The 137,655-nt window shown below is 45.4% G+C and overlaps 11 protein-coding genes across 29 annotated transcripts; 2 read left to right on the top strand and 9 right to left on the bottom strand.

The window, feature by feature from the left end:
• The first annotated feature begins 2,990 nt into the window (after nt 1–2,990).
• st8sia3 (ST8 alpha-N-acetyl-neuraminide alpha-2,8-sialyltransferase 3) lies at nt 2,991–14,201 on the top strand. 2 transcript variants are annotated; one of them, XM_052051033.1, is made up of 8 exons: nt 2,991–3,102; nt 3,178–3,258; nt 7,874–8,094; nt 8,188–8,514; nt 9,414–9,443; nt 9,587–9,706; nt 10,433–10,990; nt 13,413–14,201. In XM_052051033.1, the coding sequence occupies exons 4-8, from the start codon at nt 8,348–8,350 to the stop codon at nt 13,693–13,695; spliced, it is 1,158 nt and encodes a 385-aa protein (XP_051906993.1). In that variant the 5' UTR covers nt 2,991–3,102; nt 3,178–3,258; nt 7,874–8,094; nt 8,188–8,347; the 3' UTR covers nt 13,696–14,201. The 2 variants fall into 2 exon arrangements, with proteins under 2 accessions (XP_051906993.1, XP_051906994.1); XM_052051034.1 differs by lacking the exons at nt 2,991–3,102; nt 3,178–3,258 and having other exon boundaries at nt 7,834–8,094.
• Nucleotides 14,202–22,427: 8,226 nt separating this feature from the next.
• onecut2 (one cut homeobox 2) lies at nt 22,428–40,951 on the top strand. 2 transcript variants are annotated; one of them, XM_052051027.1, is made up of 2 exons: nt 22,428–23,976; nt 38,788–40,951. In XM_052051027.1, the coding sequence occupies exons 1-2, from the start codon at nt 22,770–22,772 to the stop codon at nt 39,075–39,077; spliced, it is 1,497 nt and encodes a 498-aa protein (XP_051906987.1). In that variant the 5' UTR covers nt 22,428–22,769; the 3' UTR covers nt 39,078–40,951. The 2 variants fall into 2 exon arrangements, with proteins under 2 accessions (XP_051906987.1, XP_051906986.1); XM_052051026.1 differs by having other exon boundaries at nt 22,428–23,983.
• Nucleotides 40,952–50,820: 9,869 nt separating this feature from the next.
• Nucleotides 50,821–58,668, bottom strand: fech (ferrochelatase). The gene is made up of 11 exons (XM_052051031.1): nt 58,440–58,668; nt 57,304–57,394; nt 56,656–56,775; nt 56,232–56,380; nt 55,531–55,665; nt 55,088–55,194; nt 54,792–54,890; nt 54,509–54,616; nt 53,742–53,906; nt 52,968–53,027; nt 50,821–51,587 (listed from the first exon to the last, which is right to left on the bottom strand). The coding sequence occupies exons 1-11, from the start codon at nt 58,477–58,479 to the stop codon at nt 51,450–51,452; spliced, it is 1,212 nt and encodes a 403-aa protein (XP_051906991.1). The 5' UTR covers nt 58,480–58,668; the 3' UTR covers nt 50,821–51,449.
• A 1,343-nt stretch (nt 58,669–60,011) lies between these two features.
• Nucleotides 60,012–66,272, bottom strand: nars1 (asparaginyl-tRNA synthetase 1). The gene is made up of 15 exons (XM_052051024.1): nt 66,084–66,272; nt 64,937–65,019; nt 64,715–64,780; nt 64,506–64,598; nt 64,301–64,390; nt 64,059–64,137; nt 63,893–63,963; nt 63,608–63,694; nt 63,214–63,435; nt 62,689–62,888; nt 62,321–62,456; nt 62,106–62,219; nt 61,665–61,796; nt 61,197–61,328; nt 60,012–61,094 (listed from the first exon to the last, which is right to left on the bottom strand). Exons 1-15 carry the CDS (start codon nt 66,124–66,126, stop codon nt 60,963–60,965), a joined length of 1,680 nt encoding a protein of 559 aa, XP_051906984.1. The 5' UTR covers nt 66,127–66,272; the 3' UTR covers nt 60,012–60,962.
• Nucleotides 66,273–66,908: 636 nt separating this feature from the next.
• slc31a2 (solute carrier family 31 member 2) lies at nt 66,909–70,740 on the bottom strand. The gene is made up of 4 exons (XM_052051050.1): nt 70,455–70,740; nt 68,683–68,749; nt 68,198–68,426; nt 66,909–67,877 (listed from the first exon to the last, which is right to left on the bottom strand). Exons 1-4 carry the CDS (start codon nt 70,461–70,463, stop codon nt 67,712–67,714), a joined length of 471 nt encoding a protein of 156 aa, XP_051907010.1. The 5' UTR covers nt 70,464–70,740; the 3' UTR covers nt 66,909–67,711.
• A 468-nt stretch (nt 70,741–71,208) lies between these two features.
• Nucleotides 71,209–85,571, bottom strand: arrdc1b (arrestin domain containing 1b). Of its 2 annotated transcripts, none has more exons than XM_052051030.1 (8): nt 85,241–85,571; nt 78,837–78,947; nt 77,117–77,167; nt 75,618–75,772; nt 75,140–75,322; nt 74,868–75,044; nt 73,816–74,272; nt 71,209–72,931 (listed from the first exon to the last, which is right to left on the bottom strand). In XM_052051030.1, exons 1-8 carry the CDS (start codon nt 85,266–85,268, stop codon nt 72,867–72,869), a joined length of 1,227 nt encoding a protein of 408 aa, XP_051906990.1. In that variant the 5' UTR covers nt 85,269–85,571; the 3' UTR covers nt 71,209–72,866. The 2 variants fall into 2 exon arrangements, with proteins under 2 accessions (XP_051906990.1, XP_051906989.1); XM_052051029.1 differs by having other exon boundaries at nt 85,067–85,425.
• Nucleotides 85,572–87,708: 2,137 nt separating this feature from the next.
• On the bottom strand, nt 87,709–91,426 carry LOC127591174 (glutamine synthetase-like). Its single transcript, XM_052051032.1, has 7 exons — nt 91,286–91,426; nt 90,691–90,865; nt 90,281–90,442; nt 90,053–90,199; nt 89,070–89,192; nt 88,748–88,952; nt 87,709–88,231 (listed from the first exon to the last, which is right to left on the bottom strand). Exons 1-7 carry the CDS (start codon nt 91,364–91,366, stop codon nt 87,913–87,915), a joined length of 1,212 nt encoding a protein of 403 aa, XP_051906992.1. The 5' UTR covers nt 91,367–91,426; the 3' UTR covers nt 87,709–87,912.
• Nucleotides 91,427–93,109: 1,683 nt separating this feature from the next.
• mamdc4 (MAM domain containing 4) lies at nt 93,110–104,183 on the bottom strand. The gene is made up of 29 exons (XM_052050990.1): nt 103,928–104,183; nt 102,684–102,767; nt 102,448–102,609; nt 102,214–102,339; nt 101,890–102,123; nt 101,669–101,794; nt 101,084–101,233; nt 100,475–100,578; nt 100,216–100,371; nt 99,963–100,053; nt 99,346–99,459; nt 98,809–98,901; nt 98,573–98,710; nt 98,282–98,421; nt 97,970–98,078; nt 97,774–97,878; nt 97,548–97,685; nt 96,859–96,986; nt 96,533–96,749; nt 95,860–95,997; nt 95,659–95,786; nt 95,407–95,497; nt 95,112–95,261; nt 94,864–94,989; nt 94,427–94,551; nt 94,243–94,348; nt 93,961–94,163; nt 93,785–93,850; nt 93,110–93,705 (listed from the first exon to the last, which is right to left on the bottom strand). The coding sequence occupies exons 1-29, from the start codon at nt 103,998–104,000 to the stop codon at nt 93,676–93,678; spliced, it is 3,651 nt and encodes a 1,216-aa protein (XP_051906950.1). The 5' UTR covers nt 104,001–104,183; the 3' UTR covers nt 93,110–93,675.
• A 1,037-nt stretch (nt 104,184–105,220) lies between these two features.
• On the bottom strand, nt 105,221–106,053 carry phpt1 (phosphohistidine phosphatase 1). Its single transcript, XM_052051051.1, has 3 exons — nt 105,707–106,053; nt 105,445–105,572; nt 105,221–105,357 (listed from the first exon to the last, which is right to left on the bottom strand). Exons 1-3 carry the CDS (start codon nt 105,870–105,872, stop codon nt 105,265–105,267), a joined length of 387 nt encoding a protein of 128 aa, XP_051907011.1. The 5' UTR covers nt 105,873–106,053; the 3' UTR covers nt 105,221–105,264.
• A 237-nt stretch (nt 106,054–106,290) lies between these two features.
• Nucleotides 106,291–111,557, bottom strand: LOC127591170 (ectonucleoside triphosphate diphosphohydrolase 2-like). Its single transcript, XM_052051025.1, has 9 exons — nt 110,796–111,557; nt 110,105–110,222; nt 109,794–109,944; nt 108,939–109,098; nt 108,306–108,533; nt 107,819–108,088; nt 107,602–107,721; nt 107,094–107,228; nt 106,291–107,005 (listed from the first exon to the last, which is right to left on the bottom strand). The coding sequence occupies exons 1-9, from the start codon at nt 111,030–111,032 to the stop codon at nt 106,790–106,792; spliced, it is 1,635 nt and encodes a 544-aa protein (XP_051906985.1). The 5' UTR covers nt 111,033–111,557; the 3' UTR covers nt 106,291–106,789.
• A 422-nt stretch (nt 111,558–111,979) lies between these two features.
• LOC127591165 (glutamate receptor ionotropic, NMDA 1) lies at nt 111,980–137,442 on the bottom strand. 16 transcript variants are annotated; one of them, XM_052050991.1, is made up of 23 exons: nt 137,242–137,442; nt 136,697–137,048; nt 132,756–132,890; nt 131,956–132,132; nt 128,277–128,339; nt 127,383–127,480; nt 127,132–127,253; nt 125,977–126,151; nt 125,645–125,789; nt 125,258–125,344; nt 124,844–124,988; nt 124,408–124,538; nt 123,413–123,577; nt 123,203–123,321; nt 122,788–122,900; nt 122,200–122,348; nt 121,672–121,829; nt 120,944–121,105; nt 120,543–120,652; nt 120,067–120,212; nt 117,263–117,289; nt 116,533–116,643; nt 111,980–114,066 (listed from the first exon to the last, which is right to left on the bottom strand). In XM_052050991.1, the coding sequence occupies exons 1-23, from the start codon at nt 137,418–137,420 to the stop codon at nt 113,998–114,000; spliced, it is 3,138 nt and encodes a 1,045-aa protein (XP_051906951.1). In that variant the 5' UTR covers nt 137,421–137,442; the 3' UTR covers nt 111,980–113,997. The 16 variants fall into 16 exon arrangements, 15 of the variants coding, with proteins under 15 accessions (XP_051906951.1, XP_051906952.1, XP_051906953.1 ...); XM_052050992.1 differs by having other exon boundaries at nt 111,980–114,063; XM_052050993.1 differs by having other exon boundaries at nt 124,408–124,535; nt 124,853–124,988; nt 137,242–137,441.
• Between the last annotated feature and the right edge of the window lie 213 nt (nt 137,443–137,655).

The following is a 137,655-nucleotide window of genomic DNA, read 5'->3' as shown; positions in this document are numbered from 1 at the left end:
ATTAGGTAATATCCCGAACCACTCAGGGTGAAAGACAAGTGCGCGTCCTTATCAGTTATGGTTTTGAACCAACAATGCATCTGCAGGCAAGTACAGATCCAAGCAACAGGCACTCCAACGGCCACAATTTGTCAGCCAATCGGAAACCTGAAGAAAGTTGTTCCTGGAAAAGACACCCGAAATGTCAATGGTCCGACGTGTTTACCGTCTTTGCATTGACCGTATGTATTAACTGCGACAATAAGAACGCCTGCCGCATTCATCTACCCTGCAATGAAAGTTGTCAGCTCTCTAAAAATAAATGTGATCACTGTAGGGGGTCCCGGACCCTTCGGGCTGACTCGATGGATGTATTGATGAGGATGGAAAAGAGTGGGAAACACACTTTCTCTCTCTCTCTCAATACACACACACACACACACAGGAGCAGCTAGATGTTACAGCTACTGGCTGCAGGCCACAGTAAACCTATTGATCCGTTGTTTTCAGCCCGACTCTCCACTCCCTCACGTACACACACACACACACTCACACACACAAGGTGAGAAATGCTGTCACTGCGCCTCCTTTTGTTTTTGTATTCCGGTTCTGTCTTCAGCCATGTGCTCATTTAACCTTCCTTAAAATGTAATAGATGGACACCGCTCTGGGGAAAAATACACACACACACACACACACACACTAACAAATGGAGAGTTGACACCCTAGGGCCGTTTTTTGGAGCTGTATAATTTTTTTTGTTGTTGTTTGAGTGTTATTAGGTGCTGGAAGAGTCCACCATCTTGCTGCATGCTCATGCTCTCAAGAGAGCATTCCAACGTCCCATGAAGGCAAGTGATTGATTTATTGGAGAAATTTCCTTTGCAGGACTTTTGCTTTTGTTTGTATGCAACGTTCTAACAAACAAACTGCCGTGTATGTGTATGTATGTGTGTGTGTTTACTCGCTAATTCTCTTTCAGTGTGTGAGGGCATGGGAACAGGGCAACGGAATCAAATAGAGCGTGAGGGCTGACTTCCCGAGAGTGCATCCACATGATTGACAGCTTAGACATCACCCCCCCACCCCCGCCCCCCAGCAGAAATCACCCGAAAGGAAAACACAGGTTTACCTTAACCGCTGTTTATATGTTCATGTCCATTTCATGTTAATGCAGCTTCGCCCGGGGCGGCGCGTCGGTCGACTGGTTCAAACGTTCGCGCATGTGCTCCCTCTTACGAGCTCCAATTAATAATAATAATAATAATAATAATATTCATTCATCTTCCGTACCGCTTGATCCTCACTAGGGTCGCGGGGGGTGCTGGAGCCCATCCCAGCCTTCTCCGGGCAGTATGCGGGGGACACCCTGAATCGGTTGCCAGCCAATCGCAGGGCACACAGAAACGAACCACCATTCGCACTCACACTCACACCTAGGGACAATTTAGAGTGTTCAATCAGCCTGCCACGCATGTTTTTGGAATGTGGGAGGAAACCGGAGCACCCGGAGAAAACCCACGCAGGCCCGGGGAGAACATGCAAACTCCACACAGGGAGGCCGGAGCTGGAATCGAACCCGGTACCTCTGCACTGTGAAGCCCACGTGCTAACCACTGGACTACCGGGCCGCCCTTAATAATAATAATAATAATAATAATAATAATAATAATACATTTTATTTATAAGCGCCTTTAAAGACACCCAAGGACACAATAACAAAAAAACACAAAACAATACGGGTTGATTAATTAATTTTAGGAGCCAATTAGGAGCCAAGCAGCAGCATCTTGGACCACCTGGAGACGCTTGAGGTACTTGCAGCCATTGCTTTGGGGGGGCCGGGGGGGGGGGGGGGGGGGGGGGGGTCTGTAGCAAGGCTGAATTTGATTTCTTTCTTCAGTTTTTATTTTATTTTATTTTATTTTTTACCGTCAGTTGCATCACCGTGTCATTGAAACTCCAGAATCCCAAACCTGGCGTCCCTCACCGTGGCGACATACTGGCCGTACATAACCTTCACTATTAGATTGCCGTTGACTCATGACGACAATGTCACCGTGATGTCATTTGTGTGGTGACTTTTTAATTACTGCACCTTACCGGAGCTAATCTAATATCTTGGTGGCCTGACCTTTACACTGTGTTCGGCGGCCGCACATGTTCTTCTCAATGTCAGGACGCGAGTATGATGAAGACAAGAAGGTTGCGGAACGCCACTTTGAAACCTTGACCTGGTGTCCTCGAAAGAAGATGCAAGTTACGAATCTTTGACCAAGATTTTGGGTTCCGGGATGATTAGCAGCGCACCAGATTAACTCAATCTGTTTGACCCTTTCAAAAACGGACGCGTGTCACAAGGCTGCAGTGTTCAGCGTGGTCGATGGGAAGCCAGAGACAAGATCCAAACGTATGATCTGCCCTCTCCATCCAGGTCCCATAATTCACCATCACGCCTGCCGTTGGCCGTCACCGCGCAAGGACCGCTGCCAGGTTGGGATTGAAATACGGCTGCTTAGGCGTCCCCGTGGCCCCCTACAAAACAATGTTAGCCTGGAAAAATGGCAGGCGTGGACGCGGGGTTAATAGCGTAAGCCTCCGCTTTTAATTGGAAAAGTTAAACAAGGCGACGGGGCAAAGACGTTATTCCAACGAATGAGACGTGAACGGAGAGATGAATGGTGGCCTCTGAGGAAGGTTAATGAGCACCTAAGCGAGCCGGGAGGATACTGGACAAGAGGGTCACTTTTTCAAGAAGGCTTTAAATGGACGAACGGATGGGGACAAAAACAGAAGAGTGACATTTGCTGTCCTCTCTTTAACCCTTCCGGGGACGGCGCTGACTACAGCGGACAACTTCTCATGTTATCGGGTTACGGGGTCAATAAGACGGAACCCGCAAATGCTTTATTTTTTTTTTTTTGCATGGCCCACATCACCGGTTGATCAACTTTTCCAATCGGAGCATCGTGACATCGCAGCCGCACAAAAAAATCAAGCATTTCTTCCTCCCTCCTGGTAAATCTCTGAAACGGATCCAACCTCCCACACCCCCCCTAGCACCCCTTTAGACTTGTCAGCTTTCAAAACACCCCGCCCCCCGCGTGCCATCATTTATTAATGGTAAGAGGTCTGTCTGCGTCGGGCATTAGCCGTGTTTGTGATAAACCATTAATGATGTATTTCATTTCTCTGTAGGAAACGGAGGAGCGCTGGGGGCCGTTAATATCCCTTAATGTTAAAAGGCGGCGGAAGGAGACGAGGTTTCCTCCCCGTGAGGTGATTAGGCCCCTTCCATTTAGTTAGAGCTAGCTTGCGCGCGGGCACTCGCGCTTTATGCTTTCGTCCAATGTGCATATTTGTTGGGGTGCGAAACACACGATCGATCCATTTGCACTTACTTCTAGTGAGGTATGTGCTGCGTTAAAAATGGCCCGACACTTTGTGTATTTAAAAAACAACCACATGGCTTTGCCTTTCGGTCCGCGAGCTTAATGCTATCGCTAACTAGCCTATTTTCAGCAACAACAAAAAAAAATTTGGCCCGACTAAGAGGAATCTTCGCCACGTGTACGTTTCCTAGACCAATCAGTCATCTCTTGCCTGTCGCTGTCAGCGCCCCCCCCGGTCTCTAGTGTAGTAAGTCAAGTGCTAATTAGCGAACAAATGAGATTAGGCCTTGAGTGTATTCCAGCAGCCACCTGCTTGTCAAACGTGCCTAAAGCAGAAATCAATAGGTCATCATCTCTACATATTACAACATATGAAGAAGACGAGTGGGTGGACTGTACGCGTGGAGGTGAGGCTTTAAATAAACCACAACGGAGCTGCGCGATGACATTTTTCGATTCCTATTTTTTTATCAATTAAAATATGTCGTCCGCTATGTTGACGGCGCTCCAGCAACACAGAGTTTTATTCGTGTGTGTTGGGAAGGGAATGCTTTGTTCAGTAGTAACAAAGTGATTCTACACAAAAGAGCCTCTTTTTTTTTTTATCTTGAAGAAAACCGAACAATGTTGACCTTATAGTCTGATTAAACCGCTGCCATGACTGTATCCCCCTTTGGGAGCGCCGCCATTGTTTACAAGCTTGCAGGCTTTGCTTTCCTGACATCTAAATCATGCCTCCAGCTGACAGCTGGAGCTCCTCAAACGAATGCTGGTCGAATTTTACAGACTGGTCGCAGTCATTGCCATGTTATAAGGTGTTCCCAAAAACCTACCGTGGACGTTTTGGCCATGTGGGAGGAAACCGGAGTACCCGGAAGAAAACCCCACGCAGGCACAATGCTAACTAGCTAACTAGCCCAGGTGAAAATCCGAATATAATATAATACGGTAATTAAAACGAAGTATTAGCATCCAAACAGTAAACACACTGAAACAGTCGTCCCATGCTGTGTACTCCACATCAGAATACAAAAGTATCAATATAGACATTGTTGTTTTTTTTGGTTTTGTTTTTTTAAGCGCGGCGTTTCCAGCTTTTAGCTAGGCTAGTCAATATCATCGAGCTGTAACTTACCTCCAGCGTGATTAATAGTGAATGATTCACGATGAAGCAAGCGGTCGCCGGCTACAAAGTCACAATCGGGGTGATCCAGTCAAATGGAGACAGACAAGAACGTGTCGTTCATCGCACGCGCCGGCGGGCGTTAGCCATTGTTCTCGAATACACCGTGATGGCGATTATCAGAAAGTAAACGAGGACGACGGCAATGGCTGATCGTGTTAACCGCAATGAAACAATGACTCGTGTGTCACTGAGTCGCATGGCAATCATTAAGCTACTCGGCATTGTCAAGGGTTATGGCGTGTATCAGCGAGTATTTGAGTCCGTATTGATTGGAAAACATCGCAGGTCACATTACAAAAGTTATTGATTGATGATTGTTCTTTTCAAGTGTTTGTCAAGCATCGTGTTGGTTTTTAGAGCGTTCAAGGTAGTTGAAGAGAGCAATCTTACATGTTGATATCCATTTTCTGATCGCCGCGTTGAACACTCAAGTCTAATTTCAATTCTTTATGCATTCCGATGTAACCAATATTGATCAGGTGTTTTTATATCGATAGGTTTTTCTTGAGGGATTTTCGAAAATAGCTAGGCTGATGGAAATGAAGCCGGTCGAATTGCACGGACTCCTCTGTGGCCGCGCCCGCCGGTGGCTCCGATGTGTATTTTCCGCGTCAATCACCCCCCTCTCTCCCTTGATCACATTTGCTTTCATGTTCACTTTCATCAGCCCGTAAATCATCATCACAGATTCTCATTTTCCGAGATGAAGTCTGGGATGCCTCGTGTGTTTTGGCACCACATACGGTACGTAATCAACGATTTACCCCTTTGAAATTTTTAGTGTGCAAATATCACAGAAAATAATCCCATAAAAGGGATCCCAATCTACTCAAAGGCCAGCCCAGATTTTTGTGTATGTTAACATTTTTATTTTTTATTTTTTACGATTCATGTGACACACGGAGAATGTTGAAAAAGGAATCTTTAAACGACAGTCACATTGATTGAGAGAGAAATCTGATCCAAACTAGCTTGGTGATGCGACAGCTCAGAAGGGGGCAAGGGGGGGGGGGGGGCCTGCGGGCCCGGATCACGTCAGCCTCAGGGTCCGATAATCCTGTTTAAAATCCCAGCCCGTCAGCGACGCTTCAACCCATCTATCACATGAGACCGATGCGGCATGTGGAGTCTGATCTGGATCCGAGTAAAAGACAAAAGTCGCCGTTAGTGGTCACACCGGGCAAATATTAATCGCGGCAAAAGAAAACAACACCACATGCATCAAGTCACAAAATGTCTGCGGTGTGTTTGCTGATGAAACGTCAATCATGATCAAATGACCTAACTGTCCTTAGCTCTCGACTTGTTTTGAAAGGGAGCGTATTTATTTGTGTTGAGCTTTTTCCGCTTTTGGCTAAACTCGCTTAATGAGCGAGTATTCCTTTGTGCGCACGTGTGCGCGATTGATGCCGCCTCACCGCGGTCACGCACCTGCTCAAATTGATCGGCCTGAGCGACTCCAATCAGTGGGCTGTGACCGGCGCTTTATCCTCGTCCCTTTATGCTCGCTGGGCCCTCCCTTCTTCAGAACTCATCATGCCGGCTTTCCTTCTTCCTTCAATCTTTCACTCGATGTTCTTTCCCCCAATCCTCAGCTCCATTTTTTTTTCTTTCTTGCCTGTAGCCTTGACGCCTCTTCATGGTAAAGCCGGGTTGCTCGGTAGCAGCTCTGCCTTTCTCTCCCCGTTACTCTGGCGCAGGTATTCGGAAGTCGATTGGTTAGCGCCTAAGCGGCGCAACCTGCCATCCAAACATGGAAGCGAGATGTGATTCATCGATAGCGCAGGAACAGGTTCCAGAGTGAAGCAATTCCTGTAAATGACGAGACAAATGCGAGATTTCGCATCTTAGATCGGATGCATTTCAATTGCAGCGACATTTGAGAGTTGAGCGTAAAAAGAACGTGGTAGCCTATTTTCCAAGAAATGGTTATACCATCGCAACCGAGCGACTGTAGTGCGAGTTTGCAAATCTTTGTGAGTTCTTGCTCGTCTTGTTTCCACTTGGAAACATTTAAAATGGCACAGAAAGCCACGCAAGTGTTGCTGGAAGAGTGAAAGAGACATTCGATGGGAGATATTAGGCTTTAGGGTCTTAAATCTGTGTGTCCGTTTGACAGGATTTACAAAAGCCTAAAGACGTGCGCACGTGAGTGTGGGCTCAGTCCAGCGTTAAGACCGCCAGAAAGGTCACTGATGAAATGTCAGCGGCGGTGACAGCCTGCCTATCTGATGTCTTTATGACAATTGCTGTCTGCCTGCCCGCTTTTTGTTGAAAACAATCATGGCGTCAGTCGAAAAACAGATTGTTGGGGGGGAGGTTTGGTCTTTTCACTTCACTTACAGATTATTTGACAACATGTCAACAAAGTGTATATCCATACGGTAAATGAACATACATGGACAGTGATGAGTACTTCTCCGCTGTGCCTCTCGTTACCCTAATTTAAAAAAAAAAACCAAAACAAAAGTAAATAGGAGTGCTATTATGATTCATACCAGGGGTGCCCATTAGGTAGATCCTGATCTACCGGTCCCAAGTAGATCCGAGGAGTGTCGAGAAGAAAAAAAACAAACAACCATTTGTGTGTCTTTGTACATGTTAGTAATATATTTTTTGTGTTAATATACACTGCACACTAATCATCTTATCAGTCTCATTTTCACTAAAAAAAATATTTAAAAAATAAAATAAAGCAGATAAATCTCAAATTGGACGGCCCGGTAGTCCAGTGGTTAGCACGTCGGCTACACAGTGCAGAGGTACCGGGTTCGACTCCGGCTCTGGCCTCCCTGTGTGGAGTTTGCATGTTCTACCCGGGCCTGCGTGGGTTTTCTCCGGGTGCTCCGGTTTCCTCCCACATTCCAAAAACATGCGTGGCAGGCTGATTGAGTGTGAGCGTGGATGGTTGTTCGTCTCTGTGTGCCCTGCGATTGGCTGGCAACCGATTCACGGTGTCCCCCGCCTACTGCCCGGAGACAGCTGGGATAGGCTCCAGCACCCCCCGCGACCCTAGTGAGGATCAAGCGGCTCGGAAGATGAATGAATGAATGAATATACACTGCACTCTTATCAGCCTCATTTTCACTAAAAAATATATTTAAAAAATAAAATAAAGCAGATAAATCTCAAATTTGTGTGTGTGTGTGTGTGTGTGTGTGTGTGTGTGTGTGTGTGCTTGCGCGCGCCGGTAAGGGTAGATCCCGGGAGGTTAGTTGATCGAAAAGTAGATATTTGATCCAAAAAGTTTGGGCACCCCTGAATTTTATACACTGTCCGGTTTCAGTCCTCCTTATGTCAGTTGTACCTCATGCAGTGTCCCTGCAGCTCCAACGTGCGGAAGACGGGAAGAGTCCGCCTGGCGTGAGGAGGCTGTTTGTGTGATGAGAGTTGCAATCGAGCTGCATCTCTTTAAAGCTGACGCCGGCTTAATTAATGACACCAGCCAGGAAGGAAGGAAGGACGGACGGACGGACAGACGGACACCGAGGATGCATCGCAAAGGACATCGCTGCCGCATCGTTTTAACGCCACCAGGTTATCCGGGATTTATTTCCGCTATGCTGTCAAATCCCCCCCCCCCCCCCCCCCTTTCTTAAAATCGTGTTGTTGTTGTTTTTATTTTTTCAGGGACACGGCACCCTTCATCTGCTATGACGTCCTTGCTCGCTCTCAGTCGCTAACACCGCATCGTGCCCCCCACCCCCTACGTCGGCTGCGCTCTTCATGTCAGCGTCTCCACCGCATCCTCGTATCGGGCTCGGCCACCCGCTGACGCCGCCGAGGCAGGATGGTGCGCATCGCAAGCGCCCTGGGGCTTGTCATGTTCAGTGTGGCGCTGCTCATTCTGTCCCTCATCAGCTACGTGTCCATTAAGAAGGACTTCCTTCTCGGCGGCACCCCCAGATATGGACCGAACGGAGGACCGAGGATGTACATGTTCCACGCGGGCTATCGGTGAGTGAGTTCCGGCACGGTTTACGCTAGCATCATTTCATTTGGCGAACGGTTACTGCGGTTGCTTTTTGCTGAAGCTTTGGAAGTCCGGTGGCGAGGGCCTCCTCGGTGCAGTCTCAAACTAAGGCCTGGCGGCTGCCGATACCGCCATCGGTCATCATCGATAGTGAATCGGTTGTTCGACTGTACGGCGAACCAGAGATGAGAGTTGGATGACGTCACAAGGAAGTCGTCACAAGAGTTGGATGACGTCACAAGGAAGTCAAGTCGAGTCAACGCTTTCAAGCTTGATCAGTTACAATATATATTGCAGTGTTTTTGTTTTTTTTAAATTATGATTATGTCCAGAAAAGCAAATGAGAGGGGGGGGGGTAGTCTGCATGCATAGATTTCAATGTTTAATCCACATTTTTTAATGGTAGTGTTTTAAGATTACAGTCTACATATCACAACACAACATATTGATTGAAGAACCTCCTGAGGTTTCTCAATTTTCTTCCTTCTCGCTCTTTTCTTGAAATGATGCCACGTATGCTTCCCATTCTCAAATGAAAGACTTTCCAGTCCACAAAGAGGAATTGTCCCCAGTCCACCTCCATTGAAATCCATCATGTGCGGTCAAAGAGTGCGCTGCTAAAACACAGTTGATCTAGCAAAGCTTCTGGAAGTCAGCAAACTGCCCTTGACTCTGATTTAGAGCACGGCCACTCCGTTCATTTCCCTTCTGCTGTAATCATTTTCCTTCGCGGGGGCCAAGGTTATGCTTTGAGTGACGTTGTGACCGCTGGATTGAAATTGTCAAGGGGGGGGGGGCGTGTTTCAATGTAATTTTTTCACAGGTTTGCATTTGACTTCCTGAGTCTGTATTTACTGATACATTTTTCATATTCCTTTTGCAGCGAAAGGCCACCTCGCAAGCCTGACCTCAGGTGAGTACACGTTTTTAAATCACTTTTCATTCTAGTGCGCAAGATTGCAGTCACCATTTTTTGCTGCACTTACTTGTCTTGCTGGATGCTCTCTTCTAAACGTTTTGAATACTTTCCCCTCTTCCCCCCTCTCCCTGGTCCAGCTCCCAATTGGCACTGAAGTATCTGGATCCAGTTTTCACGCCGTTGACCAATGCTCTTAGCGAAGACCTCAAGAATTCCTCGAAATGGAGATACAACAGCACAGCATTTATCCAACAGAGGTACGTACGTCCGTGTAAAATAACACCATCACATCATTATAGCGCATATGCGTGGGTATATACAAAAAAGTCGAATCTCATCGCGACGTACCTCGAGGGACATAACGAATCGGTACGTTATTACGGTAGTTGGCCGTGACCATTTCTAATAACATATCATTAATTTCCCCAGGGGGCGGCCCGGTAGCCCAGTGGTTAGCACGTTGGCTTCACAGTGCAGAGGTACCGGGTTCGATTCCAGCTCCGGCCTCCCTGTGTGGAGTTTGCATGTTCTCCTGCGTGGGTTTTCTCCGGGTACTCCGGTTTCCTCCCACATTCCAAAAACATGCATGGCAGGCTGTTTGAACACTCTAAATTGTCCCTAGGTGTGAGTGTGAGCGTGAATGGTTGTTCGTCTCTGTGTGCCCTGCGATTGGCTGGCAACCGATTCAGGGTGTCCCCCGCCTACTGCCCGGAGACAGCTGGGATCGGCTCCAGCACCCCCCGCTACCCTAGTGAGGATCAAGCGGTTCGGAAGATGAATGAATGAATAATTTCCCCAGTGTGGGACAAATAAAGGATATCTTATCTTATCTTATCTTATAATGCAAAATATCATATGGCCGATTGAACAACAATCAGTGATATGAATTGAGCAGGAATTTAAAAGCTGGCAGATTTAGGTAAAAAAAAAAACAAAAACAAGAGTTTTGGTGATGGAACGTTGTCCGTGTTTGCTTCTTTCAGGAAGGAAATCTCTCAGTACGTCGACATTCCTCACAACTTCTCATTAACGCGCAGTTTAGTCCGCATCGGCCAGCTGATGCATTACGCCTACTCCAGCCACAAGTACGTCTACTCCATCGGCGAGAACTTCCGCTCGCTCCTCCCCGAGGTGTCGCCGATTCTGAACAAGCACTACAACGTCTGCGCCGTGGTGGGCAACAGCGGCATCCTCACCGGCTCACGTTGCGGCGATCAGATCGAGAAGTTTGACTTTGTCTTCCGCTGCAACTTTGCGCCAACCGAGTTCTTTAAGCGAGATGTCGGCCGGCGCACAAATATGACAACCTTCAACCCGAGCATCTTAGAGAAGTACTACAACAATCTGTTGACGGTGCAGGACAGGAATAACTTCTTCCTGAGCTTGAAGAAGCTGGATGGGGCCATTCTGTGGATCCCGGCGTTCTTCTTCCACACGTCGGCCACGGTGACCAGGACTCTGGTGGACTTCTTTGTGGAACATCGCGGTCAGCTGAAAGTCCAGCTGGCCTGGCCTGGAAACATCATGCAGCACATTAACAAGTAAGACATGCACCCTCACATCTAAAGACACGAGAGACTACACCCCCCCCCCCCCCACCCCCACCCCTAAAAAAAATTGAGCATTTTTTTTAATGCTTTAAAAAAACTTAACTTAACTTAACTTAGGGCGGCCCGGTAGTCCAGTGGTTAGCACGTGGGCTTCACAGTGCAGAGGTACCGGGTTCGATTCCAGCTCCGGCCTCCCTGTGTGGAGTTTGCATGTTCTCCTGCGTAGGTTTTCTCCGGGTGCTCCGGTTTCCTCCCACATTCCAAAAATATGCATGGCAGGCTGATTGAACACTCTAAATTGTCCCGAGGTGTGAGTGTGAGTGCGGATGGTTGTTCGTTTCTGTGTGCCCTGCGATTGGCTGGCAACCGATTCAGGGTGTCCCCCGCCTGCTGCCCGAAGACAGCTGGGATAGGCTCCAGCACCCCCCGCGACCCTAGTGAGGATCAAGCGGCTCGGAAGATGAATGAATGAATGAACTTAACTTAACCCTCATATTATGTTGAAAAAAAAATCACATTGATTATGTTGTGGGTCATTTTGACCCGCACTGTAAAAAAAAAGTGTCCAGATTTTACACACCAGTTCATGACCCTAGATGAGGAAAAGTCACAAAATTTCATGAAGAAAAAGAAAGGATATCCACTGCTTTGGTCACCACAAAAACTGAAACGGGTCAAATTGACCCTTAACATAACATAAGGTTTAATTGTATTCTTGATTTTTACTCCTTGTTTAACAGATGACATTTTGTCACTGTGTATTATCGATAACACCTGGAGACCACATGTTGACGTCTTTTTGTAGTGTTTGTCGACGTGTGTGTGTGTGCGCACGCGCGCGTGCGTGTAGCAAAGGGGGAGATTTAAACTCCAAAGCCAGATTATAAGGAAAGTACAATTTAGTGAAAGGCATGGCACCGAGTTGAAACCGGACAAGAGGGATTTAAGTCCGCTTGTTAGTGTTGTAGTCGCAGAATGGGTCACTCTTACAGTAGACTAATCTTCAGCAAGCCCATTAAATCTACCTGCTGGGCAAGTCTTAGCACGTTTAAGCAGCTCAGGCTGCCTTTTAGCACCTCAACCGCTCGCTGAGCGCCTTTTGTCCAGGCCCGTTTGAGGAGTTTTCGACTCGCGAGGGCAGCGGCGTGCGGAGGGTGAAGGACGCCGATAGTCGTCGTCGCTATAACGAATCCGTCGAAGAATTCTATTTGACATCAATTATGGTATACGGGATTCTTAGTTGATTCTCAATGTTTAAAATGGAACGTAATGCAAATTGCGAGGATGGTGATAGTTGGGGGCATGTGTTAGTAGTGTGAGAATTTGAATGAAGGCGATATTGTACGTATTTGCTACGTATCTTCCAAATATTAATTTGTGATCATGCTAAAAATAAATAAATAATAATAATTTAAGGGCGGCCCGGTAGTCCAGTGGTTAGCACGTCGGCTTCACAGTGCAGAGGTACCGGGTTCGATTCCAGCTCCGGCCTCCCTGTGTGGAGTTTGCATGTTCTCCCCCGGGCCTGCGTGGGTTTTCTCCGGGTGCTCCGGTTTCCTCCCACATTCCAAAAACATGCGTGGCAGGCTGATTGAACACTCTAAATTGTCCCTAGGTGTGAGTGTGAGTGCGAATGGTTGTTCGTTTCTGTGTGCCCTGCGATTGGCTGGCAACCGATTCAGGGTGTCCCCCGCCTACTGCCCGAAGACAGCTGGGATAGGCTCCAGCACCCCCCGCGACCCTAGTGAGGATCAAGCGGCTCGGAAGATGAATGAGTGAATGAATGAATAATAATAATATAATTTAGGATAGCCTTTGTTGATTGAGCAAGCTTGTGCTGAAAACACAACAAGTTTGTTTTTTTTTTTCAAAGGGAAACCAACTCAATCTTTTTTTTTTTTTTTTTTTTAATAAAAATATGTTCAATGCGGCCCCGTTTGTCTGAACATGGCGTTCTGATTAATATTGCGTTTGTGGAATATGATTTAAGCCGCCGAATCCACCAGTTTTCGTCCATCTCGGGGGCGGCCGCGATGCCCATCGCTGTCGACAGAAAATGACGTCACAGTCGCTCAAGGGCTCAGGTAACAACCAATTACGGGGGGGCTGTTTTCTCACTTTGGTCATGTGACATTCGCAAGCTGAACTGTGATTGGTTCTTACCTGAGCAATTGGTGATGTCATTTTCAGTCCACACCAAGTGGCAAAATGGCCGCCTACTGAAGTGGTTAAACGGGTGGATTTTGCAGTTGAATTCTTTTTAGAGAAACGCAATATTCGTCGCGATACTGTATTCAGACTAGTTGGGCTGCATTGAACACAAGAAGTCACGTGACACGTTCCTTTCCGCCTCATGGTCTGCAGTCTCATGACCCCGCTCTCTTTCATTTCTCTTCTCAAACGGACTCACCAGCTATTGGAAAACCAAACAGCTGTCGCCAAAGCGCCTGAGCACCGGCATCCTGATGTACACGCTGGCATCGTCGATGTGCGACCAGATCCACTTGTACGGCTTCTGGCCATTCGGCTGGGACCCCAACACGGGGAAGGAACTGCCTTATCACTACTACGACAAGAAGGGCACCAAGTTCACGACCAAATGGCAGGAGGCCCATCAGTTGCCCGCTGAGTTCAAACTCCTTTACAAGATGCACACAGAAGGGCTGCTGAAGCTCAGCCTCTCCCACTGCGCTTAGCCATGAAACCGCGGGAGGTCTTTCAATTGTCTCACCGGAGCTTCCGTCGGCCAAAGTCACAAAAAGGACCAGTCGGACCAGGGCTGATAAATGTGCACGTCCTCGGCAAGGAGACGCAATGGACTCTGGCGCTCTTTTAAGGACCAAGATTCTATCTCTCTCAAGCTGTGACGGGCCATGCATCGAAGCTGCAGGAACGAGGACTCTCTTCGTTGTGTCGTCAGTCAAGACACTCAAACACTGAGAGACATCAGGTCATGCCAAATCCTACCTAACAAAATGTAAGCGACAACAAAAAGCACCGTAGCTACTGACATCAAAAACCAAACCCAAGGCAAAGTCACAAAAGTCGTTGATGTTTTAATTTAGAGCAATGGTGTCCAACTCTAGGCTCGGGGGCAAGATCTGGTCCACCACATCAAATGATGTGGCCCGCCAAAGCAAATTAAACATGTCAACTTCTGTGATGCTCGCTAAAATCGCCATGAAAATTTCATATTCTCATATGTACAGTAGGGCGGCCCGGTAGTCCAGTGGTTAGCACGTCGGCTTCACAGTGCAGAGGTACCGGGTTCGATTCCAGCTCCGGCCTCCCTGTGTGGAGTTTGCATGTTCTCCCCGGGCCTGCGTGGGTTTTCTCCGGGTGCTCCGGTTTCCTCCCACATTCCAAAAATATGCATGGCAGGCTGATTGAACACTCTAAATTGTCCCTAGGTGTGAGTGTGAGTGCGGATGGTTGTTCGTCTCTGTGTGCCCTGCGATTGGCTGGCAACCGATTCAGGGTGTCCCCCGCCTACTGCCCGGAGACAGCTGGGATAGGCTCCAGCATCCCCCGCGACCCTAGTGAGGATCAAGCGGTTAGGAAGATGAATGAATGAATGAATATGTACAGTAATATATAAGAGAGCTAGTGTAAGTTTTCCTCTTACCAAAACAACCATTACAGTAACTTAATACACCATCAGCCTTGACTTCTTCAATATATCCTTTATTTGTCCCACACTGGGGAAATTTACAGCTCATAATTTATATAAATTATATAAATAAATATAAAAAAATTATATAGCTCATAACGGCTCCCCAAGGGAACCGGGAGCCATCATGTGGCCCGCGGCACGGTGACGGCCATTTTTTTTGCTCCAACACGTCCGTGTCCCAGTGTACAAATCAAGGTCCATCAGGGCACGCTTGCATGAGTTTGATGCGGAAGAACCTTTGACTGACGTAAGCAGGAGACACGGGTACGCTCTGACCTTAGCGCTCTTCTGGATGAACAGACAAAACAAATCCCACAAACGCACTCCAAAAATCTCGACCTTGTCCGCTGCAATGTGTTCATGAGATGAGATTCAACATGTGTGCTGTATTCGTCATTCAGAGATTAAATTGACTGAAATTGTCCATTTAAAAATGAGTAGTGTCTTTTTTTTAGGTTAATTAATACTCAGATATTTTTTGGGGTGTGCTGACAAATCGTGTGTGTGTGTGTGTGTGTGTATACAATTTTAGGTTCATCATTTTGAGTAAAAATGATTTGTAAATCACATTTAGATGTTTTATTTTTATTTTTTAATTCCTATAACTAAATGTAAGAACGTTTTTATGAAGCTGTTAGGGCCCAATGCGTTTTCTGCTTTAGTGTTTGGCTGTGTGAGCTGACATGTTTATTTGATTTTTAAAAAAAAATGTAAAAAAAAGATCCCGGAAATGAATGTGATCTTAAGACCATCAAATACATTCTGGCAGAAAAAGAAAAGAGGGGGGAAAAAGCCGTGCAATGTAGGTCAGCGTGTACGCAAAGGAGAGGTCAGAAGGCGTGTGCCAGGGGAGAGCGACCCTTGACCTCTGACCCTGTCGCTCCTTTTGATTTATCATCTTGCAAAACAAAAGAGAACTGGAGGAGTCAAACGCTAGGTGGCACTTCAGTTTTGTTCTATTGTTTAGCTATACAGATATTTAAAATAATTCTTCCATATCCGATACATTGCTTGACAATGAAAAAAATATCCATTAAGTTCCCGTACAAATCCACACAAGACCAAAGTCTTACATTTTCTCTCGACCTCATCAGCTGCCCTAATCTGCTGCCATTTTGAATTCGGCCTCGCGTAGTTGTTGTGAATTATTGATGCTCCTTTTTCTCCTCCTTCTTATCCACCTCTTTGATCTGAAGTTTCAAAAGTCAAAAGGACCCCCACCCGGTGTCGGCGGCGGCCCTCGCACCCAGTCTCGCTCTTGACGCAGAGAGGAAATCAATAGGTTAAATCAAACGTTATGATTAAAAGAATCACACTCCAGAGGACATGAAATAATCATGTAAAGGGGAGGCGTCCCCAATCGTTAGGCCGCGCCTTTCAGTCTTTGTTAACGAATAACAACAGTCTATGATGATAATAGCAACAATAATTGTGTTGTGAACCTGTCAAATTGTGCATTGCCCAAAAACGTGCTAACGGCGAAACCCCCGCTCTGCATTTGTAAGCCAAAACCGGAGTGGTCCTCACACACACGCATACACATGCTTGCCATCGACGCCTGGCGTGTACAGATGAGAATTAAAAGCTGCCCTCACATCACCACGCATGTTCCCGTGGAAGGAAACGGAGCTCCGGTGGAAATTCATCACTCATATCGATTCAAATTAGCATGCGCACTTTCGGCCTGTGGTCATGCTCTTGCCAATGTTTACTGTGCAATGCACGGAGCTGGTTGAGTCCAAAGTGTGTTGAACTTTGGGGTTAGCCTTGAAACGGTCTAAAATGTGAAAACTATTCAGATTGAAGAATGGGCGGCCCGGTAGTCCAGTGGTTAGCACGTGCGCTTCACAGTGCAGAGGTACCGGGTTCGATTCCAGCTCCGGCCTCCCTGTGTGGAGTTTGCATGTTCTCCCCGGGCCTGCGTGGGTTTTCTCCGGGTGCTCCGGTTTCCTCCCACGTTCCAAAAACATGCGTGGCAGGCTGATTGAACACTCTAAATTGTCCCTAGGTGTGAGTGTGAGTGCGAATGGTTGTTCGTTTCTGTGTGCCCTGCGATTGGCTGGCAACCGATTCAGGGTGTCCCCCGCCTGCTGCCCGAAGACAGCTGGGATAGGCTCCAGCACCCCCGCGACCCTAGTGAGGATCAAGCGGCTCGGAAGATGAATGAATGAATGAATATTCAGATTGAAGAATATTTTATTATAGTTTAGCTTCTGAGGGCAGAAAGGTGGAAATAGTGCGTCTTTAATGGGATCCCGCAGGGAAAGTAGTCACCATTTTTGGCTTGTTTTTAAAAAAATTATTTATTTTTTTACATGTTCGCAAAACAAAGAAACAAACAAACCCAAAAAAAAAAGGCTTGCCTAACCGTCCCACAATGGAATCTTTTACGAGAGCATCCGTACCCCCCCTGCGCCGCAGCCTTCCCAAGTTGAAGAATTCCGAATAACCGGCGCGCTAATTCATCGACAGAGATGAGTGGCTGTTTGAGTGAGTGTTTATTTAGAGTTGGACACACAGAGATGATGGCGTGTGGTCACATTTGAATACAGCGGGCGGCTCTGCACGCGGCCATTGTGTTCTCATTAATAGCCGATTTCATGGCCAACAGAACCTCAACAAAAGAGCCAGCGGGGTCTGAAAAGTTTGAAAAGAATCGAGGCGAAGGAAAGGAGGGAGAGAGGAGGCGGCGGCGAGGAGGGAAGGTAGCATCAGATGGAGCAAGAATTACAAGCCAGGTTTTTCTTGGGTTTTATTCTTCTCCCTAACCAAGGACGAAGGATGACCTCCATGATGCGCCGCTCTGACTATTTGACACTTTTCCTGTTCTATGAGCATGAGAAGTGTGTGTGGGCTTTTTTTTTTAACCTTTTAATTCAATTCATGAAGAAACGCCTCGAACACAACATTTATTTATTCAATTATTTTCTTACAATTGCATATACATCAAAAATTGTGTATCGGCTGTCCATCGGATTGTAATTATTAGTACTCGAAGCAATATGGACAGTCGAAGCTTCACTCTGTGAATCTCTTTCAATGAAACTATTTCTCTTTTTAATTTTGGACCTGGTCTGGCCCTCCGGCCTCATGACACCGAGACTTGAAAATGGCTGCCGGCAAAGCCCCAGAACGCATGCAACAGAACTCACCGTGCGGCACCCAACCACTGCTGAAGGAGGAGGAGGAGGAAGATGAGTTTACGGGCGGACAGATGGCTCCCCCATCCCCAAAAAAATGCTCGGTCATTGAGGGAGAGAAGGATCGGGAGGAAGAGATTTGAGGATGGTAGGACCACACTGGTTATATGGAGAGGAAAGAGAGAGAGAGAGAGAGAGAGAGAGAGAGAGAGAGTCAGTGGGACAGATGCGAGGCAAAGCGGAGCGCTGTTTGTCACTAACGCTATAGATTAGCATGTGGTCTCCAGCACAAAGCTGCAGATCAATACTGCTGCTCAGTACACAGCAGATGGCCCGGGACAGGGAGACACGGAGACAGAATCAGAGAGAGAGAGAGAGAGAGAGAGAGAGAGAGAGAGCACAGAGCAGGAGGATAAAATGTCCGATCGTCCCGCAGCTTGATTCTCATTTTACAACATGCCGCTTGTGCTGAGCCACGTTGAACGCCGCTCACCAGGACGCATTTTCTTCTTCTTTTCTTTTATTATTTTTTTTTTTAATTCAATTTACTTGTCCCGGTAGCCGTCGCGGCGTGAATTAGCCGCGGGTTGATTTAGGCGGTTCTCATTCCAAATCAAGTCATCGTTGAACCAGAAACGCTTACGATCGCAATACGTTCATGCTAGTTATTTTTTTTCCTCATCCGCGGTCGAGCAACATGACTCCAAACTGAGTGTAAATAAACAGGCTATTGATTATCTCAACAGTCCGCCGGCTAATCTGCCTTTGTGTCTGCAAGTAGCAACAAAGTGACCAAAGATTGACTTCCCTATCCAATGACTTTTCTCTCTCTCTGAGCAGACTGGAGCTGCCCGTGCTCCGTACGGGGCTACACGCCTCACTATACCGAGCAATAAAAGAAACGATTGAACGATTGATTCTACGATAGTGATATATATTTTTTTTAAGTTAGCACGTCACAATTTCATGTTGTAATTGAATGCAAAAACGTATTGCTGTACATCTGACTTAATGTCATCCAAATTATGACATTTTGCATTTTGTCATATATATATATATATATATATATATATATATATATATATATATAGGCGGAGGTAGTCCAGTGGTTACCACGTCGGCTTCACAGTGCAGTGGTACCGGGTTCGATTCCAGCTCCGGCCTCCCTGTGTGGAGTTTGCATGTTCTCCCCGGGCCTGCGTGGGTTTTCTCCGGGTGCTCCGGTTTCCTCCCACATTCCAAAAATATGCATGGCAGGCTGATTGAACACTCCAAATTGTCCCTAGGTGTGAGTGTGAGCGTGGATGGTTGTTCGTCTATGTGTGCCCTGCGATTGGCTGGCAATGAATGAATGAATGAATGAATATATATATATATACATATATATATATATATATATATATATATATATATATATATATATATATATATATTTTCATTCATCTTCCGAGCCGCTTGATCCTCACTAGGGTCGCGGGGGGTGCTGGAGCCTATCCCAGCTGTCTTCGGGCAGTAGGCGGGGACACCCTGAATCGGTTGCCAGCCAATCGCAGGGCACACAGAAACGAACAACCATTCGCACTCACACTCACACCTAGGGACAATTTAGAGTGTTCAATCAGCCTGCCACGCATGTTTTTGGAATGTGGGAGGAAACCGGAGCACCCGGAGAAAACCCACGCAGGCCCGGAGAGAACATGCAAACTCCACACAGGGAGGCCGGAGCTGGAATCGAACCCGGTACCTCTGCACTGTGAAGCCGACGTGCTAACCACTGGACTACCGGGCCGCCCCAGTGTATATATATATATGTATATATATATACTGTATAAATATATGATCAGTTTTGTTTCTTGGGCCTTCTACAAGCCCCGGCGTCCACCTTCCAGTGCCCCCACCCCGCCTCCTGCATCATACCGCCACCCTCTTCATTTTTTTTTTTCAGCGTTTAACTTCTGTCTGCCCGAGCCTTTTACACCGACATTCTGTCTTTTTCCTTTTTTGCCCACTCCGTCAGCACCTGTGGCCCTTTTTTAACATTTCCCCGTGACGTTTCTCCCCAACCGCCTCCACATTTTCATATGACTCCTCTTTTCCTCGTGACCAAGTCGTTTTGAATGAATGCGCCACACACCGGCTGCCCTCTTTCGTCTGCAAGAGAGAGACAAAACTTTTGAAGAGGAAATAGACAGGTTGCCCCTCAGTAAGACCCCCTGCCTGCCCCTCTGACAGCTGATCAAAAGAAGAAAATGGGTCAGGCTTCTGTTCCTCTGCCCTTAATTACACAACAGTCTTTAAACAAAGCAACATCTGCCCAACTACCCACCCCGCTACTCCTCCTCCATCTTGTCTTTTTTTTTAAGTCCTTATCATCCTTCTTACCACCCAAGCCCGGTTTTACAGGGGTAATTTTTTTTAATTTTCCACGAAGATGCACTGAAAGAGCAACGACAATTGGTGGAAAATTATAGGCAAATAGATACGGCGCATCCCATTAAATCATTTGTTGTCAGCCGTGTCGAGTGTCGTTTCAGAGACGCGTGCAGTGCTAAGTGCGTAATTGCATAGTTAACGTGAACGCTCGCCATTCTTGAGCCTCAACAGGTTAACATGGTACTATTTGTTATTTTCCTCGGTAATCTTGTAGGTTGTAGTTTATCTCCTTAGTTTTAGTGACTCACTTTGATCAACTGTTGAACTCTTTGGGCCAATGCTGTGCATGGAAAGCTTGAGTTTGGAGGGAGTGGGGGGAGGGGGGGTCTTAAGCTTCCAGGCCAGATGGATTTTTTCCCAAAGGAGTTTGATGAATCCGTCTTGCAAATTACTAAAAGAAACTGTTTGTTAAATATAACACCTCCTTAGAAAAAAAGTTTTTTTTTTTGTGACAATCTTGGTGACTGCGCATTTTCACAAAAGATGCTCACATCATATTTTGTTTGGTCAAAGAAAATATTTGTGATCACGTGCACTGATTTCAAATGTGATGGCAGAAGGGGAAGCTGGGACTGGAGTTATTTTGCTCTTATTTGTCCTTGGAAGTGCAATGATTTGTGCAGTGAACAGGCTACAGGCCATAATCCGCTTTCATTGGAGCTCCCGCACTCACTCCTCCATCCACCCCGAGACTGTCGATGACATTGGCATTGACGCGGCAGCAGTTTGCACTTAACCATTGCAACTGTGCTAACTGCTCTAAGCGTCACAAAGCACTGGCCTTAGTTCAGAAAACAAAACCTCCACGTGATCGCCCCCCCCCCCCACATCTGTAGAAATTTTTTCCCCCTCCTTATTTTCCTTCTTTCGATCCGAAGAACAAAAATGTTCCGTTGGCTTAAGATCACTTAAAGCAAATTTCAAACTTTTACTCCACAGTTTAAAGTTCATTCATCAAATTACTGTTCTAGCAAATGTTTGCTTTGTTGAAGCACGCTTACGATCAAAACAAGCATTTTTACCCGGTATGCCTACTCTAACATGAACACTTGTATTTGATTTCACTGTTTGTATTTTAAGCGGTTGCGTAAAGAAGCACAAAGAGAATGCAGCAGCATTTCAGGAATATCGGTTGCGGGCTGCTTGTATCGCTTGCTGCTTCCTGCCACCTTTATCTTAACAATCGGAGGCAGAGGGTGATGAGGTAAGAGCTAAAATGAGATCAAATTTTAATGATCCCTGTGGGCAAATTGTTCCCTGGCAGCTGCAGCAACAGCCGAGGCAAACAGCACCCTCAGCCCATTACAAAAAAAAAAAACCTTGCAGATTAGTATGTGTGTGTGTGGGGGGGGGGGGTGTTTGGGGTGTCACCTCCAAAGCTTTGTTACCCCTACATACATTTTACAGTATCAATGTATTGTTGATGCATTTATGAAAATTCCAAGACTCCAGGTCATTTTTTATTACTTTAGCTTGATTTTTATGAGACTATATATTTTTTTTCATGTACTGTACACTAACTGCCTTAGGCCTGCACTCTGATCTAGAAAAAGAGCTACATCAAAATCAGACGCCTTGGCAAAGATAATACATTTTGACTGACACAGTTTCCAATGTATTTCTGTGTATTGTTAATGTGGTTTGCAGTGTTGCGTGGCAAATTCATGCAAATTAAAAAACAAAACAAAAAACAATCCCGTTGTTGCAGTGCAGTCCCTCACCACTGCAACCTTTCATGAGCTTTGTTTCTCTTGTAAAGTAGGATTTGCGTCCAGCTCTTGTATTCGATTCTGATTCAATGTTTTCGTGTGACCAACTACTTTTAACATGTTGATGGATCGCTCGGATAGAAGCAACAGGAATGGTGGACTAAAGCTTTATAATGGAAATGAGCATACGATTAAAAATAGAATTTAAATATGTATTATGTTTTGTGCGGTGTGAATACCCTCGTAGAGTGTAATTAATTTACTTTTCTGCACGTTTCATCCGTACTATTGAAAAAAACTAAGGGAGTTAACTTATTTATCCCACCCGGATCATCACCGAGGACAATATTGCATCCACAGGGGGTTGTGCACGTCCCGCCCACTAATGTCCTCGAACGTATCTTGATTGGTTAAGCTTCCGGTCAGTCAAAAAAGGTGCCGCCCCATTTAAGATCTGTTCATTTCCACTCCTCCCTTCGGCAGCAGGTTGGGTTGAGCGGTCCACAAGGGGACCGTGGACAGCTCCCGTCTGAGGAGCAGAGCACCACAGGAGGAGGAGAGGGCTGGACATGGGGGAGCCACCGCACAGGCCCGTATGATCGAAATCAACACGATTTGGATGTGCAGCCACCGGGGAAGAGACACACAAAGAGAGCGGAGCGGAGAGGCCATCGGAGGACGGGGAAGAGAAGCGAGGAAGTGAGGGGAAGAGCGGGATACGGCTCCTGACCCATCCCGGCGCGATCAGGGCGGAGAGAAGGGGAGCGAAGAAGGAGAAATATTTCCGCTCGACCTGATGGACTGACGACAGATGAATGAAGACTGCCTACACTAACGCCTATCGATGCCTGGCCAAGGACCTGGACGCGTACGCCATGAATCCGGACATGACAATGGACGGCATCGGCAGCCTGCACGGCGGGGTGGCGGTGAGCTCCGTGGCCCCTGACGTGGAGCTGATGAGCGGCCACAGCCCTCACCACGGCCGCGGGAGCTCCTCGGGGGCGGTGGGGGGCCACGGGGCGGCGGCGGCGGCGGCCCTGCGGATACACCAGGACCTGGCCGCCGCCGCCGCGTCATCCCGCTCGGCCATGGTGTCCGGCATGGCCAGCATACTGGACGGCAGCGGGGAGTACCGTCCGGATCTGTCCCTGCCGCTGCACCACGCCATGAGCGTGCCCTGCGACACGTCCTCTCCCGGGATGGGGATGAGCGGTACTTACACCACCTTAACCCCGCTGCAGCCGCTCCCCCCCATCTCCACCGTGTCCGACAAGTTCCATCATCACCACCACCACCATCACCAGCGGCTTTCCGGCAACGTCAGCGGCAGCTTCACGCTGATGCGCGACGAGCGTGGGCTGCCGGGCATGAACAACCTGTACAACCCCTACCACAAGGATCCCATGTCCGGGATGGGTCAGAGTCTCTCCCCGGTGCTCGGCAACGGCCTGGGCTCTCTCCACAACACCCAGCAGGGGCTCCACAACTACGGCGCCACGACGCACGGAGGTCACGACAAGATGCTCAACTTCGACCCCACCGCCTCTATGCTCGCCAGAGGGGAGCACCACCAGCACCGAGGCCTCGGCGCCCCGGCGGGCGGCATCGTGCCGCACCTGAACGGGATGCACCACCCGGGACATGCGGTGTCGTCGGCGGGACAGCACCCCCACCCTCACCCTCACCTCCACTCACCGTCCCATGGGCCCGTGTTGGCTTCCACCAGGGAAAGACCGCCCTCCTCCTCCGGGACGCAGGGGGGCAACAGTTCGGGGCAGCTGGAGGAGATCAACACCAAGGAGGTGGCGCAGAGGATCACGGCCGAGCTGAAAAGGTACAGCATTCCCCAGGCCATCTTCGCCCAGAGGGTCCTGTGTCGCTCCCAGGGGACCCTGTCGGACCTGCTGCGGAACCCCAAACCCTGGAGTAAACTAAAGTCGGGCAGGGAGACCTTCAGGCGGATGTGGAAGTGGCTGCAGGAGCCCGAGTTCCAGAGGATGTCGGCTCTCAGATTGGCAGGTACCTCGTTTTCTGAATGTGCTCTGCTTTGCGCGAGAATTGAGCAAAACATAAATCCGCGACTTATTTTTTTTTTCGAATACCGTCAAAATACGGTTGATGCGGCGTTTGGCTGAGTTTTGTGTACACGCGTGGCCAATGAGGGAAAGAAAAAGAAACACGAGCGAAATGTAGTTTGAATCACACGCCATTATGTTTACCATTATTGATCAACAAAAAAAGGCGATCGATGGGGAATGACCAGGTCAGAGGATTTCCCTCCAAACACGCCGTTCAACTCACAAAAATGTCCCCCACCGAAGACAAGCTTGCACTAAATGACAGTGAAAAGTCTATTCGAGCGATTTGTTGCCTACTATAAGATTGAGCCACGCTTGATTCAATCGTTGAGCGGCCACTGTTTTACTTTAGTTGAGTGGGCTAGATAGATAGGCGGTGTGTGTGTGTGGGGGGGGGGGGGTGTTATCGAAACAAATTCGGCTTGCTTGAGGGGCTCAGGAGGTTGTGACAGAAAAGGTTGTCAATTCAATTGGTCTGGGGCCCCCTCTAGTGAGGAACCTGGTTTGTGTCCCAACAACAATCCCCCCCTCACCCCCATTGTCTGCAGGGGACAGCCACAGCAGCAGGGGCCCTATAAAAGGTTCAGCTTTTTATTTTTTTATTGTGAGTTTTTTTTTGTGTGTGTGTGTGTTCATTTTTTCGATTTAAGTTGTTGTTGGAGAGGCGTCAGCATGGTGGCGAAATGTACCAAAAGGAGCATTAAGTGATATTGCTGAGGTTTAGTTGTGCTGTACAAGCAGTTTTCTGATGTTCACTCAGTGAAGGCGAGGTTTATTTCACCTTTCTCTTCGAAAAAGGCAAAAAAAAAATTGTAGTCACAAAATAGTGTTGGGTTACTGAGTGCAAAAGACATAAATGAGAATTAGTTTTGCATCCAACGATGACTTACTTCTTCAACCATGTAGAGTAAAAAAAAAAAACAACGCTGCACATTTTATTTGAGCTCATTTTAGTGCGTTGTATTTTTTTTATGACCAGCAAAAAAAAAGATTGAAATATTTGAAAGTTATGGATTTTAGTTGAATAAAATAAAATAAAGAATGCATTCAGCAATAAATCTAATTGAAGAAAAAAATGCAAAAAAGAAATGTGGGGAGAAAAATTGTTTGATTTCAAGTCATTGGTGGATGTGGTGATCTGCAGTTAAATATACATTTTGATTTGAAGTCAAGATGGACATTTGTCAAATGCTAACGCTCTTCAAATATTTTAAGATAAGATATCCTTTATTTGTCCCACAATGGGGAAATTTACAGTTTTAGTAAATTTTGGGTTTTCAAATGATGTTACTCTCTATTAGGGTATGATTAGGTTGAAATGTATGTTTAAAAAAAAAAGTAAAGTAAAAAGTATGGCTTGTTTAAATAATCCGTGTGGTACAAGAACCCAAAACTGTTCAAATAAGGCTTGTTGTTCAATCCAAAACAATCAGTTGTGGGATTTATTTTTTATCGCTTTCAATTGTAGTGCTAGTATTTTGAATTTGGCAAGCATAACTTACACTGATTCAATTTTAAATTAGATGATGGCATTGCAGTTATTTGTGCTGGACTTAGTCGTGGTTTGCTCACGTCAACTGATTCAATTGCCCTGCCAAAAAATACATCTCTCACGATTAAAAGGAAAATTTCAATCCATCCATTTTTATTTACCATAAAAAAAAGAACTGTGACTTGTGCTTTGCAAAACTAAAATGCAGTGTGTAATATCAAGGTCTATTTGAAGTGTATTTTTTTTTTGTGTGTGGGGGAAATACGCATTTTTTTCCCCCCAATAATATGAAATCAAGGTTTCAAAACACAACGGTTTTAGGATTGTGGTGGCAGTTTTTGTTGAGCTTTATAACATGACCGTTATGTTCTACTTTTGCGTGTGTGTGTGTGTGTGTGTGTGTGTATATAGATATATGCAGTTTGTGCTCAAGCTCTGACAGATGAGATTATCTCTGCACAATTGCACTGTTCTTTGATTCCTCGATTTCCGTCCATCGACCCGATGGCAGGGGTCGCTTGGTTTTGACGGCTGTTGTTTGATTATATAGATTAACAGGAAATGCCTTCCGTGAATGAGGGGGGGGGGGGGGGGATTTGGGGCCAAGCGCTTTCATGCCATGTGTGTTAAAAATAATCGGCAATATGCAGACACACACTAGCCAGCATCCTGCTGTCCTGTGGCGCTTGTTTTGCTTTGCCGCTTGACGTTTGCATGCGCGACATGCTCGCCGTGGTTATTTGTTCAACGTCTACAATTCACGCCCGGATTCTTGCTTTCTCATCAGAAAATGTCAGCGCACAAGAGCAATTGTGCCATCCTCCCTTGAAGTGAGTGGATTGTTATTGTCCTGATCGGTATTTTTCCCCAACCACATTTTCCAAACTCTTAAAAAAAAGCCGTCAGGTGAATGACCCCGTAAGTCAAGGAAAACATGCTCCTGTTTGTGTGGAACTTCCAACGACTGAATATCGTTGAATGAGGTGATCAGCTGTGGTCATTGGAGTGCGAAGATTATGTATGTGGCCGCCCAGGGATGACGATCGTTATTTCATTGCACTCGCTCTTCGCCAATATGACTTTTTGAACTGACTATGGCACAACAGGGAGCTGCAAATCCTCCATCAACAATGCTACAGCCAGCTCATAGAGCTCGGGTCAAAGGTTAGAGTTGCAACATGCGGATATTAGCTGTGGTAAATGTGACCGTTGCGGGGTGGGTTGGAGGGGGGGGGGGTACTATGAAGCCTTTCTTCATCTTTTCAAAATAAATATTGCTACCAGTTTGACTGTTGTGTATAAAAGCAGTGTAGTCCCTTGGAACAGGGGTCAAGAGCCGCTCCTCTGCATCCACACTGTTCGTGCCGTCGCAATTCCCTTGCTGAAGATACCGAAACTCAAAGTTGACCGGGACTCAGCGAAGCTACTTCATTATTTCATGACCGCTAGCTTTGTCATTTGGATGTACAAGTAAAAAAAAAAAAAGTTTTTGTAGAATACCCTATTTGCTATTCTAGTGTAAAGTGCTCTGTGCTCGTTGGTGGAGTTTTCTTCTTTTGGTCTCTTTGTCGACGCCGTAAGTAGAAAGCTGCGTTTGCGCCGTTGTGGGAGTGACGACAGCCTAACTACCTCGACCCATCCCCTTCAAATTCCGCACAGGGAAGGCGCGCACACAGTCTTTGATGTTGCGTAAGCCGAAATGGACTCGCTAGAGTCCACGCAAAAGATCGGAGCACGTAAAATACTTTTGTATGGAACTGTAAGAAGATCTCCATTGTCAGATGATGTAAAGTTGACTGCTGTAGAGAGCGCCTTCCACATTTAATCGTGCGTACACGTGTGACATCCACCTCACGCTGTCGTCATGTTTTGACCGAAATACGTTCGCATCCGCCACACATATCCGCGCAGGTCAGAATCTGTCGGCATCAAAGCCACCAAAATCACTTTTTAAGCCACCTGCGCCATAACTTAGACCTGCTTTCACCTGGTCTAAAATCTAGCATACTTTCAATCGTCACCGTACGCCATGTCAAAGAAAATGGCCACGTTCCGCCGGCAACACCTACGATGACATAGTGCGACAAAATAGGACAGGACCCCCAAAAATGTTGGGCAATTACAACCACCAAAAAAAAAAATGCCTTGTGGAGTTGTAGCACGCCGGCTTTTATTTTGGCTTAGAGGTGGAAGGCGCAGCTATGGGAATTTATCTTCGTGACTTGAATCAATCTACAGTACATGGAGTGGAAGGGAACTCTCGAAACTTCAAAGCTCAAGAACGAATTAATCCAACTCTAATCATTGGCATGTCAATTTAGTTTGGTGTCAAGCCCCGCCCATCGGAGCTACGAAATGGTGACTTAATTGATACGAAAACGCGTCCGAACGCTCCAAGGTGAGCAGCCTTGAAATGTGTCCCGAGCGTTACCTCTTTGCCTCGTTTCTCCCTCTCATTCTCTCTTTTTTTGTGGGGGGGGAGGGTGGATATTATGTGATTGTCAGGGGAATCGAACACAAGAGCAGAGGCAGCAGCAACCCGATGAATTATTGATGGGGAATCTCGGCGTGACCCTCCTCGGTCTGCTCACTTCACTTCTTCTTCACCTCACAGCCGGGTTAACCAGGCAAAATGGAGGGAGGGAACAAAAAGGGGGGAGGGAGAGAAGTGCGCAGCCCATTGTTTGGTTGGAGGATGCTGCCCGTGACGCCCAATGAATTATGGATGAAAAGAAAACGATCCACAAATCAGTGTTGGAATACAGGCGAGATCATATTTCCGGATAAACCGTTCCGTCGGTGCGACCGTTGTGCAACTAATCGGCGATAGCATTGACAACGAAGAAAAGCAAAATGGGATGGCATGGATGACTAATCCTGTCATCGGATGAGCTCACATTTGTTCATCTGGGATGACGTTGGAACTGTCAGCGGATACGCTGGCCCCCATAAGACTTGAGCAATGACACACGTGGAGGCATGAAAGTATGAACGAGATAAGTCCGGTCCTTTTGCTCAAATCGCAACGCAAATCCCAATGATCAGACTCTGAATCGCTTCCATTTGGCGTGTCCAGCTGCGAGCAGATTCGGTGCATTATTAATGAGCCGGACTCTGCTGTACGGCACGACAATTACCGGCAGTTGCTCTCCGTGTGTTTTTGCGGCCACGTATTCGGGCTGACAGTCGTACAGATTCCGCCAATACAGATCGCTTCTGATTTCAGGTTCTCTTCTTTGGACCTGCTTCCTATTCACCGTGTGGCTATTGATCCATAATCACAGATTTTTGGCTGCTTGGAGCACATTTCCGTTTGCGATTGGTTTCAACGGAAGAAGTTGGCTTGTTGTTTACAAAGCTCCAGCACGACACCGTATACTCTTACGCTTAAACGGAAGAACAACATAAATAATTGTACGCACATGACATCGCATCACAACGTATTCGAATGCTCTGGAGCACGTGTGCAGCGGCTCTCTAGGTTCGTACGGTAGCGTTTTTTAAATCAATAAATAATAGAGTCTAATAAAGTCATTTTGTTCGCTCCGAATTGGATGATGGTCATTCGTGCATTCAGAATAACGACATATCAATATAATGCATTTACATCATCAGATATTCTTTATCATCATTAGAGTTCGTTCGATGCGACCGGGTCATTGAGCAGATAAAGTCGTATCCTTCAACAATCCGCTAAGTCGGATTGCTAAATGTGACAGGGGAATTGAACCATTCAATGGGAAAACCGTCGGCAGTTTGTTTGTTTACATTCAAAATCGGATCGTTGCAAATAGGAGAGACGTCATGTCGGATCATTTTTCATCGGCGTCCTCATACTGGAACCTTCTATCTCGATTCTCTCTTTCGTTGCAGCTGCGGTTGTTGTGCAAGTGCCCTAGAAATAAAATTTCAACCTACAAAGAAGCGTCAGCGTGTATTCACAAAGACGATTGAAAGTGGTTCAAGACAAAGTCCAAGTCCAGGTTTTTTTTTTTTTTTTGGTTGTTGTTTTCTGCGCAGGTAACTAACATGGGATTAGGGTGACGAGGATTGATGCTTTCTTGACATTTGTTCCCATTCTTTCGAGAACTGCCTTTTATCACCTTGACCAGGTCACTTTTTTTTTCCCCTCCTTTCAAACCGCGTCTCCTCTCATCCGTCCGATAAAAGCGAAGGCAGCCGAGGTGTTTGCGGGATGCAGGCTTTGATTGGCACCCGACCTGTGATGACAGCCTTGACTGCTTTCTTGATCGCCTCGGGATAAAAAGACGGGTTTTACTCTGTCCGGCAAGGGTACTGACTTTAGAAAACGAACAGTCAATCAAACTGTAGGGATGCAGCACAAGAGATCAAATTGCTGCGCGATTTCACATAAAGTGGGAGACCGGTTGCCCCCCCACCCCCACCCAACATCAGCAAGTGGCCTTTGAAGGTCTTTGCTTCGTGTCTGTTGTTGCTTTTTCACCTTTTGAGTGAAAGGCAAATATTCATTCATTCATCTTCCTAACCGCTTGATCCTCACTAGGGTCGCGGGGGGTGCAGTGCTGCAGCCTATCCCAGCTGTCTTCGGGCAGCAGGCGGGGGACACCCCGAATTGGTTGCCAGCCAATCACAGGGCACACAGAGACGAACAACCATTCGCACTCACACTCACAACTAGGGACAATTTAGGGCGTCCAATCAGCCTACCATGCATGTTTTTGGAATGTGGGAGGAAACCGGAGCACCCGGAGAAAACCCACGCAGGCCCGGGGAGAACATGCAAACTCCACACAGGGAGGCCGGAGCTGGAATCGAACCCGGTACCTCTGCACTGTGAAGCCGACGTGCTAACCACTGGACTACCGGGCCACCTGAAAGGCAAATAGAACCACAAAATTCAGACTGCTCCGCTCATATTTTCTTTTCACCAAATATTTCACCGGCGGTGCTAAACACAAGCGTGAAAATAATCCAGCAGCTCATCAATATCTTAAAAGAGTAAATATCGGCCTCGCTCCTTCTCACTAGGGGCGTAGCATATCACAGCCGCCGTGCGGTCATTTATTCGATTTCGAGCGTCCTCAACATTTACGGAGGTGTTGGAGTGGTACGAGTGTCGCCCCGGCTCAACAGAGCAGCAATGAGAAGAAAATGGGCCCCCGTCTCGGCTTTATTAAGGCGGTCAAATCAAACGTGACATCTGCCCGAGCGCTCGTCCAAGCCACACAAAAAGCAGCGGGAAGAAATAAGAGCGGCGTGAACACAAATCCTCCTCCACGAGTAGAAATCAGATCTTCGGTAGCCGACTTGAGTCCTGATGTCAACACTTTTTGGAATGAACAAAATGGAGGTTGTGAGCTCGGCGCTCTCTCTCTCTGCCTCTCCTCAGAAATAGCACTCACTCAACCCGGAGCAAATGGAAACTGGAATGAATGAAAACAGAGATTTGTCATCCATGCATGTCATTTTAAAACTCAAACGACATCTTTGAGTGGCGATTGAAAATTGTGAACGGATGCAAGAATCAAAATCTTGCAGTCGGCTCCAAATTTTATTCTGGGCTGACATGATGACATTTGAACAAAACTTTTCCCAAACATAACATTGCGTCCATAATATTAGGGAGATATTATTTGTGTATTTCCTGTAAAATGGACGTCAGAAAGAGATTTGATGAGATTACAACTCAAACAGTGGCCATTGTGCTTCGTGATGATGTCACAAAACCAACAAGCAGAGACTTCGGACAACGCTCGCCAACCAAACTTTATGTTCCCACTTTGTCCGTTCTTTTCTCTTTGTTGTCGCTCAAAAAAATGCTCCGCCTTGCCCTCGACTTTCCTCCGGTTCATTAGTATTGTCATCGCAGCGTGGCTGAGATAATTCTGTCTGCGGGTGTAATGAATAAAGACAGGCGGCACGGAGGTGTCGGTCTCCGGACGGGCATTATGGCGAAAGACAAACAGCGGCGAGAGAAATCAAAGGACAACTAAAAAACCCTGGCGGTATTCGACCTCGCGTTGGAAAACATTGCGTAATAACGAGATTAAAAGAGGTGAACGCGATTAGATATCAGGGTAAAAATAAAACGTACGAGATAGGCCGATATATTTCACGATGACTAATCGTGTTAATCGGCAGATTGTCATCGCGCGGTTAGCTTAGCGTCACAGCCGTGCAGCCGAGAGTTGAGGGTTGGAATCTCGGCTCGGCTCGATTTGACATGTTCTGCCCATGCAGGTGGTCCAGTTTCCTTCAACATGGAGAGAAAAAAAAAACGGCAAATCGAAGACTCCCACTCATTGTTGATGCGAATGGCCATTTGTTTACATGTGCTCTGCTACTAGCTAGCAACAAGTCCAGAGTCTGATGTCAGCTGGGTTCTATTCCAGACCCCCCCCCCCACCCCCTCCACCCGCGCGTGACCCCAATGAGGACAAGTGATCTAGAACGAGGATGAATCATCGAATCGGCATTCGGTGAAAAATAGATCGGTTGTCGTTTGATAGCTGCGTGTTGCCTCAGCGGCCTGCAAATTTGCTGATGTTGCGTCTGTAGTGGATCAATGCTCAGCTGATGCTCTGATACTGACACCAAACGGCAACGTTTGTTGTCTCTGCTCCGCTTTATTTAGATATTCTGTGTGTGTGTGTGTGTGTGTGTGTGTGTGTGTGTGTGTGTGTGTGCGTTCGATCGGGAAGCAGCAGCTGGGGCCGGGCCCGTGCGTTGGGGTGCATGTATGCGGATCGATGGCAGTAATCCAGAGCAGATTAAAAGAGCATTAATACCGGCAACGATAAGGTAAACGCTACGGACCGAGATCTTCATTGATCTGTAGGAACCTGATCCGGACTGGTTCCTGGAAGAGAACGGAAGGCAGTGAGTGGGAGGGGGGGGGGGGGGGGGGTTAAGGCTGACAAACCGTTTGTATTCCACTGAGAGGTTTCATGATTCGGAAATGAATTTTAATGACAGCTTGGACCTTCCAGGTGAAGAATCGTCCGCTATGACATTTTGATATAATGCGGTGCGCCATTTGTCTTGACTTAAAGCGCCTGGCAAAAAAAAAAATGAATTAAAATTCTTTGGGGGTGGAGGGGGGTGGGGGGCTGCAATGGATTCTTGGAATGTCAATTCATTTCAATTCCGAATATTGATTTCATAAAGTGAGACATAAGCGTGGTCACGAAAGACATCAATTTACAGGGCAAGGCACCGCTCATCTGTCTCTGCCCCCAAATACTTCCTGTATTGAAGATGCCCTCGAAAAACGCAGCAAAATATTTCGCAGCAAATTCCCCCCGACTTTCAATACTGCTATTAAACCAAATGTTTCCCGTAAATTGAACAAACGTTTATTGCCCTTTTGGAATATTTCCGCGGCCTGAATGAATCTGGGACCAAATTGTAAAGTCCCTTCGGCAGGGATGCAGCGCGTTCCTAAACATTGGGTGCGTTTGTCAAAGCAGGCGTCGGTATTTTCGCTCGTCCGAAATAACCCCGAAGGCGATACAACAAAGTCCATGCGTGCGACTTGCATAATTGTGCAGATGTTGATACTCGACGAGAGTGTGTTCATGTCAAACGAGTGTATTGCGACAGAGCTAATATTGATAGCGTCCAATGTCTGTTGGCCAGCATCATTCACTGCTAGTTTCTGCGTAGCATGTTCTAACCCCCCCCAACCCCCCCCCAATGTTATTTTGTTACTAGATCCAGATTGTTGTCCAGATCACAACAGTGTATAGTTCATATTGGACTTAATCCTCAATTTTTTTTTCTTGCGATTCTGAAGTAGATTTATAGAACAACCCCCCCACTCCCCCCACCCCCCAACACCCCACCCCCACCCCAGAGAGTGTTTCTTCAGATGACCCGAAGGCTTATCATTGTCTCCGCTGGTGCTGATAAGTCAACAGCAAACCTGATCATAAGGCGAGACAATGATGAACTCTGGCGGTTAGCTACCCCCCCCCCCCCCCAAGCCTTCATATTTGGTGGTAAAAGCATTAAAATCTCGTTTGATGTGCATTAGACTTATGAAACCGGGTGCAATCCTCTTCTATCTGATTGTCCCACATAACTGGATTCATTTCCTTGATACCGCCTGTTATTGGATTCAAGTTTTAGATGAGATGGATCGCATCCAATTGTAGATATTGCGGCCTTTAAATAAGTTGACAGGTTACCGGGGGGGTGGGGGGGGGGGTCGCCGGAAATGCGCGTCCATCCGCTCGCTCTGACGGCCATCATTGCGCCAATTGCCGCGCTCCACATTCGACTTCCCGTTTCACTACATCATCGATAGAATTAAAAAAGACGTCAGATTCGTGTGACTTGAAGTATTTTCCCCGCCACGGGCGTTTTGGCACCTGACCGACAAGCAAATCTGATCAACTTCGGGTGAGTTGGCACGGAACAAAGTGGAGACGAGCTCCTCTTGATCAATCATCAATAACAATCCCTAACGATGTATTGATTGCGGAATATTATCTTTCTGCCCCGTGTTTGCTCTCTGCTGTGTGCTGCGAGACAGGCCGCCGGTGGCTTCGGGAAGCCAAAAACAGAGCTGATAAGGACGAGTACGGAGAAGCCGGTTAACTCATCATCTATTAGCCGAGCGTGTCTATGGGTGTGTGTGCGCGCGTGTGTGTGTGTGTGTGTATACATGTGTGATTAAACACTGGCTCCCTTTGACTTATCCTCACTGTCAACATTTAGAAGGTCATGGTTAGTGAATGTTTTCCCCGAAGCCCGAGAGACTCGCCTGGAAATTCAAACTTTCTGTAATTTGGAGCCTCGTTACTCATTCCGGGGCCATTGTCTTATCGTGTCTTCAGGATGGATGGATGGATGGATGGATGGATGGAGAGATGTGTATGACCCGGTTTTCCGGCACTGGGGCTCACTTGCTGGGAATTCCCGCATGTCCCAAAACGGTGTGTTGAATTACTGGGCAGCAAACGGTGAAACGGATTTCTGACGCATAGCTGAAAACGACGACAAACAGTGCGAGGGAACAAAAACTTCTTTTGATCGCCTCTCTGACTCAATCTTCTCAAAACATGACGTGTACTTATTGCGAAATATTTTATTTTGAAAAAGGGACGGGATTCTCTGTGTGACATCAGCATCACGCTCGTATTAAACCCACAAACTAGCAAAATGAATTTTTAAAAAAATGGAAAATTTCTTTGCAACATGGAAACGGCCCAGTGATGAAACACACTCGTAGCACATTCACACCATTAATTTTATGCTGATATTGATCTCCAATCAGTTACACTAATGATTAAGTGCTTGGGCCGCTAAGTGTATTGAATAGCGCTGATGTAATTCCATATTTTTCTTTACATTAGAAACGTCTTTAAGCAACGGGTGATTACACTTTTAGTGCTCCTGTGGGGGATTTCCACCGGTTAGGACACTCGATGTGGGAATTGAACACAAACAAGTATTCACACGCGTGCGCATGTGTGTGTGTGTGTGTGTGTGTTTACATCAACGGAAAAGAATGCTCAGTGTGACGTCATTAATAAAATCAAGGACCTTCGCCCCCATTTGCGCCACGGGCGACAAAAATCGTGTGGCATCACAACAGGAGGGTAACACACCCTATTGAACAAAACAAAGTAGAACAACCCCCCCCCCCCCACCACCCTTTCCTTTGAGTCCCAGGAGGGGAAAAAAAGTTTCAACAGACAACAAAAACAACAACAAAACAAACAAAAAACACAAAAAACACACTTTGATGCCCCCCCCCCCCCACACTACTGCATAGAAATGAAGATTCCGTTCACATTTAACGGCGCACACCACAACAAATGGACCTGAGCCGCCGTCCTGCTAGGTGGAAATATCATATCCTGGATGTTGTATGTTTTTGGGAGCGCTCCTCTTCCGACTACATTGCGCCGTGGAGACCGAGAGAGCATTTCCGTTTTGTCAAAACGGAAAGAGGGAAATGATCACAGAGCATTAGGCGCAACCGCACACACTCGCGCACGCACACACACACACTCAGGGCTATTATATAGCGTTGATTGCTAAGTGCTAAAATATTGCACACCTTCATATAAATCGGCTACATCGCATATGTTGTGTCTGAAAGGAGGAAGAATCATCTTTTATTTGTCATGTGCGCGCAACATTTATGCTAACAAGGATCCAGGATCGATTATGTAGCATACCGGTAGTTGTGAAATTCACCGGGTCGTCTTTTGACCACAACTAGACTTCAGAAATAGATAACAGTGGACTCAAATGTCAATTCATCGCGGTAATATTTGGGAGCAAACGGAGTCACTTGTGACAAGCTGCTGACAAAAGATTGAACAAAATCCTCAATTCAGCTCTGCTGGCTCCCGATGGGAGTGTTTGGATATGCCGAAACGTGGCGCCACACTCCAGCAGTGAAATGTATGTTGAAGGACGACTTTACTACTTACCCTGCACTTACATGCCCTCGCTGTAATGGATACCAGGCATAAGTGGTAATGGTGCAATTAAAAAAAAAAAAGATACAGAGTGCACGAGGAGGCAAGCCTTGGTGAAAGGAAAAAAAAAAAAGAGCGATAGGAGGGGCAGAAAGATGAGGAAGAGGAGGGGGGGTGGGGTAGGGGGGGTGAGTGATGCGAACAGGCCCGAAGAAGTAAAACGATAGAGGCGGCGAAGGAGGATGGACACAAGACAATGGCGCAGGGTGCTAATGGAGACAAAAGAGTGCTGAGGAAAGCAAAACTGATGGAGGGAGAAAAGATCAGAGACGACACACACACACACACACACACACACACACGTTTTTATCCCATTAGAACCACCGATCCACGCGCGTCTTCCACAAAGCAGTCCCTTTTTTTGAAGTATCTGCACCCCCCCCCCCCCTCCCCATTAATTTGTTAGGTGCATTTGTTGGAATGATGTTGCTGATGGCAGCGATGGGGCAAATTGTGGCTTGGAAGTTGGTGTCGAGAAGTCGGCAAAGTAGATATCGCTCATCATGTGCCTGTATTCAATGAAATGCGATACTGTTAGCATTCAGAAGCTTCTTTCATTCCAATTCACAATTTTTTTTTTTTTTTGTGCTCCAAGCACAATTTTAAGCCTTTTGGGGACAGCGGCTACTACAGTGGACGGCTTGTTGTGTTATCAGGGTATCGTTGTTGCATGAAAGGGTTTATGTCAGATTGCTTTTTTTTGTGTGGGCGGGGGGGGGGGGGGGTGGTGAAACAGTGGCAAAAGTGTTTCGTCTGAGTATCACAAGTAAAAATTAAATAAGACAAATAATTTATAACCACACAACCGTGACTGGGGGGGAATGTTTTTGCATTTGAAAAAGTAATTTGATATGACATTTGGGCGTCTACCTAATTGGATGCTAAAATACACCAAACGGATAAAAAGACCCACCAACTGAGAGGTAAACGGGCACAAATGATAAAACGCATCCCGTTAATTTAGCGCCTCTTTAATCATCTACCGTGCTTTCTTTTCTTCTGGGTTTTTCTCCTCCTCTTCCGGGCTTGTTGTTCCACTCTGTCCATTGTCGACACATCTGCTTTCCATCCGCATTTCTCTTTACAGTAACGGTGTCGATAAAAAGAACATTTGGTCGGCCTGCACTCTTGCTGTTTGTTGTTTTGCGAGCCACTCCGAACACTTGACTCAAGTTGCTTCAGATGAGGCTTGGTCAACAATTTGCTTTCCAAGCTGCCATCTGCACTATCTGATCATTGTGTTTTTGATGAGGGGGGGGGTGGTTATTTATTTATTTATTTATTTATTTAAATGCGTCATAAGAAAGTGCAAAGACCAAAAGGAAAAAACATGACAGACCATCCATTTTTCTAGAGCAGGCATGTCCAAAGTCCGGCCCGCGGGCCAAATCCGGCCCGCGGTCGAATTTTATCCGGCCCTCGGCCCCTGTCATAAAATCAGTGCCGTCTGGCCCGCAGGTTGGGCGCAATGGAACACGTGTTGCATTGACTGAGGTCTCGTAGACTGGTGAGTGATGTTTCATAGAGTACTGCTTCCCTCTAGTGGCTAAATTAGTAATAGCATTCACTAAATGAGTAATAGCATTTAGACACTAGAGGGCATCACTCACGAGTTAACAAGACATTATATTGACTGATATGTCATATTTCAAATGATCCTTGCAGTTGTGGATATGTATGGTGATCCATTTTATGTTTCAAATCAATCAATTTGCACTCAGGAGACTTCTGTTTAAGAAAAAGTCAAGTGAATAAGCAGTTGCATGTGATATACCCGTTTCAAATGAACCAAAAGAAATTCTTAAAATTGTTGAAATTAAAATAAAAATGGAAATGTCAAACAGACTGGCTTACTAAAATTTGTTGAACAATATTGTTGTTCAATGTAAAGAATGTCAGCCAAGGTCGGCCCCCCGACATTTTACCACATAAAATCTGGCCCCCTTGGCAAAAAGTTTGGACACCCCTGTTCTAGAGCTTCGAAACAGGAGTTGCGTTATTTACCTTTACATATTTAACTAAAGGAACAATAAGTCAACTGTACCGAAAGGCTGTCTCGAAAAAAAAAAAAACATTTAAGAAGAACAACAACAACAAAGAAAAAGTCTTGAGTCCGCATCATCCAGTCTCATCGGTTTGTCGAGTCTCGCGCTGATCGTTCTTTGAGGAAGAACAAATCGACTGCTCCCATCATCTCGCCAAGCCGAATCATTCTGACAGCCCGAAATTGATTGCGGCATAACTCATCAGAGGATTCTTAAAACGGCGTTACGACGATAGCACCCGGGCAACGATATCCGAGACCACGGAGGTCAACTTATCCAAAATGATCGCCGATACTGCCCGCACTTATGGACGCGTTTAGCAACACGGCAGCGATCCGATGAAAGACGGAGCAACTCTGCCTTATTGATCCTATTGATCACGGCCGTCTCACCTATAAAGAGCACGCCCCTCCCCCACCCCCCACCCCCACGCCCACCCCTTTACACTCACCAACTGCTTGATTCTCAACCCCTCCCCCTTGTTCTCAGAACCCCTTTTGAATAATATTTGATCCTCAGTGTAACCCCGATCAGAGGGTGGGGAGTCGGGGGGGGGGGGTGATTGAATCACTCAAGTGTGCGCCTTGTTCATTGATTGCAGCGGTTGTGTTTGTTTGTGTGTGTGTCTGAGTGATTGCGATGTCTCTCCTTTTACATTTCACTTTAGCGCTACTCCCCCCGATGGGCAACGCTAACATTGCGCCTGTCTTGTCTCGTTTGCCATTTATCGGCTGCAGCGTGCAAGCGGAAGGAGCAGGACACGGCGAAGGAGCGCAACAACACACCAAAGAAATCCCGCCTGGTCTTCACCGACCTGCAGAGGCGAACGCTGCTGGCCATCTTCAAAGAAAACAAGCGGCCTTCCAAAGAGATGCAGCTGACCATCTCGCAGCAGCTGGGCCTGGAACTCACCACCGTCAGCAATTTCTTCATGAACGCCCGACGCCGGAGCCTGGACAAATGGACAGACGACGGAGCCAGCCCCGGCGCCCAATCTTCAGCGTCCAGCACTTGTACCAAAGCGTGATGATCGGAGGCGGGGTTGGTGACGGGGGTGAGAGGGGTAGGACGGGGGGTGGCTAAAGGGCGGGTGGGCGGGTAGGGGGGGGCGGTCCTGGTTTAGCCTGATCCAAAGCGGGGAAAACCAAACCTTTTACTTTGATTTGTTTGTCTGTTTGTCAAAGGGGACAAATTGAGAGAGGGGCTGCTCACTGTGACGACTTGGACCCAAAACCGCCTTTTGCAAACTCATCACAAATCCATTCCTAGAAGCTGAAGGCTAAAAAAAAAAAAAAAAAATCTTCACCACTGGTGTCTCTTTTGGGACCACACGAGCCTAAATACCAAAGACGAGAGGACAATATATGTTTTCTATTATGCAATATAAGCTAGGAAGCAACCGCCGGACTATCCAACGAAAGCTTTATGACTACAGAATGTGCAAAGAACGACTGGACATTTCCGTCCCATGTCCAAAACCAACGTTAACTCCTCACCCCAAAACCAAAGAGTACGCAATGAAAACATCCAATTCCATTTTTTTCTTATTTATTGATTTATTTACGTTTGGCACCGAGTCATAGAAATTCACATTCTGACGTCACCCTTCGAGTTCAATTCCGGCGACGGGGAAAAAAAGTCATTTGCCTTCACGCTGTCGTTTTGAACTTGACGAGCGTCGCCATCGAGCTCCGATCTTAACCAAAGACCACAAAGGAGGCGTAAGAAGTCGTCAATTCTGCAATGTTAGGCTTGACAACGGAAGCACAAAGACACACTTGGCCGGGATCCGCCGCAGGCACATCAACCTTCATCACAGTCTGAGCCGATATGATCAACTGCAAGTTTGCCCCCCCCCCCCCCCAACTCCCCCCGGGAATGTGTACGAGTCATGCGAGCACAATGTTGAAGCACATTTCTTTTGCAATAGAACCGGGGCTGTCTGCCAAGCCAAGTGGTTTTCCGCATCTTAGAAAAAAAAACTCAGGATGCCATTTTTCTAAACGGTGGCTGAAATCCACTCTGCGCTCTCTCGCCGTCACGCGCTAAGTTGCACGCTGGCGCGTCATCCCGCGCGTCCTTTCCCAAATGCGTTGCCCAGAACGTGCAACCCGACAGAAACGTGGCCAAGCTTAACCCACGTCCTCCAGTTGACCCCGATTTTGAGTCGCCACATCCGGCCAGTGGTTTTTTTGTATTCCAGCATTGGCAGAGTCTTCAACTGGGTGAAACGATTTCCATTACGAGAAACTAGAAACAGAGAAAAAAAAAATCTTATTGCGGAACACTTTAAGTGTGATGGCCTTTAACGATCAGAAACGTTGAGGGATAGCAAAGATTGCCATACTCGATCTTCCTTTTTTCGTTCGTATCTTGTAATCGGCCATTTTTGGACCGCCATATCGAACCACCGCAAAGAGCGACGGCAACGACCATTTGATCCCGCGGGGGACGGACTGCCCAGGCGAATCAGGGCCTTTGTAATAGTTAAAGAGGACAATCCAAAGACGATGTCTGGAAAGTCCGTCTCCCGCAGAGGATCTCGAGTGAGAGGACGTGCCGTCGCGCTTCAAACAAATCCATCGTCCGATGTCAACATTTTGTTCGCGGCGCGTATCGTTACCAAAATACGGCGCGCCCTTATACGATCACTGTGACGGGAATAGGAAACCCCCCCGCGACAACACCTCAACCGCCATCACCTCCTACTATGTTCTTGCAGCCTTTGCGATCCATAATCACCTCATCAATCATCTCTCACGTGAGCTATCAAACCAAAAATAAAAAATAAAAAATAGCAACCGAACCAAAGCAAAGGCGCCAGTCAGCAGCCCCTGCTCCTGTAGAAACCCCCAGGCCGGTCCGAGCCTGGTTAGAAGCAAGCCAAAGGCTTAAGATTGGGGGTGGGGGGGAGGGGGGGGTAAGGACACTGAGACTTTTTGTATTTATTGACAAATCGAAACCAAAGAAAACCCTTTTTCTGCACCTAACTGTTCCAACAAATGGACTGGAGATGGAAGAGTATTACTACCAAAAAAAAAAACAAAAAACAAACCAAAAATATTTGGGGGAGGAAAAAAAAAAAAATCAAAAAGAGTGGATTCAGTGATGTCAAGGATAGAGGACGACGCTGTGAGGATGAGGAGGGATGACATCACAAGAGAGGAGGAATAGCTTTGTTTTGGCAGAAGGCAAGTCAAGCCGCGGCCAAGTTGGGGGACTGAAAAAGGGGGGAAAAAAAACACACGGGGAGGGGGGGTGGGCGGGAGGACGCCGTCGTCAGTGTTCTTCCCTCCGGCCTGCAAATGTCCGAACATTCATGTGTCTCTCACGGTTGAAGAGTGTCTTTAACGTGTGCCTATGCAGTTTTTCAGCGTCAAAAAATGGTTCAACGAACAACAGAAACCTCAGCTAACAAACCAAAGATTCACTGTTAACGCCAGAAGCAGTTCTCCTCCTCTTCTAACAGCCCAACCTCGGCTAGCACGTTGCGCTTTGGGTTTCCCTTCCGTGTACCGTCATACTTTTCAACAAGACCGACATTGTTTCTGACCATATGTCTCGCGTTCACATGATATCCGCTCAAGTTTGCTAATCTTCCGGAACCGCTAGCTTGCCAGCTAGCTTGCCAGCGAGTAGTTGGCTTTCTTTGCCGCCTGCCGACGCAACGCGCTGTCTATTCACACAACCAATTTGAATCAACGCTAGGTGAGATAGCTATCTAGCCATTAGCCTTAGCCGTTAGCTTCTCTCCGCAAGGCGAGTCTACCTCCGAGCTTCCCGGGCTTCAGTGCAGGGAATGTTAATTAATTGCTGCCATTTTGTTCTTGATACATTTGAGCGGGAGGCAGTTAAAAAAAAAATCCCCACCAAAAAAGGCTAACACCACTTGTTAAAAAATCTACAATGCTTCCGTCTTCGGTGTTTCGCTTCCATCCAGTCCAACATGAAACATTCATGTTTCTGCTGACTGATTTCTTGAGCTTCCTAAAGCAAGAAGAGTGACAGCATATCGTTTTGTGAGATGTACACTTCATACCAAAGACTCTTTTGCTGTGCCAGCACAACTGACTACTACTCTCCTCCGCCCGTTTCGAATTTTGACTCAATTACACCAGGAAATCGGCCCAAAACGTTGCGAGTCAGATTTCATTGTTGATTAGCATAACTAGCTTGCACAAAAGCCCACCACGCCGCCTCGGAGAGAGACGAAGTGGCTTGGAACAGGCGCGTCGAGCGTGTTCTTAAAGAGGAGGGGAACTCTGCTGCAACAACAACACCACAAATGAAACCAAAATTTCCACATCATAAACACACGCCGAGAGAAACTGCTCAAATATCGGTCAAATAGCTTTATCCTTGATTTTTCTCTCTTTCTGTATGTGAAGCTTCTAGTCCAAAGAGATGCCCCCACCCACTGAGCCCTCTGTTCCCTGTTGACAATACCCAATGGAGGGGTGTTGTTTATGGAGCCGGCCGGGGGTGGCGGCCATTTTCCATTCTCAACTTGCAATTCTGTCTGGATGTAATACAGGCGAAACCAAAAAGACAAGAAAAGGGATGGGGAGTGGGGGGGGGGGGGGTGAAACCGAATACTTTCCAAAGAGGATTCCATTGCTTGTTTGCTTGAAGTACTTAAAAATGATTGCCAATAATTTTGTCTAGTATTACATTCCTACTTAGGATTTTTTAAAAATTTAATTTTAATTTATTCTAATTTAAGCGAACAAATTGTGTTGCCAAATCTCCCACTGAACCCTTCCCCCCTTTTGATGAAGATTAGCTTTGCCAAAGTTTACATTGTACGTTCCTTTTTCCTTTCTGTTTAATGCTGTATTTATTTGTAAAGTGTTTAGAACACTCTAGGTTTGTACTCGATGATAATTTAATGATATTTAATTAGGTGTAATTGTTTTCAATGAATATTTATGTATTTAAGAATGTTAGTGGCATCAAAGATGCAGTGATAATGCCAGGCCTATTAATTTATTAGCTTTACTTTGAAAAGAAAAATGAACAAAGAAAACCAACCAAAAAAAAAAAAAAATCAAAGGCAATGTGCTTTTACGAATGCTTAGACTTAATGAACAATGTAGGAATGTTAAACTAGACTTACATCTGAATGTCCACTCATGCTCTCAGTGTTTGCTTTTTTGTTTGTTTTTGTTGTCGTGGGGATGATGTTTCATTTTTGAACATAAAAAAAAAACAAAAAAACGGAAAAAAAACACCAAAGCTCAGAACAAAGCCAAAAAATGACGAGCGCTACATCTCTCTTTGTTCCCGCTAATTTAGTGTTGAAATTGTTCTTTTCAATTGTTTGCATTCTGCTGACCATTGTTGCATAAGCAGTGACTTTCAGGCTGATATTCCAGATTTTGAGGGGTGGTGGGGGGGTTGGGGGGGTCAAGTGAAGCGCGGGCCACACGTTGACGTAAAACTGAATGACCAAAGATAACTGGAATCCTTGAGAGAGGCAAATAAACTGTTGTGTGTTTACATCCATTCAGATCATACCCTGCTTTAGGACTTCTTCTTACATTTGTTATCGTATTAAATTGATGGTTTTCTCCACGATGCCGCCTATTTGCCACAACAAAATGACATTGGTTTTTTTTTTGTGGGGGATAAGTCTGGTCTGTATTTTACAAAGAAGCCATGCCGAAAAGAAAATGGATTCTTTTTTTTCGGAGATCAGTGGCACGTTTTGCGTTGATGTCGCAAAGTATGCACATTGAAGTACAGTCTGTGTTTATGTTTATTTTGTCTACTTTTAAATCCATTACTGCAGCTCAAATTTAAATAAATAAAAAAAACTAAAATTTGACCTGTTGCCCTATGACAAAAGTCAATGTTATTTAAATTCATTAGGAAAATCAACATTGGAAACAAAACGATATTTTTTTTCTGAGATTCTGTGCAAAATTGAATCCACATTGGAGCTTATCCGATTTTAAGGGGGATGTTATGCTAACAGACTCCGGTTCCACTTTGTTACCTTCATCCGCATGCGGGTGTGCCGGAATGCAAATGCACGGACTCATCATGTTGTCTCGTTCTCGAGAAAAAGTCATTTGAAGCAGGACCTGCATCTAAGAATGATTTTGCAAAAGAAAGCAATGTCGATTCCGGCAGTAAAGTTGAGTTGAGTGACAGCCAGACTTAAGTTTCCATTTGTCCTTTTGATCATCTTGATGAAACCAAAGATAGCAAATGTTTTTTTTTTCTTCTTCTTCTTCAGTGCCATCTGCGTGTAGCTCCGCTTTTGCTTTTGCGAAAGTAGGCTAATTATGTATGTATGGTTGCATTTATTTATTTTTCGTTTTTGGGCCTTTACATGGTCTTTGTTCTTCAAATGAGACCCAGTCCAAAGAGACGACGTGAATGAGGCGGCCATTTATTGTCCTGTTTTATTTATTTGTTTATTTTAAATAATGATTTATGATATGGACATTCTCTTTGGTTTCATATTAGGCTCCCTGACAAAACGTTCCAGGAGAGGGCTTTTTTTTTTTCTTTCTCACTCAGAAATGTAGAGAAGGGGCACCAACATAAATGACATTGGGGGGAAAAAAACTAAACAAAACAATAAATGAAAATAAGCGGTTGCGATAACGGCTGGAACGTGAATCGCTGACATTTTTCAGTCCCAAAAAATTAAAACCAAGTCGTTGATGTCACCCGTCATCCTGACTCCCGGTATCGAAATACAAGGACGTTACGCTCCATGACGAACGTCTTGAGACACCCTTCATCATCAAAGAATTGATCAATTGAATCTTAATTCTTTTTCCTATCAAGTATTAAAAAATAAAATAAAAAAGGGACGCAGTAAGAGTGAATGAAGGAAACATGACTGAAAATTTGTGTTGTGGAATAAAATGATGATCAAACGTAAAGGCGACAATTTGAGAATTAGGATTGTTCTACTCCATGTATAAAAGACCCCCCCCCAAAAAAATTCAATAAAGACATCACAATGGTCTTATCCACAAACATGTGATTCTGGTCTCATTACTGCATGTGGCAAAAATATGCAGCCAGAGATTCCTGCTATGGATGTCTTAGACTTTTTCCAAAAAGACTTTTTCACATACTGGCCAAGAAAAAACTTTTTTTTTTTCCCAAGATGGGAGAAAAGGGATGCTTCACACGTGTATGTATGTCACTTGCAGTTAAATGTTAATATGCGGTCTTTCATAAAATTGACAACGTCATCATTGTTCATGTACATTTAAAAACTTTAAAAAAAAAAGATTTAAAAAAATAATATAGCTGGCCGCCATGTTGAACTTTGGACTCGATTGCTCAATGATATCAAGCTAATGGTCTTTTGGTGGCACAAAATACACTTTGGAAAACAAGTGGGACCACAAAATGACCCAAGCAAAGCTTCTCTTTCTTCCTCTTTTTTTATTTTTGAGTAGTCTGGATATCCTGTGACACAATGCTGACTCCCACAGGTCAATCATAGTATCACGCCATGTTTGGCAGGAGACGGATGGTTAGTAATCGTGCGCTGCTTTGGACTTTAAAAATGCTAAAACTTTAATGCAATGTCATGGATTGTTATTTTATGAGTACCTTCTTTCCCTGCAATTTCCACAGATTCTGAGGACCTCAAAAGTATTGACAGTTTTTTTTTTGTAATCCACTTCACCATCACTCAAATTTTTTTTTTCTGCTTTATTGTCCCACCGCTGCTTTCTTCCATCGCTGTAATCATCCGAGCATCTACCTCCCCTCATCAATCCACCTCATCACTTTTCACCTTTACACTCCCCCCCCCCCCCACTCCTCCGCTCTCCTTTTAATCACTCCATGCCCTCCTTCTCCCCTCCCGCTGTTGCCAAGGAAACGGCGGGCCATTGGGTTGCTGTTAAATCCGATGACATTGTCTTTCTATCACCTTTTGGGTCAGATTCCTGATAAAGAGGACAAAGCGTGGGAAAGCGAAGAGAGACTGCGGTTTAAACGTTTGCAAAACGCCGCCGTCTCAATTCGTACAACTTGCTGTGGACAAAAGAGCCGGAGGGGAAAATGTTTACCTCGGCAAATAAATATGACTCTCACGGCTGTAAGTACAGCGATAAGAAATCTGCGGGGATCTAAACAGCGTCTCGGGCAGATGTGCCATAAAGCGGCACCATTGTGGAGATGTTCTTCTCTTGTTGATTCCATCAGAGAGAAGTTGATTAAGCCCCGCGGGGGGTGCCTGAGATATCATCAGGTTGCGCTGAATCCTGCCCCCTCCCCGAAAGTGACAGAGATGGAGTCAGAAATGATTGCAAGGGGAAAATAATGATGACAATGATACCAAAACCGACGCTCACTGCCCCCTTCGTTCTGTAATCCTGAACGAGACGATGAGAAACAAAACAAATGAATGTTTATAAAACTGGCACATTTACAGTCGTATCGCCGTTTGAATTTGCAACACCACATGCAAGGGCAGAAGGCAGCGAAAGTGTGACGGGCAACGCAACTCCGCTTCCTTGATTTTTGTTGATCCGTTCTCTCTGTTCTTCAAAAGGTTTTTCTTATTCTCCCCCCCCCCCCCACCCCAACTTCATACATCTCTCCCTTTTCTCTGCAGAAATCAATGGTCATTCTCTCAATAGGAGGTCACGGGGGTTGGCCTTGCAGTTTTTCAATTACAAGCAACCTGCCGTCACCGCGCAATACACACCCACGTGCCCGTGAACACGTACACCTGAGCCACATGGCTAGTGGACAGAGTAAATGGAGCAAAGAGAAAAGCGATTTGGGTGGTGAAGATGCAAGAAAGCGAAATAAGGGAAAATGACAAAGTAGATCAAAAATGTTTCGCGTTCAAATGGAATAGAACTTGATGTCACGAACTCTACGTATAGGCACTTAGCTCGGGGAACCGTTGTGTGTGACTTCCTGTGAAATGTGCTCAACTGTGGCCCCTGAGGGCAAAGAGGAGGTAACGGTCTTGTCCTGGGATGTATGGGTGCATTGCTTATCCCGCAGTTTTAATATACTGCAATTGTTCACTTGGCAGCCATGTGTAAGTAAGGGATTTTTGGCCAAATTTTTAGCCGAAGAAAAAAGCCAAAGCCGTTTTTTGCCCAAAAAAACGACCATGTGTAGTAAGGCGTTTTTTGCCCAAAAAAACGACCATGTATAGTAAGGCGTTTTTTGCCAAACCCCCCCCCCATGTATAGTAAGGCGTTTTTTGCCGAAAAAAAACGAACATGTATAGTAAGGCGTTTTTTGCCGAAACCCCCCCCCCATGTATACTAAGGCGTTTTTTGCCGAAAAAAAACGACCATGTATAGTAAGGTGTTTTTAGCCGAAAAAAACGACCATGTATAGTAAGCCGTTTTTTGCCGAAAAAAGCAACCATGTATAGTAAGCCGTTTTTAGCCAAAAAAAACAACCATGTATAGTAAGGCGTTTTTTTGCTGAAAAAACGACCATGTATAGTAAGCCGTTTTTTGCCGAAAAAAAACGACCATGTATAGTAAGCCGTTTTTTGCAGAAAAAAACAACCATGTATAGTAATGCATTTTGTGCCGAAAAAAACGACCATGTATAGTAAGGCGTTTTTAGCCAAAAAAAACAACCATGTATAGTAAGGTGTTTTTTTGCCGAAAAAACGACCATGTATAGTAAGGCGTTTTTAGCCGAAAAAAACGACCATGTATAGTAAGCCGTTTTTTGCCGAAAAAAACAACCATGTATAGTAAGCCGTTTTTAGCCGAAAAAAACCGACCATGTATAGTAAGCCGTTTTTAGCTGAAAAAAACGACCATGTATAGTAAGCCGTTTTTTGCCGAAAAAAACGACCATGGATAGTAAGGCATTTTTTGAGGAAAAAAACGACCATGTATAGTAAGGCGTTTTTAGCCGAAAAAAACGACCATGTGTAGTAAGCCGTTTTTTATCGAAAAAAATGACCACGGCCAAGGCGTTTTTTCGGCAAAAAACTCCTTACTATACATGGTCGTTTTTTTCGGCAAAAAACGCCTTACTATACATGGTCGTTTTTTTCAGCTAAAAACGGCTTACTATACATGGTCGGTTTTTTTCGGCTAAAAACGCCTTACTATACATGGTCATTTTTTTCAGCTAAAAACGGCTTACTTGCGTTTTTTCGGCTAAAAACGCCTTACTATACATGGTCGTTTTTTTCAGCTAAAAACGGCTTACTATACATGGTCGTTTTTTTTCCTCAAAAAATGCCTTACTATACATGGTCGTTTTTTTCGGGTAAAAACGCCTTACTATCCATGGTCGTTTTTTTCGGCAAAAAACGGCTTACTATACATGGTCGTTTTTTTCGGCTAAAAACGCTTTACTATAAATGGTCGTTTTTTTCAGCAAAAAAATGCCTTACTTTACATGGTCGTTTTTTTTAGCAAAAAAACGCCTTACTATCCATGGTCTTTTTTTCGGCAAAAAACGCCTGACTATACATGGTCGTTTTGTCGTTTTTTTTTTTTTTTATTAAAGCGCCTTATTATACACAGTCGTTTTCTTCATTTTTTTTTAAAGAAATGGTGTTATATAGGGACAAGTGAAAATGTATACGACCCACCTGGTAGTCGAATGGTTTGTGCGTCTGCGTCCCATATCAGAAGTACCCGGTTCAAATCTCCCTTCGGCTGTCCTGCGCCCTCTCAAAATTATGCGTGGCCATCCATTTCCCCGCACAACACTTCGCCCTCACACCAAGGAACAATTCCCAAAATGCCTTACTATCCATGGTCTTTTTTTTTCGGCTGAAAACACCTTTACTATCTACATGGTCGATTTTTGGGGCTAAAAATGCCTGACTTTCCATGGTTGCTTTTTTCGGCGAAAAATGCCTCACGATAGAAGGCATTTTACAGCCGTCAACTCTACGAGTGTAAAATGTGAGTGCGTAGTCATCATAGGAGAGTAAGAGAAACGTGGACAAGAAAAGATGGAGCAAAGGCTGAGGTGACAGTGAGGCCAAAGAAACGCAGGGTAATACTATTGCTCGCTCGGATGTTGTGAGGGGGTTTTGGCGCAAAATGGGGAGGATGGGCAAGAAAAGGGGAGAGAGGGCGCCAAGCCTTGCAACCTCAGGGGTTATTGGGTCGCGGACAGCCAATCTCTCTCGGCTTAATCAACAGCAGCAAAGGTGATTGCAACACCGCAGGGGGGGTTGCTGGTGAGGTGTTAGGGGTGGGGGTGAGAGGGGAGGCAAGCTGATAGAAATGAACAGGAAGGTGTGGAAGGCAGCGGGGATGGAGCTGGAAGATGGGTAAAAAGATTGGTTGGACAAAAAAGGGAGAAAGGAGGAGGGGTTGAAAGAGAAAATGAACAAGCTGAACAGGGAAGAAGGAAGGCAGGATGGGGGACGGACATCCTGAGGAAAATTGACAAGTTTCCAGACCATGTGCTCAGGACAAGACCACCCCTAGGCCTCCGTGAGTTAGGGCAGGAAGTGCGGAAATGTACAGTTGCGTTGCTAAGCCATGGAGGAAAACGTCGTACAAAGTTCAACTCCACTATATTTCATTAGGACTGATTAAATGCTAACATGCTAGCTGTTTGCATGCTATCGCGGCATACGAGAGCAACCTGAGTAGAGAAAGCGCGAAGACAGACTGGTTTGGGTTTTATGAGTGCTACGGCTACTTCCAATGGGGATTGATCAAATGCGAAAACGCTAGCGGTATCCATGCTTACATGTCACAAAAATGAGAACAATGAAACAACGAAAAACAAACAAGGTGGCTGGCTACCTTCAAGCTGAAGGCAGCCACATATTTTGGTGGTCGGTCGTTTTATGTCATTTACACGTCATCAGAAATCACAGTTTTCATGTACTGCATCACATTTTGCCGTTTATTTGACCATACAGGAAGACATGCTGAAGACTCTGTGACTCCATTTTTGCTTTCAAATGCAGGGTAATGTCTGCAATGCAACAAATCAAAAGCAAATAAACAAACACAGACAGTGGTGGGGGTGAGGGGGGATCTTAATGATAAAGCCATTTGACCCAATTTTTTCGTAGGAAACCCCGTTCGACTGTTCAAATGGCTTTTTTCTGGCCACGATTGCGTGCTGGGGTTAAACTGGACGTGTTGTCGTGCAGCTTATTTGACTAAATAGCCAACGCTGACTCTGCCTGGAATGAACCGTGCACAAGTACTGCTTTGATTAGTCTGGAAACGTTAATGCTGATATTTTTCGCATGCACACACGAGGGCCGAAGGACCTTTTAAGCATGAGCAAACTTTTCGGAAGCACAATCGTCTGTGAATTATGAGAAGAGAGAATTTTTTGCTGTCAAGCGCAACTCTGGTTGCATTTCGGGCAGAGGTGGCTGATAAATTCACACGTCTCGTATGCACTCATTTGTAAAACTCTAAATAATATCACAAAATAACACCTCGTGTACAAAAGGAAAAAAAGGCACATTATAATTGCAACGTGGGGGTGGGGGGGGGGAGGGGGCAAATTGATATTAGCCGGGCTAACATTGTACACATTCTTAATTCCAGTCTCGCGACAGAAGGGGAATTTTTCCTCAAAATCGTCCCTTCTAAACATCATAATTGACGAGGAAGCAGCGAGGTTGGGGTGGGGGTAGCTGTTCAGCCTTGAGCAGGTGACCTTGAAACAACAACATGGAAGTCATGGAAAAATCTGCAGACGATGCTAACTAGCGCTTCAAAGGTTCATAAATTGAACCTGAGACTTGAGACGAAGGATCTCGTTCAGCTCATCATTGTGATGAACACTTTGGACGTTTGCAACCAGCCTTTTGACTGCGGTCAGTCAGCAGAAAAACAAAAAGGTACGCGGTTGTTGTGCAGAGATGATGGAATGCGAGAAAGACAACAACAAAATAAGTAACTTGAAAACGAGTACAATTGTTTCTGTCATTTTGAGGGCATGAAGCCGTTTCTGCGGAGCATCACTTGTGCTGACAGGTGCTTGTCCCAAAAAAAAAAATGTCAATATCATGATAAAATCGATTGACTTCCGCTCACTTGAACGCACCACACAAATGTCACTTTATGAATGACATTCCTGAAATAAATCGACATTCTAATTTTCCAGACGAGCACCTGTTCATGCAGACCTTGATCAGTTCACAAAGCGGGAGGGAATATTCTAACACTCGGCTGACTTTGTTCATTTGAATGGGTGTCGCGCTTCCCCGCTGAATTCCAAATCAGCGAAAAGAGCGGCATGTCGTTGGTTTGGAGTAGAAACAAAAGATGAGATGGAAAAAGTTACGAGATGCCGACAAAGCTTCGTTCAACCTTTTCCTCTGATTTTTTTTTTTTTTTCCTATAGAAGTTTAACGTCACTCAGTGTTTTTCCCGCCACACTGGACAGTGCATGATGTCATCGGATGCCCCGATTGCACCTTCACCAACATGTTCTATGAGAGTTTCTGGTTGGCGAAAAAGGCCTTGGTCTCTCCGCAGACGGGATTGGTGCACAGCGGGCAGCGTAGAGTCAGCTGGCGGGAACACGGCTGATTGGACTTCAGGTGGGACTGGACCAGTTCCGCCAGAGCCTGAACAAGACCAAAGACATGCAAACATTTTTCCCTTTAGTTAGTTAGTTTTTTTTTTTTTTAATGGATGGACATTTGCTAAAACATGCTTTGCTCGAACACAAAATAAAGACGAGAGTGAGTGGCTGTGGGTCAAAATCAAATGGCGGACATTTTGAAAGTACACAGTGAAGCCCTTGACACTCTGGAGGAGGTGGGCAACAGACGGATGCTAACTAAGCTAAAAGCTATGATGGCCAGTCCCTCCCACCCCCTCCAGCCCGCCCTGACACCACTTGGTAGCTCCTTCAGCCAGAGACTGTTACACCCGCGCTGCAAGAAGGAGAGATACCGACGCTCGTTCCTACCGACTGCTGTCAGGCTGATGAATAAAAAATAACAATCATAATAATAATAATAATTAAATGATGTGAAGTAAAATTGTAAATAGTACTGCGATTTATCCATTGTGTTCATATTGTATTTAATTGAAAGATGTTTGTTGTTTTTTTTTTTCTCTTTCTCCTTTCTTCTTTCTACATACATTCTTGCTGCTGGAGGCTGTAAATTTCCCCAGTGTGGGACGAATAAAGGATATCTTATCTTATCTTATCTGTTTCCATCGCGGTTCATCTTTCATGCCCTCGGTGTACAGGCAATTTCAAATCTACACACACACACACACTCGCACGCACGTGCACACGGCCCTACCAAGGGGTCTCTGAGCAATGGCAGGTTTGACCAGCCAGACAGTTCAGTTGTACTGTAGTCAGCTTTTAAGCTTCCCATTGATCCGCTACTTGCTTGAATAAACCTCTCTCTCTCACACACACACACACACACACACACACACACACACACACACACACACACACACACACACACTAAATACAACACTCAAAGAACTATTAGAGTTGTAGTAGTTATCTGTTGGTCTGCCGTGTTCTCCTATGCGTCTGTCCTGCACCCCCCCCCCCCCCTGCTTCCCTCCCCTTCATTAAATCACACAGTGTCTCCTCTCAATGTATTATGTACACAGTTGCTGGCAGTCATACATGAACACGACCAAGCCATTAGCAATTTGAGATTATGGAAAGAAGAAGTGGTACAATTATCTTGTCTGCCTCACACAAAGCGCATTGAAGCAAATCTATTCATCTGCTGCGCATAAGTGCCCATAGACGACTCGGGTCGTCTGCGACGGTACAACAACCGACCCTTGACTCATTCGCCAAAGATTTTAGGTCCCAGGAAAACAAATAAATACTTGAAATGCACATCATTACCGCAAACTGGAAAGGTTCCCTTTTCAGCATTTTGACAAATCTATCAATCTTCCCAATCCTTGTGCGTCACAGTCTAATCACTGGATCGCTGACGTGCGTGTGGATGTCTGCGTACCTTCATAAAGAGAGGATTCCCATTCAGCGACTCGGCTCTTCTGAGGTTCTCCACACCGCACTGACACGAGGAGGGGAGAAACGACATTCAAATTACAATCAATCAAAAACAGTCTCATGGGAAGGCCTCAAAGGTTCCCGAATGTGCTCACACTTCAGCAAATAGCCCGGTTCAAAAAAGGTGGTTCATTTTTCTCCAGTTGAGAAGTATGAAAAGTATCGTTAAACCGATACGTGTATAGTGGGTATAAAGTATGTTTTCATTTCTGCAGTCCTTTTTTTTATTTATTCCCCTTCTTAACGGTCGCGGTTGACGACTGAAGGAAAGCAGGAGTGCAGCAGACGTGCATCCAATGTGCAAAATGCGTCGATGTCTGCGTGCGTGTCTTTGTGGCACCAGTCACATTGATCTGCGGTCACCTTGCCGGTGCCTTGCGACAGACATGCCGCTCGGCTGCTGGACATAGACACAACCTAACACACATCCTGAACTATTTATCTGGAGACCAGAGCTCCACTGATGTCACTTGATCCTGTAGACATCAGAGGGGGGGTCTACCAAAAATAAGGGACAACTCATTTAGGTGCCCTATGGCAATGGGGCACAATTCTCTTTATGGTAGACTATGGCAAATGAAAATTTGGAGTCAGGAGACAAAAAAAAACCAAAAAAAACGTGAGGTATATTTTCTTATACGTTCTTCATTATTCAATGATGTGCATCTGCTGATAGTATGACGCGCCAGACCGGATTGAAACTTGTGCAAGTTCTCACCTCCTCGCCCAGCACCTGTCCGTACTCAATGTCCAGCTCGTGCAAAGTCTCTATGTGGTCGGAGGTGAACGCGATCGGCACCAGCAGGAGGTTCTTTTTCCCCCTTTCGCAAAGCCCTTTAATGACCTCGTCCGTCTGGGGGCCGAGCCATGCCATGGGCCCCACCTGAGGGATGGAGCACAGAACAGGATGCGGTCAGAGAAGGGAGTTTGAGGGGCTGCGGGGGGGAATGGGGCTCTCTTGATGAGATAGGAAGTGGCGCCATCTAGAGGTGACAGAATTCAAATCACAAACTTGAGGTGGACTGAAAACTCAATTTGCAATGTGCGGATGAAAATGTGTTATTTTCAACAGACGTTTGTGACTGTAAAAAAAAAAATAGCACCAAAATATATGTTTAAAAAAAATAAAACATTCTTAAGGATTAAAACAATCTTCTTGTTCTAACCTAAAAAAAATAAATAATAATAATAATAATAAAAATATAAATAAATATAAATATATAAATATAAATAAATAAAAAAATAAAAATAATAAAATATTTGTTTTGTCCTCAAATGCTGTGCTTGGTTGTAAAACAGGGTTGAATTTATTTGTTCGAGTCAGAACTTCACCTCATGCACCACAGTGAGTACCACAAGTGGGCGCTAGCGTGCCACTGTACCCTAATTGCACGTCCCTCGGATCTCTACTAAGCTATAAATTGAGCACCGGATCAATCCCGCGGATCAACAGTTTTAATTCTGAAGTGTACGGGGGGGCTTTACCCTGGACTGCCACACCAGTCTGTAAGGGTTACAGTGTCCGAGTCTCTCCATAACTCTCTGGACTGTCGCGCCCACTTCTTGGGGGTATGGGTCACCTCTGTTTACAACCTGCACACATTACACAACGGGAGGACGGTCGGTCATGACGAGTCGCGCGGTTGGAGAGTAAACATGAATTGTTGATTTAACGTGGTTGTTCCATCGAGTCAAAACGGATTGGATATAAAAATAGCATTCGTGATCAAGTGCCGCAGGGGACGGGCAAATATCACGTTGCACTCACCGCCATAGGAAGTGAATGAGCCGAGAATAGAATCACAACATCGTCTCTCTTTGCTTCCGGAAACTTCAGCAGCTCATTGCTGATGTGTTCTGCAAAACACTGCACGGGCACACGCAGGAAAAGTGTTAGGTTCATGAATAAAATGACATCTTGACATCACATTGCATCATGAGGCTGGAAACCGGTTTTGATGCATTGGTTACTATGACAACTCTGTGCCGAAAATGTTTATTCGCCTTGTTCTTTCCGCCCCATTAGCGTCTTTGCGTGTGTGTGCGTGTGTGTGCGTGTCTAACCTCCACCAGCAGGGGGTGTGTGGGCCAACGGTCAATGACACTCCAGCACATTTTTGGCCTGTCACCTTTGCTTCGATAGTAACGGTAAATGGCGTTCAAGCTGCTACCTGTTGACACAACAACAACAACAATGAATCACATGACAAGGAACATTGGATTTCCTCAGATTAATTATCTTGTGACTCGTTGAGGTTAGAAACCTGTTAGGCCAAGCTATTGATACAGCAATTGGCCGATTTGGTAGTAACAAAAACCAAAACAATACAGTAATGTGGAGATGTCCATGAAAATGTCCACGCAAACAGCAATACATCCGAGCTAGCTGTCGAGGGCGTACATGGGCGGACATTTTTGGCTAATGTTAGCATTGTAGGAGAAACCCCTGCATATTATGTCACAATTGTAAATCTGATTTATGACTAAATGATGTTTGTCTCGGTGACCTGTGGTGGAGCAGCTATACTGAGGATATTGTGTGAAGGCCACAGCTCGGTCCACTCCGTCTTTCTCCATCTCCTCAATGGCCTCCTCAGTCAGTGGATGGACATAGCGGAAGCCGATGTAGAACTTATGAGGTGCTGATGGGATAGAAAAAGAGAGTAGATTGTTTAAAGGGAGGGCGGGAGGGGTGAAGGGGAGGCGTTGTCAACAATATCAGCTTTGCATGTGGTTGTCAGCCGTCACTTGATTTCTAACTGCTGCTTCGTTTGCGTTGTTATCTGCGAGGTGTGAAGCAGGCGTGTGAGCAGCCACTCCCTCCAATGTGCTGCTATCTTCGTTTTGCACCCAAGGAGTGCCGCGGAAACAAACACGTCTGAAATCGACTGTTGGAGTGGACAGAATTTAATTTTCACTTTCGTTCAATCCACTCGGGATGAGAATAATCAAACTGATATTAAGCAGACGGTTAGCTTGTGTGGATCACAGACAAAGGTTTTGGGGTCTAGAATTTAGCATGGGACTTTCTTTGTGGGGGTTTAAATGTCGTTTGCGTTTATTTTTATATATGTATAATCACAAACATTTGGATGGCCTCGAGGTGCCAGATGCAGTGGGAATCTTTTGTGACCATTGTCGGTCTCTGACAGGCTGCATGACAACAACAAGCCGCTTAGCGATGTGCCGCGTGGACGCTCGCTCTCACCAGTCTCGGGGCTCATTTCATCCAACAGCTTCACCATGCCCTCTCCCTGCATGGCGGTCCAATGTTTGATGGGCGAGCCTCCTCCAATCTTACTATACTGCTCCTGGATCTTTGGCGTACGGCGCTTGGCAATGAACGGGCCAAGTTTACTGCGGGGCGAGGGAATGTAATCGTGTACATGATCAATAGTTGAACAAATTGGCCAGTTACGTGAACACAAAGTTCCTTTCTACATCTTCAAGGTTGCATACTACTGTCCTGAAATAAACTTATTATGAGAGTGTGAAGCTGCGGAGGTTTCTGAGCAACAATAATCATACTCCTGTTCATCCTTGAGTACGAATGAGAAATGCGGAATGCACGACAACTTTGGTTCAAATGTATTGCCCTTAAAAAATGTACTTGATGATTTTCTCATTCGTACTTCTGCACTGGGAGTTTCATCAAGTCTGTGTCCATGAACAGCCTGAGCAGGAAGTCGTGTACATCTTCTAGTTTCTCGGGTCCTCCCATGTTCAGCATCAAGATGCCCGTCTTAGGTTTCCTGCAAAACAGGTTCAAAAGCAGTCGTTACATTCAATACACTGAGCTTGATTGCTCTGCCAAGAAATGAGTCTAACTTAATGATAATAAATCTTTACATAGTATATACACTCACAACCTGAGGTATGACGACACCATTTAAAAATATGACTCAGTCTACAGTAACTTAGCAAATATTTAAATCACCACCCAATGTGATGCTCCTACCGATGCTTAAATTCACAACGAATATGTACAAACGCTACAAATGAGGCCATCTTATGCTAAGCTTCGTAGATCCCTCAGGGGTATATACAATAAAATAGGTTCCTTACTGACCCAGGACATTAATTCCAACAGACAGTGACACGGCAGTTATTTTTAGCACCACAATTACATAAGTGTGTCTAAAATTAACAGCAAAAACTTTTCAAGTCATTGTCAATGAAAGCACGTAAAAGGTGTGCAAAAATAATGAATTCTCAATTTAAGCATTCATGTTTATTATTTCAAAATGAACAGTGGCTAAGCACAAGTGTGTGCGTTTCACCTATTGTCCTGGGTTTCTGGGGTCGCATTGTGGGCCAAAGCTGCAACAGTGGCACGAGTCCTCAGGCTGAGACTGACACTGCTCCTGGCAACTGGAGCAGATCAAAATAAAATCAGTCTGACATGTTAGTGGGGTAAGTGAAGAACCCGGACATACATGTTGACTTACAACACTTTACAATTTGGTCGCTGACGTATCGAAGGGCACACGTACACAATGAATCATTCACATTGATACCTATGGACAATTTAGTCTTCAATTAGACAAGCACATGTCTGGGAAAGGTGGCAGGTAACCACAAATGCCCAGAGAAAATGTTTGTTTTGGCATCACATCCAACGCACTGAGTGAAACAAAAAAATGTAAAGATAAAGTAATGCGAAGATAGAAAAAAGAAGATAGAAGCCATTTTGTACCAATTCTTTCAAGAAGCATTCATTTTCATGCTGCAATATCCCAAGACGCCGCTAGGATGCCGAGTGAGATTACGCAAGTTTAAAATGTTGAAATTGTGTAACTCTAATTAAATGCTCCACTGGAAAAAAACGATGTAATATTTTTAATAAAGACATATATCGCTCAGGCGCAGAAATTTGAATCAATGCATACATTTGATTACACAAATGTAACACTGCTCACGTTGCGCTGTCATAAAGACGTCGAATTTAAGGTTAACCAGTAACGGAAATAAAATTTAGTTTACAAAATAAACTAAGGCCATTAGGGGCTACGCTTTTAATTTTGAAATAGCGACGAAAGAATATCATAAATAGACAAGAAATCAGATCCAGGTAAGTCATATAGAATAATTTTTAATTGTTTAAAAATGCGGATTTACAGGAAATCTAATAACAACTACGACGATATATATTTATTGTGAAAGGTCCCCGGCGGAAACTGAGCCCTTTTAACCATTTAACTTATCATTTATGAAACGAATGCCAATGTCAACGATGTACTGTATTGGTATAATTTACCACATGCAGGACTAGACAGTCCATTCCCTTATAACTGTACCCAGACCACACCGAAGATGCAACAGTAGTTTACTACTTTGGAATTGTGCAAATAAATCGCAACTCGCGTGTCTAAACATAGCTTCGTCCGAGCTAATTTAGCTCTATAGTACTACTCACATTGGATCAAGCGACCGGCGTTGCCGAGGACTGTCATCATGATAGTTTCCAATTTATGTCGCCCCCCCCCAAAAAAATCAAACTGATAAATAAGTCTTGCACTTTTGCTCTCTCCAGCTGTGGTCACGAGTGTTTCCCCGTCCCGCGTATTTCGTTGTACGATACGTCAACGAGATTCCTTCAGCTATCGCCTCCAGCTGGCTGCATCAAGTTTAAATTCGGCAGCAAGGTCATTACTTCCGGGTATTATTTTAGAACAGCTTCAAAACAAGGGTATTTTTGTTCACGAAAACCAACAAATAGCCGAAACAAAAATTGAAAAACAACTTTGTTAACGAAATAAAATCAAAACGGAAACGCTTGTAAAAATTAATACTAAAACTACATTTTACGTTTACAACACTAACCAAAACGAACTATATTTACAGTGAATATGACATTCCTTTTCGTCTTTGGTGATTAATTTAATACATGGTGCTATAGGATAGATTTTAAATGTGATTGTCAATGTATTTATCTCTGCATTTGCCTGAAGTTGGAACAGTCGGGTGGGAGTTGTAGAGCTGTTTGTGTGTCACACCAAAGCTACGTCTTTTAGCAGCAGACAAAAGGACCGAATTTGGGTGAATACTTTTACACCCGTGGTCACCGTTTTGTGTTTTAATAAATTTGAAAAGGCATGACTTTATTGTTTTGTGGAAATCGTCTCGGTCAATTTAGTCGTTTCCGCTTGGTCATTTATTCACGCTTGACAACTGATGCAAATCGGTTACGTTTATGTTACGTCACGCTACTCCAGAACCATTCCCCGCCTTCACTACCTTGCCCTTTACAAAATTAAATATTGTATATTTAAGCACCAACATTTTCAATCAAATCCCATGCTTACAGTACGGTAACCATTTCCGTAATGCGTAGAACATAAATAGTAGGACATGATACATTATTTCTAATTAAAAATACATACATACAGCATTTATACAAACAGAAATATAGGCATGTTTCTTTCTTTGGAAGGTAAATTCTACTATTCGTGAGACTCGAGATTCTACTTGTTTGTTTTAGATTGCACTGGTTTTTCTTGATCTGCTTGAAACACAGGGAGTGTTTCCCTTCAAAGCCTTTCTCATTCGCACGGGAAAAGAAAATTCAGCCAAACTCCTCCAAACAAATGCACCTCTTTCAAAAAGTTAGGCACGCAGTCCTGCAGAGTATTTAGCTTTCAGGTTTAAATTTCAGGATAAGCCTAAATTGCACTGCACAGAATGGTCTGGTGATGTCAAAATGTGGGCGGTACGATGAAGAGGACTGCTTAAATATCAATTCCAACAGAATCAGGAAATGTATTGGGCCATTCATGATGAAACACGTGTTGTGAATGTTGCCATTCAGTTGCTAGTTTAGATGACCGCAAATTGTGCAAAAGGCATTGAACCCGTCGGACGTGTGCACTCAAATACATTTGGGAAAAGCGACAATGTTGCTTGTAACAACCATCAGACACTATTTACAGTAATCAGACAAAGAATATTAATAGAGGACGGAAATATTTTTCCTCACATGAACACTAAGTAACGATGACATTGATTCATTTTCTTCCATTTGTCTCTGCAATTCAGAATTGAGTAATTAAGCTGAGCGGTATGAATAAGGGCAAATGGATGTTATGTTTGACGTTTTATCTTACATTATTCCCATTTCTACTAATACACCGAATCCTAGGATAATTACTCAGTCGTTTCTTTGCATCTTTTTATTGAATCGTTGTATGTTCCAATTTTTTCCAATCACAAAAAAAAAAAATTAAAGAAAACCCACAACGGAACAAACATTTGATGCCATGTACATAACCGTAATCACCTGATGCACCAGGTGCAACTCAGGCTTTTGTTCAGTAGTCAAATGTTTGTCAGCGCGCCAGAGCACAAGAATGCCAATGTTGCTATTAGTTATTTAAAATTGTGTCCCATTGTAAATACACATTGGCATAATAAATACCCGTGTGCAAAGTGTATTTTCTTGCTTAGTCCTCTCTTTATGGAGGGCCACACCTCCTCCAACAATGTTTTGAATAGTTGTTCAGTAAATAATTAGAAGACACCACATGATGACATCTTTTGCTCCGAGGACATTTGGATAGGAGAGGAAAATGGGAGAAGCAACAGCTAAAAAAAACCCCAAATCTACTCTACTTTGCTAAGCATCACTCACAGCCTAAATGGTGCTAGAAAAACTACATTGAAGGCAGGAAACAATCAAGCACGTTCAGCATTTCCCAATGACAGCAAATGTGTTAGTTTTAGTGAGCCTCTGTAAGCTGAAGTGACCGCACGTATGCCAAGCAGCACATGGAGAACAACGTAGTGTGATTGGGGCTCAATTTGAGAAATGCGAGATATGAAGCAGACAACGGAGAAAAAACATGGAATAAATTTCTCGTTTTTTTGTGTATTTGATCTGATATTTAGGTTAATATTACGGATCCACAGGTGAGGCCAAGAGCGGAGCGTGTCATGCGTGCGTTTAGGGCCGGCAACGCTGGATGAATCTTGGGTAAAGGCAGACGTCTCTGATGTGGTGCCTGTTCAGCACCCAGGTCAGGAAACGCTCGAGACCAAGGCCGTAACCGCCGTGAGGACACGTGCCATACTTCCTCTGAATGGTACGTGACAGAAATTCAGATGGTGCTTCAGTCGTAAAAACGCTTCTTGAAGCAGAGCGGCAAAAAAAAAAGGCACCCGGAAAGTGGTCGGTTACCTGATCAGTATACCAGTAGTACGGGGTTGGGTCCATGCCCTCTCTTTTGTAGCCCTCAAACAGCTCCTCGGAGTCCCAGATACGCATGGAGCCTCCGACAATCTCACCCACATTTGGCATCAAAACATCAACCTGCGACAAAGAGGACGTGTTCAGGGCACGCCCTTTTTCACCGTTGAGAATTTCAACACCACCATGTTTGTTTTGAAGGGGATGCTCATTTTTCACACCCACACTTGGATTGGATTGGATACAACTTTAATGTCAAATGATGAAATTTCTTCCCTCTCACTTTTTTATGGATATAATTTTTTTTAATATAGGGTTTTACAGTACATAGGTAAGTCTGAATTTAGAGTTGAGCATCTCCAATGTACTGCAAGTGGCTCGGGTGGCACAATTTAGCTGTCATGAGTGCAGCGCTCAGTTTTGAATTGAGACCAGCACGATCTATCGCGGGTGGCCTACCGACTCTGTGAGCCGCCTGTCGTCAGCGCAGCGCTGCATGTAGAAGGATTTGATCTCGGCTGGGAAACGACAAAGCAGAATTGGTTCGTTGATGGCATCTGTCATCAGCCTCTCGGGAGCCTCTGGGATGTCCTGACACACAAAAACAGGAAAGACAAATGAGAGGAAGGTGATGACATAACATGTTTCATAACAAAAGGGATGTACGGGCCATGGTTGGGAATTAGTATTTTGAAAGTAGGGTTTCATCATGTAAAGTACTGCTGCACTAACGATCTCAGCTTGCCATTCGCAAAATCATCCATTATTTGCTTCTATTCCCCCATTTAAGTGCTCAGTCAAAATCACCTTGCGCGCTCATCATATGACAATGTGAAATACAGTCATCACGAAAGATTTTGGATGCTGAGAGAGCAAAGCGTTTGTCTGAGTCATGCTCACCTCTCCAAACTCATAATAGGTGCCGTCATCCTTCTTGACGTCATGTTCTTTAAGCCACTTGATGGCATCGGAGTAGTTCATCCTCTTGAAAGGCCTTTTAGGGGGTTTGAAGTCCTGGAGAACATCATCGGAAAATAAAATAGCAACTTTAGAATGCAATTTCTCCACCAAAAAGAAGTCAAAATACAAAGGGTAGACGTGATCTGGCTTGGTACCGGGTTGATGTCGTAGAGCAGTTGCGCAGCAGGGGATTTGAGCACCCGGTCCACAACATCACACACCAAATCCTCCAGTCTGGTCAGCAGGTCTTCAAAAGTGATGAAGGGACACTCTGCTTCAATGTGAGTGTACCTGCGCAGAAAAGGTGACAATCCATCATTTTGATCGATATGCGAGTACAAAAGCAGGGAGGCACTTTAGATGGGTTACAAGGAAGCAACTGAAGAATCGAGCCGACAGCAACTCGTCATGACTAACTTGGCACGTTTTTCTGGGTTTACTGGAAGGATACTCGCTCGAGAATGAGGACTTGAATCAGTGACATTTGATTTGCCGGGCTAGAAAGGAGTTTGGCAGAACTCACTCTGCGAGGTGCCTGCGGGTGCGGGACTGCTCAGCTCGATATGATTGAGCAACGCAGAAGTTGTCGCCCAACGCAGGTATGCACGTTTCCAGGTAAAGCTGGGAGGACTGCGTCAGGTAAGCCTGCTCACCAAAGTAGTTGAAGCTAAAGAGCGTGGAGCCGCCCTCCACCTGAGTCTGCACCAAAGTGGGCGGAAAAACCTGCATGGGGAAACAGGAAGTAGATTGTCCTTATTCAGGGATTTGTTGTGAAGAGTGTCTTTTCCTCCCCCCAAACTGTCAGCCCGACCATCATGAGCGTTAAACAAGCTTAACATCTACAAGAACATGTTTTTTTTTTCTTAAGGCAAACACCGAGTGGCGATTCAGAGGCGTGATTGTGATGGAAGCAACCGGAAGCTCGTGTTGTAGCTGGAAATAAAAAGAAGAGAGACTGATGATTTTTTTTTAACTTTTTAAAAATTGTCTGTCATGTCAAAAATTGTTCCCTGCTCAACTCAGATGACTCCTTGATGGTGTGCTTCACCTCACAGTAGCCACGACTGAAGAAGTGCTCCCTGAAGCACTGCGTGACCATGGATCGGACCCTGAGGACCTTGGAGACAGTCTCTCCTCGGATCATCATGTGTCGGTTGTTAAGCTGGACGTCCACATCCGACTCTTCGTTCAGGATGTTGTCGGCGCCGCCTGCCGGCGCCAAGCCAATCAGCTCCCAGAAGTCGCAGTGGAGCTCGTGGCCTCCTGGTGCCTGGAAGCGTGATGGACCTTTATTTTCATCCGCAATGTGGAAATGCGTGAGTGCTCACAGGCACAGTATTGACACTGGAAATGGTTTTACATGGTGGGGAAAAAAGCACACTAGGTTTCCTTCAAAAACACAATCAAGCCCTTTTTTTCTGTTTGCGTGCAGGCGTGTTCACCTGTTTTCCTTCAGGAACTGGTGTCACAGTCCCATAAAGAGCTACGCTGCTCTCCGTGGACAACAATAAGCCATTATAGCACTGGCACTGGAGACAAGAACAAGAGCAGTCAGTTGGTAGATGTTGATACATTTTTAGAACGTCCCCCCCTGCCCCACCCCCCCAAAAAAATGACAAAGTGAAATGATAGTTGGACATGAGATCAATATGCAATAATGGAATATGTCAGTCACTGGACAATTTAAAAGTTATTAAAAAAAAAGGTCATCATTGTTTGAGTTTTACCAGTTTATCGGACAGCACACATTGCAGGAAACCAGTTCCATCTCTCAGCACGACAAACATCAAATTTTTCCCTATACAGTAGACAAAGCAAGATTCAAGTCAAACGTCTTCACTTTTTCGAGAGCAGTGGATATGAGCCTCCATATGAAATTTCAAGTGTCCTAACCTTGTCTTCTCAGGCGATGAACCCATCCAAACACTTTGACTCTCTGACCTCGCTTTGGTCCCAGGCTGATGATTTTTACCTGAGGGAGGAGGAATACAAATTTGTCCAGAGAAAAGAAAAGCTGAAGGGCAGTTGAAGGCGAACGACGCTGCCAAATGAGTCCTGCTCAGGCATTTTGACCGCTGCTTATATATCAACATTGCACTTATCAAAAAACAACAACAATAAAATCAAAGACAAACCGTCTCCGGCTCAGGCAAACTGGGGTCCTTTTCCATCACGATTTTCTTGGCTTCTTCCAGGTTCTTCTCTCTCCTCTCATTGTCTTCCGCCTGTCCAACAATCATGGACCAAAAACACGATAGTTAAGACTGATGAATAAAACCAAAACTTTGGGGGCAATGGGGGAGTGTATTGCAGCAACCGATGTGAAAGTGAGGCACACACCTCTTTCTTTTCTTTGGACTCATTCTTGGCCTGTTCACGGTTAAAAGCTTTCTTTGCATTCTTCATCTGCGTCTTGGAGATCACTACCCAACGCTGACAGAAACAAATAAGATGCCAAAAACACAGTAATTTACCACAACTAGTTATGTACGATGGGCATCATTCTTAATAATGTCGAAAATCTGTTGGAAAAAAAAAAATCTCGCTACCTCATCCTCTTTCTGTGAGTCTACGTAGATTGTTGGGAATGGTTCTTTGCCAATGAACAGTAGAGCCTGGGAAGGTAAATCAAAAACACAATGATCAGATACAGACATTATTACGGACATTAAAAAAACATGTCTCATTAGCCGTTATTGAAAAAAAAAAACTTAAATCACAGCTTTGAATAATAAAAATGCAGGTTGAAACGCTGCCTACACTGTGCTTACCTGGAGAGGCGTCTTGAAGGGTTTCTGCTGGGACCCATCGCCATCTTGGTCGTTGCCACATTTGTCCGACACGTACACTTCCTCTGAGGTAAAACACAAGCACGGGAGTTTCACACACAAATTCTCTCTCGGAGATGAATGACAAATGTCAGAAAAGGTTTTGAGTCATCAAGTGGGAAATGTTGTCATTGCTGATACCAGAGTTAGAAATAATTAAGGAAGGCTGGAGGGGAAAAAAATTACGTCGACCAACTCTGCTGTGTGTATTACAAAAAATGGTTCATCCATAAATGTATGCCTCAAAACAATTATTTTTTTAAATGATGTTTCTGATGCCCGGAACCAGTGTACATTTTCTAATGCAAAAAGCTTAGGTTTCAACCAACTTGACTCACAGCCCTCTCTGTTTAGATTTTTTTCAGCGTCAACAGTCGTATTTTCTGTGTAAATGTAACCCCCCTGAAAGCCAGACGGTTCTGGTGATTCCTCAGATACTAATTTTCCACCCACACATTTTCACAATGCTTTCGTGATCGACGGTTTCACAACCGTTGCTTCATCCAAATGGCTCAGACTGTACATTCTTTCACAAAGACACTTGATCCACAACTTTTGTTACATCAATTGCCATATCAGTACAGGCGCTTCTACAGTCCACAGACTAAATAATTAAAGTAAAAAATAAATAAATCAAGAGTGGGGTGTCAAAAGAAAGGGTGGTGGGGGCGAGGATGTACTCAGGCTCTCTATTTATCAATATAATAAAACCCTGTATGATTCTTATTTGTTTTTTTAACCAATAATAAAACTTACCTTCACTACTGGTTAATTAATTCGTACTGATTAGTGAACGCAATTCACTGACGTAGTCGAAATCTGTGTCGTAAAATGACAGTTGGGATAGATTTGACATGAGGCAACAATGGTTCAATTTTCAAATTTCGTCCGTTTCATAATCCTACCAGATACAGTACAGCAATTCACCGCAAAATAATCGAAATACAAGTGAATCTTAGAGCCCTGGGAATTACTAGCAAGCTAACTGCTAGCATGTGTGTGACTGATGCAATTGCAACTATACACATGTCATCAGATGCTAGGTGGCTAACATACTTAGCCTGCAGATTTTCATTGGCTTCTTACTTACCAACAGACACTTGGTCCACACCTTTGGTTATATCCGTCGACATGTCAGTCCAGGGGCTGTTGTGCTCCGCTGCCGAAATAGTTTGGTAAAACAAACAAAGTGGCGGCTATTCTTGTCCTGTTGTAGCGGCTCGACGTACAGTCGTACACCCACCGATCTGCCGCTTCCGCGGTGAAAAGGAAGTCTTGCCTCTGTGAGTCGAAAAAGACTGCCGCTCATTGGACAGTTTCGACGTCGATTTAATACCCACAATTTCAATTGGTGGAATTGTCAGTGTCTCGCAAAACGCCTGAAACGTCATACACTGCTGTCAAATTATTAACCTGTGTTCCATTTCCGTGAAAGAGTGTGTATATTATCATGTCTGGAAAACTGAATCATAAGACATATGCAGAGTTCGTGAGGCGGGGTAGTTAAAAAGGGATTAACGTTTCATACTGTGTATTTAGGTAGAACAGATACGTTGAAAAAAAAACTCAGTAAAAAAGTACAAACTATGAATAGCTTTTGAAGCGTGAGTGAGGTGGTCGACTCCACCTCACAGTGCAGAGGTACAGTGTTCCTGCCTTCCAATGGAGAGTTTGCGTGTTCTCCGTGTGCCAAGTACTCTGATTGCCTCCCACATTCCAAAAACATGCATTGCAGGATAATGGAACACTAAATTGCCACTCGATGTGATTGTTAGCGCGAATGGTTGTTCGTTTATGTGTACCCTGCAATTGGCTGTCCCCCACCTACTGCCCGAAGACAGCTGGGATAGGCCCCAGCACGCCCGCGACCCTCATGAGGATAAGAGGATTAGAAAATGGATGGATGCAAAGTGAATGAAACGGTTAAGGATTTTATGCAACCTTCAAAGTTCAAACATACTAAACTTTGCATTACAGTATAAACATCATGTTAAAAATGGCTGCAATAAACAACAACCGTATTCATAAAATCACTTTCAAACAATCCCTGTTGTATACATGGAGCAAAAATAATTCATACAACAACAAACAATAAAATAATATATTAATAACAAACACAGTAGAAAGCACAAAAACAGTCAAACTGAAAATCATAGTCACTAATTAAATTTCCCACTGCGCACTGCACTCTAGGCCTGCTTATAAGCCAGAAGCATACGGTAGAATCGGTTCCTCAAAGTGGGCTCTGCATTATTTTGCGACTGAGAACTGATATCTCCTGTCCGAGTAAATTCAGCTTTATTGTGCAAAGATGAGATGGCTTTTGAATCACAGAACAATTTTACATTTCTAATAGCTTTTTTCCCCTTTTTATTTGAATCAAACAAATTAGTGTTCAGACTGGGATGCAATGCAATGCAATAAACATAGGTTACATCTTAATCAGACCTTTCGATACTCTCACAGCGTTAATCTATCAAGTTACTGATCATGGAGTCATTGTTGATCATAATTCTTCTACTCCCTTTGAGTTCCCGCTGTGAATGATTAGACTGATCTTCGCCAACTTGGTTTTATCCTCAAGTAGCTATATTAGGACTTTAACATGACATTTCTGTCACACCAAACAACCCAAGTCGTGTAAGCGCAGCAGAGTGAGCGTCCACGGGGGAAAAAAATCATTTTAATTCTTGTGACAACACTGGGTGGCACTGTCCATCAATGCCAATCTAGCAGAGGGTATGAGATGAAATAACCCAGTGTGGAACCTGAGATGACGCCGAGGAAGATCCAAACATTGAAGGACATGACGCACAACATCAGCATGTAGCCCAAAGTCACTTGGAGCAAGTGGAGCAGTGTCTGGATTCCATGTAGGAACCGGCTGAGGACCAGGACACAGATCATTTATTTTCAAAATGATTGTAAGGACTGAAAATATTTCCATCGCCTGCGTCAAACGTATAATGACATAAGTGAGTAATATATATAGAAAAATGCATCAGCGCGCTGGAAAAGGGGCCACGTGAAATTCAAAGTAGATGGCAGCAGTCCATCATTTTAGATGTGAGATGAGCATTGCCGATAAAGTTTAGAGGGCAACGAAGGAAGTTGGACAAGTTTAGGCACGAGCAGAGTATGTGTCACAGACTGTCGTAGAAAGTATGTCACAATCACGAGAAAAAGAGAAGAGAGAACATTTACCGGCCCTTGTTGTTTGGAAAGAAAGGTTTTGATTCTCTGGGCGTCAATGAGGCTTCCGATGGGCTGTTTTCCAAAATGGAACTGCTGTCACTCCGGTGGGACGGCGCACCGGCATTAGGAGTCATATGCCGAGCCGGCCCCGTGCTCCTGGTGAGCAACACCCTCCAAACTTTGAGCAGCTCGTAGAAGACTGTCAGCAGCATGACCACCATCACTGACAAAAACATACCTGAGGGAACAGACAAAGATTTATATACACACTGAATGTTAAATAGGTTCCATATGACATTGCATGCGTGGTCCCATATATCAAATACCAAATTGACCGGTTGTTGGGTACTCCGGTTGAAAAGTACTGCACCGTTAACCCTAAATTGGACTTTAAAAATACATAAATAAAACAATAATTTGCAGCAGGGAACTTGGACAATTCACCAAACAAGCCAATAATTCTACAGATCTACAAGGAGAAATAAAGAAAATACCTCCAGGGCTGTTCACATGCCAGAAGTCAAACAGCAGCGTCACGCTACTTGAAGCCTCAAATGTCATCTAAAAAAAATAGATGAATGTATAAATGAAATGTTCAGACATAGTCAAATACAATGGCACATATGTACATCTCATCATTGCCTTTCGGCACTTCCAAGCCATGTGATTAGGTTCCGCATCTGTTGTTTCCTCACGCAATGAGCCAAGATTGCCCTTGATTAAAGTTTCTTTTTTTTTCTCTCTCTCTCTGGTGTATCGATTCTGCCTCACAGTGCAGTGACTTATTCCGTGAAGGAAGAAGCCATACCATTTACATTGACTTTCATGGTTGTGATTGTAGGATGCTCTGGAGTCATATACATCCATAAATAAACAAAAACTACCAGGGGTAAAAACAGGAGTCTCTTTGAAAGACGTGACACTTTAAAATGCCCTGCGGGGGTCGTGTTATTCTCCTGTTGAAGTTCTGTCTGGATTTGTATAAATTAGCAAATGAATTCCATTACCGCCAATGTTGAAATGAAATTACGTTCACATGACTTAAAACTCAATTATGAAATAAAAGCACGTTGTACGCTGTGCTGCTGCAGTGGCGGGACAGACAAAAAAAAAGTCTCTGAGTATGCAAATCACTCGGAGACCCATTACTTTCTACCTTTGCCCTTTCAGAGCAGCCAAGTGGAAGATTTGGAATGCCAAATCATCTCCGTGTTCAATGCAAGAAACTATTTAGAGTCAAAGGTGTGGGACAAATAAAGGATATCTTACGTCATGTAAGGCTGTTGCTTTGGAGATATGAGGGTGGCAGTTTCAAAAATGATGTTGGACAAAAGAGAGTCATTTGGGTTACTTGTTACAAAGGGGGTGCACATTTGTTTTGTTTCGGTTTGAGTCATGTACAATATACACCATGATGAATTTTTTAGAATATTTTTGGAAGTTTTGAGCTTGCGCAACAACTTTAGAGCCGAGTTCACAGGCATGACTTGTACACAGGTTCGGTGATTTCAAACTACTTCACCTTCACACACTGTTTTGGACAACTATGTTTCAAACTTTCTGGGAACATATTGGGGAAGACCATCTACAGCTTCGGCATGACTGTGCCCTATCGTGCAAAGCAAGGGTACATCAAGGCAAAGATGACCGAGCTTGGTGTAGAAGAATGTACAGGGATATATGGAATCAGGCGTGCTTCTCGGATCAGAAGTTGAGGGCTTCTGGCAGCTTTAGTGCCACAGTGCATCTGTTAGGGGGCTTTACCGTTTATCACTCAAAACAGGTGCACTTGGTCACATGCACACGCACGCACACCCAGTGAATTAGTTAGCAGCACCTTGGCTTTTTATTAACACAGACGCATGTCAAATGTGTGCTTCTCTCATTGTAATCCACAATAGAACACAGCGTTATTCAAACTGTAATATGAATATCGATGTTGAAGGAAATGGTAACATATGTTCAAGTAATCCACTAATAAGGGTAAATTTATACATCGTCAATAAAACGTTCTTCAACTAAAGTATGTGGGTCTGAGTTATGAAACCCCTATGCTGAACACTGTTGTCAATACACATTTTTCAAAAGTAGCAACCTTTATTTTGGATGCTAAAACTTAATGACTGTGTTCTGGTGCTTATTTGCTCCTGTCATGCATCATTCCGCTTGTACGCGCGGGCAAGAGCATACAATACTTAGCGTCATTACGAATGCAACCACACGGATCTTAATACTAAGACAAAAAATATGTCGCAACTAAACTCACGGGCATCATGTTGAACTTGCTGGGCGAAGGAAAGCGTCACTTGCTGTGCTGCAGTTAATTCCGTTGACCCATTGCGGTTGGCTTTTTCCCGTCTGCGGTAACTCTTGATGTTTCGACAATGAGAATTCAAATACGAGACGTTTGTTTTACTCGCTAAGAAAGACAAACCCAATCCTTATCAAACACTCCGCTAGTGGACCTCGTGACTTTAAGCAATAATTAGAAGGCTGACGGGCAATGGCGTTTTTCCAGCAAGAGACGATTGTCGAAACATTTCCGGGTCACGTGGGTTAGGCGCGTGCGTACTCGCATTACAGATGGAGCCGAACATTTTCCAAGTTTTGAGAGGTTTTCCATCATTTCAATCAGAATAGTTACACTGTTACTCCTGTTTAGAAAATGTTGTATACTGTACATACAGTCGAACTCAAACACCATATTTCAATCCCCTATTTTAGTTCACTGATGCATTACTTATGTCTTCCGCAAGAGGTCGGAAGTACGCCAGTAGTCAACTTGCAGAATGTGATGGAATCTGATTAGACTGTTGTAATTGTTTAATTCCAATGTCTACGATGACAATATATTATCTCAGAATTTCTAGTTAACCGTGAGGTGATTATATCTCGATCAATTTTAATGGCAGCAGTTTGAACATGCATCTCAATAATAATGGGCATCAATTTTTGAATGAGAACAAGAAATGCTAAGTGTTTTGGAAACACTTCAAATCTTTGAAGGCGGCGTTCACAAATTGACCAAGCAAGTCATATTACTTTATTGTTCTATTGTACACAGTTGACATATTACATTTAAGGTGCTACTCCTGTATTGGTATCTCCATACTGCACCTGTAAACAAGTATCGTATAAACAAACTCAGATACCACTTCTCAAAATGTGAGAAAGAATGAGTATAAAAACTGAGAAAAGGGATTTTGTGGCGGGGCTTAATCATTAAGATACTGTACTCTTTGGCCCAAAAAAAGGGAGAACCAAGGATGTTGCAGACAATGCAAAATCCTTTCAGATGAACAAACTGATGCTCCTCTTGGCAATGGTGAGAATTGCACACATTTTCTGCAGTAATTCCAGCAGGTGTAAGTCTGTTGTTTCTGCTTTGCACCTTTAAAGCAACAATGGTATACATGAAGTGTGTTTGTCATAGTCCACATATAAGCTACAGAAGCAGCTCTTGACCTACTCCCTGATGGAGAGCAAGTAACACCATTAAATGCTCCAACAGTGTATGACGAGACCCAGAAGAGTAGAGCACTTGCAGATGGCAACAATACCTGCTAAAATCATAAAATAAAACTGGGATTTGTGTCTGAATTCACACTTGACGAAATTGTAAATAAAAATAACAATGCAGTCGATACATTCAGATGAGCAGGTCTGCAGCTCTCTCTCCCAAAGTCCATGTGAAACAAGTTCACGAAAATTGGCGTCATGGCAGAAATGACATTGCTGCATGTCATGCTGTCAGAGTGATGACAAGATAAATAAATGGAAATGAAAACAAACTTATGGAAGTGAAAACAAACTTGTCACCATATCTTTAAGGCTACGTCCTGCCACCATGCACAGGAAACAGGTTTCATGCGTGAATATTACAAATGCAAAAGATGATCCAAGGACAGAAAATGGATGCGTGAATAAAAAGACGTGTTTTTTTTATTGAACGTAATTGAGTTGCATGGCTCCTTCAAAAAATGAATTGCTCACATCTGACTTGCAGTATGGGATGCACGTTATTTAGCACAGGTCTCTAGAGCAGCCATCTTCCGTCTGCTCGTTTTCTTTCCGTATTTTTACTCCTTTGCACCACAGACCGCGTGTTCGGCCGTTCTGCTACAATTTGCCCTGGCCTAGAACACAGACAAAGAAATGGCTAATAATACTTGCCCGAGGGCAACATACGCTCACAGCACCACCCAAGGCACACAGCATTTGTCAGAAAGAGAAGCGGTGTTCAAAGCCTTTTTTGCGGCTTCCGGTTGAACGCCATCCTCAGCTGGCCTTTCTGTCTTGGAGCTCATTTCCATGCTCATCCGCCAGCGATGAGGGCAGGTCTCCTCTAGCGTCATCCGTGTCAGGCTCATCCACTGCGGCTTAGTCCAAGTCTGCCATATAATCTGCAGTAGGTCAAATTATTTGTCCTTCTGATGTTGTGATTATCTCCGCAATTGGGGCTATGAACATAATCCATTGTCAGCACTTCGTCCGTATCCAGGACAAATTCCTTTGTGGGTGTAAGATGAGGCCTTTTCATGGGACATATTCTATTTACAATCAGACACCATCCCTTTTTATTTGTAGAGGACATCTTTGGTGATTTGGAGTTGGTCCCGTTTTCACAGTGAATTTCCATGAAGCCGAGCTGTGGGCGGTTCTTTGTCCGCTGCTTTTTCTATCGTCCGCTGGTTAAATTGAAGTTGGTGCTACTGCAGCTTTCTTCGTAACTGGGTGGAGGTTCTGGCACACGGAGATATAAACAGAAGAGGATGTCATGTTGCATTCATTTCATGATTCCTTTCCAGAAGTTACTTCATCGCCCGCTTTTTGTTCTGTGGTCTTTTTTTTTTTTTAAACTGAAGCCGGTGCTGCTGCATCTTTCTTCATAAGTGGGTGGGAGGCTCTGTGACACAGACTTAAACCAGATAGGGAGACATATGAATTTACTTTCATGAGTCTTTCAGAGACCTTGAAAAAAGCTACATAGTTAAAATGCACGAAAGGACATTTGAAACACCGATACTGAAAGCTGAATACTGTCAGCAACAACAACTTTGCATTTTTGTTATACACAAAAAGTCTCGCTCTGGGGTTAGTTGCATTCTCACACTTGATTCCAATGAAATATAATGCATGGGCTAACTAATTCTATTCAGGGCGGCCCGGTAGTCCAGTGGTTAGCACGTAGGCTTCACAGTGCAGAGGTACCGGGTTCGATTCCAGCTCCGGCCTCCCTGTGTGGAGTTTGCATGTTCTCCCCGGGCCTGCGTGGGTTTTCTCCGGGTGCTCCGGTTTCCTCCCACATTCCAAAAACATGCGTGGCAGGCTGATTGAACACTCTAAATTGTCCCTAAGTGCGAGTGTGAGTGCGGATGGTTGTTCGTCTCTGTGTGCCCTGTGATTGGCTGGCAACCGATTCAGGGTGTCCCCCGCCTACTGCCCGAAGACGGCTGGGATGGGCTCCAGCACCCCCCGCGACCCTAGTGAGGATCAAGCGGTACGGAAGATGAATGAAATGAATGAATAATTCTATTCATATTTCTTTTTTTTTTGGGGTGCTTAGAAGAAATTGAAATGTACACAAAACAAACAAGCAAACATTTCCGAGCACGTATCGCACTTACCATGGGGATAGTCCCAACTGCTGTACTCCGGAGGCAAGATGAGAGAAGAGGAAGTGGGCACAGGTGTGGGGTTTCCGTCGGTGAAGAAAGGTATGGTGGTTCCGGTTGAGACACAGAACAAGGGGGCAGAAGCGTTGGGCTGCCTGCGGCCGGGTAGCGGCACTGAACTGGGGGCGTGGCTAAAAGCGCTCGGGGACATGGTGACGGGTTGACCGGAGGGATCTTGCTGAGAATGACTCTTGGTGGGGATCTCTTCGCTGGCGGCAACGCCGGCGCACAGCTCTTCATCGTCCTCAGCCGGTGGGGCGCTGGGTGTCACCCCTGCTGCGTGGGGGTCGTCTGCCAAGCCGCAATGATCTGGACTAGAAGGTGCAGTCCTTATCGGCGACAAGTTCACCGCGATGTTGCCGATGTAGATGGGCAGGGTGACAACCGCATCCGGAGATTTGAGTGCTACCTGCAATCACCAAAAATGACCGTCTATAATTTTTCATTGCAGCTGCATAATCAATCGATGGCTTCTGAAATAGATTTTATTGACTAGTCAGCAGAAAGTGTTTAGAGCGAACCTTGAACGAAGCCTGAAGTAAAAATCAACAGTCGCTACTACTTTCGCAATCACTCGCAAACCTTGGCCGCTCAGTGGGAGACAGCAGACAGCAAAAAAAAAAAAAAAAAAAATACAGGGCACAATATGGCAACTGCATTCAGGTCCTAGTTTGTAAATTGTGCAATTTTAATATTCTTATCGATTGAATGATGCCAAAAAAGTGACAGTCCTGAGTATATTCATCCCACAGTTCACGTCTCTTAATCAAATGAAAGCTCTAAATGGAAAAGTATTGCATACCGATTATCGACACGTCTGGAAAACGTCTCATACTATCATAAAAAGTTGCAGAAATTTAGCCACAAAGCAAATACTCGCCACCTTTTTGACCAACAACATTTTCATGCATTTCATTCCCGGGCACAAAGTAAAACGAGCACCTGGGGAAATGTCAAGATACTCTCACAACTGGAGCAAACGCAAAACAAACAGTCCCACGAACCTGAATGAAATAGTCAACGTCAATGAGGCTGCAGCCCGTTAGCGCCGACTGAGGAAGAGGCGGGACAATGATCTGTTCTCTCCACTCTGCGTGTTTTCCTGCCTTCACGCCGGCTCCCTCCACCTCCGCGATGGTTCGCAGGTCAAACACGTGCCGCTTGGTCTTATAAGTCACTTTCTGGGTAAGATACGATTCAACAAAGACACGGAAACATAAATTGCGAACCATTTTGCCTTCCGCTAATGACATTTTGAGTAGCTTTCAGGCTTTACCTGTATGAGACTCGCCAGTACACATCCCGTGTCTTTTCCGGACTTGTTGTGGATCTCAGCGGCTAACTTGATCACCTGACCGGGGATATAGCCTCTGAGGTCACTGCGAGCTTTCAACATAAGGGTCCCGGACTTCACCAGAAGGTAGTTAAATTTCTTCGTGGTCACAGCGTAGCTCAGGTGCTAAAGGGAGGAGACGGGGGGGAAGCAAGTTGAACGACCGTCGCGATTTCTCAAGAAAAAAAAAATGAAAGCGTGTGGAATTATGTGGAATGCTTAATCAGTCATATTGAAAGATATGAATTGAGGAAAACGATGATCGCTATCATTGAATGGCGATGATAGTCAGAAAGTGACACGTTACATGCTAACAATGCGCCGCTGGGCTGCGCTGATCTATCTGCCTAAGATGTGAAATCAAATAAGGCTTTAACACGGCTAAAAGGTTAATGTTTGATCAATTAAGATCTGCACTTACGTCAATGTTCGGCACCTCATTGAGGTTGAGCAGGTTGAGGAGGTAGAAGGGCCTCTGGGCTTTGTAGTCCTTGGCAAAGCGTGGCGTGTCAATGGCAGCCTTCACACGGTAAATAATCTTTCCAAACGGTCCTTCGAAAGAAGTTGGCGCTGCGGCTGATGGAATGTCAGGAGAAAGGAATTTGAATGCCTAAAACGCACTTGTCGTGTTTTGTCTCAACCGCATTTTGGGGACTCGAGACAAGAATATTGAAGGACGCAGGAGGAAAGAACTTGAGGGTGTAAAATAAATACATTCAGTCATTCATCTTCCTAACCGCTTGATCCTCACTAGGGTGGCGGGGGGTGCTGGAGCCTATCCCAGCTGTCTCCGGGCAGTAGGCGGGGAACACCCTGAATCGGTTGCCAGCCAATCGCAGGGCACACAGAAACGAACAACCATTCGCACTCACACTCACACCTAGGGACAATTTAGAGCGTCCAATCAGCCTGCCACGCATGTCTTTGGAATGTGGGAGGAAACCGGAGCACCCGGAGAAAACCCACGCAGGCCCGGGGAGAACATGCAAACTCCACACAGGGAGGCCGGAGCTGGAATCGAACCCGGTACCTCTGCACTGTGAATCCGACGTGCTAACCACTGGACTACCGGGCCGCCTAAAATAAATACAGTCTTGGTAAAATCTACACAGGGGGAAGATTTGGAATAAGAGCCGCAGCCGTTGCCTGCTATTGTATTCCTTCTAGCCTGCTCCTCGCTGGGAAGTTTCTCCGGGGATAAGTCTGCTGCTGATGTCAATAAGCGTGAACCAGGAGAGGCAGGTGGCTGCAGGCATCGTGCAGAGAGCCTGGCAGCAGAGGCATCGAAAGCAGCAGACTAAAATCCACCTGGAGAGATGCTACACGCGGAGACTCATCGTATCGCATTTGCATCCAAATAACAGGTCGATTGATTTGGGGTCAAGCGTTCTGATAACGACGCCTCAATGTCATCTACCAAATATCGTGCGCGAATATAGAAAGGGACAAAGCTTGACGCCGGGGTTTAGTTCACCTCGACACTTTTGAAGAATCACCCGCTAGCTCCCCCGTACGCTAGCGGGGTAGCTATTACTTATATATATATATATATATATATATATTACTAATTATTAATATATATATATATTACTAATTATAAATTCTTACTGTCAGAGAGCATGAGAGGGGGCGAGGAAAAGCAAGGGGCGCATGACGACCAATTAATCCAACAGTGCGCAGCAGGAGAGGGACTAAAAATACACCAAACCTCTTGTGTCTTAGCCCACGCAAAGTGTGCGTGTGAGAGATAGCAAACTTCATTCTAAGCGCGCTGATTTCGGGATCTGCTTCGTGTCATAGTGCGCCGTGTTATCGATCGTACTGGATGTCTAATAAAAGCCCATACAACAATTGAAGGAGCAACGTCGCGCCGCAAATAAAGAAAAAAAATTAAACAGGCCGTTGAAAGAAAGTTCACACCTGGGATGAGAAACTGGAAAGGGAAATTGTGTTCGCCTGCTGTCAGACTTCCTGTGGGGGAAAAAAAACAAAACAAAAAACAAACAATTGATCACTTACAGTGCAGAGCATTCATTCATTCATTCATCTTCCGAGCCGCTTGATCCTCACTAGGGTCGCGGGGGGTGCTGGAGCCTATCCCAGCTGTCTCCGGGCAGTAGGCGGGGGACACCCTGAATCGGTTGCCAGCCAATCACAGGGCACACAGAGACGAACAACCATTCGCACTCACACTCACACCTAGGGACAATTTAGAGTGTTCAATCAGCCTGCCACACATGTTTTTGGAATGTGGGAGGAAACCGGAGCACCCGGAGAAAACCCACGCAGGCCCGGGGAGAACATGCAAACTCCACACAGGGAGGCCGGAGCTGGAATCGAACCCGGTACCTCTGCACTGTGAAGCCGGCGTGCTAACCACTGGACTACCGGGCCGCCCAGTGCAGAGCAAACGCAAAAAAAAAAAAAAAGGGGAAAACCATTCACTTGCACTGAGGTAAGCACAAGTGTAAGTACTCGATTGTAGCCACATGCAAACATTGGACATCCAGCTGGTGCCACGCCCCTTTTCCCCGTGGGAGTGCGTTTCACCGATAAGAGAGGTTATGTTGCGCAAAAGACGGATGAACGATGAATGTTGTTTGAAGTGACTCACTATCAACTGAAACTTGCCAACATGGGAGGATTAATAGCACCATGAGTAATGGCAAAAACGGGCGGTGGGCAAAGCATTTTTCAGCAAAGTTAATCAATGATGAGGGAGGGGGGTGAGGGGGGGTGGGGGAGCAGCCATCGACCCACAGAATGAGCGCATTCATTTGAAAGTGACTCTTCATGAATATAATGTCTACGCGATGTCAAGGTGTGTGTGTGTGTTTGTGGGGGGGGGGGGGGGGGTAGCTATCAAATTAGGGTGCTGTGGGCAATCGCTGTCATTTCGAATGTATTCTGATTCATCAACCTATGCACAGCGATGGATGGATTTGTTCACGTTTAAACTTATGACGCCTTTTCTAGAACTACTTTCTCCAGGCTGATGACATCAGGGAATCGGAAGCTTAATGTATTCTTTTTTTTTTTTTCAATTCATTGTTATCTGGTCGCTACACAAGCGTGGCTCCAGTACACAATTCGTCAGTTCGTCTTCACGTGATTCATCCCTTTGTACACTTTGGATTTCTTTTTTGTTTTTTGTCTGTTTAAGAGAACATAGCGGTGGCATCTGTGTGCTAATTATTCACCTCACTTGTCTCTCCCTCTGCTTAGGTTGCTTAGTCCTTGGGGCGAAGCAGGCCATTTTCGAACGAGATTGAGATACGGGGGAAAAAAAAAAGAGGCAGTGATAAGGGGGAGGACGGAGAGACTGTTTCATGCATTATTTATGTCCTGCTCTGTTAGGAGTGAACTAAGGGGTTTAATTAGGTGGGACTATTGCTCCCATTCTCATGAATTTACAAATGTAAAGTTTCTTTTTTTTTAACCTATATGCCTGTAACTACCACAACAACTACAATTACACAACCATAGATTTATTTTTTCTGAAACAATTATTACCGTTTGAATAAACATTAAACACTCAGTAACCTTGGCACCACGTTGCGCATGCTGGATTCACCGAAATTTAGAATAATTCCAACGATGGCTGCGCAAACAACAGGGCGAGACAGATGAATTAAATCACCTTTGTCAGCAACAGACAAAGTGCTGTTGAAGTACTGCTCCTCAATAGTCCACGAGGTGTCGTTCACTTTGTTGGAGATCCCGCACGAGCCCTGACAGGTCACCTTGATGGCTATAAAAAAAAAACAATAAGAGGAATGTGGGAGGAAACCGGAGCACCCGGAGAAAACCCACGCAGGCCCGGGGAGAACATGCAAACTCCACACAGGGAGGCCGGAGCTGGAATCGAACCCAGTACCTCTGCACTGTGAAGCCGGCGTGCTAACCACTGGACTACCGGGACGCCCAGTGCAGAGCAAACGCGGAAAAAAATAAAAAAAGGAAAAGTTGTGACTTGAGATCAAACTTCTAATTTCCGTGATTAATAAAAGACACGTAATAAGGAAGTAACCCAAAAATAAATAAAGGGCCTGCCGATACCCAGCACATGTTTGAGCTATAAATTAAATAAATTCATTCATTCATTCATTCATCTTCCTAACCGCTTGATCCTCACTAGGGTCGCGGTGGGTGCCGGAGCCTATCCCAGCTGTCTCCGGGCAGTAGGCGGGGGACACCCTGAATCGGTTGCCAGCCAATCGCAGGGCACACATAGACGAACAACCATTCGCACTCACACTCACAACTAGGGACAATTTAGAGCGTCCAATCAGCCTGCCACGCATGTTTTTTGGAATGTGGGAGGAAACCGGAGCACCCGGAGAAAACCCACGCAGGCCTGGGGAGAACATGCAAACTCCACACAGGGAGGCCGGAGCTGGAATCGAACCCCGTACCTCTGCACTGTGAAGCCGACGTGCTAACCACTGGACTACCGGGCCGCCCCATTAAATAAATTATTTATTATTATTATTATTATAAATAAATAAATAAATTATTATTTTTTCAATCATTCTATTCACATTTCCATCCGTTGATTAGACAAAAACAGGACACCGTTTCAAACAAAAATCGGCCGATCACAGTCGGTGGCGGGTCATGGGGAGCAGCGTTAATAAAGGCGATCGCATCTGCAAGTGTTAGGTTCGAGAGTACGTCTGCAGCGGGATCACAGGCCCTCTGTGTCATCTCTCGTCGACCTCTCGAGTCTGGGAGGATATGAAAACCATCTCTCAAAACACACACACGCGAACGCCAGCCACAGAATAAAACAAAGAGGCAGCCACGCAGCAGTATGAAAAGCCAATTACAAATATTTATTTCAACCTCAGTCCTTAGCCCCTGAGCCTGAGTATAAAAAAATGCAGTGAAAGAAAAGGTAGAAAGTGCATCTTATATGAATGCAGGGAAACATGACATCATTTATTTTCAAGAAGATGAGTAAATATTGTCAGTCGTTTCATAAACACGTGTACAAAATGACATTTGTGTGCTACAATGATTTTGTTTCTGTTGCGTGTTGCCAATTGTAGCGCATCGACTCTGGTTCGACACACTTGCATGAGTTGAGGTTGTGCAAAACGTCACCAAGTATTTGGGAAAAATCCTACGCAACAGAGAGCAACTGACCAAGCATTCCGTCGAAGCACCTTTGAATTACACCGGCGTTGCGTAATGAACGCGGAAACGCACGAGGAGGCCAGATGGCCTCGCTAGATTGTTGGCGCAACTTCAGGGAGGGAGAGGCTCTGACAAAAAGCACGAAACACAGCTGAGTCTTCTAATGATGACAGACATACATACAAACATGCATACATACATGAACACTGTATGTGTGTGTCGGCATTGATTTGAATACAATACAGTAGCTGTCTTTATTCGAAAGTTATTCATTCTACTAAAAGTTTGAAGAAACTAAAGATTTCCTTGCCTTGGGGGATTTCAACAGACCGTCTGTGGACCGAAAAAACAGCGGGGCAGTGTCTCGACAGATTCGTGGAGCCAGAGGGGCCATGACAAAGGATGACACATTTGGTTGAGTATCCACCCAAAGAAAGAGGATCGACTGTATCTGTAAAATCAGTGAGTAACCATTGAAGACGAGTAAAAAAAGAAAAAAAAGGAGAACAAGTCTGTTTTGGAAAAATAAAAAAGGCCGTAACAATACACCACACACAGATATTCTGATTTGTTTCTCAGTAACGGTATTTAAATATTTATAATTTAACATGTTTTGAGGCTGAAAAAGCAAAGTGCGCAAGAGTGCAAGTCAATGAATGGAGACTTGAGCTTCTCAAATTCCCGCACTCGCCATTCAACTGTATTTCCAGTGTAAACATCACATGAACGATCAGTGTTTGATCTCGGAACTGGTTAGCTCAGTTTGTATGAAGCCTAAGCCAGTGGTGCCCAAACTTTTTTTGTGTCACGGATCAGTTGAGACATGCACGTGCTGTTTGCGGGCCGCCAACCATTTTTTTTTTTCATTGCTTTTTAAATTGCCACTTTTAAAGCACTGGTACTGACAATAAAGATAATTATACTGTAATTTAACGCTTTGTTTTTTTATGAATTTCAAACTGTGTTATGTACATCAAATAAAATAACGCAAGTGAACTACTAAAAAAAAAAAAAAAGGACTGATCAGGAATAATAAATACACTTCATTATGTCACCATAATAATACTGCAGTTGTGATCCTCTACATATGCCGTTAGCATCATCGCTCCTTTGCAAATGTGACCGGTGACACGACTGATTGTTGCTTTCATCCGGCGGCTGCCGGCTACTTATTAGCGACTGAACTGCATGATTCCGAGCATGAAAGATAAAAAGGACCAAGTGAAGAGGCGGTCCCACATACCCTTTCAATGCGCAAATAATTCAGCCGCACAACAGTGAGGTTAGCGCATCTTAAAGTGGAATAGGCTCAACACATGAACGTCCACTCGGGGGCCACAGGGGAGAATGTCTTTCAGCAGTGCTCAGGATGTAATGTGTCCAACATGCTCTGACTCAGCAGCCGGCTGGATTTGTTACCAACACATTGGAGTTCATCCAAATCCTCTTTATGGTTCAGTGAGAGTGTACGCAAGCTGAGACAACAATCCCGGTGCTACAGAGAGAGGGGATGTCGTCAACTGTCTAGATGGCAGTTGAAAACTTGACTAGAATGGGTGGAATCTAGTCAGATCTAATTGGTGACGATTGCGGCTCGAAGGACCAAAATGAAAATCACCGGGAGCATTTCCACATCCAGCCCAACCTGACTGCGGCCTCATGAAATTCCATGACAGGATCATTCTTAAATTTCCAAAAACCCGGCCATTCGACTCACTTTTAGCGAGCAACATTTTCTAAGGGCGGATCGACCAGCCTGCGCTTGTTGAGCTCTTCTTGTTGATCACCCAATGCAGGAATTCCATCCTTCAGGGCATATTTCCCTGTTGAAAGTTTGCGCCTGTTTTGCACCACTGATGTTATCTTCGCCACGTGCTCATCAAAATGCACACTGACTGAATGATAAAACCTTTGTAGGGAAAGTCCAGAGTTAACGATGGATAAAAAAAAATAAAAACACAAAACGAGCAATAAAATGTTTTCCAAAATGCAGAGAGCACACAAGTCATCACAGGCAGACAAGAGTAATCCAATGAATGCCTTTACAAATGTCATTACAGATAAAGTGTCGAATTTAGTGCCATATATTGGTGAATTTATAGGATGCAACGACCTTAACTACAGTGCCTTTGATGCGGATTCTGTTGGTCAACTTTTCGTTGCTCATAGGCAGTGATTTTGATTCAAAGGGCTGATATGGTGTTTTGCATACATAACAAAAGAAGCTTCAACTGCCATCACGCAAACAACGAACGGTCCATTATCTTTAAGAATGTGGTACATGTGCCATCGAGCTCTTCACAGATTTTATTTTTGTTTTTTTCTCAAAACAAAAATCCTCCGGAAAACTCCCCAAAGGCTGGCAACCCATAATTTGTTCTCATTTTCTTTGCCATGCGGTCAGATTAGATTGATAGAGGATTTACAGCCAAACACATCGACATGCACAACACACACAAACAAGCACACAAACAAATCCTTGCGTGTTTGCATGCTGAGATAAGGTTTGTTTATCCCTGAAAAAGTGACATCATAAAAACAACCATGTCGTATGTAATCCGCACATTGTCTTCCACACTATTTAAATATTTCATGAAACAAGCGCTCCACTTTGTCGATAAGATGAATAATTTCACTGTTCCGAATTTCTCCACGGTTGGCGAGCAACCAGATTGCGCATCTGTATCGGACTGATACCGGCCTTATTTTAAAGGTGTCAGGTACCGTTGGAGGCTAAGCTAACACGACGACAGGCCATGTTCAACTTGTCATGAATAACGCTTTCTTATGAATCCACTTCAACGACTTTGAAGGGAAGACGATCAATAGAAATACGTACTCTCTAATGGCGTTATCATTAATAATACAGTGAGGCAGTTAAATTTGGTCTCAAAAAAACTGAGTGTGTTTCACACACAAAAGCACAAAGGACAGTGCAGCACAGCGGAGACACTGAAACATACGTTCACAGTCCACCTTCACCTCTGAACCGTCTCGAGCCTGCAAATGATGCTCGGAGCTTTATTGTCATGAGGGCTTGCCCCCTCTTTGTGCACATTAATGGTCTAATTCCATCTATCTTTCAACCTTGGTCAAGCAAGGGAAGAAAAGTATGATTGCACCGATGTCCATAACTGTCCGGGGTCACCCAACAAACCAACAGCAGCTAATTTAATAGTGCAATCCAATCGTAAAGGATTCGACGGGGGATACAGACATTCCTGGCTCAGCGTGAGTCAAGCATTCTCAGTGATTGAATAATCAGCAGTTATGCTGAAGAGGAGCACGCCACCGAAAGCAAACTGCAAGCTCGGCAATTACAGCGCATTAATTCTGAAAGCCTGAAATGGGAGTGCAACGTGGCAAACGGGTCAGAAGGACTGCAGGATTAGAAGGCTACTAAATACAAACTACAGGTGAATCTCAAATTAGAATGCCGTCGGGAAGATTTTCTTTATTGCGGCAGTTCAATTGAAAAAGTGAACCTCAAATTGCACAACTTCAGAATTCAACACGGGAAAGAACGGAAAATCATGGGAAGGTAACTTACTTCGCGAGGACCCCCAGCCGTCTTCCAGTTGATTGGCAGGGCAAGCAGACTACACTCAGTATTAGTCATGAGCCAAATGAAGAAAGACAGATGTTGACACTCACATTCGCACATATTGACTATTCAGAGGAAATTGATCCCACATTGAGGAAATTGATCCCACATTGGGGGCATTAAAGTCAGCCATGTGAACCACGCCACGATCAATGACTGTTCTTCGGGACTTGCGCAATATTTTGATATAACTCCACAAATTACTTTATACATACAATTTATTTGCTCGTATAGTCATCAAGTTGCATGGCTTCTGTTCTGTTTATTTTTTCGTTGGGGTTTGTTCAAGTTTGCAAAACATTGCAAAGACCGTTCGCCAGACATTCGCAAACAGTTCTAATGGTCGCAAACTATTTTTCTTGTTGCAAAAAGAAACGATGAACATGTTCGGGTTCTTATTATGACGTCACAAAAAGATGTTAGACTCTTAATATTGTCGGCGAACGTCTTTTCGACCATTTGCGACATTGAACGCACCCGAAGAAAGAACATTCGTGAGATGCGCGCACACACTTGCACAATTTCGCCGAGACACGTCCTTTTTTAAGCATTTGCGTGAATGGCAAGATACTTTTCAGCTTTTTGTTTGCCGACAAATGACCGCCAAAGTATAATAGAGTTGAAAGCATGTCGTCAATTAACACAGAAGACTCCCCAAAGGATCATTGCCATACAATGGACACATTGTTCATTTCCAGGGCAACTAGTGAGACCCTGCACTTTGCTCATCTGTTATTTCCAGATGCCTGAATTCTCTATTTCCCATTTCTGTCAGAAAAAAACATTTGAAATGCACACCCCGATCTTCTACAAACGCGTTTGATGCATCGCACGATGCGTCCGCAAGCACCCGCTATTCAATTTGCAACTGTTCATCTACAACCAGACAAATTCAAGCGTGTATCAAGCAGGATGTAGTAAAGGATGTGGCTTTCACGTGTCTTGATAACTAAACACCACCGAGTCAACAACTACAACGGAGTAAAAAATATGCACAGGCATTTTAAACGCATGGTCGCGACAGCACGATTGACGAGCAACCGAAAAACTTTGCCCACGTTCGTGTGTCCCCGAGCGCTTCGCCGGACCAACACTCCCCTGTCCCCCTTTCGAGCAGACATTATTACCTTTGTACTGCAGCGAGTTGCTGATTCGAATTTTGACAGCTCCGCCGATCGACTCTCCGGGACTGTAAACCACTTTGTTGTTGGCGAACGTGATGTCAAATTCTTGTAGCTTTCCCATGACTACGATCCGACACTCGTTCTCTTTAAGGGGAGACGCGATGCTTTGACTCTCACCTGCTGCCGCGAGGAGAATTGACGTCATCCAACGGTGCGTTGGCAGTCATGGGAGGGACAAACTCACTTATCTGACTGTCAAGATCATATAAATGCACGATTGTTCGCGGTTGACCCGCATCAACGCTCACTCTGTATCCTTGACAAACTGATCCTTGGAACGTAGTAGACAAGCAGAGAGAACAGGGGAAAAAAGGGGGGGGGGGTGCCTTGCACACCGCCTCAAATAAAGTTCTCAGCCAACACATGAGCAGCCAACCTCCTCTGCCTACAAGTAACTGTCAACATTTTAATCTGATAAAACGAGAAAAGCAACTCCAGGAGTCTTCGTTGCCTAGCCATGATAACAACAAATATTTGACTGACTTGGAAGGTTCTGGTAAAAGGAGAGGTATCAATCTCAGTTCCGTTGTTTACTTATTAAAACACGTTACATTCAGAGTGGAGCTCATTTACATACTATACTTTTTTAAAAAAATGAACAACATGCGGTAGAACAAACTCGAATAAATCCTGAACTCAAATGACCTTTTTAATCAGAACTGTCAGTTGCTGTGCACTTTATGTTGTTGTTTTCTGCACTTCCTGTATTAATAAGCAACTACCGAAGTTACCGACATCGATTTCAAAATAAAACAACCACAAGCCCGATTCGCTTTGACTGATAACACGAGCGAGGATTTGACATACACGTCAAGCCACAGACATGACATATCTCAGTTATTAACAACCCACCAGGCAATTCATATTCTAGATAAGGGCCCTATGACAGTTATTGCTCTGACGACAGACAAGCACAATGGTTGGCAAGTGACTTCCTTGTAGCCATGGAAATCTGCTATGCCTTTTTACGTCTACTCACACTGCTTCTTTTGTTTCCCCGTAAAAGTGTTCACTCAAGCAGCTTCATGATTTAATGAGTCATTCTCAAGTAGTACTCCCAAGAGCGGTCGGATATATATGCCAAAGGGTAACGGATATCAACACTATGATATATGTCACCACTGCTTAAAGTAAGGCAGAGGTCAGTACATTCCAACCGACTGAGAGATGACATCTCAGCTTTAGTCCTTATCTGTCACAGTATGCGACAAGTGCTGGAAAGCAGTTTGGTGTGGTGAACAACAGGTGTAAAACTGGTAGCCCATGATACGAGTGAATACAGTATGTTTGACCTGGATGTCAATATTACTATACGAGCCACAGCAATTTGAAGATAATACCCCAATAATTAAAAAAAAAAGATACCATACTTTATTCACTTCCTTTCTTGTCTCGCATAAATCAACCGGGGCCTCATCCCTTATATGGCTGAATGGTAAATCCATCTTTCGTTACCATGACGACCGGGTGCTGAGCTTCGCCACGACAATGATCATCTCACTGGTTAATTGAGGGTCGAATCTGACAGGGCAGCGCATGAGTAACAGCAGGGGATGATGAGATATGGTCCCTGGGAGGGATATGCAAAAAAAAAAACTTTTTTATACAATATAGAACTCGAAACCTTTTTGGTTTGTAGGCTAAGGTAAATGTTTGAGTTTTTTGAGCGAAATGCAGACACCGGTATTTTTATTTATTTATTCCTTGCTTTCTGAACATTCCAAAAAGGAAGAAGAAACAATATTTTAACCTTTCCGAATTGGAATAGACTGCTGCGTTGCCAACTATGCACACCTTTTTACTTGAGTTCTGTTGTTCAGTACATACTGTTGTGCAGTCATTTAGAATGCATTTAATTTGCAAGTCATTTTATGGATGCAAGCTTTTAGTATTTTTATTATTATTTTTTTTTAAATACAAAGTGCACACGAAGCTCTTGCGGTCATCACAGACGCACTGGACTTGACACTCAAAAGAACAGATTACACAAAACAAAAGCAGCTACTTTATATTGAAAAGCATGACGTCGAACACGAGATAAACGGTGCCACGGGGATTAAGACCGTTGTTGCATAACTTTACACGATTCAAGCGTTACGTTAATGGTGTGCAAACTCAATACCACCACCTAGTGGTAATGTAAAAAAATTGATGTTTTACAGTAGAACATCAATTTAAAACATGAAAGCGGGTGTGTCCAAGATTTTGACAGTGTCCTGCCTTATAAAGACGGAAGCTGCATAATTTTTTTTTAAAGTCCCTCGGCTGTGGACTCAATCATCTACATGTCACGTTCAAGCAATACGGTGACTAAAAATAGTTCATGTTAGCATGTATTTAGACTAGTTGGTACAAACAAATGAGGGCAAATACAGTCAACATGCGAGGAAAAAAAAATACATGCCACCAGAAACTGAATCTGAAGAATACAATTTGAACTTAATTAGTTTCACTCTCGTTTCGTCTCCCCGAGGGAAAATGTGAATTGTAAAGTGGCCCGCGACAAAAATTGAGTTTGACACCCCTGCTGCAAGTGCATCATTGGGATTTTGCATGAGTTGACAAGGCTGTGGAAAAACCCAATGTACTCATTGTCAGTGTGTGCGTTCCACCCGTGCACACGTAATTTTATTTTTATTCAAGTCGATGTAAGGGTACGAAAGTGTTTATGGAGGATTTCGAAACAAACAACACATGAACACTTAATTTATTCACGTACACTCAAAACCGACTCCTATTTGAAACAACGCTTCCGAGCAGACACAATCGACTAAATCTCGCCATCTGATCTATTTGCCCTTCATTTCATTATCGTCGTCATCGACATCGAGCAGGCAGGTGCTTGCGATGGCCTGGGTCACAACGTACGGGTCGCAGTTGGCTGCGGGGCGCCGGTCCTCAAAGTAGCCTTTCTTGTCTTGACCCACCTGAAGAGGAATGCGGACGCTGGCCTTTCTGTTTGCGATCCCGGATGAGAATTCTTTCACGTTGGAGGTCTCGTGATGACCCGTGAGACGTCTCCTGTTGTCCTGACCGCCGTGTGGGTCGTACACTTTAATATGCTCCGCGTGCCTTTTTCTCAGCTTCTCGATGGCCCGTTCAATGTATCTGTCAGTCAAAAGTAGACGAGTGAAAGGGGGATTAATTGTTCTGAGTGTACCCCCCTACCCCCCCCCCCCCCCCCGACATACACACACAATGTTTTCTATTCATTCATTCATTCATCTTCCGAGCCGCTTGATCCTCACTAGGGTCACGGGGGGTGCTGGAGCCTATCCCAGCTGTCTTCGGGCAGCAGGCGGGGGACACCCTGAATTGGTTGCCAGCCAATCACAGGGCACACAGAAACGAACAAACATCCACGCTCACACTCACACCTAGGGACAATTTAGAGTGTTCAATCAGCCTGCCACGCATGTTTTTGGAATGTGGGAGGAAACCGGAGCACCCGGAGAAAACCCACGCAGACCCGGGGAGAACATGCAAACTCCACACAGGGAGGCCGGAGCTGGAATCGAACCCGGTACCTCTGCACTGTGAAGCCGACGTGCTAACCACTGGACTACCAGGCCGCCCCAATGTTTTCTAATGATACAGTATTTTTGGGGAGAACCGTTTACTTACTGCAGTCCTCCTTCTTGCCTCATCTTCTTGGTGCTGACGTTGGTGTGGCAACCTGAGCCATTCCAGTTCCCCACGACAGGTTTGGGATCCAGCGTTGCAACAATTCCAAAATCTTCGCATACACGGTGCAACAAGAAGCGTGCCACCCACAGCTGATCACTCACGTCGATGCCTTCGCAGGGGCCGATCTGGAACTCCCACTGAAGTTAGGAGTCGAGACGATGGAAAAAAAGTTCAAATGGCGAAGAGGTTCTCCAGGGATGGGGAGACAAATAATCACCACGGCAACGCTAATCATGTTTTCCTCCAACACTTGCCTGAGATGGCAAAACCTCAGCATTTGTTCCAAAGATCTTGATCCCGGCGTAGAGACACGCCTTGTAGTGACACTCCACAATGTCTCGCCCGATAGCTTTGTCTGCGCCCACTCCGCAGTAATAGGGACCTTAAAAAATGGGCCATACTAAAATTATTTCATGTCCGACGTTGCTCTTAGGATGATGTGAACGGGGTAAGGCGCTTTGGAACAGGAGGGTCACGGTTTGAGTCCAGCTGCAGAGCAATAAAAAGTGCAAATAATTGTGAGAGAGATGCTAGTCTGCATCCTGGATGCTGTCTAATTGCGGTGCTTTTGTGTCATGGCTTCCCCTTTTTCATTCATTCATTCATTCATTCATTCATTCATTCATTCATTCATTCATTCATTCATTCATTCATCTTCCGAGCCGCTTGATCCTCACTAGGGTCGCGGGGGGTGCTGGAGCCTATCCCAGCTGTCTCCGGGCAGTAGGCGGGGGACACCCTGAATCGGTTGCCAGCCAATCGCAGGGCACACAGAAACAAACAACCATTCACAACCACACTCACACCTAGGGACAATTTAGAGCGTCCAATCAGCCTGGCACGCATGTTTTTGGAATGTGGGAGGAAACCGGAGCACCCGGAGAAAACCCACGCAGGCCCGGGGAGAACATGCAAACTCCACACAGGGAGGCCGGAGCTGGAATCGAACCCAGTACCTCTGCACTGTGAAGCCGACGTGCTAACCAATGGACTACCGGGCCGACCTCCCTTTTTCATGTGATTTACTTTTAAGAATTGTAGTCAAGTAGCGTACATGGATGCTGTGAATTAACTTTATTTAAAAAAAAAAAATCCAGGGTTGAAATTCCTAGTGTGGCGTTGTTGGGGAACTGTTTAATTAAAGTGCAACTCACCCTGGTGGTTCGCCACAATAGGGGTGAGGGGGGCAACTTTTGTCAAGTCACTCATCGTGTTGCAATACCGTCTTATCGACATACCGACCTTGAGGTGCAGGGAATCCATCTTCAGGCCAACCAAAGGGACGCCCGTTTTTTCCATTGAGTGTGTATTCCTGTTCAATTCCGAACCATATCTGGTGCTCTTTCACCTGGTCCATAACTTTCTTACAGCTTATGCGATGGTTTGTTTCTACAACAAAAAAACAACAACAACATACATATGAAGAATCACAAATATGAGGTTAAAAAAAAAAAAAAGGAAAGCGGGTACCTGCAGGCTGGCGGTTGTACTTGAGAACTTCACAGAGGACCAGTTTGTTGGGGTCAAGGGTCACCGGATCTCTGAACATACACACCGGGATGAGGTACATGTCGCTATTGGAGTCTTCGGATTGAGATGTGCTCGACCCATCGAAGCTCCATTCGGGAATATCTACCGGTAAGCAGATTCAGACATAAATCAGAGTAACACCAGAAGGTTAACTCAAATTAAAAAAGTCATTGCTGAATCATACCATCAAGCACACATTCAAGATCAAAACACTTCCCATCTCCGCTCTCACAACAACATTGTTGAATTACAGGATTAACCTCAACACTTAAAATGCCCTTAAAGAAAAAAAAAAAAAGAAAAAAGGCGTGGCAAAATTAACCGTCATTAAAAGAACATATTTTCAGTACCTTGTAAACTTTTTGGTTCAGCGGCCAGGGTGCGGGTTTTGTTGCGGAGCCCCTCTCCGCTTCCATCAATCCAGATGTAAGTCACCTGGCATTTGTCCCCTTGGGGAAGACTCATGTAATGGTTGCGCACAGCCTTGTTAAGACACGAGCTGATTGATGGTGATGTCATATTTACCTGGAAAAAAAAAAGGTTTCCACCCTGTCATGGCATTTTATGACTTGACGCAAATGTAAAGCATCACTTTTTTTTTTGTCTTTATGTAAGATCGGTTCAGAATGTTCAGGAGTCACTTAACCATAGCTGTCCGTTCTTTTGCAACTCATATTTTTTTTTCTTTTCTCACCAACTCAACAAAACAAAATGCATTTCTTTCGGTGGGTATTATCGATTGAAATTGTACAATTCTAGCGGTTAAACAGTCCAGCTTTTTATCGATTCCCATAACCATCATAACCCCTCAAGGGGGAAAATTATAATTATTGCTACAGCTTTAGGACATCTTTTTTTTTTTCTTCTTCTGTTCCTATAGGAAACTCAAAGAAAAATTGCATCAATTGTATTCGTTAGCCATTCCACATAAAGCACACAACTTACTTGGTTGGAGGTGACTTCAGTGATCAACAGAGAGCTCTCAATCAGCACAGGGCTAAACCTGTTTGTGTTATTTAACTGCATGTAAATGAGCTGCAGTGATCCGGTGCAACGTAGAATGTGACATCACAGGCAGACGTGCGTGTGTGTGCATGCTTTTGTGCATGTCTAAGTGTTCAGTGTCTGTGTGCATATATTATGACTTGCCCACTGTTCTCACTTCTATTAACTGTACTCTGCAGTGGAATTATTAGGAATTAGAGATAACGTTTGGGAATCATTAGAAAAAAAACATCCATCCATCCATTTTCTGATCCGCCTTATCCTCACTAGGGTCGCAGGGGGCGTGCTGGAGCCTATCCCAGCCGTCTTCGGTCAGGAGGCGCGGAGGACACCCTGGACGCCAATCGTAGGGTCGAATATACAGTACATGTTATCGAAATACTACTTCTTGAAATAAAGATACATTTTCCCAAATCCGATGCCTAAAACAAAGCCAAACGAAGCCACTGAGTAGAATGTCAGTTTTCAGGATTTCAGCAATGAGCACAATCAAAGAATAAAAACTTCCAAGTAGGCATGGGAAAATAATCGAATCATTCGATACAGTGCACAGCCTTAGCTGAGGTGAACAGAAGATCTGATGCCAAACAAAAGCGGTAGTCCCTGCTGATGTGAGCGGATCACTTGAGTTGTTCAGATGAGTCGAGGCTTCCAGCTCAGTGACCTTAATTAAATCAAGCATAATGATGATGGAAAGTCAACAACTCAGGCAAAAACTACGCTATCAGATATCAGCAATTTCACAAGCCTCAGCAGCACTTCCGAGCCACAACAGCAGCAAACATCACAAAACACAAATCGCCATTGTGAGTCACTCAAAGCTCGTCGAGACTCCATCAAAGAACGTGACAACACAAAGTGTGTGAAAGAGAATTAGGCGGAGGCGCGATTGTAGGTCACAATTGCAAAACAAACTTGGCCGTGTTTGTTTGCTTGACACTGTATTGTTTAAGATATCCTTTATTTGTCCTGCAATGGGGAAATTACAGTAAGAGTTCAGAAAGGAAAACACTGGGCAGGGAGAGGGGGGGAAAAAAAAAACTTGCTCCAACTATCCTCTTCTGAGGATAATTTAAGTCCAGGATAAATAAAAAAAAGACCCTAGCATATAAATAAGCATATGCCAGTTACAACAAGTTACAAGACATAACATGTAATAAGGGGGAGGATGAATGGGAGGGAGGGGACGGGTAGGGTGATGTTGTTTGTTATGTAACAGATTACTTCCTGGTTCATGCAGGGCTGGTTGAACATGTTTTTACACGCAAATGATCCGAGAAGGTGTTGGATGTGGCCGTTATTTTTCTTGGAGGTCGGTGAGAAACAACACAGTATCGTTTTCCATGCAGTTTGGCGACGGTTTTAAATTCTGCCATAAAAATCTGAGTTTTCGAACCACAAATCTTAGACGCATAAATGTCGGATACATTTGACCAGGTCACCAAAAAAAAATGTAGCAAGGTAGCTATCGCTACCGAACCGACTGGTGATTGGCTCATTGAAATCATGTGCTGTGTTCTGCGTCAAAGGGCATTCGAGTACTGCTGGGACTGTAAAGGGGGAGGGGGGGGGGCAAAAAACAGTGGTTCCATACCCCATTGAAAACGAGCCTGCGATTGGCTGGTGACCGAAGACAGACGGGATAGGCCCAAGCAAGCCCCGCAAACCTTTATGAGGATCAGCGGATCAAAAAACGAATGGATGTATGGATGAATTATTATTTTTGAGTCATGCCTTAAAAAAAAAAAAAAAAAAAAAAACACAGAAGCATTTTTCAATGCTCATCAATTTAATGGATTCATCAGTTACATTGGTTGAAGCATGTCAACTCTCCTTCCAAAACCCGTTACTTATCTTGACAATCATTCCTCCTTTTATTCTTTCCCCAGCAGGGCACTCCATCAATTCAAAATTGCCTTTGTAAAAGAGCTTCGTCCTTCCGCTCCTTCCAGGTGGACGCCCATGAACATACGTCTCTACCTTATGAACTCTTTTGTCCTTTCAACTTGAGGTCCACAACTTCCTTCACATGCCCTCTTATGTCAATGGTCAGGCTCAGGGAAGCAGGGGTTTTCTCATTTTAAAAGAGTTCCTCTAGATTTCCACCTCGGAAACACAACCTGCCCTACTTGGATCTCCACCTCTGTCGGTCCAGTGGCAACGAGCTGCTGTCATCACTGTATTTGTATCTGCGTGTGTGTGTGCGTGCGTGCATGTGTGTGTGGGTGGGTGCGCGTGTGTGATGTAAGGTCGACACAAGCAGTTCTTCTGCTGTGATATCGCCTAAATTTCACAAGGTCACCGACGGGGATTTTTTTTTCCCCCCTTTATCACGCCGCCTCCCTCTCTCTGGAAGAGACCTGCACACACAATATTGTGTTCGAGTGAACAGTGCATATACTGTACTGCAAAGACGCATTCGTAGCTCGAGACACTCACAGAGACATTGTTGAACCCAGCTGCCTTTGGGTGAATTTGTTCTGGTGAAATTCTCACGTGGTCTTCCTGATCATACAGGGAAGATGAACCAATCAAAGAAAATCGACGGACGATCGATGGATGGATGGCGCTTGAACTAGATCGAGGCCATTTTGGGCTTCCAGCCCTGAACTTACTGAGAGATCTGCTTCATAGTTGTCGTTACCGAAACCACCGCCATCTTCGGGAGATGATGACGACGACGACGGGTCGGTCAAAGCCCGGACCCTCATTTGGATCCGCAGATAGTAAACGAAGAGGGCAATCAAGGTGCCAATCAGCAGGAGGGCCACAATGACTGATGCTGCAATCCCTCCTGCATTGCTAGGCTTGCTTGATGCTGCAACACGAGATACAGTATAACCGTCTCTGACTTGGGCTTTATTCTGAAAATCTGCAATAGGCTTGTTTTTCCTTACTCGTGACTCCATCAGTGACTTTTTTAGCACAGTTGACCCCGACGGTGTACTCAATGTCATCCAGTGCCAGGACACCGAAGGAACCCTTGATTCCCTCAAAAACAATCTGGCGACAAAAGCGGAACGGAAAGCAGTGAGTGTCACGACGGGGCCGAAAATGTTTTACACGATGTGAGCGACTAACTTGGTATTCTTCGGTGGAGACGATGTCGATGTCGAAGCGCCTCCACGGTCCATCTAGCTCAGTGACCTCCAGCTGCTCATTGAGAAGACCTTTGGACAGTGTCCATACCTTCAGCTGGCTGTCCGCTACAAGATGAAAAAAAAAACCACCAAAAAATGAAAGCCTGTTATAAAGCAAGTCCTGGGACTTTAAAGAGTTTACATGAATATATTAAATATGTAAAATGTAAATTTCCCCAGTGTGGGACGAATAAAGGATATCTTATCTTATATTAGCATTAGCATTAGCATACTCAGAATAGTGTTGGAAACATCAGATCTTGAATGATGATTTCAGTTTTTCATGGCAAAACATTTCGACATGCTAATTTTGTTCAAATCAGGTTTAGAAAAAAAAAACATGCTTATGGAAAACTATTTGCAAAACTTGATTCTTACTTGAATATTGTTTGTAGAGCCAGAATTTCAGACAAGTGCCTTTGGTCGGGGGCAGGTGAGGGCCCAGCAGCTGAGCCTTCTGATTGGCCGCCGTCCGGTTGCTACTGGGAATGAACAGGAAGTGACCTGGAAAATGGAGATGGAAGGATGCTCATGGTGAAATGGAGCCACGCGCCGACAGTTGACATTCCTCAGATTTGGATTTGTGAAGGAAATCAACGCGTCTGATATTTGCTTGCACTCTTGACCTTTCTCCGTTCCAAGACTGTGGTCTTCTGACGGGGTAGAGTAGTGCATCTCTTTTTCGTGACTTGTCAACTCCCAATCCAGTTGGTCCCGCTGGATGTTTTGAGTGTTACTCCACGTACACATTCCTTTCTCAAAACTACACTTTGAACCTAAGACGACATCCATCACCATCACCAGTTTGTAGCATGAAACGCAGAAATGACGGGCTGACCATATAGTATCCGTTTGGTGAAACTTGGAATCAAGAGCTCCAAAACTAATAAGCTGACGAAACAGTTGCTAAACTCCACCAACCTTGATTTTCACATGGATGAGCAGAAATGAAAATATCATCAATGGCAACGTGAGTGTCTTTGCCTCCTCTTCCTATAATTTCAAACTGCAGCTGAAGAACAAAACATAAGTAACACAAATGATCGGATATATTCATACGGAGCTTCAGAGGTTACGTAATTCTTATATTTTAGAAATGGTAACATATTCCAATATTTTTTTTTTAAATAATGCACACATTTCCAAATATATTTTAATACCACCACATTCTACCTGCCAGTCCATAAGATTGCTGGAGATGTTGCCGTTAGCATGGCGCCAGACATCTCCCTGGTCCTGATTATCGGTAAAAATCTTGACCCTCTCACCTTCCATCGGCTTCATATACACCGATAAAGAACCTGCAAAAAAAAAAAATTGCGTTCTATTCTTTATGAATCCGTCTGTCACTTGTGTTGCGTTCGGGGGAGTCACCAGGATTCTCGCTTCCCATGTGATACCAGAAATTCAGACACTCTGTAAGCGCTTTTCCGATGCGAACGGGTGATGTGAGCGTGGCGGTAGCGCCCGCGGGAAGAACGCTTCCTCCGGTCTTAACCATCATGTAGAAACCTAGTATGGACACAGAACAGAATGTCATACGCTGTTGACATCACGCCCATGTCTGTTTTGCCAGCCATGGCAGCGCGAGACACCGAAAACGGATACTTCAAGAGTTTATGAATGGAAAGTTGACTTTTAAAAAGTTGCCAGATTGCTCCACTGACAAGATCAAAGTTACCTGTTCTTCTCTCTCTGTGTATGATGTATGATGGACAGTAATATTGTGTGAGAGATGATGTGTGAACAACTGCTCCAAGTGAAAAATGTTCATGTAAAATTGAAATTATTTCAGTAAATATTTGCATTTGGCACAAAGAAAACCGATTCATGATTCCAAGTTGATGAGAGCATTAAAATGGGGAAAAACAGGACAAAAAATGTAAAACGAAATTCAGAAACGATAAAAAAATATGTGAGTAATCACGATTAATTTTTTAGTTAATTTGAAAATATTTGAGTTAATTATGACAATTGCATTTTTAATTAGATTAAATATTTTAATCGTTTGACAGCTCTAGTTTATATACAAGCTCATTTTGATTACCCAGTTCTGTCTCCAGAGTGTGATCGGTTTTGGGTCCTGTCGCTGTTGGCGTGTGTCCGTTTCTAAGGACCCAGTAAACCTGACCGGAACTTTTGTAGCCACACTGCTGGCCCTCAAAAGAACACAACCTTGGCACAGAACAGGGACGGGCCACCAGCGCCACATCGTCGATAGCCACCCGGCCGTCAAAACCCGAGCGTACAGCTTCAAACATCAACTGTGGGTAGAGGAAATATTTGAGACGGTGGTGGTGGCGTCATTCGAAAAGCGACTTATAGTGAGTGATTATTTTTTTTCCCCCGAGATATGCTGGTGTTGCGGCGTACCTGATACGTGGTGAACTGGTTCGGCACTGGGCAGTGAGCTTCATGCCACGTGTTGCCATGAGCTCCACTGCGGGTCCACAGCAACGTCTCATAACCGTCTTTAGTAAATAACTTCACATTGAGAGCCCCTGAGAGAGGAAAATGTCATTCGGATCATTTCGATGCTCTTGACAACATCATGCCACCAATAAGACGCGCTATATGGTTCATTCATTCATCTTCCGAGCCGCTTGATCCTCACTAGGGTGGCGGGGGGTGCTGGAGCCTATCCCAGCTGTCTTCGGGCAGTAGGCGGGGGGGACACCCTGAATCGGTTGCCAGCCAATCGCAGCGCACACATAGACGAACAACCATTCGCACTCACACTCACACCTAGGGACAATTTAGAGCGTCCAATCAGCCTGCCATGCATGTTTTTGGAATGTGGGAGGAAACCGGAGCACCCGGAGAAAACCCACGCAGGCCCGGGGAGAACATGCAAACTCCACACAGGGAGGCCGGAGCTGGAATCGAACCCGGTACCTCTGCACTGTGAAGCCGACGTGCTAACCACTGGACTACCGGACCGCCCGCTAAATGGTTCCCCCCCCAAAAAACAGCTGCCAGGCAATCTTTGCAAAACCCGCACGCCGCGTTCGACTGATCGTGAAACAACTTTGTCGATGTGACATCCTGGCTGAGTACCTCACCGGTGTTTGTCCCGTAGATTTTGTAGAAGAAGGTCAAACAGTGGCCACCGGTATGAAATGGTAATAGTGGCAAGGATAGTAAACGTCCAAAAGCACCACGGAGTGAGGAACTCCACATGTCCACCACAAGACTTTTACCTATCAAAAGACGGATTGTATGAATGCGCACTCGGGGAGAGAAAGCTTTCTTAAAAAAAAAAAAAAACAATATCGTCAATGAGCGTACCAATCCCGATGGTGTGGTCCATTCCATCGACCAGCGTCCAGTCAAAGTTGTCACTGTTGTCCTGGTGCCACCCACACATCCCATCCTCAAAGTTACACGTCAGTGCTTCCCGATAACCATGCAAAACAAAGCCGAGACTTGCAGCAAAAATGTGTTCCGGAGCATTATGTTTGGGGCTTTGAATAATAAAAGTTACCCGTTGAAAAAGAGGGAAAATAGTTGGCGTGGCAACCGGTGAAGTGAACGTTTTTTACTTGAATCTTGGCGTAAGGACGCGGTTTCACCGCGCGAGATTCAAACGCCAACTGGTGGGGAAAAGGAGATGAAGATGAGCCGAGGTGACAAGTCTTTCGAGCAATTCCGGCTTTTCTCATACGAAGTCTCGATTGAAAGGAGGTCAAATAAATTCATCTATTGGGGTTGCAACGCATTCAGATACTTCACACGAAAGTAACTTTTTGTGAGTCGGGGATCACCCCCCCCCCACCCAAAAAAAAAAAACACGCACCTGAAAGCGATGTTTCCTGGCTCCGACGGCAACTTGTGCCGGTTGCCACGCTGCCTCCTCTGTTCCCGTCTTGCCACTGAATTCCCACAGTGGAGGCTGAACACCCAACAGGCTGTCTATCACCCTAACTGACAGCTCACCTGCAGTCATAATCATGTAATAGTCACATGACTGATGTATGGTAATAGTCACATGACTGATGTATGTATGCTGTGAGGGGCGGGGCGGAGGGGGGGGGGGGGGGGGGGACACACAAAAAACAAATTCAGTGTGACTGATTTCTAAGCGTACCAATGTGAGCTGCATTTCCAGTGAGTGCAAAATCAAATTGTAAGGTGCAAGCAGGGCCAGATGGGCCCAGGAGAGGCGTCCGCGTCTGTGCCTGAGTCAGCTGCTGGCCCGGGGCCTCGGCCACATATAAGTACTCTTCTGCCCAAAAAAAAAAAAAAAAAAAAAAAAACAAACATGTGTTTATAAGTATAGTTGTGAAAAATGCGAATAATACAACGCTCGGTGTCCATCTGTACCTTTTGCTGTAGAATTTTGGTGAAGCACCCAACCTTGACTCCCGATGCTCGTGTCTGTCCAGCCTGAGCTGCCTTTACTGTATGAGAAGTCCCCTGTGACGCAGACAATCATATTAGCATGCTTAATTCGATGGATATGGATTATGTTTTCCATTTTGTGAGTACAGATTAAAAAAACACCAATTCACGGCGACAAGCCTGGGGAAAAATCAGAATCAAAAATGTTTTTGGAAATGTAGCAGGAAGGCTGTGGTGGATATTCAAATCTCAAAAATGTGAGATCAGACATGTTAAGCACAAGGCTCCCGTGGACTGCATTATTGATTCTTTTCAAGGAAAGAGAAAAAAAACACCAAAAAAAACAAAACAAAGAATCTCATGGGCGTGGACGCAATTATCGGCGCACCGGGCGTATGTAATAAGATGACGCATAAGCATTCCTGCTCAAGGACAAGTTTGTTGGAGAGCAAAGCAGTGTGTGTGTGATTCGACCAGTTGCTACAGGTACATGTGAACAAACGTGTTTCATAAACTCACCGCACGCGGCTTCATCCTCTGCTCCCTCGCAGTCGCTTTCAAAGTCACACATCTTCTCAGGCGCGGTGCAAGGGTCCTTGGGAGATTTGGGGAATTTTTCCAGCCACATACTGTCTGATAAAGCAAAGTAGCGTCAACGTCACTGCGGACGCCTTCAACAAAACCAGGACGATTTGATTGCGTAGGCCCATTCATTCATTCATTCATTCATCTTCTGAGCCGCTTGATCCTCACTAGGGTCGCGGGGGGTCCTGGAGCCTATCCCAGCTGTCTTCGGGCAGTAGGCGGGGGACACCCTGAATCGGTTGCCAGCCAATCGCAGGGCACACAGAGACGAACAACCATTCGCACTCACACTCACACCTAGGGACAATTTAGAGTGTTCAATCAGCCTGCCATGCATGTTTTTGGAATGTGGGAGGAAACCGGAGCACCCGGAGAAAACCCACGCAGGCCCGGGGAGAACATGCAAACTCCACACAGGGAGGCCGGAGCTGGAATCGAACCGGGTACCTCTGCACTGTGAAGCCCACGTGCTAACCACTGGTCTACCGGGCTGCCCTACGTAGGCCCATACATTTTTAAAAAAAATTAAAACGACGATTTGTCACTGTTACCATTTGATCGGCGGCATTCAGGTGACAACACGATGTTGTCGACAGCGATACCTCCGTATGCAAATTCCCTGACAGCCGCCATGATCAGAATCTTTAAAGATGAGAGGAAAAAGTGTCAATGTTGAACAACATGAAAGAAGAAAAAAATACATACGACACAATTTGTCTACAAATGCTAATTCCCAAGATGCGGCGGCGGCCTTGCATAAAAAAAAAAAAACTGTGTGCGGGTTCCAGGATCTCCACACTCAACTTGAAAAGTGGAGTTATTGACAATTTCCACTTCGGCCTTGACCCAAACATCACCCAGAGCTCCGCCCCGCTTCCACGCTGCCGAGATGCTCTTATCAGCCACCAGCACCGTCAGTCCGCCAGACCTCGGCCCAAACTGGTGCGTGTACATGACCATCTACAACAGGAAGTGGAACGGACGCGGCTCAAATGCGCGGACGTAAATAGTAAAACACACACACACCAAAAAAAAGTCACTGAAGATGAATATGCGGACTTGCCTTGCACGGATGAGTACTATTGGTGGGTTCTAGTGGAGGACTTTGGAACGCAGCCCAATCGTTTTGGAGCCCGCCGTCGGGAACGGTGACGTACAAAAAGTGACCTGCCAGACACACCAGCTTCAGCATAACTTGAGTAGATTTAAAATACATTTGTAGTCAGTTGAACTTTGCGCATCACATTGTGCTGAAAAAAATAATAATAATAATGAATTATAATTAAGGTCGGCGGCCCGGTAGTCCAGTGGTTAGCACGCCGGCTTCACAGTGCAGAGGTACTGGGTTCGATTCCAGCTCCGGCCTCCCTGTGTGGAGTTTGCATGTTCTCCCCGGGCCTGCGTGGGTTTTCTCCGGGTGCTCCGGTTTCCTCCCACATTCCAAAAATATGCGTGGCAGGCTGATTGAACACTCTAAAATTGTCCCTGGGTGTGAGTGTGAGTGTGGTTGTTCGTCTATGTGTGCCCTGCGATTGGCTGGCAACCGATTCAGGGTGTCCCCCGCCTGCTGCCCGGAGACGGCTGGGATGGGCACCCCCCGCGACCCTAATGAGGATCAAGCGGTACGGAAGATGAAAGAATGAATGAATGAATGAATTATAATTGGTAGTACCCGATACGCTGTTGTTGGAATGATCCCGTCCTGGTCCTTTCAAAGGATCCGAGATGTTTTCCTGACTGGTCCGTACCCATTTGAGATCGGACAATGACCTGAGGTCCCAATCGCACACATCGTTCTCAAAATCACAGCGCCGATATCCCTCTGCACACACACACACACACACACACACACACACACAGTTAGGCACTTCAAACCGAGGTATTCAAACCGTGTGCAGATGCGATTCTAAAAAAAGTTCAAGTCAATCATGAAAAGCCAACACAAACATAGAGCTCCCGGAATCGGCATACCGGCGCGTGGTTCTTGTTTAATCCTCCGCAGTTTATCTTAAGTTCTTCATCATCCGCGCTTTACTGTAATGATCACTCGGTATGATGCCGCAGATATTTCTGCAAACTCCGCCCACAATTTTAAGCATGTTGTAACGACTAGGTAATTACAAATGATATCGCGAAGCTTTAACTTTGACATGGTAGAAGGCAAAGGTAGGAGGCGGGTTTCTTTGCGGCTGATACGCGATATCGGAGTGCTCTTCTGTGTCGATTTGTGACGGCCTTTTTTTTTGTGTTTACGCACCGCAGTTCTCCTCATCGGTCCAGTCGCCACAGTCATCGGTGCCGTCACATACTTGACGTTGGGCGACGCAGCCGCCGCGCTTACACTCCAGCATTTCGGCTGGACACTCTTTGCCAGGTAGTGGCACTGGACAAGTAGAGAGAACAATTGCAAGGGCGGCCATTTTATATCGGATGACAGTATCGCTAAGAAGAAAGAGATTTAATTAGGGGGGTGCTCACAGGGCAAAGCGCAGTCCAGAAACTCCAGCTGGTCCACGGCAACATCGCCTCTCCGCCCCTGGAGGCGGTTTGAGTAAAGATGGATCTGAAAGGGTGCGGCGATGCGACCCAGAAAGACGGTGGCCTCGCTCCATCCTCGGAAGCTGGTGGCTTCGAGCCGCCACACGACGGCCATTTCCGCGTCTTGCCGGACGACGGATGCCAAGAGCGGAGAGGAGCCGAGTCCCGTTTGACCTGCGGCGGCGTCACATTCGTACCGCGGCGGTGCGCCATCGTAGCGCACCGCGATTCAAAACAGCTTCGAGAGAGCTACCGTTTGCTTACCCGAATCCCACAGGAAATATCTGAGACGAAGACGACATGTCGGCGAGGACTCTTGCATCTTTGGTGACACAAGGACTGCGGTTTTGACCCCTTCGGACTTGACCTCTGTCACACCCATAAACCAACCTGGACGAAAAGTGCGCGTTAAATCGTTCCCGCACAAAAACATTTACGATGCTGTGTTATTGCGGACGCTTTTTTTTTTTTTGAAGTGACATCGATAGTCATCCATACCTGAGGCAGTCCCGGTAGTAAAGTCGGAGGACGGCCCGCTTCCCGTCAGCGTGTCACCTCTCTGACGTCGTTCCCACCTGTATGCTGCGTTCAAGGACTCATCCTTCCACCCGCATATTCCCGAGTCCTCAAAGTCGCACCGGAATCCCTTCCCGCCGTAGCCTTGGAAGGAATACACAGACTTACTCCCGTCAATATTGTTACCTGAGGAGTCATTTCAGGGACAAGAACCTTACCGCAGTCCTGTTCGTCATCGCAATCCAAACAGTCACACACAAAGTCGCATCTCCTCTCAGGGCTGAGACATGGATGAGAGGCAGCTGGGGGGGGGGGGAAAAAGCAACTTTACCAAAGTTTGAATTGTTCAAGGGCGGCCCGGTAGGCCAGTGGTTAGCATGTCGGCTTCACAGTGCAGAGGTACCGGGTTCGATTCCAGCTCCGGCCTCCCTGTGTGGAGTTTGCATGTTCTCCCCGGGCCTGCGTGGGTTTTCTCCGGGTGCTCCGGTTTCCTCCCACATTCCAAAAATATGCATGGCAGGCTGATTGAACACTCTAAATTGTCCCTAGGTGTGAGTGTGAGCGTGGATGGTTGTTCGTCTATGTGTGCCCTGCGATTGGCTGGCAACCGATTCAGGGTGCCCCCCGCCTACTGCCCGGAGACGGCTGGGATGGGCTCCAGCGCCCCCCGCGACCCTAGTGAGGATCAAGCGGTACGGAAGATGAATGAATGAATGAATTGTTCAAATTACCTTCCAGGATCGACGCTATGATATATTTTACTCAAGGAGTCGCTTTGTTTTGGAAAATCAACAGTGCCTTTGCGTTCTGCTTCATTCATTCATTCATCTTATCTGATTTCATGACTGTCACAATTTATGGCACAGTTCTTTGCAGGAAGCTCAAAGGCCACAGGGAAAGTAATCCGGTTAATGCGGGCAAAATGCCAATTGTCCATCCAAAGGTCTTTAAATCAGAATTGTCGGAGACCGCGTTGGATGAAAACTCTCTCGTCAGCACCTTTTTTGGTTTTTTTTTACTGATATGTAATGGCTGCGACATAATTTAGAGTTGCATCGATGATATGTTTGTGTGTTTCCATCTTGAATAGCATAGACGAGTTCTTTACAAATACATCACATTCGTTTTGCTGACGCGGAGATATGCCGCCGATGCATAAATAACTTTGAATCGCAGTAGAATATAATATATTTTCATATATAACCGCATCATGAAGAGGCCCGTTTATGATATTGATCATAGCTAGAGTTTGCATTGCTGCAGCAGAACAATATGAATGTAGCTTAGTACAAGTACGCTACTAAAACGATACAAATATCGGCCAATGACCCTTAAAGGATGATAACGAGCCCCCAAGATAAACACTTTGATTGAGAACCAATGATTTGACCTTGACGACAAATTCAACATTGTATTTCATTCGCGCAAATGAAACTTGAAGCACTCGGCTTACTTGACTTACCAAAGTTGAGAACGAAAGCCAAGATGAGGGCCGAGGTTCTGATTTGTTCAATCCTTCTCCCCTTCCACCACATTTTGGCAGCTCGGGGCGCAATCTGATGGGTTCTGACCGACGTCTCCCGAAGCTGACTTTAGTCTCTTTCTTAATGTTCCTTCCGAAAAGATAAGAAGTGGACTTTAAGTTCTACCCGCATGCAACTCTATCATAAACGACATATTAGGGCACCGTGGCACATGAATGTGCCAAGATTTCAAAGGCGGCACATATTTTTGAGATGACACATTCTCCAGATTTCTCATGGGCAAGAATCTCCAGTTATGACATGACAGTTGTAAATTTCCCCAGTGTGGGACAAATAAAGGATATCTTAATGTTGGGTATTGTTGAATTTTCTTCAAGCATTATTTTTCAAGCATGGGTTATGCGGTTGTGAAAGCGCTATATAAACCTATGTCTCATCGGTCCATCGAAAATCCTCCCAAGTCTTGGCAATCATTCTCGTGTTTTTCTTTTTCTTTTTGTTCTTCTTGCTCAGCCATATTTTTCACCTTGAAACCTGCCGTGGGTGTCGTTTGTGCAGCATACAGTATTAAATCACGAAATTAATGACATATTATATGATCAACAGACTTACACAAGCACCACTAACCGTGCGTGCAAATGCTTCATTCTTTTTTAGCTGTTGCCAAACCAGTCTTGGCAACATCATTTCTTATGAAACTGTGGAGTCAACTGAACAGATTATAAAAGAGGAGATATTGTTCTTGAGGCGTGAAGGTACATGCTTGTCAAATCTCATAAGCACTGACACTGTACGTTACATCCACACCTAACGTTATAATCATTCATAAGAAACAGTGATTTTGCATAGCGTCTACATTTATTTCGATATGAACTCAAGCGTCCATAACATTAGGTATACATGAGTGCCAAACACCAAGATCCAAAACTCAAAAACAAAAATTTAAATTAAAAAAAAATCAATGTGAGTAAAGGTGGTCACCGAGGTGTGGATATTACAATGTTTAATATATTTAACTTTAAGTCCACACTAAGGTCTGTAAAAACGGGCAAAAGTACCACTAGCAATGAAACTGATTCTGACATCTTTCACAAGTAGTATTTATTGAAATAATTTCTTGCCTAATTTGCCCTTTTAACGTCCTAGGGACATGTCAACACTGCCCTCGTGTGGCAAAAAAGGTAGGAAGTGAAAACATAGGCATAATTAGTAACTTTAGACAAAATAGCATCAGGATGTAAATGTGGGAGGGAAAAGTTCATGTTTGATAAGGTCTTTAATGATGATGTCTATGAAATGTGCGCGATAGTTTCAATCAGTATCCTTCGTTATCCCAGGTCACCTCATAGTCCGGGTACCGAACCTTCAGTTTCTCAGTGGCTATTGCGTGGTTTGCTCTTCCGAACCCCTGTAAAGGAAAAACACTACACTGTCACTCGCCCTTGGGGAAATACACTGTCAGGACTTGCGAGGGGGGGCTGAATTGGACACTCACCATAGAGTAGCCGTAAACATGGATCTTCTTCGCTTGGGCATCATGTCTGATCCTTCCACCTCCGACGCATTCACAGTCCAAGAGTCCATCCCTTTCCAACTCCTCAGAAACCTTCTCGTAGATATCGGCTGACATGTACAATTTCATGTGATTATGTGCAGTATATTAAAAAAAAAAGATAATCAGTGGCTGGCGGTTCATGTGCAGGATGATCAGTTGATGGGGTTGGGATATATTTTTGTCACACATTAGCAGCACTTACCGTGGTACTCGGCCCAGCCATATCCACGGACTATGTCTACTTCTGTGTCGTCTCCTATCTCTTTGCTGTGGACTCTGATGAGGACGTACTTAAATACACCGGAGGGATCGATGTCTGCCTGCGGGATATTTACCATGCGGGCAGCAGCTTTAGTTTGTGTGCACATGTCCACACACAACTTGACAGCTACGAGGGCAAGTAAATTAGCAATTTTCTAGGTTACTATTGTAATTGAAAAATTAGTTTCGGCTGGTGCAAAACTAAAGTATTGCGATTCCATGCATGACTACAAAAAGTGTTTTGTAGCAGGTCACTTCCGTATCTTCAAACTACTTCTGGTTTACCGTTTTCAATCCAAAATATTCATTTGACTGGTTTACTATATTCTATCAATTTAGAAGGCTATTGTGGATGGGATGACAGCACTGTGTTTCTTTTGGCTTTTGGAAATCAATAATAGTAATTAACAGAACATATACAAATAAAAATATTGATATCGTAACTTATAACTTTTATTGTGAAAGAAACTGAGCCAGGACAGCCACTTCCTTCACACGCGAACGTCACTCCATATTTCAGTGTACTGTTTTCTTTTTCATTCATTATAATTATGGCGGAAGTGTAGGATGCATGTAAATGTACTTTTAGTCAAATATTTAAAACAGCGATCAAGAACAGTAACCACATTGTCACCATAATTGCAAAATATTTGCAAAAAACATACAGTTGAGTTAATATGAAAAGAAATGGGTCATATATTGCTGAACGATTGTGGTCTTAAGTTAAGATTTCAAAACTCATTAATAATTGTGTTGTTTATGTACTCCAGAAATTAAATCAAACATTTTCAATACATATTCTATTTTGTGTGTTTGGTCCACCAGAGGCTTTATGTATACAAAATGACAGTCAAACATTTGCGGTGTGAGACAGTAGTCACTTTGCAAGCAAGTTTGAGGTCCTGTAAAATCACGAGTTCAAAACATTTTTGAAGCTTCAAGTTCATATTTAAATCCAGGGTGATCCAGTCAAACTGTACCACAGTCTATTTGCTTTCTGACCGCACTGCGTGTCATTGAAAGTCTAGAGAGCGCGGTCACTGAGTCCTCTCTTTTTCCACTCACGGGCTCGAAGTGCGATGAAGACCAAGACGGTAACAGAGAGCAGCACAAAAAGAACTGTAAGGCTTTCCCATATTCCCGGGGCCAATGCCTTCCATGTTCGAACTTTTTCCGATGGCAGCAAATTACTCAGACTCAACATGTAGCCCAGAGCCCAACCAACGGAGGCATCGCCGGCCTGGAGGATAAAATAATTGTGATTGGAACAGGGACCTTCATTTTCTTAAGAGCATAGAGTAAAACACCTGACTGTTCAAAGGTTTCACCTTCTTCTTGAACGAAATACGTGAGAAGGACTTTTCATCGAAGCTGTATCCTTTCAGTAGGAGAATCTTGACAAACACGGACGAGGCACAATAATCCCTCAGGCGAGATGCTTGATCTGGAGCAAGAGCCAGCATCTAAATGATTGTGGAAAAAAAAAAAACAATGTGATAGTGTGTTAATGTACAGTTAATATTATAATGATTTTTTCTCCTTTGAGGGGGTCAATCGATCATTTGAAATTATATATTGAATGACTAAATCTTTAGTTTATTGTCCATCCCTCTGAATAAGAATAAAATATTACATATAAGTGGTTAATTGCTGACTTCAGGATGTTACTTTTTTTTTTTTATGTATGTGAAACATACTTTTTCTGAATGGATTTCTCCATCCCCTATTATCTAGTATGCATCGGTTATTGTCAAATTCTTCCAAAAATGTACAGACATAATAAATGAGAGATTATCCAAGAAACCCTAAACCACAAATGAAACATGTGACACTTACCTGAGCAAAACTCATCTTGCACACCGTTTGAGCAGCTTCCTCCATTTGCGCGGGAGTGCTCACTGTGATGCCAGTGATGCGCCGCAGGAAGGCGTGAATGTAGAAAAAGGCCGAAAATGCCTGTTTTAAGCAGACAAGCGCGATAACTGCACGTGCAATGGAAGTGTACAGCAAAGTAAAGTTAATATTTCCAAGAGCCCAATGTTACCATTCTTACCATGAAGCTGCCGGTCACGTTGGGCTGAAAGATGTTATCGAAGGAGCAGTGAGAGAAGGGGCAGCTGTCGAAGGAGAAGATCTCGGAAACATTGCCCACACATTGCTCATATTGTCCGCTGCCGTGTATGAGCAAATAATCTTGCGCTTGATAGGTGCTCGGTTTGTACTTGGCTGTACATGGAGAGTTGAATATGCTGTCCAGATTTACTTTTACGGATGAATCTGGAGGATGGCACGGGTGAGTGACTGATACTGAATGACCCTGAGACTGAGAGAGAGAAACAGAGAGATGCACGGACAACTTTACAGATGACTTCTCCAAAGACTTTACACAGCAAAAAATAAATACGTAAAAAATAGCAGCTTCATTTCTCACGTTATGATATTGATACAAACGGATATTACCCAAACATTTTATTGGTAACTTTTAATTTAAAGTACTTGCAATATTTTGCTTACAATCAAGCCCAAGTTAAGTCAAGTACCTTGAAAATGTGGGCCAGCAGCCTCTTGAGGACCTGATCCTGCCCGTAGCAGAGGAAGCTGTGTGTGTACAGAGAATACTCCTGACCATACAGATGGAGCTTCATCATGTCCTTCTCATCCTCCACTTGCTCCCGAGTCACAAATGTTATCTGGGTGGATGCACCGCCGAAATCCAGGGCCCCGACTGTGGGCCTCTCCGAACTGAGCCACTGCCCTACAAAGCCATACTAGAAGGGAATTACAGTAGAACAATGAGGCACCGTTGTACTGTTCTTTGTGTCACTTTTGTCTCAAACACTGATCAATGTTTACAATTAACCATTGACCACCAATGCAGACGGCCTATCTAAGCCTTGGCCACTCACTTCCTCAGCTCCAATCGCTTTTGGTGTCCCACAGGGCTCAATTTTAGATTCTTTTACTTTTCCCTTTTTTTTTAAACTGTACTCTTTTGCTCCTCCAACAGGAAACATGGATTACCCTCTCACTTCTATGCATAAGACACAGTGCTTTGAAAAAGAGTAATTGATAGTCTACCGCCTCCGAATGTCTTAATGAAATAAAGGCCTTGCTGCCTCTGAACTTTCTCAGTTAGCAGAAGCAGTTGAGTTCCTAACGAGTGTTACCCATACCTTGATGAAATTCTCTAAGAGGTAGTTGACAGTGACCCAACCGTATGCTCCCTCCTCTTGACCGGACAGAATGGTGGCCCCCTGGTAGCTGAAAGGGTATGACTGGATTTTACGGCCAACTTCTTGCAGAATTTGAGCTGAATGGTGCGGACTGGAAATACTGGGAGGTTGAAAGAACAAAAAACAAAATGATAACATATCGTATGTAACATTTCCACCGAATAATCTAATACGAGGGCGGCCCGGTAGTCCAGTGGTTAGCACGTGGGCTTCACAGTGCAGAGGTACCGGGTTCGATTCCAGCTCCGGCCTCCCTGTGTGGAGTTTGCATGTTCTCCCCGGGCCTGCGTGGGTTTTCTCCGGGTGCTCCGGTTTCCTCCCACATTCCAAAAATATGCATGGCAGGCTGATTGAACACTCTAAATTGTCCCTAGGTGTGAGTGTGAGTGCGAATGGTTGTTCGTTTCTGTGTGCCCTGCGATTGGCTGGCAACCGATTCAGGGTGTCCCCCGCCTACTGCCCGAAGACAGCTGGGATAGGCTCCACCACCCCCCGCGACCCTAGTGAGGATCAGGCGGCTCGGAAGAATCTAATACGATTCACTTTTGGGTGTCAGCCAATCACAAAGCACAGCCTATCTCAGATGACTGAGGGGGGGTAGACCCAGAGCTAGTCACCAGCCAATTGCAGGGCACTTGCAAACAAACAACCATTCACACTCACAGTCCTAACTCAAGCCCCCACACATGTTTTCGGAATGTGGGAGGAAGACCGGATTGCCCGGAAAATAGATGGATGGTCTAGAATATGAAGATACAGATTTGCAAAATTCCATCCAAACCCACACTGACTCACCGCAGAAGCCGCATGCCAGCTGTGGCCCCCAAGTAAACGGGTGTGACCTTGTGTCTGTGTGCAGGGACGTCGTGCACTGCCTGGTCGAGACACACCTCCAAGCTCTGCCCTACCGCTCCCTGTTGACCCGCATAGCTGGAGATCCCCCCACCTGAAAGAGATAAGCACTTTGTGACATGACTCATTTTGTGATTTGAGCACGTTACCGGATTCACCCCCACAATGGATGTTTATAGAGTATAAGAAGCGTAACAAAATTAAACGCAAATACTTTGAAAACGGATGACGGGAGAGAATCCATTTTAACTTACCCGTCGCATGACATTCACTGTGTTGGGTGACCACACCGGTGCCATTTTGCTTGTCTGCCGGCCACTTGTATACAAATAAGGATGTGTGTGAGGATCCGGCATCCAAAACGATTCCGTACTACAAGATTAGGGAACAAATTAAAGAGTGCCGAGAGTCAGTGGAGCAACTATAGACAAGTTTGTCACAACTTCACACCAAAACAAAAACACACAACCCAAAAATGCTGCTGGCTTTGCTTGATTTCGTTCAGATTTTTGGTTGTGGTATAAAATTGGGATGTCAAGTCAATTAAGATTTGAAACGCTACACGTTTTCCTCTTCAATCAAATGTTCCTTTCGTTCTAATTGCATTTTGATTAAAGATATACATCTGCGGTCGTAAATGAGGGTACAACGAGAGTCCATTTCTGTCCTCCCATTTACAAGCCAATGCTTATTTCTTTCTGCCAGTGTATACTGTGCACCTAAGCACTGTGAATATCAACGTGGTGTCTGATGAATACATAAACTAGCAATTGTCATGCATAGAGAATACAAGACTATCATTTAAAATATGTGGATCTGAATAAAAATCACATTTCCAGTGCCAGAGATTCTTCTGGGGAACCTCACCTCCTGCAGTCTTTGGTTACATGTGAACCAACCTCACACTATCACACATCCAATAATAACCCGCGGGGCCGACCTTACCATAAAGCCGGGCGCCACGGGGATGTCTTCGCTCGGCACAGTGAGAAGCAGGACCGCGGCCAGACCGAACACCAGCAGAATGAAAAGGACGGCAGGATGAGCCGCACACTGAGCCATAACTGAGGCAAAACGAGGATCACCGGATGACTCAGATGCGCTAACGTGAACGCCTCGAGTTGGACAAGTCACTCTCACTCCTCCTTGGCCCTGTTTACATCCCACTGCAGAAAGCAACATTTAGCACTGTCGGATTTACGATCCTCCCCACGTCGAAGCTCCCAAGGCTACTCGTTCTGCCCAAGGAACAATGTTTTGACTTGGAGCCCCCCAGTCGATGTGTGAAGTGAAGCCTCGTGCTCATTTGTTGCTCGGATCAAGTCGCAAATCCACGTTTTTTTCTCGGTCTGAGAGCCCAAAGCGCACAGTTAGTCACTCAAGGGATGAAAACAATGGAGGTCTCGGGCTGGCAGGGATCCACATTGTAGGTGACTGGACTGAGGAACTGCAGGGCTGCTTGTTGCTTTTGTCTCGTATTTGCATGTCAATGGGCGCAGCCTCTCAACTGGCTTGCAAATGGCATCCTCTTTTGAATGGAACCTTAAGCTAGGAAGCGAAGTTTTCTGCAAACAACTACACTGATCTTGGTGCAGTTTTACAGCAAATTCTCAACTATATTCGAGTTGATTGGAAGCCCAGCTCATGAAAAGGCTGTTGAATATACTCAATAGCCTTTTCATTATCTGCACAACTACACTCAAACAACACCCATTCAAAAGTTTTTTTTTTTTGTTCTGCACAGGGAGTGCAATTTCATTCTGTACATTTGCATGCGATGACAGACTTTGTCAGTGCCATACATCCGTGATGGCTGGAGATTAAAAACAGAGGTCTGAATAATCTGGCTGCGGGTCCTCAAAGGCCTCTTTCCTGCACGTTTCAGACGTCTCCGTCCTCCAACATGGCTACTCGAAATGTTCCGGATCGCTATCATGCTTCTGCAGAGCTTTCTGATGATCTTCTACCAGTGTTGACTCATTTCTTTGCATCTGAAAACTACTACTACTCCACCTCGTGCGAAAAGTTACATGGGACTGGCTTCCCGAACAGGATAAAAGGCAGACCACGGATGGCTGAATAATGAAACTTATTTGTAGATGCAGGTGATGAATCATTTGAAAACATGATTTGGGGACTTGCAAGTACAATTTTATTTACAGTCTTGTTAACAAAATGTTTCAATTCCTTAAGAAATCAAAGCGATGCCGCTGTATACTAAGCTCGTGTGCATGCCCGTAAAGTACAATGCGTGTATGTGACCGAATAAGTAAAAGACATTCTCAGCGGCGATCATAACACAAGCACGCTGTGGTTTCTTTCTGACCTTGGGGTTGAGTGAACGCTGGCGCGTTTTGGCTGCCGCTGCTCAACCCGTTTTTTTTTTGTTTTGTGTTTTTTGTTATTGTAAAGTGTCCTTGGGTGTCTTGAAAGGCGCTTATAAATAAAATGTATTATTATTATTATTATACAGTTTCCCCAAATCCTTATGCACTTGAAAACAAACGCTATTAATTCCATTTCCTTTGATCGAAGCGCTTCCACAATAACAATGCAAGTCTAGATGAAAAAAAAAAAACAAAATTGAAATACGATGGCAGCGGTAATAACATGTCAGCATGCAGGCCAGAGCAAATTGTTCAAAAGGAATACGGCACGTTTGGCACCATGTGATTGTGCAAAAATGTTTCAACATCATTTGAAGTCAAATCAATTTCGCTCGTGTCTAACAGTGCAAAATAACGACAACCATAATGATGTAAGAATAATTAAGAAACATCCGTCTTGATGTCATAGCAATTTTTTTTTTTACAGTTTGGAAACGCCCTCTCAGGCGTAAAGTGCTATGTGGTGCTCAACACCGGGAAGGCAGTCGTTTCTCAGCTCCAGAAACTTGGGAAAAGGCCCGTTTTTGCATCCAACCAACGCTTGCTCGCAAGCTTCGCAAGGCTTCAAATTCACTCAGGCTCCTTGGTGGAAAAAAAAAAAAAAAAATCCCCAGGCAACAACCTGTGCCTCGAGGAAGGTTTTTTTCCACCAAAGATTGAGTGCTGGTTGGCTGAAAAACTCGGCCTTTTGATGCAACCCTTTCGAAACCGGAAAAGAGAGAGAGACCGCGGCAGGAGAGAGGAAGACAGAGGGCAGTCCCAAAACGTGACATGGCTTCCAGCGTAACAAATAGCACTTGGCAGTTTCCTCAGGCGACAAAATAAATGCTTTTCTTCTTCTCGAAAGTGTTTAAAAAGCTCCAGTGATTTGTAATTTAAGAAATGTCGTCGGCATATCATCGGACAACACGCATTTGGCTTTTGAGTGGAAAACTCGAGGGGACAGGCGCCGTTTCCAAAGAATCTCAACGATAACTGTTGACATGAGTATTACATGGCCAGCGGCATTCAATAGTAGATCATACACACACACACACACACACACACATGCTCTAGTGATTAATCAGATACCGTACTGATCATTAGGCTCTTTAGGAGTGCTTCCCAATGACTTAAATAACACAAAACTATTTTGTCTAAAGGTCACGCCGACAATTCCTCAAAAGAAGCTTACAGTAAATATTGCAGGATTGTGCCCCAAAAACAACCCCCCTCCCCCCCTCCCTCACCCCCAATGAACTATTACAGTGTTTAATAGGCTCTACTTGGAAGTGATATGTTACAGTACTGGTATTAAAAGTGGCTTATTCATTTGTGACGAAACGGCACGGCAGAAAGCGATGAGGCAGATTAATTAAGAAAATTGGAAATCAACAGCAAAAGATTTAAGTCAGTAACTAAGTCGGCTAAATGACAGAAAAGATGACGATGCGAAGTAATAGTATATATATGGGAAAATGGTAAATGTGATTCGGATGGCTCCGTGCATGCTCGGGGAGCCCACAAACATCTACCTGGAAAAAGGTCAGGTAATCCTGACTGTTCAAAAAGGTGCAAGTTGAGAGTTTTGAGCCACGTCTTCAGCTCCTCCACAAGCTCCGTCGGTCGGCGGGGAAAGGACGCGCGAGACCGCTCTCCTCGTGTCACCTTCCTGTTCTTGTTTCCTCTTTCCTTCAGCTGGGGGGGCGGGGAGGAGGGGTGGGGGATGGTGAGGGTTCTGGAGGTGGAGGGGGGGGGGCAAGGGGGGGGGGTCATGCTCCCTACACCACGGTGCTGACGGAGGGGTCGGACAAATTGAGTTGTCCCGTGATGTCAGTTGGTGGGTACTGCTGCAGAGATGGAGAGAAAAAGAGAACAGACAAGGGCGTTATTTCTTGTTGGAAAAAAAAAAAGTTTAAAAAGAAGCTTCTTGTGGAGTTGTGGTCTCATGGTCACCACATTTAGTTTTAAAAGCACTCAAATACGGCAGAAGAGAGGGATCGTAACCCCCTCTCAGGCTGATTGGTTTGGTTCGCAATGTCTTGCTTGAGGCGGGTCATTGGGAGCAGATGCTCTGCCTGAGCCAAGAAAATCATGTCTTTCCTTCCAAAGGATGATTTTTCTTCCTCACTCTTCTCCGTGCAGTTTTTTGTACCTCCCGTCTTGCCCACGAAGAGAAAAAGCTGCATTTTGGCTTGATTTCAAAGCGCTGTTGGGGCTGCTCTGTACAGTTCATCTCAAGCAGAGTGGAGTAAATTAGAGAGGGGGCAGAGAGACTTTGGATGACATGCAGGTTCCTAGTTGCTATGGTAACGGCGATTTTGCTTGATTGATTTTTGCCTTGAGAATGTGGTCTAATAATCGCAGGTTGCATTTTTCAGCGTTGACACCCCACCTCCCCCCAAACCGCAAGCCTGATTGAACAATCTAATCATAAGTAAATAATTCTGGAAAACAAAATTTGTCTCGTCAGCATTACGTTCTTTTATACATGGTGCTCTTGAATTTCCGAATGGTTTTGTTTATCGGTTAAAACTTGGGAGCCAAATACGGAAATATGAATGAGGATTGGGGCGTAACTAAAAACAAAAATATATATTTTTTAAAAAGCCTATATTTGATGAAGTCAAGGTCGAAATTTCCAGACCGATATCATCGCAGCATGCCGAGTACTTTTCCACATTTAATTTTTTTTGTTTGTTTTTAGTTAAGCCCCAATACAGTCGCCCATCCGAAAGCGACATCCACACCAGAGATGCGGTCTTATCTTCAAGAATGGATGCTCCTCATTAGCATGACCTTCAAATTCCCGCTCGTGACTTCCAACTCCTTCATCGGCCCGCTAACAGCGACCTCTACCGGGGTCAAGTGGAGCGGCAGCGCATTCGAAACAGCACAGGCAGGCAACCCGATCGTTTAAAACGGACCACATGAAAAGAGCTACGATGGAGCTGCTCACCACACGGCACAACTAGAGGCTACGACACCGTTTTCTACTGCCACTACATCTACGACAGTTGGCATGCTTGTAGAGGGAGAAGAGGAGCAGTGTGGCATGTGGGTGAGGGACACTGACACTAAAGTCCATTGATATCCATTCAAGGTAAAAAAAGAACATTGATATAAAATCAAAAAATAAAGGTCAAAGACTGAGGATGGCAAATATTTCAGTTCCATCTTGTGTGTAAACACTAAATGCTGTTTCACTTTCAGCTTTTCCACGTAGACCTCCCCCCCCGAAACCGAAATGAAAAATAAAGCAGAAAGAATCCCTTTCTTCTTCTCTTCAACTCTACCGCCGAACCTCAGGAAGGGAGAGTAAAGGTAATTTTTTTTTTAAATAAGGACAATAAAAATGACACTTAACACAAGAGAAAGTGGGACACGAGATTCAACAAAGGGCCCCGAAACCCCCCCCCCCCCCCAAAAAAAGAAGTCTTCACCACCTGCAAATACCCTGAAAAGATCACTGACAGTTCACGAGAAGGACACTGAAAAAGAAACAATAATCATGACAGCAAAATATGACAAAGAAAATAATTGATTTGCATATCAATACAAATAAATCCACCAAGTAATCCTGAAATAGACACCTGGATCAGTTTGAAACCTTGTTAAGTTTTCTTCTCAGCAGGCCTGGCTGTCAAATAACCACCTTGGAAATAAAATTAGATTAAAAAAAAAAAAAAAAGGACAGCAGGACATGCTTTTGACCAAAAAAAAAGAACAAAACAGACCAAGTGCAGGACCAGTGCAAAGAAAAGTGAATACACAAAATATAAAGCCGCAAAAATGACTCACTAATCACAAACACTTAAAACACACACACACACACACACAGGACAATTGATTTACACGACACGCATCGCAACATGTCCAAGGACCAAACATTTGGCAGATTCCACATCCAAACCAGCAGCCCAAGACAAAGCACCACTGGCAGCTTTTTAAAAAAAATAAAAATAAAAACAATTCTTGATATATTTTATTTTGAAATCACCCTCCCACTTGTGGACAAAGATTCCCGCTTCTGATCGAAAGCGCCGCTTCGCCTCTCGTTAAGTCTCGCTCACGGCCTGACCTGACTTGTACTGAAGCCCTCCAGCCTGCGGAGGCGCTATAGATGTTTGATGATGGCTGGAATGCTGAACTGACAGACACGTGGTAGAGACAGTTGAGCCCCGTGGATGTGGATGAGTGGAGGATGGTTTCGCCCTCATGATCGCGTCATGGAGATGTGGGCAGAGCGGACAGAGGAGAAGAAAATAGAGAAGGAGGAAGAAACAAGGGAGGGTGTCGCTTCTTGGTCTCCTTACCGTGTCTTTGGAGGACCTACGTCTCTTGATGCTGGAGGCCAGGGTGGTACTGATGGACCTAAAAGAGGCTTTCTTTTTGGGGTCGGGCTCTGCTCTACCACTTTTTCTATCCTAAAATAAATATATGTAGAAAGATTATTCATGCTCTATGCCTGGGGGAGATCGCCTCGCTTTCACTTGGCTCTCCCGTTCCCCAGCCATTCCAATCACTGATGTCAAGTGGCGTGCTTGACTTAGATGGGAGCAAAAAAAAAAAAAAATCAGCAAAGAGGGAGATAGAGAGCGTTTAGGGCGTGAGAGTGGGTTTAACCGTATGATATGAGGGCACTCATAAATTTGATGCAAGCTGTCACACAGGCAACGGCAAAGATGTCGCGGTAGTCCGATCGTCGGGCTCCTAGAAATGCATTCGAATGACTGATGGGATTGTCAAGATGTCAGTGGCTGTGAGAGCATGTTTCACTCATTCATCTATCCCAAATATGTGGTGCCCGAGCGCACTCTTTACGCTTCCGACTACCTTTCTTCAACAACAACGCCGCCCATTAAGACTAGGAAGAGCGCCACGATATGCCAAATAAGTTCGACTTGACTTTGCCAACATTTCCACATGCATCCTATTTCCGAACTTTGACTGCGTATGCGTCACCGCCAGAGTGCCCCGCCGCTACTCTCAACTCAACAATTTCGGTGTGGGTGTGCATGTAAGAACTCATTAAAGTATTCTTACATCCTGAGTCTCTAGAGAGGAAGATGGCTGCATAGGAGGGGGAGAAAAGAAAAATAAAATAAATGTCCATCCACTTGATTGTCATTACGCAGACATATCCTTATGCATAAGCCAAAAGGATCGGGGGAAAAAGGGGAAAATGCCCGAAGAAATAAAAGCCACTAGCAAAGCAAACATCCACATTCAAAGCCAGGCAAGATATCAAAAAAAACGTCAAGCTGCAATTGGTTAGCGGGGTGGGGGCCGGGCTGAAATGCATATGGAAGAGGGATACAGCTGCAATTATAACTCAAGCCCACTTAAAGTCATTATACCGCAGAGGGTATAATGGAAATTCACCCCACACGTCAGGGAATGAAATGGGACGAAAGATTTGAAAAGCAGACTCCGGATGCGAATGATACACCGAAGAAGTCGGCTTAATGCGTGAAAGAAAAATACTTTTCACACTTTATACTGAAAAGAAAGCATTAGCAGGACTAAAGTAAAGAATGAGTGAGAGGTCAAAAGTAGAGGGGCGTGGGGGGGAAGCGGCAGGGCAGCGTGGGGTGAATTTCATCACGCCGGGACATTTCGTGGTCGGATGGAAAAAAAAAGAAGAAGAAAATGGCAAAAACGGAGCAGAAATAAAAGACCAAAACAAAACAGCATGACAAATTCCAAATCGGCAGCGCTTGGCCCCGCAGTGCCTCCTTTTCATCGGGGTCACGTGTCCACACTTATTTTAAGGGTAACGTTTGCGCCTTCCGGCGCGTTCCTCTGGGCCGCCTGACGACATGCCATCAGGTGGCGGGGGCAAGGTTGGCCGTGATGAAAGCTGGCAGAAGGAGTGATTGGCGCACTGCGTGGCGTGCATTTTAATTAAGAATAACATGACTCTCCTGTTGGAAGATGACAGCTTTTGTTAGCATTGTTAGCATTTAACATCAACGTGTGGGGGGAAACACCAAGCGCCTACAAAACGTCGTCCTCCCTCGGGAAGGAAGGAAGACGAATCAATTCCCGAGTGACTTTTTTCAACCCGATGTTTTGTTACCAGACCGGGAGATGGTTGTTTCTCCAGAGAAAGTGGAGCTTCAACATCATCAACTCAGATCACATGACAGGTTTCTTGAATCACTTCTTTTAAAACGACGGGTCGGTTCAGACGGTGCACATCCGACTAATAATTGAAGGGGAAATATTTGAAAGGCTCATTTTTAGCGGGTTCGATTGCTGGGCTGAGCATCGCGATGACGACAAAGAATGAAAATAACCATTCCAGTGGAAAGCAACATTTTTAAATATATAGCCGTATCCAGACTCAAAAGGTCAGCCGAAAGGACGAAAGGTCAATCGAGCATAATTGATGCATCGGCGGCGTATCGTGACCAAGACGGCTTTCAGAGAGTAAAAGGTCATTGAATCGACGTGAAACTAATTTTGATGAGCTCCAGATTTCCAATTCCCCGTTCATGTGAATGCAGCTTGGCGTCATATACGGATGACAACTTTTGCCCGCAATGGGATTTGCGGGACTTCATGGTCGCTGCACTGAGGGGAGGGAGGAGGCGGGGCGCACATACACTGCAATGATTTTTCCCTCATGATGGTTTCGTGTCCTACATACCCCAAGTTGTCATTTTGCATCTGTCAAAATGAGCTAATCATATCAGCGCACCCCAAACAGTACGAATAACATCCGGCACGGGACATATTGGATCAGCACCCTCATCGCTCGGCCCGCACGAGCACTCTCATTATCGCGGTTGATGGCGCAGTGAAGATTGCTGCTGATGCTTCATGAGCAACGACGAGCGCGCTCCAGGCATCTTTGTTTAGTCTCGCAGAAAAATCGATGTGATCGTCGTCGACGTGAATCTAGCCCCCTCTCCTTTCTCCGTGATGCAACCCCCCCCCCCCTCCCCCCACACACACAGCCTCGTACCCCGGCCCACATTCAACCCAGCATGCAATCGTCCGCTGTGCACATACACATAACGCCACGTTCACGTCAGGACACTCACAACAACAGTCGTTAGCAAGATGGCTGGCGGACACTTTTAGGAAGACGTCGGCTTGCTGAAAGGCACTTGGGATCGTCTACTGTACCTTTTTCACTGAGTTCAGGATCATACAGTGTACAGATATTGTGCAAGGCTCGCGTCACAGAGTCAAAGTTACGAGGAGTTTCACTGCACTACCCCGACCCTGCGCTTGGGGAGCGAAACCATAGGAAGGAAGGGAAAACGGGCGGCCCTTTCGAGAGGTTTTAAAAATCGGATTCTAGTCTCAGCGATTGTCAACATTTTATCTTAAAGTCTCTCAAGTTGGCTTTTCATTATTTTCTGCTGCTTGCCTGGGCCTCCAGCAACATCTTCAAGATCTCCGATTGTGCCGGGAAAGTGAAGAATCAATGATAATATCGTGGAATTGCACGACAAACTAACTGGAATTGCTTTTACGGGCTGGAAATTGTATTTTATTTTTTTTTGAATGTTTGCATTATCTGACTTGAAAGAAATTACCGCACGCAAGCGAAAATAGACTATTTTAATGAAGATGCCCAGTCTGTTAAAGGGTCATAAAGACTTTTGTGCAATTATCTGGAAAGTGAATGATGATGCGGACAGGCAGGTACCGAGTTACACACGACTTGTATTTTAGATGAACTGTTGCAGGTAGAGTCGCTGGCTCTGGGCGGGATTCAGAGTTGAATATTTTCGTGTATGAGGTTTCCACATATTTACATTCTCATCATCGCACATTGACCCCTATGGGCCTCTTCTTCACCCCGTTTCGGAAAAAAAGGAAATCGTTCCTACCTGCAGGTTCTTCCTCCAAACGTTAACGGCCGCAAAGGCGAGCTGCATCTGCTTCCTGCGGGCGTCTTTATGGCGCTTGTAGGCTATTTCGATGAAGATGAGGAAGATCCCTGCCGCTATGCCACCAGCCACAAGCATGAAGACTCCTGTGCAGAGGGAGCAAGAGGGCAAAAAGACTGAGCTGTCCATCTTCGAAAGGCACGCTTATGCCACCGGGCACGTCATGCCCAGTGGTGGCCACGCCTCTTTTCAATCGGCTCCCACCGACGACTGAAAACCACACGTTGCCATCGTTTACGACCACGAAGCCACAGCGCGAGAGAGACTGTATGCGCGACCCACGACAACACTAAGAAAAAGATTTGGGGTAAAGGTATTGGACAAAAAAAGGGCTACAGTCACTTACCACTGCAGTTTTTGTCCAATCACTTTTAACGCTTTTTTTTTTTTCCCTTCCACCCTCCTAAGGACCATACCTGCCATGTTTTCAAAGGTGAGTGTGGCTGGGGCATTGCTCCTCGAGTCACACTCCTGGTATCTCACCCAGGTTTTATCTAGGTCTTCCATGAAGCCGTTCTCATGAGAACTGCAAGGGGTCAGAGGTGGTGGGGAGAGAGGTGACAAAGTTAAAGCACCGGAGCAAATACGGAGGGGTGCCACAGTCGCTTCTACCCTGATCGCAACTTGTGAGACAGACACCGAGACCGGCCACAGACAGACAGACAGTGAAGGCTGGAAGGGGAGCTAAATAGAGAGATGGGACATCAGGCGATGGCTTAAAAAAAAAAAAAAAAAAACGGCCGATGCCAAATCATAGGGATAAGAAACGGACAAAAATCAAAATCGGACGAATAATGCACCTTCGGCTGGGACAGACCTGAGAATGGCCAGGGACACATTCTGTTTCCAGGGGCTGTCCTTGCGCATGCCTATGCCAAAGCCCGAACGGAAAAACAGCTCTCCCGTGGTCACCAGGTCGCACTTCTGCGAGGCTTCAAACTCCAGCACCGCAGAGTCCCAGATGAAAGCATGCAGCTTGCTGTTGGGGAGGGGGGTTGGGGGGGGGCAGGAGGAGGAAGGAGGAAGGTGGAAGGAGGGCCAAGGAGGAGGAGTGGAAGGAGGGGTTACGGTGCAACAGTACAATGATCTACATACACATTGACGCTCGGCGGCCCCCCCCCTCTCTCTCGCTCTCTCTCGTGCACCACATCCTGCGTGCCATTCAGCCTTTACCGGTAATCAGTACCGTTGCCTACGGCCCAAATGTAATCCAATTCCGGATGGGTAAGGACGCCTTCCCCATCACAAAGATGTTCGTCTGGGTACAACCTGAAAAAAGGTGCTCCTTCGCTCAGTGTTAGCTCCGCCTCCGCGGTTGTTCGGTCCGCCCCCACCCAGCCGCTCTCTGCTGAGCCATGGGCCCGGATCAGACAGATGACTGTAGTAAGTCCTACGGCCTCCATCTGATCCACCACGGGTCCATGTGTCCCCCCCCCCCCCCTCCCAAAATCCCCTGACGTGACCCGGGCAGCATTGACTTTGCGCTTGACAGGTTGAGCAGCCAGACGACACGCTTGCGGTCAGCGCGGCCTGGCTGAGACTCACTTGTCACGCACTGCCTGGATGGCCTCGGCGGCACTCTCATAGTTGTGCTTTTCCATGTGGCGGTACATGGTGCTAAGCTCCACCTGCCGCCGGAAGTAGATGTCCACGGAGCTTTGCTTCACCGTGGCGTAGATGAACTTGTCCGATGGGTTTCTGAGCTGAAGAGAAGATTCGGCAGCAGGTCACGGAGCGACAACAACCGCAGCCAAAGAGCACGACTGTTTCACTTGTGCAAAAAAAAAAATGACTTTGGCATTGGCGTTTATTTGCAAGTCACTCATTTTGCTGTTAAAAAAAAAAATAATATTAATTCTTCTTCTCCGTTGTAGCAATTCCACTACACCAAAGAAAGCCCAATTCATTTTTTAAGAAACTAAAATTTGGTGATTTTCCAAAAAAAAAAATAATAATAATAATAATAACGGAAATTTGTCAAGAAAATCGGAATCAACCCAAGCCGTTTCCTCCCGTTTTTCCAAAAAAAAAATATTTCATCAATGCTTCCATCTTTGAGTTTGAATGACGTACCCTTGGGTCATTGATGCCGGTGATGCGCTCCTCAGGCCGGTCCAGCACCAGGAAAGCAGCCAAGTTGGCAGTATAGGAAGCCACAATGATCATGGCAAAGCCAGCCCACACCATACCAAGAATTCTCGCTGAAAAGCTGCGTGGTGCACCTGCGGGTCAAATATTAAAAAAAAACTCGTCATTGTTGTTAAAATAGGAGACCGAAGTGGCGATGCTGTGTACGACCGAGGCAGAGCTGGCAAAAAAAAAAAAAAAAGGATAAGATATAGAAGACACGAAATCCAGTGAATATGCAGAAAGACAAAAGGAATAAAATCATTACAAGACAGTATCAAAAAGCTTTTTTCTTTTTTTTCTATGTAATCCATTACGATGTCGTCTTCAAACGAGAGGCGCCGCATCTGGAGCATGTCAAATTGCTCAAAGAGCAAAGAAAGACGAGACGCTTTTTAATAGCTTGACATCTAGGACTTGTGAGCTACTGTTCGCCAGCCCCCCCCCCCCCCCCCCCCCCAAAAAAAATTATTTTTTTTAAATCACAATATCAGCAATCACATTCAACCAAATTGTTTCGGTGTGTCATGTCACCTTCTCCAATTCCAGAGTTCAGAAGCACTCCCCAGGAGAACCACATGGCAGATGACAAGGTGAGGGCATCTTCCTCTTCTTCTTCACTGTTGACTTTAAATCTTCCAAAGGGGCTGCAGGAAAAAAACAAAAAACAAAGTTTGGGTTGCGTGAGATGCAGACGGCCTGAGAAAACCGTGGCGACCTGAGGGCAAGGGAAGGAACTCAACGTGAGCGAGCAAAGCCAGAAAGACAAACGGAAGGGGAAAAAAAACGGACAAAGAAGGACACACAGACACGTAGCGGTGGGATGGTTGGAGGAGTCAATCTTCTCCTCTGTCTGTCTTCTCATTCAAACTGAGAGGAAGATTGCTCGGGATTAGGAGTGCACCCCCACCCCCCACCCCCCGTCCTCCCACGCAGGTTCCCCGTGTACCTGAACCGGTCTAGTAGGTAAAGCATCACCGCCACCACATGTACCGAAAGACCCACCAGCAGCCACAGAGTACTTTGAAACGGCTGCATGAACGAGTCCAGTGTACTGCGAGGGATTTCCTGAAAAACACACATCGCAACTGGTTCATGATACATAGGATGACATCATAATTCAAGTGCGGCCCCAAAAAAAAATGTCTCCGCAACTGACCTTTTTCACGAGAATCGTGAGACCTTGATATTTGAAGGGTTTGGAGAACTCAATGTACTGGGCTCGTTCGTTGTTTATCGTCAGCGGGGCAACAATCATGTCAGCCAGGCCCCCCAGGAGCTCTCCCATCATGCCATTCCATTCTTTCTTGTTACTGTTGTTCACCTGGAGCCCCATCAACATGATTATGTTTATTTAAGTCCAGAAAAAAAAACTCTTAGCTTGCAGAAGCAGTCGTGTCATAAATTGTCAGGATTTATTTGCATGCAAGGGACAAGTGGAGATGGAGCAAAAAGTTGAGAAATGATCATCTCACAATATGCATCAATAGTCATGGCCAAAGATTTAAAACAAACCGAAGCGAGAGCCGTCACTTTCTGTCGGTGCGAAAAGCAGGATTAACGAGGATAGCAGTCAATCAATTAAAAAAAATAAAATTAATTAGGCTGCGGGCGGCCCGGTAGTCCAGTGCTTAGCACGTTGGCTTCACAGTGCAGTGGTACCGGGTTCGATTCCAGCTCCGGCCTCCCTGTGTGGAGTTTGCATGTTCTCCCTGGGCCTGCGTGGGTTTTCTCCGGGTGCTCCGGTTTCCTCCCACATTCCAAAAACATGCATGGCAGGCTGATTGAACGCTCTAAATTGTCCCTAGGTGTGAGTGTGAGTGTGGATGGTTGTTCGTCTCTGTGTGCCCTGTGATTGGCTGACAACCAGTTCGGGGTGTCCCCCGCCTGCTGCCCGAAGACAGCTGGGATGTGCTCCAGCACCCCCCGCGACCCTAGTGAGGATCAAGCGGCTCAGAAGATGAATGAATGAATGAATGAATAATTAGGCTGCGCCGTCATACTTTTTGTTTTGTTCTTTTCAATTTATGCCGTTCCAAACTTAACAAGGGAATTCATATTTAGTGGCCAATAGTGAAATGACCGGTTCCAAAATTTACAGAGAAAAATATGGCAAGTAGCGTGCAACGTTTGTGCGTTCATAGAAACACCAACCCGCTCCTGCGTTCCGAATTTCCCATCAGCCACCAGATGAACCTCGTAGGTAAAGTTCATGGTCATAGCCAGCTTGATCAGCAGATCAATGCAGAATCCATAACAACACTGCGGCACGATTGGGCGTCCTGTAACCAAACCAGAAAAGGTTGCAAGTTAAAATCCACCGCGGGGGGGGGGATCTTTTGGTCAGGTGAAGTCCTTATCCGGCGCACGTCGACTGGACAAATGCATCAGCTTCTCCTTATGCGAACTTCATGCTTGCGCGCAGTCACTCTGAGCACACGACGCACACTTACAGCAGCCCAATCATCACACACTCTCAATGGCACACTCGGCTACATGCATACATATATAGATACCTACTGCATATATATGTATGCATCTCCAGTAGGCGTATATGTGCGTTAAAAGCACGTTGACATAAACGTCCCTGATGTGTTACCTGGGATGGTCTCATTGGGCCCAGTGCAGATAACCTTTTTAATTAAGACTCCATTTAATGTCATTTCCTCCTTGCACGTTCCGTCCGGCATTGTGGGTTTCACGTAAACAAATGGCTCCTGGTGTATTGTCACTATCTACAAACAAATAGGACAGAAATCTGTTGATCACATTGCTTCGGCGGTTTCCAATCTTGCGGGACCGGCGAACAGCGACGGAAAAACGGATGTCCCAGAAACGTCGCGTGAAGCTTTTGTGGAAAAGAAACGTCTCATGCGTTGCTGACGCCCTTACGGTGGTGGAGCGGCTTCATAATCTCGCCGCGCGCCGTCTCACGGGGGGGGGGGGGGAAGATAAGCGCAGACGTGAACGGCACGTCAGCGTGTCGATTGTGAAGCCGCCTTACCTTCAATCGAGTCGACATCTGGAAGCCTTGTGGTTTTTCCGTCTCCCCGCCGGGCCAGATAATCTTACGCTGATTGTTCATGACCACCTGCGGGGGAGACCATACACACAGACGCAGTTCCAGTTTCACGGGTGGGTGCTGATGAGAAGACCTTAACGTTGGGAATAAGTATCCAATCATTTTTGATTTTTTTGTCCCGTTATTATTCATGTTCTCAGCCAATGACTTAGTGGGCGTGGCACCACCGCACATCCTCTGCTGTTGCGACCACTCCGGTGGACACAAGCGATTAATTAATATTGTCCTATACACAACACTGTCGAAAAGACATCTCTCAATCTTCTTAAAATGAATCCCCGTGCACCTTTGTGGCGGCTGTCAATTTACCTGCGTCCCATTATAAACGCCCACTTGAATGAGTCGACTCTTCTGGTAGTTGAGAATGCTGTAGTGGGCATACTTCCTGTCTCCGTCGTCATTGAACTCCACACGTCCTGTGAGCCCCTCCGGGTATTTCGATGACATGAGCACCCTGTGGCAAGTAAACCGAAAGAAATATAGAAAGCCGTGTGGGGGGAAAAATCGGGACGCGGCTGTCCCTCCCCTCGACATATGCCGCTGTCAGAGACTTGTGCTGATCACGTGGCCACGATGAGCCAATCAAATTGTTCATTTTCTGGAAGCGGAAGTACAGTATAATCATAATAATAAGAATCTACCTTTTGAATAGAGGTCCCGTTTTCCAGATGTTGGTGTTGCCCACGCATCCTCTTGGTGGCTCAGTGATATTTTCCTTCTCAAAGAGCTCTTGGACCGACTGGGCCACAACCGCCACCGCGTCATTGATATGAGCCGACTCGTTCTTGCCGTTGATGAGCTGCAGGCCGATCAAACCTGTGACCGATCCAACGACAAACGCACAATCACCGGCCTGCAAAAAAAAAAGCGGCCCTACCAAGGATCCTTTTGCAATGCTTTAAGTGGGCAAAAACTTATAGGGTCTCTAGTTTAGACATCCTGAATAAAGGTGGCACATCAGTACAAGCATCTAATTGCCCCACCGGCATCAGGCAGGGTAACATAAATATTGGTTGTTTTTTTTGTTGCTACTGATGACCTTTCACAGCATGTTTAAAGAGTCCCTTGAAGTTGGATTTCATTTATTCTTTTCCCGTTACTCCAAACGTAGGGAATCAAGCCTTGTGTTAGAAAAAAAAACAAACAAAAACAATCATAATCCAACTTCAGCTAAGTTTTCCGATTGCAACCAGGTCCAACCGACTTCGAAAAGAAGCCGCAGTGGAAGTGGAGACAATGATGGCACACACACACACACACACACACACACACACTCACACACACACGAAAAGAAAAAGTGGAGAAATGATTTCTGAGAAGGGCTTCTGTTGTGGGAGGTGACTGGGAGGGAGGAGAGACACAAAGTTGGTGACCACAAAGTGTTACGATGTTGTGAGTATAATAATTGATTAAAAAAAAAAACGGAAGCAATGAGAACAAGAAAGGCTGTTGTAGCTTACCATTCTACCAGTCGCAAAACTCTTCCTTTATAGTTCATTAGAAATCGGGACATTAACATGGCAGAATAGCACAATGAATAGCCAGGAAACGCACAATTCAACTGAAGGAAAATAAGGAGCACTGAACACAACGCGTTTAAACCTTTAAACATTTGGCTGCTTAAACGTTTAAACGCTGATCCATCACACGACACACATTGGTGACATCATGTACGGGCGACGCGTCAACGGTTCATCTCGCCAATGGCCGCGTTTTGTTTGCGTGCCTCCTTTTTGAGTTACGGCCGACTTAACTTGTGCGTTTGCCACAAGGCCTCCGCTCAACGGCGAACGTACCGTCTGGCGCCTCACTCAGCGCTTTACCCGACATCTCCCGCTCGCCCACCAGCCACACGTAGCCCGAGCCCGTCATGTTGAGGAAGCGGGCGGCCTTGTACACCGCGGCGGCGTCTTCCTCGCTGCCGTGACATGAAGCGCATTAGTGAGAATGTACAACGACCGAATGCAAAAAAAAAACGTGGGGCTCGGGAGGACCGAAGCGCAGAGCTCCACTCCAATGAAAAGAAAAAAAGCTAAAATCGTCTCACCTGGCGGAAAGGATGATGACTCGGGCCTCCAGTTCTTTGGCCTCGAGCAGCAGGGCCGTTAAGTTAGTCTCCTGGCTGAACTGGAGGACTTTCTCTGCCTGTGATCGGGGCAAGAAGAAAGGTCAAGCCGGCTACTTGCCGTCCCTTAGACACCAGGATGTCTCTTTACCTGCTTGGTTCGAGTTTGGCGCATTATATCGCGTGAACTCGAGGCAAAGGTTTATTGGGAAAAAAAAAAAAAGCGATCCAGTGGGGGAATTGGCTGAATATAAAAAAAAAACAATTCAAAGCTTGAAAGGGGGAAAGGTGGGGGGGCGAACCCTATTGCATTTGATTTTACATGCAAACTGAGGATCATCAAGGCTCCAAAAAAAAGGACGTGCATGTGTTGGGTGGGGGTGGGGAGAAAAAGGTCAATGCAACCAGTAACTAAAAACAGGTGAAAAGGGGGGGTGAGCGGGACCGTTTGCCTCGACCAAAAAAAAAAAAAATAGCTGCTGAAAAGTAAGGAGGAAGTAGCATCCGGGAGACGGGTCGCTTCCACACTGCCAGTCCTCCGCAAAGGAAAAAAAAGGCTTGCAAACACTTTTGGTGTGAGAGTTCAGAGGACATGCATTCCTTCTTTTAGAACTTGAAAATGAAAATGATGAAAGCCAGGGCGCTGCTCGCGGATCTTTTTTTTTCTTGCTGAAAACATTTGTCATAGCAAAAAACCATTCTTCATTTCAACGACATGGGAATTCCTCAAATTAAAGATTAAAGAAACACGTGCTACCAAGGGTGTGGGTGGGGGGGCATTTCTGGGTCGGCCGGTGACTGTTTTGGGCCGGTTTTCTAAAAGTTGCTACGTTTGGATAGTTGGTGGGCGGCGTGCATTGACCATGCAAAATATACCTTAGGTCCTCGCTTGTTGTCATAGGACAGTTGGTCGAGGTTTTCATAGTTCCTTTTTTTATTCTGATGAGTAATGTGCACAGAGAAAATATGCAGACACAGAAAAATATTATAAACAGTTGAAAAATGGAGGGCAGCAAAGCATTGCAACAAATCTCCACTTGCGCTTCCAATTGGGATCTTTCACTGTGAGGCTTGCAAAGACATCTCAGACTGCTCAGCGACGGCGGTCGGGCCGATCCCAAACAAATAAGCAGCGAGTGTTTTTAGCCTTGCTGAATTCATTCTGTCAATCTCATCGAGTTGCTTTTATCCCATCAAGCCACACTTACACTTTCGCTCTTCTTTCATAAATTGGATAGTACACAACTACATACATGACTCAGAACTCACACTTGGCTTGCCCGCCAAAAAAAAAGAGAAAAAAAAGTTACTGTATAACTAAACAACCATTATTACTGCATTATAACACAGGCCAAAACTCCAATAAACATTTTCCACAAAAAGACAAGTGGGCTCCCCACCAATACAAAACCGGGGTGTGTTCAAGTGACACTGAAGTCCATAAACCTCCTTCAAAAATCCCAACTTCGACCTTCACAGCCGGATGCTGACCAGAAAAAAAAAGACCCTCCTAAATAAGTAGAACAACACAATCATTCACGCACAAGTTGTGAGCTTGCAGTCGTCGCATCTCGCAAACGCCAGCAAAATGCTTTCCACGCGTGCAGCCAGCTAATTAGTCACATTCTGATTCTGCGTAACTGCCTCTCTGCACTTTGCCCAGAGTGTGAAGTGCGAGCACAGCACAACGTCCTTGGCCTGAAACGACAAGAGGGCCATCGGGGGGGGTCTGACCTGAGAAAGGCCGCGGTAGAGGTTCCGCGTGCTGATGACTAGTATGCGGCCGTAGACCAGGACTTTGGGGAAAAAAAAAATATATATACTGTATATATATATATATATATATATATATATATATATATATATATACACACACACACACACACACTTGATTTTACTGTTTGGTGCTTTCTACCGCTGTTTATTACCGATTTGTCTTACTGTTTATTGTGCATGTTAAATTACTTATTAAATTAATTAAATTAATTAAATTACTTATTAAAATACTGTTGACTTGACTTGACTTGACTTGACACACACACACACACACACACACACACACACACACACGCACACAGTCACTTTGACAAAAAAAATAAAAATGACGTCCAAAACTCAATTAACTTACTTAACTCAATAAAATTACCTCGCTGACAATTCAATGAAATGTCAGAGCTAAAATATTGAATCTTTTCTCTATCAAGGGGATGCAGCAGCATAAATGATTTAGAAATGACATTTGCCTCGTCGTTGAGTGCTGAAGCATTTCTCTCAAAGCGCATCGCTCCACTTAGCAACACGCCAGCAGTAGTCCACATGAAAAGAAATTGCGTTTGCCTTTTTTTTTCTTCTTCCCTTTGAGTTTTTCTTTTTTTTTCCGTCGTGCTCTATTTTTGTTCCCACATTCAGACATTCATATTTCATGCTGCTTTTTAGTCACTTTTGCTCTCCGACTAAGTCCAACGTGTCCGGAACCTCTTTGCTGGTGTGAGTGATCCCCCAGTGACTAAATGACCTCGCTGATGGCTCGCCACGTTGCTAAAAATAGCGTCAATTTACTGCATGGGTGCTTCTCAACAACATTCCTCTTCTAATTAGAGCATAGCGAGATGCAGCGGTAGTTCAACTCAATATCATTTCACATCATATGAAAACAATTTATGCCGGCCTGGTTTAAAAATCAAGCTTAAGATTCGATTGAGGAGAAATATGTTTTCAAACAGGAGGATTCGTTCAACGTTGGCGTCGCCAATGTTGCGCAAGCTGCAGTCAAACCTCTTTTCAGCGTTCGCCGTTTACATCCCCACCCCACCCCAGAACGTTCTCATTTCAACGTCCCAATTTCACGTCGTTCATTTTCCATTCGCCAATTTTGCCGACAATCTTGACGGTGTCAACTTCATGGTAACGGGCAGGAAATAGTGAAAACGCTTTCGTTACAACGAACCGCGGGAAGCTAACCGCCGCCGCGATCTTGCTTTTGAACACGCAGTGCAGCGCGGGATTCCCCTCCGTTGCTTAGCAACACGACCGAACGACTCGTTACATCGTTGTAGTTCTGGAGGCGCGGCGTCCATGGTCTGAAAACGCGCATGGAAGCAAATCTCGCTGTTTTTGAAAACCGGCATAGCGCGATATGCTAATCGACTGAGTTGGAAAAGCGTATTCCGTATTTTCTCATTTTCACCGAGGCCTGCGGCTTCATTTTCAGATCCAGAATGTGCGCGTGGTGAAATGACATCACAGTTTCACCCGCTTTGCCTCTTGCATGCAGGATGCGAATTCCGGGAGGCTGATTTTAAATGTGCGGCCCGGTAGTCCAGTGGTTAGCACGTGGGCTTCACAGTGCAGAGGTACCGGGTTCGATTCCAGCTCCGGCCTCCCTGTGTGGAGTTTGCATGTTCTCCCCGGGCCTGCGTGGGTTTTCTCCGGGTGCTCCGGTTTCCTCCCACATTCCAAAAAAATGCATGTCAGGCTGATTGAACACTCTAAATTGTCCCTAGGTGTGAGTGTGAGCGTGGATGGTTGTTCGTCTATGTGTGCCCTGCGATTGGCTGGCAACCGATTCAGGGTGTCCCCCGCCTACTGCCCGGAGACGGCTGGGATGGGCTCCAGCACCCCCCGCGACCCTAGTGAGGATCAAGCGGTACGGAAGATGAATGAATGAATGATTTTAAATGTCAGTAGCATCGTTTAAAAGGCCCGAGCGGCCCAATCCAGTGAGATGAAAGCAAAAGTGTTGAAAAATCCCCCCCCCTGTTAATCACTGCTGATCCAGGTCACTCATCCCAACAGCTTTCGCAGCCTTCCTGTGAATTGCCTCAAGTGAGAGCGTCGCGTTGGCTGCGTCTTCGCCTTCTGATTTAATTAAACCTCTAAAACGGGACTCGGTTCAGTCTGATACGCAATTACAGCCAAGAGGGCCCAGAGAGGCACAATGAGAGAGAGCGAGAGAGAAAAAAAAAGATCCACTTGGGTAATTTCATCTTATTAAACGGATGCGAAAGATGCTTTTCTTCACTTCCTTTTGCATCATCGCAGGTCATCTGAGATTTGCCTCACGGAAGATCAGCGTTTCGGCGACCCGCATCCGCAGCTTAGAGGCGGGCGCAAAACGCGGGCATCAGCACTCTGTAAAAAGCACCCGAATCATCCGGTGCGCTGCAATAAATACAAAAAAAAAACCTACGAGAGAAATGATTCCTCCCCGTGACCTCCTCTGGAAAAAGAGTCCCCGACTTCTGTCTGAGATGGTTTGCAAAGCCTCACATCAAAGTCCACTATTTGGCTCCCGATGCTGATCGACGTGGGATCATATTTGATGGTGAAAAGCAACGTGAAGATGAGCAACACAACTTTGGTCCAAAGTAGACCAACATTAGACGCTGCTGATGTCTCTCGAATGTTAGCGAATGCTTACACAATGGTGAGAAAGAGATGTCGGCCACGTAACAGAGAAGGGGGAGGGGGGGGGGGTACGACGACTCAATACAGACTCCGGGGAGGTGAGAAGTCGAACGCGGATGGGGCGCCGGGGGAGACCGAGCGGTCTCACCTTGGTTTCTCTCTCCTCCAGGAGCGTCTCCAGCCTCTTCTGAGCAGCTCGGCCCTCGTGGTCATCGCTCACGATCAGGATGATGTGGTTCCAGTTGAACTCGCGCATCAGGTCAAACCACACGTGCGCTTGGTGCGAGTAGGGGGGCACGGTCCTCAGGAAGGACAGATGGATACTCTGGGACAAAAGGACATGTTGTCATGGTTTACATAGAAAAATCAGGAAGTGGAATTTAACCACACACGGTGATGTATTCTGGCCTTTAGACGGGTCTAAATCACGTTTCAGTCCATAATCTGGCCCTAATATGCGAGGACACTTCTTTCCTCTGGAAATAATCCATCATAATCCGGACCTCATTGTCTCAAATCAAATCTTTTTTTTATACTCTAGAAAGAGAACAGTGTTCAAAAGAAAGGCTGAATTCCCCCTTGCGTGACCAACATGGGGCCTGCGGGTACTTGGTTACGTATTAAGTAGCCCACTAGCATGCCGAACTGTCTAAAAAAAAAAAAAACTTGATGTGTCAGAGGACAAATTTATGTTTCATAAGTTAATTGTCAGTGTCTGGTGCTTCATAAAAAATGTAATTCAAGTCAAAGACATTATTGATGGAGATCTTTCAATTTCATGCCGCGAACGTACTCAATCATCCGCCCTCTAATGGACAGTGATGGGCCATTTAATCTCGGAAGCTTTTGAAGTCCTCCCGGGGGACTTTCCTGACTGCGTTTCACTCCGTCCGTTCTCTTTCGTCCTCCCTCCACAGAGCCTGGATCTCATTTGCATAATATGCCTACCTTGTCTGAGTAAATAGACATGCGAGTGGTGAGCCCCACCACGGGGATGCGGTAGAAGCCTGCGGTGTAGGAGACAGGTGTCGGAGTCAGGTGGTCATTGGACTGGGGCGGGTGACTCACCAGGATGGCGTAGACCTGCGCGGACGCACACAACACTTTTGCATTGAGACTCCGAAACAAAAGTTGGAGGGATGAACAGGAAAAAAAATGAACAGGAATCAGCATTTGAAACGGAATGAATCCGTTTATGTCCCTTACAGAAGCCGGTGGTGATTGATCGTTTGGCTGCTTAATACAATACAATACAATACATGCTGATTTATATAGCGCTTTCACAACAGCGGCAGCTGTAACAAAGCGCTTAACAAAACAGTTAACATCAAGTAAAACAATAAACACAACACATAACATAAAACACGGACAGTCGTGCAGTCCTAACCACTTTTCCGTCACACGCTTTGTTGTTTGAAGCAGTTTGAGATGAAAGAGGAGAGAATCAAAGTGTCCTTTAACCAGTGGATCAGAGACGTCATGCTCAAAATGTGCACACGTCGACTACAAGCTAAGTTTCAAAGTCAACAAGAAGCTGTAGCATCCATTGACGAAAAAAGAGATTGGTTCACTTCTCCTGTCCCATGGAAATCCATTTCAATTCCAAGCGGCGACTCACGGTTCCAAATACGCATCAGCGCTCTTCGCCAACGCTCCTCTCTCCTCATCCTCAACTTCAGCGGCCATCCATCCAGCCGCACCAACGCCAACTGTCCAACAGCGCTGACATAGCCACTGAACAAATCGGGGTTGTGAAAAATGCTGCCCATTACTGGCGCAAAAAACACAAGCGCCCCAGGTCTGTCCAGCACCGACAGTCAATGGCGCCGACATTCCTCCCAATCAAAATCTGTGCTGGTACAGACGTGCTGCCGAGAAGGCGCAACCACATCGATCCTCACTATTATCCGCTCTTTTTAAAACCACGTGGCGCATGAGTCGCTTGCAATCAAGATCCACTTTCCCAGGTTGGTGCAAACTTTTCGAGTTTGTTCTGGTGTAATTAAAGCGAGGCTTCATTGATTTTATGTGTGGAGGCTTGATTGGTAGTCATTCATTAGTCCAGCTTGGAAAAACGGCAAAAGAGTTGAAAAATGGCACCTCTATATTTTATAGAAACATTTTAAATACACGATATGTCCACGATGGGTGCAACAAGACGTTGCCTGTAATTTACCGCTGGACAAAAGACACACATTCGATGAGGAAGAAACCCCAATGCCATAACGGAGAGCAAAAATTTGGCAAACAAGGCACACACTGGCATGTTATTATGGGGAAAATAATTTTTAAAAATTTTTACAAAAAGTCTCGATGTCATCAGAGAGGATCTCAAACACCAGGGCCTCACCCTGGAGGATGCAGCGGACCTGGCCCATGACCGTGGTCATTGGCGGACCCTGGTGAAGCTGATCGGCTCTACGCACTGCGACGACCCAGCCGAATGAGACTGGGCCCCCGCGTCGCAAGAGCATTATTATTATTATTATTATTATTATTTTACAAAAAGCATATTTTCACAAGTTTCGTCGAGCCCCAGTGTGCAAAAGAACAGGCAGGCACACATTTCTGGAACAAGGAGAAATTTAGAGTTGTAGAGGAGACACTCCACGCAAGTGACATTAAAAACAAATACCGTGCCGAGTATTTTTTTAACAAGCAAGCTGTGCGCAACGAGTTTAAATGCCGGATGGAGGATCTGCTTTCTCTCAAACCCTCTGCCATCGTGGCCGTTATGTTCATAACGCAGGTGGAGTCTGCCCTCGTAAATTACGACGCCGAGCCACCCACCGGACCAACGCGGCACTCTGATATTCTTTCGCGTCAAGCGGTGGGACGTATCAATTACAACATTGTCTCTCCTGGTCTACTCGTGGCTGGCAACCAGTTCAGGGTGTACCCCGCCTACTACCGGGATTGGCTCCAGCATGCCCATGACCCGCATGAGGATAAACTAATTAGAAAATGGATGGACGGGTTCCAGAAAATTCCCCGTAATCGTGACGGAAAAGGAATAACGTGGCCGTGTGTGTGTGTGTGTGTGTGTGTGGCCGTGGATTATTGGACGCCCGCATGTTTGGGTCCAAAATGAGAGTTACCATCCAAGGATTGCTCGCAGGCATCTACTCCTCCATCTGCTACAGACTTTCCCCCTCGGAGACTAATCGCCCGCAAGCCAAACACGGAGGATTAAAACTTTCATTGATTCTCGACTGGCAGACAATCTGCGGGCGTTGTTGTAAATGCAAAATTATTATGAACATGAATCTGAATAATACGTCGTGTTACGATGTCAGTTTTGTTTTTTGTTTTTTAAAGCAATGTTGCGTATGACACGGGCATATGGTCGGAGCGGTGAACAATTCTCCGAGGCGCATCGCACTTACTATGCATTACTTATGAACGCGTTTCATTGGTTCAATCCGTCGGCTGCTCCAATTCTGAAAACACTTGTAATGCAGGAAGACGTGCTCTTGTACTTAATACGCATTTAAAAGCAGCATCTACGTGAAGTAGTTGATATCCGAACGGCTTGTACGTGAGAATGAGCCGCTGTGGATGTGATGTGAGCGCGTGCAACTATCACTTTCGCTTTTCATACAGAGCGTGCGCCGCCTGTCAGGCGGCCTGCGATAGTCAACGCCATTTTCACTCCTCACTGGATTCCATTGCACTTCACTAGATCTGCAGCTGTGCGTTTGGAAACGTGCAGTAGCCCCTTCATCCGAGATATGCCTCTGACCCGTCTGCGCGTGGGGGGGTTGGGGTGGGGGGGGGGGGTCATTATGCCGTACTGAAAATGAGTGAGTTCCATTTTGAACGCATGCCAAATGAACCCAACGGTGCTTCTGTGAAAATTGCTTTGTTTGCATTCCTCCCCCCCACCCCCCGCCCACGAGAGACCAAAATCGAGTCCAACTCACACGTTTCATCATATCACAACGCTTTAATGGTAGCACAGTGGATGACCGATTAGCACATCCGGCTCACAATTCAGAGGTTGGGTGTTCAAATCGAGGCTGCGCCGGCTGTTCTGTGCATTTTTCTTTTGTGCTTCCTTATTTCTTCCCTCCCCCACATTCGAAAAACATTGTATATTCCTTAACGGCTGTCAAACGTCCTTAAGTGTGACTATGTTTGCATGTCAATGTTTGTCCAAAATGTACCCACGCTCTCACCAGAAGACAAATGGAATAGGGTAGGACCCAGCTAACCTATGACCCTAATCAGAATAAGCAGGATAATTAAAAAAAAAAAAAAACGGGCGGCCCGGTATCCAGTGGTTAGCACGTCGGCTTCACAGTGCAGAGGTACCGGGTTCGATTCCAGCTCCGGCCTCCCTGTGTGGAGTTTGCATGTTCTCCCTGGGCCTGCGTGGTTTTTCTCCGGGTGCTCCGGTTTCCTCCCACATTCCAAAAATATGCGTGGCAGGCTGATTGAACACTCCGAATTGTCCCTAGGTGTGAGTGTGAGTGCGAATGGTTGTTTGTCTCTGTGTGCCCTGCGATTGGCTGGCAACCGATTCAGGGTGTCCCCCGCCTACTGCCCGGAGACAGCTGGGATAGGCTCCAGCACCCCCCGCGTCCCTAGTGAGGATCAAGCGGCTCGGAAGATGAATGAATGAATGAATTAAAAAAAAAAAACCTAACAAAATGTGAGGATGTGTGCACAACCCTATATAAAGTCTACACGTACAATCAAGAGATGCTGATGTCACCATGGCGACCGAGTGAGAAAAGACTTGCGCGGCACAGTCCAGGAAACGTGTCGCGATTCCCACCTAACTTTTGATTTAAAGACTTGCTGGCAAACACCTCCACACACACGTTTATAATGTTCAGCAGAAGAAAGCGGACATTAAGCTAAATAAGGTCGCTTTGACGACGTACCTGACTGGAGATGAGGTCCTCGCATACGGACAGGGCCATCTGAATGGCGTTGGGTTTATGCGTGACGGAGATGGCCGTGAGCTTAAATTTATCCCGTCCATAGACTTGGTTGGCTTGGGTGACGGCATCCTTGAAGACCTGCTCGTACCTCTTCTGGCTGAGGACGGCGCCGATGTTGACGATTTTCGGTTCGCAGCCGGCCCGCGCGCACGAGCACCAGACGACCACCGCCAGCAGAAAGAGCTTCATCGTTTGCGCCAGCAGCACCGTCAAACTGAAGCCCCCCGCCCGCGCACTTCTCTCCCTGGTGCAGGCGGCTCGGCTCGAGCAGCTTCTGGACGGCAGCGCGACTCTGCAGGCACGACGCGTGTGGGTGGTGTGATCGGGGAGCGATGGGAGGGAGGGTGGCCCAAAAAAAACAAACACACACACACACACACAAAAAGGAGTGAGAACAGAACACTGACAAAGCTGTGAATTTATCGGCAATGCGGTGGAATGATCGCGATCATCTCAGAAGCAAGCGGCGAGGGAACATCTTGCACCTTTCTCCGCTGAAAAACGTCCTCGCCCACGGGATCTGCAGTGCCTCGTGAAGCGTGTGAGCCACTCGGGGGACGATCACGCCGACTTTCCGTCGCAGGGCGCTCCGGGCTAAGCGGTCGCTGTCCTTGGTCCTGACAGCTGTGCACGCGCGCTTGGTGCTCCTGCGCGCTCTCGCCATGCACTCCCAATATTTTATTTATTTATTTATTTTTAATTTTTTTTTTTTTTTAGTCCGTGCGCGGGTTGACGTGATGTACCGCCAGTGATTCTGAAGCAGAACTGCAACCACGGTAGCCTATATAGCGCACACAGTCCGGTTCCGCAACCTTTGGTGAGCCAATTAAGGCAGACAAGAGAAATGCCGTGCACGGTACACGACCAAACCAAAATCTCACTAAAAAAGGCACACTTAT

The sequence above is a fragment of the Hippocampus zosterae genome, chromosome 18, assembly GCF_025434085.1.
Source record: "Hippocampus zosterae strain Florida chromosome 18, ASM2543408v3, whole genome shotgun sequence".
Classification (NCBI taxonomy): domain Eukaryota; kingdom Metazoa; phylum Chordata; class Actinopteri; order Syngnathiformes; family Syngnathidae; genus Hippocampus; species Hippocampus zosterae.
This window is presented reverse-complemented; position numbering and strand designations above follow the sequence as displayed.

Coding starts and splice junctions, on each gene's coding strand:
- nars1 (XM_052051024.1), bottom strand. CDS start 66,126: ATGTCGACGGATATAACCAAAGGTGTGGACCAAGTGTCTGTTG. Junction 64,138..64,300: donor GTTTGCCTGAGCCGGAGACG/GTTTGTCTTTGA, acceptor CTCCTCCCTCAG/GTAAAAATCATCAGCCTGGG. Junction 61,329..61,664: donor ACAGGCGGCTCACAGAGTCG/GTAGGCCACCCG, acceptor TCTTTGTCGCAG/GTTGATGTTTTGATGCCAAA.
- LOC127591174 (XM_052051032.1), bottom strand. CDS start 91,366: ATGCAGTTAAATAACACAAACAGGTTTAGCCCTGTGCTGATTGAGAGC. Junction 90,443..90,690: donor TGAACCAAAAAGTTTACAAG/GTACTGAAAATA, acceptor GCTTACCGGTAG/ATATTCCCGAATGGAGCTTC. Junction 88,232..88,747: donor AGGCAAGAAGGAGGACTGCA/GTAAGTAAACGG, acceptor TTTGACTGACAG/ATACATTGAACGGGCCATCG.
- arrdc1b (XM_052051029.1), bottom strand. CDS start 85,268: ATGACGTCAATTCTCCTCGCGGCAGCAGGTGAGAGTCAAAGCATCGCG. Junction 78,948..85,066: donor CAACTCGCTGCAGTACAAAG/GTAATAATGTCT, acceptor TTTTTTTTATAG/CCATCAAGGTGACCTGTCAG. Junction 75,773..77,116: donor TTTCCAGTTTCTCATCCCAG/GTGTGAACTTTC, acceptor ACATTCCATCAG/CCGCAGCGCCAACTTCTTTC.
- LOC127591165 (XM_052050991.1), bottom strand. CDS start 137,420: ATGGCGAGAGCGCGCAGGAGCACCAAGCGCGCGTGCACAGCTGTCAGG. Junction 127,254..127,382: donor GTCATCATCCTTTCCGCCAG/GTGAGACGATTT, acceptor ATGTCACGGCAG/CGAGGAAGACGCCGCCGCGG. Junction 122,901..123,202: donor TACCTACTAGACCGGTTCAG/GTACACGGGGAA, acceptor TTTTTCCTGCAG/CCCCTTTGGAAGATTTAAAG.
- LOC127591170 (XM_052051025.1), bottom strand. CDS start 111,032: ATGTTGCTTTCTGCAGTGGGATGTAAACAGGGCCAAGGAGGAGTGAGA. Junction 110,223..110,795: donor CCGTGGCGCCCGGCTTTATG/GTAAGGTCGGCC, acceptor CTAATCTTGTAG/TACGGAATCGTTTTGGATGC. Junction 107,229..107,601: donor GCAAGATGAGTTTTGCTCAG/GTAAGTGTCACA, acceptor ACAATCATTTAG/ATGCTGGCTCTTGCTCCAGA.
- mamdc4 (XM_052050990.1), bottom strand. CDS start 104,000: ATGTGGTGGAAGGGGAGAAGGATTGAACAAATCAGAACCTCGGCCCTC. Junction 101,234..101,668: donor GACCGATGAGGAGAACTGCG/GTGCGTAAACAC, acceptor GTGTGTGTGCAG/AGGGATATCGGCGCTGTGAT. Junction 95,787..95,859: donor CATGGGAAGCGAGAATCCTG/GTGACTCCCCCG, acceptor TTTTTTTTGCAG/GTTCTTTATCGGTGTATATG.
- onecut2 (XM_052051026.1), top strand. CDS start 22,770: ATGAAGACTGCCTACACTAACGCCTATCGATGCCTGGCCAAGGACCTG. Junction 23,984..38,787: donor CTCAGATTGGCAGGTACCTC/GTTTTCTGAATG, acceptor TATCGGCTGCAG/CGTGCAAGCGGAAGGAGCAG.
- fech (XM_052051031.1), bottom strand. CDS start 58,479: ATGATGACAGTCCTCGGCAACGCCGGTCGCTTGATCCAAT. Junction 56,776..57,303: donor CCAGAAACCCAGGACAATAG/GTGAAACGCACA, acceptor CCTGTTTTGCAG/GAAACCTAAGACGGGCATCT. Junction 53,907..54,508: donor GACTGGTGTGGCAGTCCAGG/GTAAAGCCCCCC, acceptor TCCATCCCTCAG/GTGGGGCCCATGGCATGGCT.
- phpt1 (XM_052051051.1), bottom strand. CDS start 105,872: ATGTGCACACAAACTAAAGCTGCTGCCCGCATGGTAAATATCCCGCAG. Junction 105,573..105,706: donor TGGCTGGGCCGAGTACCACG/GTAAGTGCTGCT, acceptor TGTACATGTCAG/CCGATATCTACGAGAAGGTT. Junction 105,358..105,444: donor ATGTTTACGGCTACTCTATG/GTGAGTGTCCAA, acceptor TTTCCTTTACAG/GGGTTCGGAAGAGCAAACCA.
- slc31a2 (XM_052051050.1), bottom strand. Junction 68,427..68,682: donor GCATGTGAACAGCCCTGGAG/GTATTTTCTTTA, acceptor CTGTTCCCTCAG/GTATGTTTTTGTCAGTGATG. Junction 67,878..68,197: donor TTTCCAAACAACAAGGGCCG/GTAAATGTTCTC, acceptor CCTGGTCCTCAG/CCGGTTCCTACATGGAATCC.
- st8sia3 (XM_052051033.1), top strand. CDS start 8,348: ATGGTGCGCATCGCAAGCGCCCTGGGGCTTGTCATGTTCAGTGTGGCG. Junction 8,515..9,413: donor ATGTTCCACGCGGGCTATCG/GTGAGTGAGTTC, acceptor TTCCTTTTGCAG/CGAAAGGCCACCTCGCAAGC. Junction 9,707..10,432: donor ACAGCATTTATCCAACAGAG/GTACGTACGTCC, acceptor TGCTTCTTTCAG/GAAGGAAATCTCTCAGTACG.